Consider the following 130,000-nt stretch of genomic DNA (forward strand, 5'->3'; position numbering starts at 1 on the left):
TCTCTCTCCTCATTTTTTTTCCTTCCTTTCTTCCTTCTTTCATCTTTCTTTTCTTCCATCCCTTCATCTCTCTTCATTCTCTTCTTTCTACCTTTCTTCTCTCTATTTCGTCCTCTTTCTTTGTTGCTTCTTCATTGTTCCCTCTTCTCTCCCATTTTCTTCCTCCCTTCCTTCCTTGCTTTCTTTCTTTCTTACTTTTCTTTCTTTCTTTCTTCCTTCCTTTTTTTCCTTCTCTCCACATTTTTTTTCCTTCCTTTTTTCCTACCTTCATCTTTCTTTCTTCCATCCCTTCATCTCTCTTCATTCTCTTCTTTCTTACCTTTCTTCTCTCTATTTATTCCTCTTTCTTTGTTGCTTATTCATTGTTCCTCTTCTCTCCCATTTCCTTCCTTCCTTTCCTCTTTCTTTCTTTCTCTTAATTTTCTTTCTTTCTTCCTTATTTCTTCCATCTTTTCCTTCTCTCCCCATTTTTCCATCCTTCCTTCATCTTTCTTTCTTCCATCCCTTCATCTCTCTTCATTCTTTTCTTTCTACCTTTCTTCTCTCTATTTCGTCCTCTTTCTTTGTTGCTTCTTCATTGTTTCTCTTCTCTCCCATTTTCTTCCTTCCTTCCTTTTCTTTCTTCCTTCCTTCCTTCTTTCTTCCTTCTTTTCCTTCTCTCCCCATTTTTTCCATCCTTTCTTCCTTCCTTCATCTTTCTTTCTTCCATCCCTTCATCTCTCTTCATTCTCTTCTTTCTACCTTTCTTCTCTCTATTTCGTCCTCTTTCTTTGTTGCTTCTTCATTGTTTCTCTTCTCTCCCATTTTCTTCCTTCCTTTCTTTCTTTACTTTCTTCCTTCCTTCCTTCTTTCTTCCTTCTTTTCCTTCTCTCCCCATTTTTTCCATCCTTTCTTCCTTCCTTCATCTTTCTTTCTTCCATCCCTTCATCTCTCTTCATTCTCTTCTTTCTACCTTTCTTCTCTCTATTTCGTCCTCTTTCTTTGTTGCTTCTTCATTGTTCCCCCTTTCTCTCTCATTTTCTTCTTTTCTTCCTCTTCTCCTTCCTTTCTTTTTTCCTCCCCTCTTCCTTATCTTTCCTAGCTCTCTAAATGTAATGACATATTTGACCTGGACAATGCCCACAGACTGTACAAAATGTTTATCAAGAGTGTGTCATACAGACCACCGTTTCTTTTAACAGCCGGTGGCGCTATTGACCGGCGTCCACACAAAATGTTTGGCCCTCACAGCAGCTGAGTAGTCAGTGGGAATAACATTAGAAATAAAGAATCAGCCAGACAGATCTAAAGTTAACATACGGTATATTTTTTAATCAGTAAAGACAGATCTACAGCATAAACTATAACAAAATGTTCATTAATTGTAACACTGTCCCTTTAAATAAATCAGTAATAATAATAATAGTAATAATCATAATAATGATGCTGATCAGGATATCAGTTTCTATACAGTCCTCGTCTTCTAATACTTTTCTCATCCGTTCATTATGCTGGAACTGGGGGGAAACATTCTGGTTAGTACCTCATGGCAAAACACTTTTTTTATTCCCTGTGAGTGTCCGCTATTAGGAGATTCTACTGAATATACTACTATATAGTCCAACATGCTGGGAGTTGTAAGTTTTGCAACAGCTGGAGGCACCCTGGTTGGGAAACACTGACCTATACTATATACTACTATATAGTCCAACATGCTGGGAGTTGTAGTTTTGCAACAGCTGGAGGCACCCCTGGTTGGGAAACACTGACCTTATACTATATACTACTATACAGTCCAACATGCTGGGAGTTGTAGTTTTCGTTTGGAACAGCTGCTGAGCCAAAGGCTGTATCAGGGCATGCTGGGAGTTGTAGTTAGCAACTAACTGCAGTTCCCGAATTTACTTTAAAAAAAAGCGATCAAAAAGTCACATCAAAACAAAAATGGTCCTGTTAAAAACTACAGATCAGGGCGCAAAAAATTACCCTCATACAGGCCCCGTATAAGGAGAAATAAAAATGTTATAGGGGTCAAAATAGGACAAAATCCTGTGATGTTACGCATATATAATTAATTATACAAATTAGTTTTTTGTTTTTTTTTTGCAAGAAAGGTGGCAACCCAAATCATGGCTCCTGGTGCCTAAATGGGCCCCTATAGCGACTTACCAAAGGAGTATTTCACCAGGAATCCAGCGCTCTGGACATAGTCGTCACTTATGAAATGCAGGAGTATGGCGTTCTGGGTGGACACAACAGGCGGGATGGCGCTAGTGCCACAGTGGGTATTGCCCATAAGGGGTGAAGTGGACAACATCCCATCTCTGATCTCCAGAAAATCGTAGGCGCACGTGGGACTGGGCTCCAAGCCAAACGTGGAAAAAGCCACATTTACCTGGAATAGAAGAAGTGAGGGGATAAAAACAACTACGTATAAACATCACAATATAGATTGTAATAACGTATTATCCCCCAGAATTAGGGTCGCCACCCGGTCAGTATGTTACCGACACAGACGGTATTTTGGCCACCCTGATGGTATTTTTGTATTAAAAATGGCCGGTATTTATCCAACCAATTTTACAATGTTGCACCAAATACTATAGTAGTGTTTCCCAACCAGAGCACCTCCAGCTGTTGCAAACTACAACTCCCAGCATGCCCGGACAGCCAACGGCTGTCCGGGCATTCTGAGAGTTGTAGTTTTGCAACAGCTGGAGGCACCCCTGGTTGGGAAACACTGACCTATACTATCTACTACTAAGTAGTCCAACTTGCTGGGAGTTGTAGTTTTGCAACAGCTGGAGGCACCCCTGGTTGGAAAACACTGACCTTTACTATATACTACTATATAGTCCAACTTGCTGGGAGTTGTAGTTTTGCAACAGCTGGAGGCACCCCTGGTTGGGAAACACTGACCTATACTATATACTACTATACAGTCCAACATGCTGGGAGTTGTAGTTTTGCAACAGCTGGAGGCACCTTTGGTTGGAAAACACTGACCTATACTATATACTACTATATAGTCCAACTTGCTGGGAGTTGTAGTTCTGAAACAGCTGGAGGCACCCCTGGTTGGGAAATACTCACCTATTCTATATACTATTGTACTATATAGTCCAAAATGCTGGGAGTTGTAGTTAGTTTTGCAACAGCTGGAGACACCCCTGGTTGGGAAAGACTGACCTATACTATATACTACTATATAGTCCAACATGCTGGGAGTTGTAGTTGTGCAACAGCTGGAGGCACCCCTGGTTGGAAAACACTGACCTATACTATATACTACTATATAGTCCAACATGCTGGGAGTTGTAGTTTTGCAACAGCTGGAGGCATGATTTTTCATGCAAATTTTTCATGCAAATTTTTGCATGAAAAAAAAAGAATGAACATAGCGAATATGCGAATTTCGTGAACATAGGACGAATAATCGTCAATATATTCACAAAATATCGCAAATTCGAATATGGCCCCTGCCGCTCATCACTACTAGTGATGAGCGGCATTGGCCATATTCGAATTTGCGATATTTCGCGAATATATAGATGAATATTCGTCCTATATTCGCGAATTTCGCGTATTCGTTATATTCGCATATGTGAATTTTCGTGTATTCGAGGAAGAAAACAGCGAGGGGGTGGGGGTTGGGGGGGGGGCAACTTTACTATTGGTTGCTAGGGATGTTGTTGATAACCTCTGACAAGTGTATTTGCGTCATTCTAATTCCCACAAGGGAAAAGAAGGAATATACGAATATGCGAAAAAACGAATATTCGTAATTTGGAGTATATAGCGAATATATTCGGGAATTGAACTTACTTTGTAACCCGTTGGGGCCAGGATTGTCCAGGTGCAGTCACTGAATGGGGGGTACAAGCTGCCTGGACCGTACCCAGGAGTAGTGAAGGTCCCGGTGGGTGTAGTATATGTTCCTCCACATGTCACTAAGATTGGACACATTTTCCAGAGAGGTCACAGAACACAATATAAGACGTTTAGGCTACATTCAACTCTGAATTGATTTTCCTATTCATTTGCCTATTTCCCCCCTATATGACCCTAGGTTCTCCTGCAGTATACGCTCAGGGTATTTATTTATATCCGCTTAGCTGACTAAAGAAACGTGAAACACTGCCTCCCCCAACATGTTTCACCACAAAACCTCAGGATGCCGCATTATACGGTGAAACACGTTAGGAGGGCACTGTTTTACATTTTCATCAATACACTGTGTGCTTAGGTACACGATACCTATTTTTACTGGATATGACCTAAGGGCACCTGCAGTATACACTCAGGATATGAGTTTACTGGAGCTTTGCTGAGAAACAGTGCTTCAACATGTTTTACTACATAATAAGGCGTGCTCAGGGACATTGGGGCAATGAATGGGCAACCTATTTTCACCCTACATGTCCTAAAGACAATGAAGAGGTAACTGGGTATAAAAACTTAAAACAGTGCCCAACCCCCCCAAGAAAAATGTCTCACCACATAAGGTGGCGTCCTCAGGGGCAATAAAAAATTGCCCATTCAGTGCCCAATTTCCCCTGAGGATGTCCTATTGTGTGGTGAAACATGTCGAAGCACTGCTTTGCATTATTATTATTACCTAAACTATCATTTAATACCCTGATTGCATACATATGCATTTAGGTTCTATAGGGTAAAAATAGGTAGTGTGCACCTAAGGGCAATGAAGATGTAGTTAGCACTGCCCTCTTAGGCACACAGAGGTACAGTACGGACCCCTAGATTTCTTAGGGTACCGTGCTACATTTTCATAAAACAATATGGCTGTGTGCATGGGTCCTAAACTCGGAGGCTGACATAATGTAAAAAAAAAAAAAAAATGCATCAAAAACTGCATGCATGATTCCAGCCTATAGGTGGCAGTGCTCCCCGATGGTCAATGCTGCCACTTTACGTGGTGCCATAAGGACAGATTTCTGATACCTTTGCTGAAAGATGCCTTGAAGCCGGTTGCTGTGACAGAACTGTCAGTGACAAAATCCACCAGCATGACCGTGCCAGAGGCCACCAGGGAGGGCATCTTCCCCGATCCACATGTCCTGTCCAGCAACAGAGGCGAGGACCGGCTGGGGCCATCGTAGACCCTAATATAATCCGAAGAGCAGTTCGCAGAAGATTGAACATCAAACGCCTTAAACTCCAGAAAAACCTAGAAAAAGGGATTACACAAAGGCAATGGAAGCATTATAAGAGGAAGGGCTGATATCATTGACGCCTATGTATAGTTCTTGGGAGGCGACCACCACTGGAGATACGTGACATAAAGGGATCGGGGGGTGAGCAGAAAATCTTCGTCTTTCCATTAGTGCCCTCTACATTCTATTGGTATCACAGAACAAGAGAGGTTGAACTCAACTGCATATAGAACATGGAGAGACTTTAAAGGGGTTCTCCACTTTTGACTCCTTTTACAATAAGCTCATGCTAGGACCTCCAGTGATCAGCTATAATTTTTCAGTAAAGGTTTCATTTCCCTGCAGCGCCACCACAAAGGGAATATGAAGCATTTCACAGTGTCCATTCAAGCCAATGGGGTTTTCTATAAACAGTCTGGAGGTCGATGAAGAAGAGGACTAATGCCCCTCTACTTCCCCACCTCCCCATATGTTTGGCCCCGTGACCTGCCCCTCCCTACCCCCCATAGATCCCCCACCCCTCCCTGATCACAGACTGTAATGTTTTCTTGTTCGATTTTGTATCTTTTATAAAGAATGATGGAGCGGAATGTAAGCGTAGCATGTGGTATAGTGTTATAGCTGAAGAAACCTTTGCTGTATATTGTACTACCGTGCTTTGTGCATAATACCGAGCCCCCTATGTTTTGTTATATAGCACGGCAATTTAGGCACTTTTACAGTATGTAGGCACTGTATGGCTGAATATAGACACTGTCTGTAAGATACCGCTATAAGGCTACGTTAACCACTATTTAACAGCATGAATGTTCTCGTCTACATAATCCACATGTAAATACCTGACTATTTGGGGTCCGAATGAGCCAGGAGCAGTTGTAGTTATTTGGGTAATTCGAAGGGTAAGATGGGGAGACGAGTTCACCCGAATCACCGGGGATTACGGAGGAGCAAACATCTGGACGGGAAGAAGAACGCAAAATGTCATAACTGACGCCAAGGAAATTGTATTCTTATGCGACTGAGGTAATGTAACATAAGGAATAAAACAATTTGGAGCTAATATTTAATATATACAGTATATATATATATATATATATATATATATATATATACACATACATATATATATATATATATATATATATATATATATATGTATTTATAAATGATTGGGCTAGAAACATGTGTCTCATATATATATATATATATATATATATATATATATATATATATTTACCTACTGTATTTTTTTTATTATATATATATATATATGCACTTCTTAATGCCCAGGTACCATAGGCAATAATAGATTTGCCTCGCAACACTTTACACCAGTGTTTCCCAACTAGGGCGCGTACAGCTGTTGCAAAACTACAACTCCCAGCATGCCCGGACAGCCGTTGGCTGTCCGGCCATGCTGGAAGTTGTAGTTTTGCAACAACTGGAGGCGCACTTTACACTGACCGATGTCAACCTTTTTGTTGGCACCACAACAGTGGTGTATGTAGACAAAAGAGGGCCCATAGCAAATATATCAATATGGGCCTCCTATAATGGTGTCTGATTTTGCCCCCCCCCCCCCCAGGAGAGAAAGGTCTTTTCTGTTTATTGCCCTTTGCTTTCAATACTCCCCTCCATTTATTTCTTACAATGCAGCTCCCCGGAGAGGGGAAATTTGCATAGTTTCCTGCAATATAAAAAGGAATAAGACAACTCAGGACAAAGACCCTTCTCCCCAAGGGCCCCATAGCAGCTGCACGGTCTGCCACTATGGTACATACGCCCTTGCACCACAACAAAAACATCCAGTGCCTACAATGATACAATCGTAGACACTAGTGACCTGAAATAATAGGAAGCCTAGGGAGGACATAGGTTTTGGGGCTGCTGTGGTAGCAGTTGTAACAAGGCCCCAAAACCTGGATGAAAAAGCTCTTCTGCTACATAAGTAGACGCCAGCATTACAGGTGCCATGGGCCTGTTAGCAAATGTTGCATTGAAGCCCATGAGTTCCCAAGTTCTGTGATCCTCGGTGAGGACATCCTATAGGTCGTCTACTTACTGCAGTTGTAAAGTTTCTTAATTTTTGCCACATCCAGGTTGCTCAGTCCGAGTCTCTGTCCGATAACCACTTTGCTGTCGGGAATGGTCTGTATGGTCGGTTGGTAATAGCTTTTGGCAAAGGCAAAACTGTGAGAAGAGGAAAACGTACACGTCAAATTTAATCTCACGCCCGCTTGTCTACACACACACACAAAAAATTCTGCCGCTGCAAACATAATTCATTCAGCAGGCATCCCGGCACATCGCCGAGGGGGGGTCCTGAGACACCCCCCCCATGTCGGCGATCGCAGAAAATCGCATGTCAATTCAGACATGCGATTTTCTGCTATTCCGGGCTCATCGAGTCTCTGGTGACCTGATCGCCTGGAAAATAGGGATAATCGGAGCTGTCAGTGACAGCCCCGATCATCCTGAGGGATAGGATCGAGGTTGCAGTGCTTCAATGTCCTCCTATCTCCTGCCATTGGTCAGAAATGAATTCTGACGAATGGCAGCGCAGGACAGTGGGTTGCCATGGAAACCCCCCGCTCTGCCCACCCCTGGATGTCGGGCAGAACGGGAGGAGAAGATGGCGGCCTGTGCCTGGAGGAGAAGATGCGTGGGGACCGCTGATCATCTGTGGAGACTGCGGCAATCACAGCGCAGGTAGGGAGGCGATGGATTGGGAGAAAGGGGGCAGTAAAGCGATCTTTACTGCTGCCCTTCTAGTGGTTGCCAAACTGCAACTCTCAGTATGCCCAGACAGCCAAAGGCTGTCTGGGCATGCTGGGAGTTGTAGTTCTGCAACATCTAGAGGGTCACAGTTTGGAGACCACTATTACAGTGGTGCCCAAATGGTGGCCCTCCAGATGTTGCCAAACTGCAACTCTCAGCATGCCTACACTGCCCAGGCATGCTGGGAGTTGTAGTTCTGTAACATCTGTCCCTTCAGATTTTGCAATTTTGCAATGAAAATTGCTGCTCTACTTTGAAGCCCTCTAATTTTTTCAAAAAGTAAAAATATGTCCATTTTATGATGCCAACATAAAGTGGACATATTGTATTTGTGAATCAATATCAAACTTTTTTGGAATATCAATTTTCCTTACAAGCAGAAAGCTTCAAAGTTAGAAAAATGCAACATTTTCAAAATTTTCATGACATTTTGGGATTTTTCACCAAGACAGGATGCAAGTAACGCCGAAAATTTACCACCAAAATAAAGAAGAATATGTCACGAAAAAACCGTCTCAGAATCAGAATAATCGGTAAAAGCATCTTAGAGTTATTAATGCTTAAAGTGACGGCGGTCAGAATTGCGAAAAAGGGCTCAGTCCTTAAGGGGTTAAAGCATCTGCATGACCTAGTGTGTAATATATAGAGACATTATTTTTTTTTTGGGTATGGGGATGAGTTGAAGTCACTTACTTATCATAATGCATCACAGACTTGTAGTCGTATTCCAGACCCAGATTGTTGGTGTCCACTTTAGCAAAGCTGTCACTGTATCCTGCGAAAAGAGAAAAAAAACTAAACAATTTGACAGATCGCCGGAAACCATAAACAGCAATCTGCACTCTGCTGACAGCCTTAGGCACCCTATGCACCAGTGTTTCCCAACCATGGTGCCTCCAGCTGTTGCAAAACTACAATTCCGGGCATACTGGGAGTTGTAGTTTTGCAACAGCTGGAGGCACGCTGGCTGGGAAACACTGCCATACACATTAGACTGCTGTTGGTCAAACATGTTTAGACTACTGCTATCTCTCCCAATCCTGGCAGTCATATGTTCTGCATTGGGACTAAGCTACCGTCAGATTCCTCTATCTTTCCTGAAAAGAAAAGGATCAGGCATATTGAAATCCAACTGTCTGATCCTTCTCTCCCCTAGTGACAACCGGGAGACCCCCATACACATTAGATGATTGGCTTGTACAATACCAATAGCTGTAACATTTCTACTATCCGTGGTTATGGAGCGGGACCCCAGTCCACGTTTTGCCATAGGGCCCTATAGTAACGTGCAATAGATCTTACATTAATATTGTCTGATGAGAGTTCCTTCAATTAAAGGGGTACTCCGGTGGAAAACATTTTTTTTTTAGATCTTTATAAGTCAACAGATTTGTAAATGACTTCTATAAAAAAAATCTTTACCCTTCCAGTACTTTTTAGCAGCTGTATGCTACAGAGGAAATTCTTTTCTTTTTGAATTTCTTTTTTGTCTTGTCCACAGTGCTCTCTGCTGACACCTGATGTCCGTATCAGGAACTGTCCAGAACAGGAGAAAATCCCCATAGCAAACCTATGCTGCTCTGGACAGTTCCTGACACGGACAGAGGTGTCAGCAGAGAGCACTGTGGGCAAGACAAAAGAGAAATTCAAAAAGAACAGAATTTCCTCGGTAGCATACAGCTGCTAAAAAGTACAAGAAGGGTAAAGATTTTTTTTTTAAATAGAAGTAATTTACAAATCTGTTTAACTTTCTGGCACCAGTTGGCTTATAAAGACCTAAAAAAAAATGTTTTCCAGCGGAGTACTCCTTTAAAGAGGATATTCAGAATCAGAAGAACAGCGCCACCCGTCTTCAGGTTATGTGTGGTATTGCAGCTCAATTCTATTGAAGTGAATGGAGCCGAGTTGTAATACAGCACATAGCCTGAGGCCAAGTATGGTGTTTTATTTTTTATTATTATTATTTATTTATTTATTTATTATTATTATTAATAATAATAATTTATTATTATTATTATTAATAATTATGTATTTATTATTATTATAATTTTTTTTTTTACCCCTTTAATGTCATATACATGGCCGTCTGATATACCATCAGTATCCATTCTATAGGTCTTACCGGTAACAATATTTTGCCACAGGATCTTGACGTAATTGTCGCGGTCGCTCCTGCTGTGCTCGTGTACGAAGCCGATGGCGTGGTTGAGTTCGTGCTGTATGACGCCACGTATCAGGCATTGGGACCTGTCCAGAGACACTTCCTGGAGTCCTCCTGAGCGGCCCAAATATGACCAACATCTGGAAGAAACCAAGATGGAAGCTAAATAGGGGGAAGATTTCACGATGGAACCTCATGGACCAAGATTAAAGGGGTACTCCGCTGGAAAACATTTCTTTTTTTTTTTTTTTTTTATCAACTGGTGCCAGAAAGTTAAACAGATTTGTAAATTACTTTTATATAAAAATATGAATCCTTCCAGTACTTATCAGCTGCTGCATACTCCAGAGGAAGTTATTTTCTTTTTGAATTCCTTTTCTATCTGACCACAGTGCTCTCTGCTGACACCTCTGTCCAGAGTACAAGCAAATCCCCCTAGAAAACCTCTCCTGCTCCTGACATTTCCTGACATGGACAGAGGTGTCAGCAGAGACAGAGAGCACTGTGGTCAGATAGAAAAACAAAATTCAAAAAGAAAATAACTTCCTGTGGAGCATACAGCAGCTGATAAGTACTGGAAGGGTTAAGATTTTTTTTTTTAAATAGAAGTAATTTTCAAATCTGTTTATCTTTCTGGTACCAGTTGATTTAAAAAAAATAAAAATAAAATGTTTTCCAGCGGAGTACCCAGGCTTCCAATTGGTTGCTATGGTAATAGGAAGACTATATTATGGTATTGATGTCTGTAGGATCTGTATAATTTCCATATCACTCAGTTTTTGAGGGTGTTTATCAGTATCATTGTGGGCTATGGACAAGTCATCATGAATGGGGGCCACATATCTAGTCACTCTTCGGGGGATCTAGAAAGGGCCTTACCACAGAAGGACATCCCTCCATAACTGCCCCATTCTGGCTCCCAATGTCCTTGCAGGATGATTATCTCAATTACCTGACCCTAAACCCAGGAGGACAGTCGCGAGACCCAAAAAGAAGACGCCGCTCAAGTCTCCACCCACCCCCACCTGAACATCATGAACTGTGACTACTACTTTCCTATTCTCTGATCCAGAGGCGGAGCTTGTAGCCTCTGGGCGCCGATGCAAAATCTTCAACAGGGCCCCATATGCCAATTAAAATACTGGTCTCTTATGGGGCAAAAGTGTTTTGGGGCCCCCTTAGGCATCAGGGCCCCGGTGCGACTGCTACCTCTATAGCTACGCCCCTGCTCTGATCTACCAAGCAACTAGTCTCCCTCAACCCTCCCAACTACTTTGGGGTCACCATAAACCGATTGAGGAGGACTTTGGGAGAGATTTATCAAAACCTGTCCAGAGAAAAAGTTGCCCCGTTGCCCATAGCAACCAATCAGATCGCTTCTTTCTTTTTTAACAAGGCCTCTGCAAAATGAAAGAAGCGATCTGATTGGTTGCTATGGGCAACTGGGTAATTTTCCTCTGCACAGGTTTTGATAAAGCTCCCCCTTTGTTCCTATTATGGAATTTGGAGAACTTCGCTCCCCGTGTACTCACCCTAAGCCAACATCGGCGATAATATTCAGGTAATTGGCTTCGGCAGTACGTGGCACAAAGCGGACGCAGGTCAATGAAGAGAATTCCAACATGGACTGTAAGATGAGTTGTTTTTCATTGCTCGCTATGTGAAAAAAAATTGAAGGAACATTTTTAGGTAAATTTACTTTTTCAAGATGTACAAGCAGATTGAGAGTGGACGTCCATACGGTGGACACTTTTTATGGTCATATGTCATAAGATTATAAGACATCACTCGGTCAAGCTCATTGACCCATAGTTCTCCGCACCCATGGATAGAAGAGATATGACTCTACAGAGTATAGAAGACGTAATATAATGCTGCCCGTCCTCATGAGATGGCTTATACCGCTATCCCCTGACCTTGCCCCAATACACATTACACAAGTCTGTGGGTTTGATGAGCCTCAATGTCATTGGTTTGACCAAGTTTACTAAAGTTTGGTGGTATTTATACCAATATATTTGCATCTATGGCTTCACAGTAAGAAGAGTAACAGAGCACTCACCTGGTCAGCTGACTGCAACGGAGCTTCTCAGATCACGGTAAGTCGGTGGTCAAGCAGGGAGGCGGTAGGTGGAAAAGGGGGCCCCCCCTGGGGCCCCTCTTTTCCACCTACCACCTCCCTGCTTGACCACCGACTTGCCGTGATCTGTAGAGCCATACTCTACAGCCATTAGGTGCTTCGTCAGGCCCCCTGCCTGACGAAGCACCTAACGGTGCGATACGGTCCATGGCCCAATGTCTGAACTCCCCCTTTTCCCACCTACCACCTCCTGCTTGACCACCGACTTGCCGTGATCTGTAGAGCCATACTCTACAGCCATTAGGTGCTTCGTCAGGCCCCCTGCCTGACGAAGCACCTAACGGTGCGATACGGTCCATGGCCCAATGTCTGAACTCCCCCTTTTTCCACCTCCTGCTTGACCACCGACTTGCCGTGATCTGAGAAGCTCCGTTGCAGTCAGCTGACCGGGTGAGTACTCAGCTAGGCTGCATTCACACCACGTTTTGTACATACGGGAGAGGCAGGGGGAGGGGCAAACCGGGCGCTCCCGTACCCCAGCCGGATCAGCTCGTGACTCCATTTACTTTAATGATCCGACCGGAGTCAAACGGTGACTCCGGTCAGCTCAGTTTTGACTCGTATGCGGTTTTGGAGCGGACCTAAAACCGTAGTATACTAAATGGAGTCATAAGCTGATCCGGCTGGGGTACGGCAGCGCCCGGTTTGCCCCTCCCCCCGCCGGATCCGGCACCCATATGTACAAAACGTGGTGTGAATGCAGCCTTACTCTTCTTACTGTTAAGCCATTATCTGTCTTATATTCTATACGTGCAGCACCGCCAGCAGCCATCTTTTGCACTCCTCCACACCTTATGTATCCTTGGCTAGGAAAGGGATTGTGCTATACACAGTGACAGTGCCAAACCATGTGCTCTATTGACTATATATTTACATCTATTGTGCCAACTAGGTTTCCTAATATATATATATTTTTTGATTAAATGTTATCCCCATTCACAGGATAGGTGATACTTAGTTGATCTGTTTGGATCTGACTGCTGGGTCTGACACCATTCACGACAATGGATATCTCTTGTTCTCGGGTGAATGGAGAGGGTTTGCTCTAAGTCTCTATGGGACCTCAGAAGATAAATGAGTGGAGAACCCAATTCATTTGGGGGGGGGGGGGGGGGGGGGGTCCCATAATTAGTGGAGGCCCTGATGGGACCCTTACTGATCAACTAGTTATCAGAAAAATCAAGAAACCATCCTTTTTTTTACTTATATATTTTTTGGCTTATTTGTCTATTTTTAATGACCGCTGCCCTTCAAAACTAGTTTAAAGGGTATTTACCAGCCCAGTGATGCACATTTCAAGGTACTATTTAGTGGGCAGGTTAGCACCAGTTAGTCTATTATTATTAGGTCAAATGAATTATGATGGAGGTCTCTTACTATACTGAGAATCCAGTGTGTAGGGTATCGAGACCCAACCGTCTTTCGCTTTAGGCCACAAACAGTCCGCGGTGGTGCAATCAATGGCGCTGCGTCCGTCCTTCACTGCAATGTCACCAAAGCGCAGGGTCACATTGCTTGCTAGATAAGGAAAGAAAACATGAACATGGTTGGTTCTCATAGTCATTTGTAGTCTCTCTCACTGCTATGGGTATGGTGGAAAACAACTTGTAAGGGTGGTTTCACACCACGTTTTGTACTTACATTTCCCATATACGGCTGAGAGGAGGGGGGCGGGGCTTAATCACTGCGCCTGCACTCAGCCGTATAGGGGAACCGTATTTAATGCATGTCTATGAGCCGACCAAAGTGAACCGCAGCCTCCGGTCGGCTGCGTTTTCGGCCGAATGCGGTTTCCCGACCGCAGGCAAAAACATGGTCGACCGCATTTTTGCCTGTGGTCGGGAAACCCCATACGGCCGAAAACGCAGCAGACCGGAGGCTGCGGTTCACTTTGGTCGGCTCATAGACATGCATTAAATACGGTTCCCCTATACGGCTGAGTGCAGGCGCAGTGATTAAGCCCCGCCCCCCTCCTCTCAGCCGTATATGGGAAATGTAAGTACAAAACGTGGTGTGAAACCACCCTTACTCAGGCTGGCTCCATTATTCCTAAATATGGACCTAAATTAAATAAGCTATCAACCTTAAAGACCACTCAATAACGGACCATATGTAAAAATAGGTAATCTTTATTATGAAATGATACAAAAAATAGGTTAAAAACAAGCGGCATGGACACAGAATAGGTTGGGACTAGGGAAAGGAGGGGTGCAGAGTCAAATATGATAATGGCTCTAATAAGAAGTCATGGGCAGCTATCCCAAACAAAAACAATAATACCATAGTCCCACACAGATGTATATGGCAGGACTAGGTAGAAATAAAGATAAGTGCAATGGTGCCAAAAATGCAAGAGAAGTGCACTGTGATAAATAAATACATATGAGTGCATAGGAATGGTCTCCCAAACCAGTGTCAAGCACAATGAGGGACAGCAAATAGCGGGGAGCCAGAAAAAGCGGTCCCAGACTAGCTAGTAAACAGATTTACAGACACCCCTCTCTGTATATCTGTTTGCTAGATATGCCTCTTGTTTTTAACCTATTTTTTGTATCATTTTCATAATAAAGATGACCTATTTTTATATATGGTCCATTTTTGAGTGGTCTTTAAGGTTGATAGGTTATTTAATTCAGTGGTTTTAAGCACCACAGGACCCATTTGGTTTACATTGGATGTATCCCTTCTTTATGTTGGTGGTAACTAAACATAGACCTGTTAAGGGTCTTCCATCTCTACACACCTCAACATCATCATACATGAGTGGAACAGTCAACTCTACAGCCACACCCTACAGCCACACTCTACAGCCACACCCTACAGCCACACTCTACAGCCACACCCTACAGCCACACCCTACAGCCACACCCTACAGCCACACTCTACAGCCACACCCTACAGCCACACTCTACAGCCACACCCTACAGCCACACCCTACAGCCACACCCTACAGCCACACCCTACAGCCAACTATACAGCCACACTCTACAGCCACTCTACAGCCACACTCTACAGCCACACTCTACAGCCACACTCTACAGCCACACCCTACAGCCATACCCTACAGCCACACTCTACAGCCATACCCTACAGCCACACCCTACAGCCACACTCTACAGCCACACTCTACAGCCACACTCTACAGCCATACCCTACAGCCACACTCTACAGCCACACTCTACAGACACACTCTACAGCCACACCCTACAGCCAACTATACAGCCACACCCTACAGCCACACTCTACAGCCACACTCTACAGCCAACTATACAGCCACACTCTACAGCCACTCTACAGCCACACCCTACAGCCACACTCTACAGCCATACCCTACAGCCATACCCTACAGCCATACCCTACAGCCATACCCTACAGCCACACTCTACAGCCACACTCTACAGCCACACTCTACAGCCACACTCTACAGCCATATTCTACATCCTACTCTACAGCCATACTCTACAGCCACACTCTACAGCCACACTCTACAGCCACACTCTACAGCCACACTCTACAGCCATATTCTACATCCTACTCTACAGCCATACTCTACAGCCACACTCTACAGCCACACTCTACAGCCACACTCTACAGCCACACTCTACAGCCATATTCTACATCCTACTCTACAGCCACACTCTACAGCCACACTCTACAGCCACACTCTACAGCCACACTCTACAGCCATACCCTACAGCCATACCCTACAGCCACACTCTACAGCCACACCCTACAGCCACACTCTACAGCCACACCCTACAGCCAACTATACAGCCACACCCTACAGCCACACTCTACAGCCACACTCTACAGCCACACTCTACAGCCATACCCTACAGCCAACTATACAGCCATACTCTACAACCTACTCTACAGCCATACTCTACAACCTACTCTACAGCCATACTCTACATCCAACTATACAGCCATACTCTACAACCTACTCTACAACCTACTCTACAACCACACTCTATAACCCACTCTACAACCTACTCTACAGCCATACTCTACAACCTACTCTACAGCCAACTCTACAACCTACTCTACAACCACACTCTATAACCCACTCTACAGCCACACTCTACAGCCATACCCTACAGCCAACTATACAGCCATACTCTACAACCTACTCTACAACCACACTCTATAACCCACTCTACAGCCAACTCTACAGCCATACTCTACAGGCATCCCTAAACCAATATGTACTAGAAATAATGAAAAAAGGAAGAACTGTGCAAGTTCTAAATTCAAGAGGGTTTGAGGATTAGCACAAAATAGACACAGGAGGAGACATTTTATTGCTTCTATGGATGTCACAAACATTTGGGGTTAATAAGCCCTTTGATCAGTTACCTTTATTCATTCTTTTTTTGGTGCTGAAAACAACTTCTGGAGGAGGACCAGATTTAGGAGGAGGACCTAAATATAGAGGAAATAAACATAAGGCTTAGTTAAAAGACTATCTGCTAGAAAAACATTAATATGAAGATGCTGATATGGGGCCATGTTGATGCAAGGGTCCAATATAGGATCAGTTTATTCTCATTTCTAGTAGGTAATGAAGTGATGAGAAACTTAAGGAGCCCATACATCATCTAATGATTTGATGGCCAGCACCTATTTCTCCTAAACCCCCATAAAGATGAATGGTTGGCTCGAAAAAGTGGAAAAAGCTTTTCTAAGCCTAGGTAACCCTTTATATTTTTTGACAAGTTTTAAACTAAGTACATAATATGTTAAACTCTGGCCATAGAGGTTTACAGTAGTTAGTAAATCAGGTATAGCATATTAGAGAGATAATAGGGGAGGAGCCAGCAGAGACTATGTTATACCATGAAGCCTTGGTGACTCTGTGACCATATGCTGACAGTGGATAATACTGCTACTCTATTGGTTTTCCTATTTTAAGACATAATGAAACTTGACCATAGAAACAAAGCATGCTAATACATCTTGGCTTCCTCACCTTGTATATTGAAGCCCTTTGGAGCCGACAGCTGCGAATACAGAAGATGATTTATTATTAATATTGTTCACTAAATAGTAACACAACAAGACAAAGTACGCGGTACAGTTTAGGATGCATTCAAGTCTCCCACTATGTGGCCCAATCCTTGACTATGTGGCCCAATCCTTGACTATATGGCCCAATCCTTGACTATGGGGCCCAATCCTTGACTATGTGGCCCAATCCTTGACTATGTGGCTCAATCCTTGACTATGGGGCCCAATCCTTGACTATGTGGCCCAATCCTTGACTATGTGGCCCAATCCTTGACTATGTGGCCCAATCCTTGACTATGTGGCCCAATCCTTGACTATGTGGCCCAATCCTCGACTATGTGGCTCAATCCTTGACTATGTGGCCCAATCCTTGACTCAGATCAGGCTACAGGGTAGGACCATGAATAGTCAGAAATGCCAACTTCGCCCTACCGCAGTGTTTCCTAGTTCCCAAGAGGCCCAATGTAAGACCGTACCACCAAGGTGGAACAACCATTGAAGCCTACTGGCTTGGGAGAATCATTTAAAGGGGTACTCCGGTGCTCAGCGTTTGGAACAAACTGTTCCGAACGCTGGAGCCGGCGCTGGGAGCTCATGACATCACATCCCACCCCCTCAAAGCAAGTCTATGGGAGGGGGCAGGGTGTGATGTCATGAGGGGGCGGGGCTATGACATCACAAGCTCCCGGCGCCAGCGTTCGGAACTGTTCCAAACGCTGAGCAGCGGAGTACCCCTTTAAGCCCAGACCCTGGGAATACTTCAAACCTCCCATGATAATCCCAATTTTGGCCAAGATTGGCATCCTACTATTGGGATTCTCCCTGTTTGGGGTTCCAAGCACTAAAGTTGTCATTCGGCTCCTACATTGGCATTACAATTGATCATCTGTTTGCGGATTTTCTTATAATAAAAGAAAATGTGCCAAATTTTTTGTGCAAAATTTTTTGAGTTTCAAAAATTTTAATTTGCTCTGATAAGATAAGAACTTTCCATAGGACTGAAGGAATAGTAGAGGTGACGGTCTTACCTGCAGTGGCGCGCTGTGGACGTGGATGACCATGTTACACAGAAGGACGAGGAACCAACGTCTCCCCATTGTCTCCACCATTGTCTTGCAGAGGACTCTGTTGCAGGGACCTCTCAGCAGTCGCCTTATATACAACTTTTCAGGTGGACGTTAAAGGATTTTTGGCAGGGTCCTCCCTGGAACTAATTCCATTTTGTACACTTCTTAGACAAAGATGAGCCCTGGGGGATGTATAAAGGGATTAAGTCTTTTTTTGGGTGGGATACAGATCTGAACCGTGGTTGTGCCCTTTTTCTATACCATTCATTATGCACAACCTGCGGGACCACAAGGGGCACTGACTGGCACATTACTGACCTCTTTTAGGGTGTACTTTAAAGGGGTACTCTACTGGAAAACATTCTTTTTTTTTTTTTTAAATCAACTGGTGGCGGAAAGTTAAACAGATTTGTAAATTACTTCTGTTAAAAAATCTTACTCCTTCCAGTACTTATCAGCTGCTATATTCTCCAAAGGAAGTTCTTTTCTTTTTGAATTTCCTCTCTGTGTGACCACAGTGCTCTCTACTGACACCTCTTTCCATTTTAGGAACTGTACATAGTAGGAGAAAATCCCCATAGCAAACCTATCCTGCTCCGGACAGTTCCTAAAATGGACAGAGGTGTCAGCAGAGAGCACTGTGGTCAGAAAGAAAGGAAATTCAAAAAGAAAAGAACTTCCTCTGGAGCATATAGCAGCTGCTAAGTACTGGAAGGATTAAGATTTTTTTTAATAGAAGTCATTTACAGATCTGTTTAACTTTCTGGCACCAGTTGATTTTAAACAAAAAAGTTTTCCAGTGGAGTTCCCCTTTAAAGGGGTTATCCAGGAAAAAACTTTTTTTTATATATCAACTGGCTCCAGAAAGTTAAACGGATTTGTAGATTACTTCTATTAAAAAAAATCTTAATTCTTTCAGTACTTATGAGCTTCTGAAGTTAAGGTTGTTCTTTTCTGTCTAAGTGCTCTCTGATGACACGTGTCTCGGGAAACGCCCAGTTTAGAAGAGGTTTGCTATGGGGATTTGCTTCTAAACTGGGCGGTTCCTGAGACACGTGTCATCAGAGAGCACTTAGACAGAAAAGAACAACCTTAACTTCAGAAGCTCATAAGTACTGAAAGGATTAAGATTTTTTAATAGAAGTAATTTACAAATCTGTTTTACTTTCTGGAGCCAGTTGATATGTAAAAAAAAGTTTTTTTTCCTGGATAACCCCTTTAAGTTTATTACAGGATTTATGGGTGTTATAGTTCCATATGCTGTGTATGTACCATACTGAACACCGATTAACAAAACACCATCTTACTATTAGTAAGTAAGTGTGCACTGTAGATATACAACACCAACAAAAGGAACTAATACTGCACACACCAAAATGAAATTATACAAACAATCAATCTTTATTGAAACATACAATGTACATAAAAACATGAAATAGACTGAATAGGATCTAAAAAGGCACCAGAATACCAAACAGACAGGTAGCTTAAAGGACTGGACACACAATGAAGGAATAGGACAAAAGGACTAAATCAAATAATAAGTCAAATGTACCAATACCTGCACAGGCAGAGACAATGGATAACAAAGGGTGCCGGACCTTACCTACCTAATCCCTGGGGTCTGGCACCCTGTATTATCCATATCTGTACTATGCCAAAGGAATGAGGGTATACACATGTACTATGCAGGTATTTAGGAGGAATGAGGGGTATACACATGTACTATGCAGGTATTATTTAGGAGGAATGAGGGGTATACACATGTACTATGCAGGTATTTAGGAGGAATGAGGGGTATATACATGTACTATGCAGGTATTATTTAGGAGGAATGAGGGGTATACACATGTACTATGCAGGTATTTAGGAGGAATGAGGGTATCCACATGTACTATGTAGGTATTATTTAGGAGGAATGAGGGTATACACATGTACTATGCAGGTATTTAGGAGGAATGAGGGTATACACATGTACTATGCAGGTATTATTTAGGAGGAATGAGGGATATATACATGTACTATGCAGGTATTATTTAGGAGGAATGAGGGGTAAACACATGTACTATGCAGGTATTATTTAGGAGGAATGAGGGGTATACACATGTACTATGCAGGTATTATTTAGGAGGAATGAGGGGTATACACATGTACTATGTAGGTATTATTTAGGAGGAATGAGGGGTATACACATGTACTATGCAGGTATTTAGGAGGAATGAGGGTATACACATGTACTATGCAGGTATTAGGAGGAATGAGGGGTATATACATGTACTATGCAGGTATTATTTAGGAGGAATGAGGGGTATACACATGTACTATGCAGGTATTATTTAGGAGGAATTAGGGGTATATACATGTACTATGCAGGTATTATTTAGGAGGAATGAGGGGTATATACATGTACTATGCAGGTATTTAGGAGGAATGAGGGGTATACACATGTACTATGCAGGTATTATTTAGGAGGAATGAGGGGTATATACATGTACTATGCATGTATTATTTAGGAGGAATGAGGGGTATACACATGTACTATGCAGGTATTATTTAGGAGGAATGAGGGGTATACACATGTACTATGCAGGTATTATTTAGGAGGAATGAGGGGTATACACATGTACTATGCAGGTATTATTTAGGAGGAATGAGGGGTATACACATGTACTATGCAGGTATTATTTAGGAGGAATGAGGGGTATACACATGTACTATGCAGGTATTATTTAGGAGGAATGAGGGGTATACACATGTACTATGCAGGTATTATTTAGGAGGAATGAGGGTATACACATGTACTATGCAGGTATTATTTAGGAGGAATGAGGGGTATACACATGTACTATGCATGTATTATTTAGGAGGAATGAGGGGTATACACATGTACTATGCAGGTATTTAGGAGGAATGAGGGGTATACACATGTACTATGCAGGTATTATTTAGGAGGAATGAGGGGTATACACATGTACTATGCATGTATTATTTAGGAGGAATGAGGGTATACACATGTACTATGTAGGTATTATTTAGGAGGAATGAGGGTATATACGTGTACTATGCAGGTATTTAGGAGGAATGAGGGGTATACACATGTACTATGTAGGTATTTAGGAGGAATGAGGGTATACACATGTACTATGCAGGTATTATTTATTAGGAATGAGGGTATACACATGTACTATGCAGGTATTTAGGAGGAATGAGGGGTATATACATGTACTATGCAGGTATTTAGGAGGAATGAGGGTATACACATGTACTATGCAGGTATTATTTAGGAGAAATGAGGGTATACACATGTACTATGCAGGTATTTAGGAGGAATGAGGGGTATACACATGTACTATGCAGGTATTATTTAGGAGGAATGAGGGGTATACACATGTACTATGCAGGTATTTAGGAGGAATGAGGGGTATATACATGTACTATGCAGGTATTATTTAGGAGGAATGAGGGGTATACACATGTACTATGCAGGTATTTAGGAGGAATGAGGGTATCCACATGTACTATGTAGGTATTATTTAGGAGGAATGAGGGTATACACATGTACTATGCAGGTATTTAGGAGGAATGAGGGATATATACATGTACTATGCAGGTATTATTTAGGAGGAATGAGGGGTAAACACATGTACTATGCAGGTATTATTTAGGAGGAATGAGGGGTATACACATGTACTATGCAGGTATTATTTAGGAGGAATGAGGGGTATACACATGTACTATGTAGGTATTATTTAGGAGGAATGAGGGTATACACATGTACTATGCAGGTATTTAGGAGGAATGAGGGTATACACATGTACTATGCAGGTATTATTTAGGAGGAATGAGGGATATATACATGTACTATGCAGGTATTATTAGGAGGAATGAGGGTATACACATGTACTATGCAGGTATTATTTAGGAGGAATGAGGGATATATACATGTACTATGCAGGTATTATTTAGGAGGAATGAGGGTAAAACACATGTACTATGCAGGTATTATTTAGGAGGAATGAGGGGTATACACATGTACTATGCAGGTATTATTTAGGAGGAATGAGGGGTATACACATGTACTATGTAGGTATTATTAGGAGGAATGAGGGGTATACACATGTACTATGCAGGTATTAGGAGGAATGAGGGTATACACATGTACTATGCAGGTATTAGGAGAATGAGGGGTATATACATGTACTATGCAGGTATTATTTAGGAGGAATGAGGGGTATACACATGTACTATGCAGGTATTATTTAGGAGGAATTAGGGTATATACAGGTATCAGTATTTAGAGGAATGAGGGGTATATACATGTACTATGCAGGTATTTAGGAGGAATGAGGGTATACACATGTACTATGCAGGTATTATTTAGGAGGAATGAGGGGTATATACATGTACTATGCAGGTATTATTTAGGAGGAATGAGGGGTATACACATGTACTATGCAGGTATTATTTAGGAGGAATGAGGGGTATACACATGTACTATGCAGGTATTATTTAGGAGGAATGAGGGGTATACACATGTACTATGCAGGTATTATTTAGGAGGAATGAGGGGTATACACATGTACTATGCAGGTATTATTTAGGAGGAATGAGGGTATACACATGTACTATGCAGGTATTATTTAGGAGGAATGAGGGGTATACACATGTACTATGCAGGTATTATTTAGGAGGAATGAGGGGTATACACATGTACTATGCAGGTATTATTTAGGAGGAATGAGGGGTATACACATGTACTATGCATGTATTATTTAGGAGGAATGAGGGGTATACACATGTACTATGCAGGTATTTAGGAGGAATGAGGGGTATACACATGTACTATGCAGGTATTATTTAGGAGGAATGAGGGGTATACACATGTACTATGCATGTATTATTTAGGAGGAATGAGGGTATACACATGTACTATGTAGGTATTATTTAGGAGGAATGAGGGTATATACGTGTACTATGCAGGTATTTAGGAGGAATGAGGGTATACACATGTACTATGTAGGTATTTAGGAGGAATGAGGGTATACACATGTACTATGCAGGTATTATTATTAGGAATGAGGGTATACACATGTACTATGCAGGTATTTAGGAGGAATGAGGGGTATATACATGTACTATGCAGGTATTTAGGAGGAATGAGGGGTATACACATGTACTATGCAGGTATTATTTAGGAGAAATGAGGGTATACACATGTACTATGCAGGTATTTAGGAGGAATGAGGGTATACACATGTACTATGCAGGTATTATTTAGGAGAAATGAGGGTATACACAGGTACTATGCAAGTATTTAGGAGGAATGAGGGGTATACACATGTACTATGCAGGTATTATTTAGGAGGAATGAGGGTATACACATGTACTATGCAGGTATTTAGGAGGAATGAGGGGTATACACATGTACTATGCAGGTATTATTTATTAGGAATGAGGGGTATACACATGTACTATGCAGGTATTATTTAGGAGGAATGAGGGGTATACACATGTACTATGCAGGTATTATTTATTAGGAATGAGGAGTATACACATGTACTATGCAGGTATTATTTAGGAGGAATGAGGGTATACACATGTACTATGCAGGTATTTAGGAGGAATGAGGAGTATACACATGTACTATGCAGGTATTATTTAGGAGGAATGAGGGGTATACACATGTACTATGCAGGTATTATTTAGGAGGAATGAGGGTATACACATGTACTATGCAGGTATTTAGGAGGAATGAGGAGTCATACATAGGAGGAATGAGGAGTATACACATGTACTATGCAGGTATTATTTAGGAGGAATGAGGGGTATACACATGTACTATGCAGGTATTATTTAGGAGGAATGAGGGGTATACACATGTACTATGCAGGTATTATTTAGGAGGAATGAGGGTATACACATGTACTATGCAGGTATTATTTAGGAGGAATGAGGGTATACACATGTACTATGCAGGTATTTAGGAGGAATGAGGGGTATACACATGTACTATGCAGGTATTATTTAGGAGGAATGAGGGTATACACATGTACTATGCAGGTATTATTTAGGAGAAATTAGGGGTATACACATGTACTATGCAGGTATTTAGGAGGAATGAGGGTATACACATGTACTATGCAGGTATTATTTAGGAGGAATGAGGGGTATACACATGTACTATGCAGGTATTATTTAGGAGGATATGAGGGGTATACACATGTACTATGCAGGGTATTATTTAGGAGGAATGAGGGGGTATACACATGTACTATGCAGGTATTATTTAGGAGGAAATGAGAGGTATACACATGTACTATGTAGGTATTTAGGAGGAATGAGGGGTATACACATGTACTATGCAGGTATTTAGGAGGAATGAGGGTATACACTTGTACTATGCAGGTATTATTTAGGAGGAATGAGGGGGTATACACATGTACTATGCAGGTATTTAGGAGGAATGAGGGTATACACATGTACTATGCAGGTATTTAGGAGGAATGAGGGTATACACATGTACTATGCAGGTATTATTTAGGAGGAATGAGGGGTATACACATGTACTATGCAGGTATTATTTAGGAGGAATGAGGGGTATACACATGTACTATGCAGGTATTTAGGAGGAATGAGGGGTATACACATGTACTATGCAGGTATTATTTAGGAGGAATGAGGGGTATATACATGTACTGTGCAGGTATTTAGGCGGAATGAGGGGTATACACATGTACTATGCAGGTATTTAGGAGGAATGAGGGGTATATACATGTACTATGCAGGTATTATTTATTAGGAATGAGGGGTATACACATGTACTATGCAGGTATTTAGGAGGAATGAGGGTATACACATGTACTATGCAGGTATTATTTAGGAGAAATGAGGGTATACACATGTACTATGCAGGTATTTAGGAGGAATGAGGGGTATACACATGTACTATGGCAGGTATTATTTAGGAGAAATGAGGGTATACACAGGTACTATGCAAGTATTTAGGAGGAATGAGGGGTATACACATGTACTATGCAGGTATTATTTAGGAGGAATGAGGGTATACACATGTACTATGCAGGTATTTAGGAGGAATGAGGGGTATACACATGTACTATGCAGGTATTATTTATTAGGAATGAGGGGTATACACATGTACTATGCAGGTATTATTTAGGAGGAATGAGGGGTATACACATGTACTATGCAGGTATTATTTATTAGGAATGAGGGAGTATACACATGTACTATGCAGGTATTATTTAGGAGGAATGAGGGGTATACACATGTACTATGCAGGTATTTAGGAGGAATGAGGAGTATACACATGTACTATGCAGGTATTATTTAGGAGGATATGAGGGGTATACACATGTACTATGCAGGTATTATTTAGGAGGAATGAGGGTATACACATGTACTATGCAGGTATTTAGGAGGAATGAGGAGTATACACATGTACTATGCAGGTATTATTTAGGAGGAATGAGGGGTATACACATGTACTATGCAGGTATTATTTAGGAGGAATGAGGGGGTATACACATGTACTATGCAGGTATTATTTAGGAGGAATGAGGGTATACACATGTACTATGCAGGTATTATTTAGGAGGAATGAGGAGGGTATACACATGTACTATGCAGGTATTTAGGAGGAATGAGGGGTATACACATGTACTATGCAGGTATTATTTAGGAGGAATGAGGGTATACACATGTACTATGCAGGTATTATTTAGGAGAAATGAGGGGTATTACACATGTACTATGCAGGTATTTAGGAGGAATGAGGGGTATATACATGTACTATGCAGGTATTATTTAGGAGGAATGAGGGGTATATACATGTACTATGCAGGTATTATTTAGGAGGAATGAGGGGTATACACATGTACTATGCAGGTATTATTTAGGAGGAATGAGGGGTATACACATGTACTATGCAGGTATTATTTAGGAGGAATGAGGGGTATACACATGTACTATGCAGGTATTATTTAGGAGGAAATGAGGGGTATACACATGTACTATGCAGGTATTATTTAGGAGGAATGAGAGGTATACACATGTACTATGTAGGTATTTAGGAGGAATGAGGGGTATACACATGTACTATGCAGGTATTATTTAGGAGGAATGAGGGGTATACACATGTACTATGCAGGTATTTAGGAGGAATGAGGGTATACACATGTACTATGCAGGTATTTAGGAGGAATGAGGGGTATACACATGTACTATGCAGGTATTATTTAGGAGGAATGAGGGGTATACACATGTACTATGCAGGTATTATTTAGGAGGAATGAGGGGTATACACATGTACTATGCAGGTATTATTTAGGAGGAATGAGGGGTATATACATGTACTGTGCAGGTATTTAGGCGGAATGAGGGGTATACACATGTACTATGCAGGTATTTAGGAGGAATGAGGGGTATATACATGTACTATGCAGGTATTATTTATTAGGAATGAGGGGTATACACATGTACTATGCAGGTATTATTTATTAGGAATGAGGGGTATACACATGTACTATGCAGGTATTATTTAGGAGGAATGAGGGGTATACACATGTACTATGCAGGTATTATTTAGGAGGAATGAGGGGTATACACATGTACTATGCATGTATTATTTTGGAGGAATGAGGGGTATATACATGTACTATGCAGGTATTATTTAGGAGGAATGAGGGGTATACACACGTACTATGCAGGTATTTAGGAGGAATGAAGGGTATACACATGTACTATGTAGGTATTATTTATTAGGAATGAGGGGTATACACATGTACTATGCAGGTATTATTTATTAGGAATGAGGGGTATACACATGTACTATGCAGGTATTATTTAGGAGGAATGAGGGGTATACACATGTACTATGCAGGTATTATTTAGGAGGAATGAGGGGTATACACATGTACTATGCATGTATTATTTTGGAGGAATGAGGGGTATATACATGTACTATGCAGGTATTATTTAGGAGGAATGAGGGGTATATACATGTACTATGCAGGTATTATTTAGGAGGAATGAAGGGTATACACATGTACTATGTAGGTATCATTTAGGAGGAATGAGAGGTATACACATGTACTATGCAGGTATTTAGGAGAAATGAGGGGTATACACATGTACTGTGCAGGTATTTAGGAGGAATGAGGGTTATACACATGTACTATGCAGGTATTTAGGAGGAATGAGGGGTATATACATGTACTATGCAGGTACTGTGTAGGTGCTATATGAAGGATTAAGGGTTCATACATTTGCTATACAGATACTGTGTGGGTGCTATATGAAACAAAACAAGGGGCGCTCACATGTACTACACAGATACTGTATGGGAGCCGTATGGCGGAATAAGGGGTGCACATATGTATTATACAAGTACTGCATGTGTCTTATATAAAAGAAAAAGAGGTATATGTAGGAATGAGAGGTGGTGAAAGGCTGCATGTGTTCTATACAGGTAAGTGATGAGGGGTGCACATATGTACTATACAGATACTGTGTGGATGCTCCATAGAAGAGTGAGGGTATACATATGTACTATACAGATACTGTGTGGATGCTCTACAGAAGAGTGAGGGTATACATATGTACTATACAGATACTGTGTGGATGCTCCATAGAAGAGTGAGGGTATACATATGTACTATACAGATACTGTGTGGATGCTCTATAGAAAAGTGAGGGTATACATATGTACTATACAGATACTGTGTGGATGCTCCATAGAAGAGTGAGGGTATACATATGTACTATACAGATACTGTGTGGATGCTCTATAGAAGAGTGAGGGTATACATATGTACTATACAGATACTGTGTGGATGCTCTATAGAAGAGTGAGGGGTATACATATGTACTATACAGATACTGTGTGGATGCTCTATAGAAGAGTGAGGGGTATACATATGTATTATACAGATACTGTGTGGATGCTCTATAGAAGAGTGAGGGGTATACATATGTACTATACAGATACTGTGTGGATGATCTATAGAAGAGTGAGTGGTATACATATGTACTATACAGATACTGTGTGGATGCTCCATAGAAGAGTGAGGGGTATACATATGTATTATACAGATACTGTGTGGATGCTCTATAGAAGAGTGAGGGTATACATATGTACTATACAGATACTGTGTGGATGCTCTATAGAAAAGTGAGGGTATACATATGTACTATACAGATACTGTGTGGATGCTCCATAGAAGAGTGAGGGTATACATATGTACTATACAGATACTGTGTGGATGCTCTATAGAAGAGTGAGGGTATACATATGTACTATACAGATACTGTGTGGATGCTCTATAGAAGAGTGAGGGGTATACATATGTACTATACAGATACTGTGTGGATGCTCTATAGAAGAGTGAGGGGTATACATATGTATTATACAGATACTGTGTGGATGCTCTATAGAAGAGTGAGGGGTATACATATGTACTATACAGATACTGTGTGGATGATCTATAGAAGAGTGAGTGGTATACACATGTACTATACAGATACTGTGTGGATGCTTTATAGAAGAGTGAGGGGTATACACCTCACTCTTCTATAAAGCATCCACACAGTATCTGTAGAATACATATGTATACCCCTCACTCTTCTATAGAGCATCCACACAGTATCTATATAGTACATATATATACCCCTCACTCTTCTATAGAGAATCCACACAGTATCTGTATAATACATATGTATACCCCTCACTCTTCTATAAAGCATCCACACAGTATCTGTATAGTACATATGTATACCCCTCACTCTTCTATAGAGCATCCACACAGTATCTGTATAGTACATATGTATACCCCTCACTCTTCTATAAAGCATCCACACAGTATCTGTATAGTACATGTGTATACCACTCACTCTTCTATAGATCATCCACACAGTATCTGTATAGTACATATGTATACCCCTCACTCTTCTATGGAGCATCCACACAGTATCTGTATAGTACATACGGTATGTATACCCCTCACTCTTCTATGGAGCATCCACACAGTATCTGTATAGTACATATGTATACCCCTCACTCTTCTATAAAGCATCCACACAGTATCTGTATAGTACATGTGTATACCCCTCACTCTTCTATAGATCATCCACACAGTATCTGTATAGTACATATGTATACCCCTCACTCTTCTATAGATCATCCACACAGTATCTGTATAGTACATATGTATACATATGTTCTATACAGATACTGTGTGGATGCTTTGTGGAAGAGTGAGAGGTATACATATGTACTATACAGATACTGTGTGGATGCTTTATAGAAGAGTGAGGGGTGCACATATGTACTATACAGATACTGTGTGGATGCTCTATAGAAGAGTGAGGGGTATACATATGTACTATACAGATACTGTGTGGATGCTCTATGGAAGAGTGAGGGGTATACATATGTACTATACAGATACTGTGTGGATGCTCTATGGAAGAGTGAGGGGTATACATATGTACTATACAGATACTGTGTGGATGCTCTATGGAAGAGTGAGGGGTATACATATGTACTATACAGATACTGTGTGGATGCTCTATGGAAGAGTGAGGGGTATACATATGTTCTATACAGATACTGTGTGGATTCTTTGTGGAAGAGTGAGGGGTATACATATGTTCTATACAGATACTGTGTGGATTCTTTGTGGAAGAGTGAGGGGTATACATATGTACTATACAGATACTCTGTGGATGCTCTATGGAAGAGCGAGGCGTATACATATGTACCATACAGGTACTGTGAGGATGCTGTATGGAGGAATAAGGGTATGTTCACACTGCGGAATCCATCAGGTGACCGCCGGCAAAAATTTTTCGCCGGTAGGACCGCGGGACACTGCACCATCACCATTGAAAGCTATGCAGTACTTGCGGAATCCCGTGCAAAGAATGAACATGTTCTTTCTTTGCGTGGAATTGTCCGCCGTTGAAATCCGGCAGTGTAAACAGGTCTCGTCGAAGACCCATTCACACTGATGGTACTGTTCACTGCACAGAATTCCACTATACAGATGAACACTACACAGGTAAGCACTATATAGGAGAGCACTATACAGGAGAGCGCTATACAGGTGAGCACTATACAGGTAAGCACTATACAGGAGAGCACTATACAGGTGAGCACTACACAGGAGAACACTATACAGATGAGCACTATACAGGTGAACACTATACAGGAGAGCACTATACAGGAGAGTACTATACAGCAAAACACTATATAAGTGAGCACTATACAGGTGAGCACTATACAGGTGAGCACTATACAGGTGAGCACTATACAGGTGAGCACTATATAGGAGAGCACTATACAGGAGAGCACTATACAGGTGAGCACTATACAGGAGAGCACTATACAGGAGAACACTATACAGGTGAGCACTATACAGGACAGCACTATACAGGTGAGCACTATACAGGACAGCACTATACAGGTGAGCACTATACAGGACAGCACTATACAGGTGAGCACTATACAGGTAAGCACTATACAGATGAACACTACACAGGTAAGCACTATATAGGAGAGCACTATACAGGAGAGCACTATACAGGTGAGCACTATACAGGTAAGCACTATACAGGAGAGCACTATACAGGTGAGCACTACACAGGAGAACACTATACAGATGAGCACTATACAGGTGAACACTATACAGGAGAGCACTATACAGGAGAGTACTATACAGCAAAACACTATATAAGTGAGCACTATACAGGTGAGCACTATACAGGTGAGCACTATACAGGTGAGCACTATACAGGTGAGCATTATATAGGAGAGCACTATACAGGTGAGCACTATACAGGAGAGCACTATACAGGTGAGCACTATACAGGAGAGCACTATACAGGAGAACACTATACAGGTGAGCACTATACAGGACAGCACTATACAGGTGAGCACTATACAGGACAGCACTATACAGGTGAGCACTATACAGGACAGCACTATACAGGTGAGCACTATACAGGTAAGCACTATACAGGAGAGCACTATACAGGTGAGCACTACACAGGAGAACACTATACAGATGAGCACTATACAGGTGAGCACTATACAGGAGAGCACTATACAGGAGAGCACTATACAGGAGAGCACTATACAGGTGAGCACTATACAGCAAAACACTATATAAGTGAGCACTATACAGGTGAGCACTATCCAGGTGAGCACTATACAGGTGAGCACTATACAGGTGAGCACTATACAGGTGAGCACTATACAGGTGAGCACTATACAGGAGAGCACTATACAGGTGAGCACTATACAGGTGAGCACTATACAGATGAGTACTATACAGATGAGCACTATACAGGTGAGCACTATACAGGAGAGCACTATACAGGTGAGCACTATACAGATGAGTACTATACAGGAGAGCACTATACAGGTGAGCTCAGGTAGTATGTTCGGCTCCATTCACATCCGGCCACTTCAGGGCATTCTGTAATTATATGTTAATGTGAAGAGAATGGAGCGCTCCTCCCCGACATAAGAGGATTGTTCTGCATGGGGCGGAATAGAACTACAACGTGTAACCATAAGGACAGGTGTACAGGTAACATGACAATGAACGGGAACAGGTGCACTATACAAATGTAATGGAATGAGATAGACAGATAGATAAATAGATGGATAAATATATATATATATATAGATAGATAGATAGATAGATAGATATGAGATAAATACAGTAGATGATTGATAGAACTTTTTGTGTTTAATTCTTTATGAAATCCGTTATTGGTTTCTATGCACGTAGAATGAGTCTGATTTTCTTGGGAGGACAGAAAAATAGAAAATCATTAATCCAAATTTCTCTAATATATTTACTTTTAATCACATTTAAATTTTTATCTTTTTTTATTTTCTGAATAGTATTGAGACATAAATCAGACATGGTAGATGGCAGTACCTGCAGGGTATAGTAGGGATGTGAGACCTCTGCACTGTCCCTGCGGCTGCTACGAGGATTCTACCACAATGACCAAATGTCACAGCTCTAAAGGAACCGTCTCTGCCGCAGTAACTCAGTTTTGCCATGTGGTGGCGACAAAGCACCAATAACTCAAAGTAAATCACAGTAATTTTGTTGGGCTGGGGTTGGCAGGGGAATGATTTCATGTGTGTCAGCTGTTGCAAAACTACAACTCCCAGCATGCCCGGACAGCCTTTGGCTGTCCTGGCATGCTGGGAGTTGTAGTTTTGCAACAGCTGGAGGCACACTGTTTGGAAAACACTGGACTACATCATAGAAGAACACACTCTTTCATCCAGTTTAACCCAGTCTAGGTTAACCCCTTGAGGATGCAGCAATTTTATTTTATTTTATTTATTTATTTTATTTTTTTTTGCGTTTAATGACATCGCTCATTTTACCACATAATCTACGGCAAAGTTGTAATGAAAAAAAAAAAATTGTTGGGTGAAATTGAAAAAAACTCAACAAAAACAACAACGCAATTTAGCAAATTTTGGGGTGCACTTTACGGTTAAAATGAAAAAGCTACTTTCGTTCCATATACGGGGATGAATGTGGGTCATTTACCATTAACAGTATCATTTTTGTTCTGATGGCACATATTATATTGTATCTATAAATTAATACATTCATAAATAAATAAATAATTTTTTTGGTATATGAAGCGACCAAAAATCTGCATTTCTCAACTTTTTTTTAATTTTTTTATTTTATGCTTTCATTAAAGGGGTACTCCAGTGCAGGACATCTTATCCCCTATCCATGTATCTCTACTTCTCCCATACAGATACATAGAGGGGTGTGTGGGGCACCGGTCCATGGAGAGAGCGAGGGCACCGGTAGGAAATTGCGGGGGGTGCCAGCAGTAGGACCACCCCCCACCGCGATCAGACACTACATCCTCTATTCTGTGATTAAGGGATAAAATGTCTTGCACTGGAGCTCCCCTTTAACATTATTTTTTAATAGTTTGGACATTTCCGCATGCAGCGATCTTATTGTTTACATTTTTTATTTATTTTTTAATTGGAATAGGGGGGTGATCTAAACTTTTATTAGGGAAGGGGCTTATTCACATTTACTTTTATTCAATAATTTTTCCACCATTTTTTAGTCCCCATAGGAGACTATTATATGTAATCTTTCAATTGCATTTACATTGCATCTATTTAGTGGTATTGACCCTCTGCTCATCTGACCACATGGGTACCAGGGTACTAACGGTATTAATGGGGTATTCCAGGAATGTTTTTTATTTGACTATGCTACAGGGGCTGTAAAGTTAGTGTAGACCATAATGTAGTCTCTGTACCTGTGTGTGACGGTTTTCTCACAATTCTTCTGTGATTTTCACTCCAATATAAATTTTTACCAGCATACAAAATGACTGTTGTCTCAGATTTTTCCCAGGTTGCAATGCGGCCGAGACATGACATCACTAGTCAGCTGATGACAGGGAGCCTGTCCGCTTCAATGGGTGGAGGGATCGCTTGGTGGGAGAGAGATCAATCTGCAACTAATGCAAAAGCTGTAGGCACCCTGATTGAAAATCACTGGTCTTTTGAATGGATGCAGCTCATTCATGTGTCCATGGGTGGGGTAGGCAAAGGAGAAAACTTAAACAGGAAATTCCAGTTCACAAAAAGCTAGCCACAGTATTATGGTAATCTCACAACATAGTCATTTAGCCCCAAGACAAGCACAGATCCTTCCTAAGCATGTCCATTACTGTCTGCCAGATACTTACTAAAATCACCTTATGGTGGAGAACCCCTTTAAAGTGGAACTCCAGAACATTACATCTTATATCCTATCCGCAGGATTGGGGATAAGAGTCTGATCGCAGGGGGTCCAACTGCTGGCTCCCCCCTCCCCCGCGCAAGTTCCTGCCTAGTATGCACGGAGTAACCTCTGTTCCTTGCCGGATTTTTGTCAACCACCACACGAAGCATGGACAATACGCCCCCTCCATGGATCTCTGTGTGAAAGCCAAAGATACACGAGCGCTGTAACTCAGGCTCTCCCATAGAGATGCATGAAAGTGGCGTACTGACCATGGCCCCTTGACTCCACCCATTGGCTTGCCCTTTCACACGCCCCACCTTACTACTGGAGTGACACACTGTAACAAACCTCCTCCTCATGTAATTACCGTATTACTGGGGTGACACACTGTAACAAACCTCCTCCTCATGTAATTACCGTATTACTGGGGTGACACACTGTAACAAACCTCCTCCTCACGTAATTACCGTGTTACTGGGGTGACACACTGTAACAAACCTCCTCCTCATGTAATTACCGTGTTACTGGGGTGACACACTGTAACAAACCTCCTCCTCATGTAATTACCGTGTTACTGGGGTGACACACTGTAACAAACCTCCTCCTCATGTAATTACCGTATTACTGGGGTGACACACTGTAACAAACCTCCTCCTCAGCTTTGCCTTAAAGGGGTGGAAAACTTTTTTTTTTTTTTTGGTGCCAGAAAATTAAACAGATTTGTAAATCACTTCTATTTAAAAAATCTTAATCCTTTCAGTACTTATTAGCAGGTGTATGCTACAGAGGAAATTCTTTTCTATTTGAATTTCTTTTTTCATCTTGACCACAGTGCTCTCTGCTGACACCTCTGTCCGTGTCAGGAACTGTCCAGAGCAGGAGAGGTTTGCAATGGGGATTTTCTCCTGCTCTGGACAGTTCCTGATACGGGCATCAGGTGTCAGCAGAGAGCACTGTGGACAAGACAAAAAAGAAATGTAAAAGGAAAAGAATTTGCTTTGTAGGATTCAGCTGCTAATAAGTACTGTAAGGGTAAAGATTTTTAATAGAAGTAATTTACAAATCTGTTTAACTTTCTGGCACCAAAACAAATGTTTTCCACCGGAGTACCCCTTTTAGTGTTAAAATAAACACAATGAGATTCCTTTACCTGTAATAATATCCTATTTATCCTCGTATGTCACTACCCAGCATGCTTGTGGGCAGCTAATATGGGACGTGTGACTGTGTGTTGGCGGTTTTCGCCTCCCCGTGTTTGGTAAACTGCTTGTCGGCTGCTCAGTTCTGGGAGACGATGGCGGCTTACGTGTGGGTAACATATGCCACAACATAAGCCCCGACCGAAAAAGAGAATGGAGCCGTGACGCACGTTACATCTGGTGACAGTCTGTTCTGAGAGATCATGTGACATTTACAGGGGAACAACTAGAAGCCCCCAAATATTCCCAGACCCCAACAGCATCTAGATGTGACATCACACACTATGATTTGTAGTCATGTGATCGTGTGACCGTATGTGACCGCACAGCACATACGTACAATTATACGGAGTCCTTTACAACCATTTCTTTACTATTTCTTTATCTCCCGTCACATCCATCAATAATCCATCACTCATCTGGACGTTCAGCAGAAAGCTGCCTACAACCCAACAGTCCTGATATTGTTGGGACAACCCTGTGAAGTGGACCTTAAATTGGACAGGACTTAAAGAGGTACCCCACTGGAAAACATTTTTTTTTAAATCAACTGGTGCCAAAAAGTTAAAACAGATTTGTAAATTACTTCTGTTTAAAAATATTAATCCTTCCAGTACTTATCAGATGCTGTATGTTCCAGAGCAAGTTCTTTTCTTTTTTAATTTCCTTTCTGCCTGACCACAGTGCTCTCTGCTGACACCTCTGTCCATGTCAGGAACTGTACAGAGCAGGAGAGGTTTGCTATGGGGATTTGCTCCTACTCTGGACAGTTCCTGAAATGGTCAGAGGTGTCAGCAGAGAGCACTGTGGTCAGACAGAAAGGAAATTCAAAAAGAAAAGAAATTCCTCTGAAACATACAGTAGCTGATAAGTACTGGAAGGATTAATATTTTTAATTAGAAGTAATTTACAAATCTGTTTAACTTTCTGGCAACAGTTGATTTATATAAAAAAAAATGATTTCCAGTGGAGTACCCCTTTAAAGGGGTACTCCGGTGAAAACATTTTTTCTTTTAAATCAACTGGTGGCAGAAAGTTAAACATATTTGTAAATTACTTCTATAAAAAAAAATCTTAATCCTTCCAGTACTTATTAGCTGCTGAATGCTACAGAGGAAATTCCTTTCTTTTTGGAACACTGATGACATCACGGGCACAGTGCTCTCTGCTGACATCTCTGTCCATTTTAGCAACCGTGCATAGCAGATGTATGCTAAGGGCAGCATGGTGGCTCAGTGGTTAGCACTGCTGCCTTGCAGTGCTGAGGCCTTGGGTTCAAATCCCACTAAGGACAACAATAAAAAAAAGCATTATTATAATAACGTCAGCAGAGAGAACTGTGCTTGTGATGTCATCAGAGAGCATTCCAAAAAGAAAAGAATTTCCTCTGTAGTATTCAGCAGCTGATAAGTACAGGAAGTATTAAGATTTTTTAATAGAAATAATTTACAAATATGTTTAACTTTCTGCCACCAGGTGATTTAAAAGGAAAAAAGTTTTCACAGGAGTACCCCTTTAAGCATACTTATTTTGTCAAAAAAAGTTTTGACAACAGGTGACCACTAGGGGCAGTAAATGTTCATCTCATATTTGCTCTTACCAATGCCCAAAGTCTAAGGAAAACTCTGCAGAGTTAAGAAATAACACAGGCGTGAGTCTTCATGTATTTTGGGGATGAAAGACACTATAATCAGGCCAAGTACATTGAGATTCACCTCCGTAAAAAGCGAACACTGGTATGTTAGTCGGTAACAAGCCCAGGAGCGGCATTTGCATACACATTACAAAGCTGTCATAAATGATACGTCAAGCCTCGGCTTTATGAATATTTAATGATCGCTCTCCTCGGGAAAGGTTTTACCGTATATCGCTAAACGCGCGTGTTTATTCACATTAAGAGATTCCTGAGTAAATAGAAAGAAAAGTCCATGAGTTCAAGGGCTGCTCCAAACAGTCGGGCGACTCCGACGTCTCCAATTACAAAGTCATCATCCTTCGTTGATGGGTTAACCCCTTAAAGAAGAAGATATCCAGTACATGGGCTTATGATGACTTATAAATAAAAAATAAGGGATACTCACCTGCCCCATACCCCAGCACTGCTGGTCCCCGGTGATCAGCACTTCCTGGTTGACATTTCACGACACAGGAAATGCCCCCTCAGTCCAGCACCGGTTGAGGCGGGTCACTGTTGTGTCCACTGATTGGCCGAGCTGGCATTTCCTGTGTGTTGAGTTGTCACCAGAAAGACAAGACTCGTGGGGATCGGGCAGGCAAGTATTGCTTATTTTTAAATGGGCACTGTCACCAACTTTATTTTTTGATATGTTGTAGTAGTTATGTACTACAACATATCTCTAATATACTTTTATTTTTATTTTTTTTTCATTAAAAAGGTTTAATTTACATTTAAAAATCGGCTACTGAAAAAGGACTGATTTTGGAGTGGCAATCAGTCCTTTTCCAGTTAGGCTGCACTCGCTCCCTGCCTGTCAATCAGACAAGCGGGAGTGAGCGCATTGGCTCCGCGGCCACTGGCTGGGAGGCCACTCCTCCCGCACATCGCCGGCGACACCTCGTTGCCGCCGCTGTCCCTGCACGCCCGCTGCCGGACTCTGCAGTAACTGCAAGTGTAATGAGGGAACGGGGTATGCGGGTGGGGGGGGGTGGGGGGCCGGGGGAGGAGGGAACGGGCTAGTGCCGTAGTGGGGGGGGGGGGGGAAAGGGCTAGCAAAAAAAAAAAAATTTGGATGGTGGGAGCTACCCTTTAAGTGACTTTTAAGTGACCCTGTTCCCTCAAATGATCCCTTAAATTTTAATCTCTAGTTCCAGCTAACACGTTTAAATGGGAACCTGTCAGATCCTAAAATGTTTTATATGTTGTACATCTTGGCAAAACTTATACTTCACAAAACATTTTTATCTACTTTTTTTTTTTTTTATAGAAATCATGGCTTATAAAAATAAAATAAAAAAAAAGACCACTAGGGGTCCCCATACCATCCAGAACATAATCCTGTCCGGCTGCATCATCTTTGTCCCAGCTGAAGCACAGGCTGGGATAACGTCCAGTAAGTGAGGGCGGGACTAGCACTCCTCTGTGCTCACTCCTGTCCTATCAGACTGATGCATGAAAACAGAGAGGAGGGGGTTACAGAGCAGCCTGCAGTGATTGAATGAAGAGACCCAGCACAGCAGACTCAGGGAGGAAGTGAATGCATGGTGAGGGAGGGAGGGCTCAGTACTTCCTTGGACACAACCCTTCCTGAGCAGTAAATGTCACAATGAGTGAGCAGCAGAACAGAGGGATTTGTGAGCCAAATACAGAAGCTAGACATGTAAAAAAGACATGTAAAACATCTGCATGACCCAGTGAGTAACATATATTATTTTTATATGTGATATGACAGGAACACTTTGAAGGGGTACTCCGCCCCTAGACATCGTATCCCCTGGGAACTCCCGCGATCCCCCCTGAAGCCCACCCAGTCATCTGCTGCACAGAATCCTTTGGATAGGGGATAGGATGTCTAAGGGTGGAGTTCCCCTTTAATGCTGGAGGGTCGATCCCAGCCTTTCCTCCAGCAGGTAGTTGCGCAGGCAAAGCCCTTTGTAAGTTCACACTCTATGTATACAGTAAATATATATTTTGATATGGTAAGGGGTTAATTTAAAAAACAAAATGTGTAACAATTTGCACTTATTCATTTTTTAAAATTTCTTTATTTTAATCCTTAAGAGTCATTTTAGTAAATCCGTAGCCGAGGGCATTGTTAGTTAGAAATAATGTTGGGTCTTTGAACACCGTGACCTAATTCTGTAGCAAATCTGTTGCAAGGAAAAAAAAATCTCCCGGTATTTCTGCAATTCACGGCCTCCGAGAGTCTCATATAGTTGCCCCCGTCTGCTGAGGTCAGGGGTTGTCGTCAGGTTTGAGGTTTCTTGGGTTCTTGTTAATGTTGCTCGCGAATATTCGCAATTCGAATTTTATTCGCGAATATCGCATATTCGCGAATCCGCGAAAATTCGCGAATATAGCGCTATATATTCGTAATTACGAATATTCGTTTTTTTTCCCAGTACACATCACAGTGATCATCCCTCTCTGCTTCGAGCTTATGTGGTGTAAAGAAGGCAGTAATACTACTGTGTGAGACTGGTGTGCGAATTTTCGCATATGCGAACATTTGTATATGTAATGTTCGCATATGTTAATTTTTCGCTTACGATAATTTTTGCAGATGTAAATTTTCGTATATGTTTATTTTCGCATATGCGAACATTTGCATATACGAAAATAAAACGAGACTATTACGAATATGACGAATATTCCTCCATATATTCGCGAATATTCGCAAATTCGAATATGTCCAATGCCGCTCAACACTAGTTCTTGTGTGTAAATCTGCCTAAACAACTCCATTTGCCAATGTGGATGAGATTAGATCGGGACGAGTGTCTTTATTGCTACGCCTTAAAAGGATGGCCTCAGCGGTAGGCTGGACTGATCGTATGGGCTCCACCCTACACGTGGTACAACCCTACACGTGGCACAACCCTACACGTGGCACAACCCTACACATGGGACAACCCTACACGTGACACAATCCTACATGTGACACAACCCTACACGAGACACAACCCTACACGTGGCACAACCCTACACATGGGACAACCCTACACATAGCACAATCCTACACATGGTACAACCCTACACGTGGCACAACCCTACATGTGGCACAACCCTACACATGGCACAACCCTACACATGGTACAACCCTACACATGGCACAACCCTACACATGGTACAACCCTACACGTGGCACAACCCTGCATGTGGCACAACCCTACACATGGCACAACCCTACACATGGCACAACCCTACAGTGCACTCCTGAAATCAGGGTCAAGGATCTTCTCAATTGTTCCTGACATGTTCAGATGGTGCCAAGATGACTGCAGGATATGCACCTGTCCTATGGTACCACTATGGGTCGTCAACTACCTACTGTCTGCCCCAATCGGCCCTGTCACACACACACACTTTCGTGACCGTAATACCGCAACGCCGGCCCGGGACCTTTGGATTGCAGATAACATGTATAGGGGCGGAGTACCCCTTCAAAGTCCCGATGACTAATAGGCTTTCACTAACTGATTAAATTTCTTGTCGGAAGAGTAAAACTCTTTGTAGTCAATGGACGGGTACTGCAATAGGGAATCTGGGCGGAATTCCTTATCAAAACTCGGTAGTGTAAACGAGCACTAATGCTGGAGATGCTGCTGGGGATCCTGAGGGTGGCGCTAGGACCTTATTGCCATCCCCATAGACGACAATGCATTTTTGAGCGGATCTGTTGCAAGGATGTTCAAGTACACACATTCTTTCACAGATCCGCTCGAAAACGCATTGCGGTCTATAGGGGTGGCAATGCAGTCCGCGCCGTCCTATCGCCCCCCTGGGGATCTCAGGCAGGAATTCTGAAAGGAGATTCCGTGCTGTAAACCCCACCTGAAGCTGTGTTCACATGGTGGAATTTTCGTCGGATTGTCCACGGCGGACATTTCGCTATTAGCTGGCGCTGGCAAAAACATGCTGGTACTAGGAATACATTTCAAAGCTGTTTCCGCAGAAAAATATGATATGTAAATTCATTTGGCGCGGGCCAGGATGGGGGAAACACTTACAGCGGAAATTCCGCTGTGTGCACGGTGCAGCCGAATCCCATTGAAAAAACGGGACTCTGCTGCAACGGAATTTCCAAGCTGAATTTTTCTGCCGGATTCCGCTTGCCAATTCCGTCACGTGACCATGGCCTTAGGGTACGTATGCATGTGCTATAAATGCTGCGGATTCTCTGCTGAGAAGCCAATGATAAAATCTACTGCATTTAAAGGGGTACTCCGCCCCTATACATCTTATCCCCTATCCAAAGGTGAGACCCCCCCGAAATCTCTGAGCAGCACCTGGCATGCGAAACAGTGGGGGAGATTAAGCAAAACCTGTGCAAAGGAAACGTTGCCCAGTTGCCCATAGCAACCAATCAGATCGCTTCTTTCATTTTGCAGAGGCCTTGTTAAAAATGAAAGAAGCGATCTGATTGGTTGCTATGGGCAACTGGGCACAAATTGCCTCTGCACAGGTTTTCATAAATCTTACCCAGTAGGTTTAAAACGCTGGGTTCCCACGGCGGGAGACGTGATGTCACACCACGCCCCCTCCATTCATGTCTAAGGGAGGGGGCGTGACAGCCACCACGCCCCCTCCCATAGACATGAATGGAGGGGGCGTGGCGTGACGTTTCCTGCTGCGGGAACCCAACTTTCTAAACATACTGTTAAGAAGGCTGGGCACTGCACAGAGGTCGTGGGGGTCCCAGCAGTGGGATCCCCAGGATCAAGAGATTTTTTAAATCAACTGGTGCCAGAAAGTTAAACAGATTTGTAAATGACTTCTATTAAAAAAAATCTTAATTCTTCCAGTACTTATTAGCTGCTGAATACTACAGAGGAAATGGTTTTCTTTTTGGAACACGGAGCTCTCTGCTGACATCATGACCACAGTGCTCTCTGCTGACATCTCTGTCCATTTTAAGAACTGTCCAGAGTAGGAGAAAATCCCCATAGAAAACATATGCTGCTCTGGACAGTTTCTAAAATGGACAGAGATGTCAGCAGAGAGCACTGTGGTCATGATGTCAGCAGGGAGCTCTGCGTTCCAAAAAGAAAACCATTTCCTGTGTAGTATTCAGCAGCTAATAAGTACTGGAAGAATTAAGATTTTTTTTAATAGAAGTCATTTACAAATCTGTTTAACTTTCTGGCACCAGTTGATTTAAAAAATAAATAAAATAAATTAAAGTTTTCCACAGGAGTACCCCTTTAAAGGGGTACTTCACCCCTAGACATCTTATCCCCTATCTTAAGAATAGAGGATAAGATGTCTGATCAGAGGGGTCCCGCCGCTGGGACCCCCGTGATCTCTGTGCAGCACCCAGCTTCCATTTAGAACGCTGGGTGTGAGCAGCTGGGGTCGTGACGTCACGACCACGCCCCCTCGTGACGTCACACCCCACCCCCTCAATGCAAGTCTATGGGAGGGGGCGTGGCGGCTGCCACGCCCCCTCCCATAGACTTGCATTGAGGGGGTGTTGTGTGACGTCACGATGGGCATGGCCGCGACGTCACGAACCCCCGCCACCTGCTCCAAGCATTCGAAACAAAATGTTCCGAACGCTGGGGCAGCGGAGTAGCCCTTTAATCTGCAGCAAATAAACAATGGCGGAGATTCCTCAAAACCTGTTGTCAGGGAAGAGCAGTTTAGCTGCCCATAGCAACCAATCAGATTTCTTCTTTCAGTTTCAAAAAGGCCTCTGAAAAATGAAAGAAGCGATCTGATTGGTTGCTATGGGCCACTTCACCTCTCTTCCTTGACAACAGGTTTTGATCAATTTTCCCCCACAGTGCGAACATATGCTTTTAACAACCAAAGTCAGACTGTCACATCAGTCCTTGCTTGTAAACTAAAGGGTTAATGTTGTGGAGTAACCCCGGGGACAATAAACCACCAGAATAGCAGGACAATTATTCCGCGGTTGCGTTTTGGTGACATTTGAATTATAGTACACAAACGCTGAACATGAAAAAGCGGCCGCATTATACACGTTGTCTGCGGCGCGAGATCCTGGTTTAAGGCTCATTAATCCCCCAGAATAGGGTCATTAGCGGCGTATCCGGACCGCTCCTGTCCCCCTCCTAATTCCGCTGCGATTACCAGGATAGATGAGGTCGCCCCATTTTTTTTGCTTTTCTTACAATTTTTCTCCTTGAATGCGTCGTCATGGAATATTAATGTCTGGCGGCTCGGGTGAATTGCGGAATCTTTACAAGCTGGCGGCGAACTATTACCGCAGGGGGCAGAGATATATTGGTTCAGCACCTTGTTTGGAGTTTAGGGCCTTGTGTGTACAAACCGCGCCGAGAGCGAAACCCCCGAGGTGGAGTGACCTGAGACCGCAACATCTCCGTACAGACAGATATCAAGAAGACAACACAAAGACCTGAACTATGGGAGTTATATTCTTGTATATAGGGGCAGTATTATAGTAGTTATATTCATGTATATAGGAGCAGTATTATAGTAGTTATATTCTTGTATATAGGAGCAGTATTATAGTAGTTATATTCTTGTATATAGGAGCAGTATTATAGTAGTTATATTCTTGTATATAGGAGCAGTATTATAGTAGTTATATTCTTGTATATAGGAGCAGTATTATAGTAGTTATATTCTTGTATATATGAGCAGTATTATAGTAGTTATATTCTTGTATATAGGAGCAGTATTATAGTAGTTATATTCTTGTATATAGGAGCAGTATTATAGTAGTTATATTCCTGTATATAGGAGGCAGTATTATAGTAGTTATATTCTTGTATATAGGAGCAGTATTATAGTAGTTATATTCTTGTATATAGGAGCAGTATTATAGTAGTTATATTCTTGTATATATGAGCAGTATTATAGTAGTTATATTCTTGTATATAGGAGCAGTATTATAGTAGTTATATTCTTGTATATAGGAGCAGTATTATAGTAGTTATATTCTTGTATATAGGAGCAGTATTATAGTAGTTATATTCTTGTATATAGGAGCAGTATTATAGTAGTTATATTCTTGTATATATGAGCAGTATTATAGTAGTTATATTCTTGTATATAGGAGCAGTATTATAGTAGTTATATTCTTGTATATAGGAGCAGTATTATAGTAGTTATATTCTTGTACATAGGAGCAGTATTATAGTAGTTATATTCTTGTATATAGAGGCAGTATTATAGTAGTTATATTCTTGTGTATAGGAGCAGTATTGTAGTAGTTATATTCTTGTATATAGGAGCAGTATTATAGTAGTTATATTCTTGTATATAGGAGCAGTATTATAGTAGTTATATTCTTGTATATAGGAGCAGTATTATAGTAGTTATATTCTTGTATATAGGAGACAGTATTATAGTAGTTATATTCCTGTATATAGGAGCAGTATTATAGTACTTATATTATTGTATATAGGAGGCAGTATTATAGTAGTTATATTCTTGTATATAGGAGCAGTATTATAGTAGTTATATTCTATATAGGGGCAGTATTATAGTAGTTATATTCTTGTATATAGGAGCAGTATTATAGTAGTTATATTCTTGTATATAGGAGGCAGTATTATAGTAGTTATATTCTTGTACATAGGAGCAGTATTATAGTAGTTATATTCTTGTATATAGAGGCAGTATTATAGTAGTTATATTCTTGTATATAAGAGGCAGTATTATAGTAGTTATATTCTTGTATATAGGAGCAGTATTATAGTAGTTATATTCTTGTATATAGGAGCAGTATTATAGTAGATATATTCTTGTATATAGGAGCAGTATTATAGTAGTTATATTCCTGTATATAGGAAGCAGTATTATAGTAGTTATATTCTTGTATATAGGAGCAGTATTATAGTAGTTATATTCTTGTATATAGGGGCAGTATTATAGTAGTTATATTCTTGTATATAGCAGCAGTATTATAGTAGTTATATTCTTGTATATATATATATATATATATATATATATATATAGTTATAGTTTTGTACCTACAAAAAACATTTTTCAAGGTCGTCTAACTGAACAGAATGATCACTCGTATCTTTGTAAACCGACCTATGAATAATTATACTCACCATCCTAGTGAGTAGAGATGAGCGGCATTGGCCATATTCGAATTGGCGATATTTCGCAAATATATAGACCAACATTTGTTATTTATTCGCGAATTTCGCGTATTCGTTATATTCGCATATTCGATGAAGAAAACAGTGAGGGGGGGGGGGGCAACTTTACTATTGGTTGCTGGGGATGTTGTTGATAACCTCTGACCAGTGTATTTGCATTATTCTAATTGGCCCACAAGTGAAAAGAAGGAATATGCGCATATGCGGAAAAACAAATATTCTCAATTTCAAATATATAGCGAATATATTTGCAATAGTCGCGAATTTGCGATATTCGCAATAAAAATTCGAAATGCGAACATTCGTGCCCAACACTAATAGTGAGCAGTCGCTGGTACATAGTAATGAGAGGAACGCGTCTCCCATGGCGGAGCCCCACCGAGGGCCTGAGCGTCCTCCTTACAATGACTGATCACCGCAGTCCGACCGCATCTAAAACTGTAATCATATAAATAATAAGAATCGAAAAACTGCTTATGAAAGGGAAAAAACACAAATGGCGACAATAGATGAGCGAGCGCTGGCGCAAAAGGGAATTAGTCCCATTAAACAAATGGTGGCCGTACCCGGTAGAGTCAGTGGGGCGCCGATATCCCGCAAAGGCGGATGAGATGTCTGGATCCACAATACAAATGAGCGTAATGAAGGCAAAACAGGACGGGACAGCAGGGGCTTCTCCACGTGCCCGATCATTGCAGATAAAACATGTCCCACATTCAGATGAAGCAGAGCTGGGGTGGAGTAGTATTGGAATATGTGGTTTTACAGAGCTGAGTTTGCCAGTAGTGTTGTTGAGCGCAAATATTCGCAATTCAATTATTTATTGCAAATTTCGCATATTCGCAAATATGGTGAATATAGCGTTATATATTCGCAATTACGAATATTCGTAATTTTTCCCCCCCCACAGATCTCAACCCTCCTATAAGAAGGCTCCTATACTATTTACTGTATTAGACTGGAGAGCGAATGTTCACGGATATGAGAATAAGCGAATATTCGCGAATATCGTCACTAAAGAATATTAGGAGATAGATAGATGGAGAGATAGATGATATAGATCAGTGGTCTCCAACCTGCGGACCTCCAGATGTTGCTAAACTACAACTCCCAGCATGCCCGGACAGCCGTTGGCTGTCCGGGCATGCTGGGAGTTGTAGTTTTGCAACATCTGGAGGTCCGCAGGTTGAAGACCACTGATATAGATGGATAGATAAGATGGATAGATAGGTAGATAGTTATCCGCATGCGAAAATAACCACGAATATAGCGAATATGCGAATTTCACGACTATAGGAGGAATATTCGTCCATATATTCGCGAAATATCGCAAATTCGAATATATGGCCTTGGCCGCTCATCACTATTTGCCAGGTGTATAGCGTTGAGACTTGTGGTGCTGTAGAGAGATTGCCGGGTGTAGTAGTATTGAAGCACGTGGTGCTGCAGAGCTGAATGTGTCAGGTGTGATCATATTGTAACTTGTGGTGGTGCAGAGCTGAGTTTGCCAGTTGTATTAGTATTGAAATTTGTGGTGTTGCAGAGCTGAGTGTGTCAGGTGTAGTAGCATTTCGTTAATGTGCTGTTGTAGAGCTGAGTTTGTCAGGTATAGTAGCATTTAATTAACGTGGTGTTGCAGAGCTGAATTTTTCAGGTGTAGTAGGATTGAAACTTGTGGTGTTGCAGAGCTGAGTTTGTCAGTTGTAGATTTAGTGAAACGTGTAGTGTGTTGTAGAGCGGAGTTTGTCGGGTGTAGTAGAGCTGAGTTTGTCGGGTGCAGTAGAGCTGAGTTTGTCGGGTGTAGTAGAGCTGAATTTGTCGGGTGTAGTAGAGCTGAGTTTGTCGGGTGTAGCAGAGCTGAGTTTGTCGGGTGTAGCAGAGCTGAGTTTGTCGGGTGTAGCAGAGCTGAGTTTGTTGGGTGTAGTAGAGCTGAGTTTGTCGGGTGTGGCAGAGCTGAGTTTGTCGGGTGTGGTAGAGCTGAGTTTGTCGGGTGTAGCAGAGCTGAGTTTGTTGGGTGTAGTAGAGCTGAGTTTGTCGGGTGTGGCAGAGCTGAGTTTGTCGGGTGTGGCAGAGCTGAGTTTGTCGGGTGTGGTAGAGCTGAGTTTGTCGGGTGTAGCAGAGCTGAGTTTGTCAGGTGTAGCAGAGCTGAGTTTGTCAGGTGTAGCAGAGCTGAGTTTGTCAGGTGTAGCAGAGCTGAGTTTGTCAGGTGTAGTAGAGCTGAGTTTGTCAGGTGTAGTAGAGCTGAGTTTGTTGGGTGTAGCAGAGCTGAGTTTGTCAGGTGTAGCAGAGCTGAGTTTGTCAGGTGTAGTAGAGCTGAGTTTGTCAGGTGTAGCAGAGCTGAGTTTGTCAGGTGTAGTAGAGCTGAGTTTTTACACACTTCATTGTGTTATTTCTATATGTTTATTGTTGATTTTCTCTTGTTAACAAACAAACAAAGAGGGGGGCTGACCCAAGGTTCCCACTTCCTCTACAATTCCCTAGATAGAAGAAAGGGGGTGCTATAGTAAATGGCTATATGGGTTCCCATTGTAGTGCCAGCTGGGGCCCCACACAGTTGACTTCCTCTGGGGACTGAGTACTTGCCACTCAGTTGCAAAGTGGATACAACCAGTACTGGGCCCCTTCTCCCTCCAATGGGCCACATAGCAGCCCCATGGTCCCCCTCACTGGTGAGCCAATAGTGACTGATAATCATGGGGTATGCACTAGTATTGTTATATAGTGCATTTATTCCACCAGTCTTTTTGTGTGTCAGTCTTCACTGCTGGTTTGGCATTCTGTTCATTTAGCAACAGGGCAGTGTTTTCCAAACAGTGTGTCTCCAGCTGTTGCAAAACTACAACACCCAGCATGCCCGGACAGCCTTTGGCTGTCCGGACATGCTGGGAGTTGTAGTTTTGCAACAGCTTGAGACACACTGTTTAAAGGATACCTTTCATTAAAAAAAAACTTTTGATATATTATAGATTAATGTATGCAAAATAACTTTACAATTGCATGTTATTAAAAAATATGCTTCTTTCTATTTAATTTTCCACTTTGAATAATTGACCACTAGGGGTCTCCCTACCAGTCCTGGCCACAAGCCTTTTATTTTTATTTATTTATTTATTTTTTATAGATTTCATGCTGGAGTCCGAAATCTCAGACTGCAGCCGGGACACAGACAAGCTCAGCACTGCTCCCTGCCTGTCAATCAGACAGGCAGGAGCCAGCACTGTGCTCATAGCACAGCAGGGAATACTCCTGACCCTGCCTTACTGCATGCCCTCATTCATTTTACTATCTGAGCTCCGATCTTTCTTCTCTCTGCACATGCAGTTGTAAACAGAGAGGAGAAGATTCAGAGCTGCAGGCTGCTGTGTTCACAGCCTCTATGCTGGGCCACGCCCCCTTCCTCCCTCACACTAGGACAGCTGAATGAGCAGCCAAGAAGACAAGAAATCAGGTAGAAAGAGGGGTTTTTGAATGAAAAGAAACACAGGGATAGTGTAAGTGAGAGTCAGGGACAGATGGGAGGGGGGGGGGGGAATTAGGGATAGTTTAGATCATAATAGGTACTCTTTAAAAAAAAAAAAAAACACTGCAACAATGTCATAAAAAATAAAAAACTGAACTACAGGCCTGTCCATATAAGGAAGGATATTACATTAATATGATGGCACTAATTGTATAAGACTAATGCCAATGCCTTGTGACAGTTACGACTATATATTGGTGTGGGGCGCTGCCCCCCCAAATAAGATGGTTGTTCACACAGTGCAAGGAGTTCAGAGCAGATTTCACTATAATCCTGTGAGGAAGCTGCAATTGACACATTCAGCCACTAGATGGAGCTCATTCTCCATCAGAACAGAGACTTGTCTCTAAACACCCACTGCAGAGGCACAATCCATGAATCACCTGCACAATGTGACTGCCAGGAGGAGAAGCACAAGAACAATTTTACTACTTGGTTTTTTATGGTTAATATTAGGTATCTGTCTCATAAAATTTGTTGTTTCAATGCAAAAATCCTTATTTCATGGTCTGTCCATCTCTGTTCTGTATATTTTGTTTAAATCCTAAAGTGGTTTGCGGCTTATAGAAGCTTCTATATTGTGCCCTCACATCAGATCTGTATGCTGTAGTTTTTATTTGAGTATTAAATACTATCTATCTATCAATCTTGCAACAGAAGAATGCAGCAGCACACTGCCAGCACAAAGATATAGGTGAAACATGAATATGCAGTTAAAGGGGTACTCCGGTGAAAACCTTTTTTCCTTTAAATCAACTGGTGGCAGAAAGTTAAACATATTTGTAAATTACTTCTATTAAAAAATCTTAATCCTTCCAGTACTTATTAGCTGCTGAATGCTACAGAGGAAATTCCTTTCTTTTTGGAACACTGATTACATCACGAGCACAGTGCTCTCTGCTGACATCTCTGTTCATTTAGCAACCATGCATAGCAGATGCATAACAGATGTATGCCAAGGGCAGCATGGCGGCTCAGTGGTTAGCACTACTGCCTTGCAGTGCTGGGGACTTGGGTTCAAATCCCACTAAGGACAACAATAAATAAAGTGTTATTATTATTATTATTATTATTATAACGTCAGCAGAGAGAACTGTGCTCGTGATGTCATCAGAGAGCATTCCAAAAAGAAAAGAATTTCCTCTGTAGTATTCAGCAGCTAATAAGTACAGGAAGGATTAAGATTTTTTAATAGAAGTAATTTACAAATATATTTAACTTTCTGCCACCAGTTGATTTAAAAGAAAAAAGGTTTTCACCGGAGTACCCCTTTAAAACATGGAGAGCTATACAGCTATGGTGTATGTTTCATCTATATCCTTGTGCTGGCAGTGTGCTGCTGTATTCTTCTGTTGCTGTATATCTAGCCTAGTAGCGTGCACCTGTAGGCCAGGTTCATATAATAGTTTGGTATCAACTAAAGTGCTGGCTGACTTATTCTTTGTCTGTATCTATCTATCTATCTATCTATCTCATATCTATCTATCTCCTATCTATCTCCTATCTATCTCCTATCTATCTCATATCTATCTGTCTATCTCTCTATCTATCTATCTCATATCTATCTATCTATCTATCTATCTCTCTCATATCTATCTATCTATCTCATATTTATCTATCTATCTATCTCTCTCATATCTATCTATCTATCTTTCTATCTATCTATCTCTCTTCTATCTATCTATCTCCTATCTATCTATCTATCTATCTATCTATCTCCTATCTATCTATCTCATATCTATCTATCTCATATCTATCTATCTCTCTCATATCTATCTATCTATCTATCTCTCTTCTATCTATCTATCTATCTATCTATCTATCTATCTATCTAGAGAAATAGGGAAGCAGCACAATCCAAAATGAAGTAGAAAAAGTGGTGCATGCAGAACCGGACCTTGGTCAGGGATCCATATGGTATACAAAAAACTTTCATAAATCCGCAGCACTCAGGAATCCATAAATAAGTGTAGTTTATTCCATAAACAGAAGTGTCACAGCAACGTTTCTGAAAGCTCACCTGGCCTTTCTTTTAATCTGTCTATCTCACTCCATTACATTTGTATAGTGCACTTGTTCCCGTTCATTGTCATGTTACCTGTACACCTGTCCTTATGGTTACACTTTATAGTTCTATTCCGCCCCATGCAGAACAATCCTCTTATGTCAGGGAGGAGCGCTCCATTCTCTTCACATTAACATATAATTACAGAATGCCCTGAAGTGGCCGGATGTGAATGGAGCCGAACGTAATACCTGAGCTCACCTGTATAGTGCTCACCTGTATAGTGCTCACCTGTATAGTGCTCACCTGTATATTATTCACCTGTATAGTGCTCACCTGTATAGTGCTCTCCTGTATAGTGCTCTCCTGTACAGTGCTCTCCTGTATAGTGCTCTCCTGTATAGTGCTCGCCTGTATAGTGCTCATCTGTAGAGTGCTCACATGTATATTATTCACCTGTATAGTGCTCACCTGTATAGTGCTCACCTGTATAGTGCTCACCTGTATAGTGTTCACCTGTATAGTGTTATCCTGTATAGTGCTCTCCTGTATAGTGCTCTCCTGTATAGTGCTCACCTGTATTATGTTCTCCTGTATAGTACTCACCTGTTAAGTGCTCTCCTGTATAGTGCTCACCTGTTTAGTGCTCTCCTGTATATTGCACACCTGTATAACGCTCTCCTGCATGGAGATCACCTGTATAGTGCTCTCCTGTATATTATTTACCTGTATATTGCTCTCCTGTATATTATTCACCTGTATAGTGCTCTCCTGTATAGTGCTCTCCTGTATAGTGCTCACCGGTATAGTGCTCACCGGTATAGTGCTCCCCTGTATAGTGCTCACCTGTAAAACGCTCTCCTGTATAGAGCTCACCTGTATAGTGCTCACCTGTATAGTGCTCTCCTGTATATAATTCAACTGCATACTGCTCACCTGTATAGTGCTCACCTGCAAATAGTGCTCACCTGCATATAGTGCTCACCTGTATACTGCTCTCCTGTATAGTGCTCTCCTGTATAGTGCTCTCCTGTATAGTGCTCTCCTGTTTAGTGCTCTCCTGTATAGTGCTCTCCTGTATAGTGCTCACCTGTATAATGCTTTTCTGTACAGAGCTCACCTGTATAGTGCTCACCTGTAACACTCTCCTGTATAGTGCTCACCTGTATACTGCTCTCCTGTATATTATTCACCTGTATAGTGCTCTCCTTTATAGTATTCACCTGTATACTGCTCTCCTGTATAGTGCTCACCTGTATACTGCTCTCCTGTCTATTATTCCCCTGTATACTGCTCACCTGTATAGTGCTCACCTGTATATTATTCACCTGTATACTGCTCACCTGTATAGTGTTTTCCTGTATATTATTCACCTGTATACTGCTCACCTGTATACTGCTCTCCTGTATATTATTCACCTGTATACTGCTCACCTGTATAGTGTTTTCCTGTATATTTTTCACCTGTATAGTACTCATCTGTATAGTGCTCACCTGTATACTGCCCTCCTGTATAGTGCTCACCTGTATACTGCTCTCCTGGATATTATTCACCTGTATAGTGTTTTCCTGTATACTGCTCTCCTGGATATTATTCACCTGTATAGTGCTCACCTGTATGTACTGTTTACCTGTATATTATTCACCTGTATACTGCTCACCTGTATACTGCTCTCCTGGATATTATTCACCTGTATAGTGCTCACCTGTATATACTGTTCACCTGTATATTATTCACCTGTATACTGCTTTGAATTATTTTCCATATGATTTTTTTGATACCAATGATGGAGGCTCAAGTGCATTGTTCCTGGGTTCCCCCTAGTGGTCCCTGCAGGACAGCACAATCATTTCCACAGACTCCTGTCCTATCCTGTATCCCATCTGTCAATCACACATACATCAATGCTCCCCAGCCTGTGGCTTTCCTACTGCACCAAAACTACAACTCCCAACATGCCCTGACAGCCGAAGGCCGGGGTACACTGGTGACCCTATTCCCCCAATCATGTCCTATCCATTCCCCATAGGGGTTCAGTTCACATAACCATCCCCATTGCCGTCCCCTCCCTGCGCTGCCGCTTAGGATCTGTATTCAGCAGTGAAGCCATATTTGTGTCTTCATTTCATGCAATATATTGCTGTCAGGCCCAGATTGGAGCGATATTACCTGCCGGCGCAGATCATTTCCTTTTTAATAAAAATCGCAAAAACACGTTTTCATTTTATGCAATGTCTCCTCACATGAATAGCAGAGAGGACAGCGGCATTGTATATCTGTGTGTTACAATGTATCCTGTGAGTCGTGTCCTGGATCTGACATATCAGATGATTCTATCGTTTATACATCACAAATATGATACAAATGTGTTACGGAGAATGTGAGGACATGATGCATCACACTATTACATATACATGTCTATCTATCTATCTATCTATCTCATATCTATCTATCTATCTCATATCTATTTATCTATCTCATATCTATCTATCTATCTCATATCTATCTATCTCACATCTATCTATCTATCTCATATCTATCTATCTATCTATCTATCTATCTATCAATCAATCAATCTATCTATATCTATCTATCTCATATCTATCCATCTATCTCATATCTATCTATCTATCTATCTATCTATCTCATATCCATCTATCTCATATCTATCTATCTATCTATCTATCTATCTCATATATTTATCTATCTCATATCTATCTATCTCATATCTATCTATCTATCTCATATCTATCTATCTCATATCTATCTATCTATCTCATATCTATCTATCTATCTATCTCATATCTATCTATCTATCTATCTCATATCTATCTATCTCATATCTATCTATCTCATATCTATCTATCTATCTATCTATCTATCTCATATCTATCTATCTCATATCTATCTATCTATCTATCTCATATCTATCTATCTCATATCTATCTATCTATATCATATCTATCTATGTATCTATCTCATATCTATCTATCTATCTCATATCTATCTATCTCATATCTATCTATCTATCTATCTATCTATCTCATATCTATCTATCTATCTCATATCTATCTATCTATCTCATATCTATCTATCTATCTATCTCATATCTATCTATCTATCTCATATTTATCTATCTATCTATCTATCTATCTATCTCATATCTACCTATCTATTATCTATCTATCTATTATCTATCTATCTATCTCATATCTATCTATCTCATATCTACCTATCTATTATCTATCTATCTATTATCTATCTATCTATCTATCTCATATCTATCTATTTAAATAAAACAGAATAAATATAACAGAAAAAACTCAGAATGGGCCCCACTCCCATAGGGAACGCCACCACATTTATATATATGTAAGGACACATCAAAATGCCTTAAATTGGTTCCAGAGAAGAACTGAAATGTTGCTGTGACATGAGCCAATAAATTTACCTCTATTTTGGGGGTTTTGGAGTGCTGGGCTATTGTTTTTCTATTATGAATGATCTGATGGGTGATGGGGTCTGGGACACTGGCACCACCATCTACACTGTGACTGGTTTAGTAGTGCTGCATTTTATTTTATATATACATATATATATATATATATATATATATATATATATATAAATATATATATATATATATATATATATATATATATATATATATACAGTCCACATATATAGATAGACAGTCCAAAGCTACAGGACAGCTATTGGTGCTGGGATACCACATTTCTATGTACTGTATGTGAATAGGTACTGTGTGAATGTATGAATGTTTGTAATATATATATATATATATATATATATATATATATATATTCCATTTGTATGTACTGTTTCCCAGTTTGTACTCTGTGTATGTATGTATGTGTGTGTGTGTGTGTGTGTGTGTACTGTATGTGTGTACGTATGTGTGTACTACAGTGAAATCTCCCTTAGTGGACACCTCCCAATAGGGGACAGTTTTTAATTCCCCGGCAGAGTCCCATAAGACTAAATGTATTTGCAGCCTCCAAATAGGGGACATTGCTAATAGTGGATGCGGACACACCCAATAGGGGACAAAACACTCCCAATAGGGGACAACCAGGCTTATGTGCCGGCCCTACCTTGTACACAAAGCTGCCATCAGGGGGCCCCAATGCACCTCCCTGCAGAAGCCCCAGCACAGAAGCAGAAGAGCGTTGTTTAAACTGTGGTCTTGTGCTTCTGTACGTCCACCGGCCACATCATTCACTCCTTCCATGATCCCCCCCCCGTGCCACTTTATTTCCCCTGTGCCAAATATCATCCCCCACCCCTTTTTTACCCCCTGTTACACAGAGGGTAATAATGGGGGAATTAAATGGCACATAGGGATCAAGGGAAACAGGTTATAAAGGGTGTTATAAAATAATGGAGGGGGGGGGGGGTGATTTTAAGACAAGACAAGATACTCCTATTATACTTTTTAACTTCTTTTACTGAACTCAGCAGCAAATAAGTAATGTAGATATCAAAGAAAAAACTTGACATATATGGTGCTACCAAACATGCTGCACCAATACAGTAACCAATCACAGTATAGCATAGGTTATATAGGTAACTGTCACCAAGGTAACTTTCTTCTTCTTTGCTGCTCAGCAGTGTATTCAGATAAGTGTTTTGTGCTCTCTTATATTTATAATATATTTATTCTAATATATATTTGTGTATATATTTTCACCATACATATATTTATATCTCTATTTTATCCTATATGTAATAATTTTTCCCATATATATTTTAATAACACTTCTCATTTCTCCATCCATATATTCCTCTTCCCATTTATTTTCCCCTTTCTTTTTTGAAATTTTATAGAATTTTCCTCCATTTTCTTTTCTTTGCCCTTTGGTGTGTATATATATATATATATATTTGACCAATTATATAATTTTTTTCCAATATTACCTCTTTCCCTCCCTCTTTTATACTTACCTAATTGATCCCCACATCTTCCGATTACCTCCGACACCTTATTTCGACGATTGAGCTGCTCCGCTTCCCCGCGACTATCTTCTTATTTTGCTGCATCACAGCTGCCATCTTCTTCCTCTGAGCGTTCAGTTGTTTGCGCTTGCGAGATTTCGCCAACAGTGAGGTGATCTCCTGTCAGGCGTTGGCGGGCTCCTGTCATTCGCCTCAGAGTGACGGAGCCTGCCTGATGTGTATTTCACCTGCTGTATCCTTATGTTTATACAAAGTATTAATACATTATATACAATTTATTCTCTTATATATCATTTTTAAGACTCTGCTGCCACCCTGTGGCTTTTTTCTACTACAACTAATAAATTTAGTTTTTTGCATTTTATTCTATTAAATATTATGTATTGATTATTAATTTTAATATTGTCCAATTATTAGATTTACATCTGATTATGTATATTTATATATATTTATGTATAGTTATATAGTTATTTATTTACATATATTTATTTTATTCTTATATTCCCTAATTTTATCCACAGTATATGCATATATTAATTTATATTATATTCTATCCATTTACATATCTGTAACATGTCTGAGGAAAACAGAGGGGTTATTAAAGAATCCGTTACTCAAGACCACCTCCAATCTATGGTAGATGATTCTGTCTCTAGGTCCGTCCACTCCGCAGTGCAATCTGTCCTTCAAGAATCTATTTCTAAGTTGGTCAGTATGGCACTGAACCGTCCTACCCCTCAGGATGTGGTGGCTTTACCCCCTTCCACTCCATCAGACCTGTATTGGTCCCCTGAGAAATCTATTTCTAATCTTGCCAAAGGCATTAAAGGTCCAGGCAAATCTAAATCCAAGAAACACCATGTGTCTGACGGCCCACACTCCTCTAAATTAACAAAACCCCACAAAGGAGTTTGCCAAGATTCCTCTCAATCCTTACAGATTGAGATTGATCTGACTAGTGGGACTAACCCGCCAGACCCTTTACCCTCAGCCCGTGAGGAAGAATGAACTATTAGTGCTCAGAAACCCGCTCATAGAGCGAAACCGGACTCCTTCAGAGAATCCTTCCCTGGCGAATCTGTTGATTCAGATACTGCAGATGTTGAGGATATTGAATATGTCTTTGAGGAAAGCGGCGATGACCATGATGACTCTGATATTCAGGAAGACATGATTATGGGAGACTCAGGTGATCCCTTCTTTGATCCCTCATTGATTTGCCACCCCCACTCTGGTGAATGGTTACCTGATCCTCAGGTGGCTAAATATTTATCCATTTGGGACAAGAAGGATTTAGATAGGGCTTCTGCCCTCAACCCTACTCTCCCTCATAATTCTTCTGCTACACCAGAGCTTGCTCCTATCCTTACTAAGTACTTACTTAAGACAGGTAAAAATCCCAAGAAAGGAGTGGATAGAAGTTTCTAGGCTTGTCAAGACAAGCTAATGGACCTCCTTGGACCCCTCACCAAAATACTTGATATGGCTGAGGAGGCTACCAGCACAGGCAAACCTGTTGACACTGCAACCCTTAGTGGGTGGGCTCAACGAGCAGTGTGCTTTTTTGGCAACACCAATTCGGCAATTTCTGCTGAGCGAAAATGCTTTATATTAATGAAAATTGATCCTCAACTCACTAACCTTGCCTCTAATAAACCACCCAATCCAACTCAAGGGATGTTGTTCGGGGACGATTTCATCAGAGGGATGAATAAATACGTTTACCTTTTCTCTTCCTTGAGTAAGGCGCAAACATTAATGAAAAAAGGTATTTTCCCAAAGAGTTTTTGGGAAGGCCAGAAGAGGACGGAGCCGCTTTTCCGGCCAAGCCGCTCAATATAGAGTGCAATTCAGAGGCTCCTATCCTCCATCTCAACTCCAATTTGCAGGACACTCCTCTGTCCCTCCACCCTTTTTCCCGTACAGATGCAGGCCGTAACGTGCAAGGAACCAAAGAGGATTTCCACAATCCAGACCACCTTTAGGTAAGTCTCACCTTGTCTTCTTCCCTGAACATTCCATTGGGTGGAAAACGCATACATTTTTCCCAAACTTTAGTTACGATTACTTCCGACTCATGGATATTAAATACTGTTCTGGGATACCAGATAGAATTTGTCACTCCTGTGCAATTCTCTCTCCCTCATCCTATACAGTTTTCCCTATCAGACAAAAAGCTCATAGACCTAGAAGTCAAAGACCTTATTACAAAAAATGCAATTATTCCTGTTCCTATTTATTCCCCAAGATTTCTGAGCAACCTTTTCTTAGTCAAACAGAAAGATGGAGGTCACAGACCTGTAATCAACCTCAGAATCCTCAACAATTTAGTGGTTTACCACCACTTCAAAATGGAAGGAATACAACTTCTAAGAGATATTCTATTAAAAGACGATTGGTTAACCAAAATAGATTTAAAAGATGCTAACTTATCGGTCCCGATTCATCCCTCATCTCAAAGTTTTCTCCAATTTATTTGGAAAAACCAAAAATGGCAGTTCACTTGCCTCCCATTCGGCCTCTTTTTGGCCCCATGGTGCTTCACAAAACTTCTGAAGCCGGTAGTTGCCTCCCTTCAAATTCGCGGGGTTCGTCTTATAATTTACCCCGACGACATTCTTCTTATGGCAGACTGAAAAGATTTACTTTTGCTTCACATGAACTTGACCTTGTCCCTTCTGACTCACCTAGGTTTTCTCATCAATTTAAAAAAATCAGTTCTTGTTCCGTCCCAAGAACTAGAATTTTTGGGCTTTATGATCAATGCTCAATTGACCACTCTGAGTCTTTCCCCCCAGGAAGTTGAAAACTATTCGGAAGGAAATTCGACAAGTCCTCCGCAAGGATCTGATTTCTCTGAGGACCATAACTCGAATTGTGGGTCTTCAATTTGGGCCATTTTCCCTGCCCTGCTTCACTACAGAGCTCTCCAACGTTTGACGATTTGCCACTTAAGAGAAGGTTTGGGTTATTCCGACAAGATTCACCTTTCATCTGAAGCCAAAGAAGAACTCCTTTGGTGGCTTTCTCTCATAGAAACCTGGAACTGGAAGGCGATATTTGATCCAAACCCAGATATCAATATAAAATCCGACACGAGTCTCATAGGTTGGGGCGCTCATTGCGGTTCTCTTTCCACTGGAGGGAAATGGTGTCCCTCAGAATCCCTTCTTCCCATCAATTGTTTGGAACTATTGGTGAGATTCTTCTCTTTAAAAAGCTTTGCAAAAAATTCCTCCCATTGTTGCATTCTTCTTTGCATGGACAACATATCTGCTTTCAAATACATCAATCACTTGGAAGGTACAACTTCGAAACTTCTTGCCGATTTTGTCAAAGATTTTTGGCATTCTGTCCTGACAAGAACATTGTTCTGAAGGCGGAATACCTTCCAGGAATTTCCAACTCTGTAGCGGATTGGTACTCCTGTTGCTTTACAGATGCCAGCATTTGGAAGCTTCATCCACTGATCTTTAAAATGATCACTCTATTATGGGGCCCTCTACATCTGGACTTATTTTCATCCCATCTCAACAGTCAACTTCCTCTGTTCTTTAGTTGGTGTCCGGATTCAGAAGCATTAGGTGTAGACAACTTTCTTCAATTTTGGCCTCAGAAGACACTTCACGCTTCTCCCCCGTTCAGTCTCATTCCACGAGTTCTTCTCCAAACTTCAATATGGAAATCTACAATTGGTTCCCTCAAATCCTACCCCTTCTCATAGACTTTCCACGTATTCTTCCATCCATTCCGAATATTCTTCTAGACCCTCAAGGGAACTTTCATCCTGTGCTACTCTCCGACCAATTACCTCTGGTCGCTTGATTGATCTTGGTTCGACAAGATCTGACCTACAATTTTCTCAGTCAACTAGAGACATCCTCTCAGACGCCCGGGCTCCAGGTACCAGATCAGCTTACAGATCGTCCTGGAGACTTTGGGTTCATTGGTGCAATCAACGGTTTTTGGATCCCTTATGAGCACCTCTCTCTCATATCCTGAATTTCCTTTCGGCATCTTATGACGCTGGTAAAGCCTATAGGACTATTAATCTTTATCGTTCGGCAATTTCTTCCAGACATTTTCCTATTGATTCCATTCCTATTGGCAAACATCCTTTAATTTGCCAATTACTAAGAGGCATTCGTTTCCGTCGACCCCCTTTTACCCCCCTTATTAATAATCTTGACATGTCCATTTCTTGGGATGATAACAATTCACTATCTTTAAAATGTCTCTCCTTTAAAGATACAACATTCTTATATACATAACATAGGGCATAATATACAATTACAGTAGAACAGATACAGGGGGTCCCAGGGGACACTGCAGTGAGGCTGCCTGACAGGGCAGCAAGGGTACGGGGTAACAACTCCCATACTGGGCCACCCCAGAAACTCCCCAATGGACATAAGAAACTCCCATAGAGATATAAGGAAGGGGCATGTTGGCCTCACTTCATGTGAGGGTCAACATGCCCCTCTCCCGAAGAGAGCCCGGGCAAGGATTTTTGTAACCCGAGGCAAATGCTAATTTTGCCATCACCTTGACTCCACCCATTGGCCCGCCCTTTGACACGCGCCGCCTTACTTCTGGGGTGACACACTGTAACAAACCTCCTCCTCATGTAATCACCTTACTTCTGGGGTGACACACTGTAACAAACCTCCTCCTCATGTAATCTCCTTACTTCTGGGGTGACACACTGTAACAAACCTCCTCCTCATGTAATCACCTTACTTCTGGGGTGACACACTGTAACAAACCTCCTCCTCATGTAATCACCTTACTACTGGGGTGACACACTGTAACAAACCCCCTCCTCATGTAATCTCCTTACTACTGGGGTGACACACTGTCACAAACCTCCACTTCATGTAATCTCCTTACTACTGGGGTGACACACTGTAACAAACCTCCTCCCCATGTAATTTGTTTACTACTGGGGTGACACACTGCAAAAAACCTCCTCCTCATTAAATCTCCTTACTTCTGGGGTGACACACTGTAACAAACCCCCTCCTTATGTAATCTCCTTACTACTGGGGTGACACACTGTAACAAACCCCCTCCTCATGTAATCTCCTTACTACTGGGGTGACACACTGTAACAAACCCCCTCCTCATGTAATCTCCTTACTACTGGGGTGACACACTGTAACAAACCTCCTCCTCATGTAATCTCCTTGCTACTGGGGTGACACACTGTAACAAGCCCCCTCCTCATATAATCACCTTAATTCTGGGATGACACACTGTAACAAACCTCCTCCTCATGTAATCTCCTTACTACTGGGGGGGGGGGGGCACACTGTAACAAACCTCCTCCTCATGTAATCTCCTTACTACTGGGGTGACACACTGTAACAAAACTCCTCCTCATGCTGCTGGCTGAGCGAGTGGTTTGGATACTGGTTGTCTAACTTTCTTGCAGCAGGCAGAGCGGCGTCCTCCCGATCAAGAGGGTGCTCTAGGCAGCTGCCTGTTTTGCCTACCCCGGGACCCTGCACAGGAGATCACGGGCCCCCCTGCAAATAGAAGATACGTTTTAGATCGAGGGGGTCCGACCGCTGGGACCCTCTGCGATCTCCTACACTGGGCCCTCGCTCTCTCCGGCAACGGGTCGCGTCAACCCACGCACGACATGGCGGTTGACATGCCCCCTTCATATATCTCTATATATCTCTATCCGTTCGGCTATCTTCGGCTTTCCCATATGGAGGGGGTGTCACGTTTTTACATTTTTCTACGTGATACTTCTCCTTTAATAAGCCCCCCCCCCCCCCCCCGGTCTGCTCTATCCTGGTCCTCTGTTCTACACAATATGGCTGCCAAGTGGCACTGTAACCCCAGGAAAGCTCCCAGCGCGCCGTTCCAGCAGAAATAAATGGTTTAAGCTCTTGAATGTTAACCATGCTTGCATTATCTCCTGCCATGGCTCCTTACTCGCCCAGACTCTGATCAATGGCGCGGATGTATGTGCGCCCTGTCAGCCGTGACACTTATCTCGGTGGTACAGCAGTTCCTCTCGCCGTCCCCCCCCCCCCCCCCCGTTAGAGACTCTTTTCGGTTCTGTTGACTCCCCGGGGAATTGTCCGTATTAATTAGCAACAAAATCCCTAAGTTCTCCGGTGTCTCCACTTGATAACAATTAACAGGGCCCGGGGGGCCCCTTTCTCGTGTCGTGGAGAAGTGTCAGGTTCTTACTGCGGTTTTCGGGGAGGAGGACGCCACATCTCTCAGCTTGTCACCTCCGGAGGAGAAGAACATTCACAGTCCGCTTGATGTGTTGGGGACACAAACATTTCTCACAGCTATGTGAACTAAAGGACCGGCAGCGCCAATCGGGAACATTAGTTACATTTGCGCATTCTTTAAGTCAGTGGTTTTAAACTACGGCCCTCCAGATGTTGCGAAACTTCAACTCCCAGCATGCCCGGACAGCCGTTGGCTGTCCGGGCATGCTGGGAGTTGAAGTTTTGCAACATCTGGAGGGCCACAGTTTGAGACCACTGCACAAAGGGATGAGATGAGAGGGAAGCCTTAACTTACCTTTCAGGGACAGTGTAGATCCTCTGGAGGAGGCAGAAAGGTGTTTGGCTGTCTGGGTATATGGGGAGATGTAGTTTTTCAACATCTGGAAATGCCACAGTTTGAGACCACTGCAAAAAAGGGATGAGATGAGAGGGAAGCCTTAATTTACCTTTCAGAGACAGAGTGGATCCTCTGGAGGAGGCAGAAAGACCTTTGGCTTTCTGGGCATGCAGGGAGTTATAGTTTTGCAACATCTGGAATGCTACAGTTTGAGATCACTGCACAAAGGGATGAGATGAGAGGGAAGCCTTAATTTAGCTTTCAGGGACAGTGTGGATCCTCTGGAGGAAACAGAAAGGCCTGTGGCTGTCTTAGCATGCGGGGAGTTGTGATTTTGCAACATCTGGAATGCCACAGTTTAAGACCACTGCACAAAGGGATGAGATGAGAGGGAATCCTTAATTTACATTTTTTTAGGGACAGCGTGGATCCTCTGGAGGATGCAGAAAGGTCTTTGGCTTTCTGGGCATACGGGGAGTTGTAGTTTTGCAACATCTGGATGGCCACAGTTTGAGACCACTGCAGAAAGGGATGAGATAAGAGGGAAGCCTTAATTTAGCTTTCAGGGACAGTGTGGATCCTCTGGAGGAGGCCGAAAGGCCTATTGGCGGTCTGGGCATGCGTGGAGTTGTAGTTTTGCAACATCTAGAGGGCCAAAGTTTAAGACCACTGCACAAAGGGATGAGACGAGAGGGAAGCCTTAATTTACATTTTTTTTAGGGACAGTGTGGATCCTCTGCAGGAGGCAGAAAGGCCTTTGGCTTTCTGGGCATGCAGGGAGTTGAAGTTTTGCAACATCTGGAGGGCCACAGTTTAAGACCACTGCACAAAGGGATGAGATGAGAGGGAAGCCTTAATGTACCTTTCAGGGACAGTGTGGATCCTCTGAAGGAGGCAGAAAGGCCTTTGGCTGTCTGGGCCTGTTGGAGTTGTAGTTTTGCAAAATCTGGAGTGCCACAGTTTGAGACCAATGCACAAAGGGATCAGATGAGAGGGAAGCCTTAATTTACATTTCAGGGACAGTGTGGATCCTTTGGAGGAGGCAGAAAGACCTTTGGCTGTCTTAGCATGCAGGTAGTTGTAGCTTTGCAACATCTGGAGGGCCACAGTTTGAGACCACTGACTTACGTGATCGTGAGTGACATCATTGCACTCGAGCAAAAGCTGCGGCCAAATCGTTGGAGTCTTATGGATGATCGGAGCGGACGGAGTGGTGCATCTTATATACTACCAGTGGACTATGTTAGATTGACAAATAGAAATGATGCCACTTATCTGGTTCGGCACTGTCATTGGGTCCAGTTTGCATGTTATACAGTTGTATACAGTGAACAGGGGGATTCTATTCTCCTAGAGAAGGTGAAGATCACACGTAACCATGGACAATGTCAGCCCTGGTGGAGAATCATAGACGTGTACAGCTCGTGTCTCCCATACACAATGCAGAGGTTGTCTCTAGTAGCACCATGGATACAGGGCTCTCCTGCACCTAGCACATTCAGCAGTGCACAGTCTCTAGTATAAGGGATCATGGCATACATTGTCTAGCACCATCAGCAGTGCACAGTCTCTAGTATCATGGCATACATTGTCTAGCGCCATCAGCAGTGCACAGTCTCTAGTATAATGGATCATGTAATACATTGTCTAGCACCATCAGAAGTGCACAGTCTCTAGTATCATGTCATACATTGTCTAGCACCATCAGCAGTGCACAGTCTTTATTATCATGTCATACACTGTCTAGCACCATCAGCAGTGCACAGTCTCTAGTATCATGTCACACATTGTCTAGCACTATCAGCAGTGCACAGTCTCTAGTGTCATGTAATACATTGTCTAGCGCCATCAGCAGTGCACAGTCTCTAGTATCATGTAATACATTGTCTAGCACCATCAGCAGTGCACAGTCTTTATTATCATGTCATACACTGTCTAGCACCATCAGCAGTGCACAGTCTCTAGTATCATGTCATACATTGTCTAGCACCATCAGCAGTGCACAGTCTCTAGTATCATGTAATACATTGTTTAGCACTATCAGCAGTGCACAGTCTCTAGTATCATGTAATACATTGTCTAGCACCATCAGCAGTGCACAGTCTCTAGTATCATGTCATACATTGTCTAGCACCATCAGCAGTGCACAGTCTCTAGTATCATGTCATACATTGTCTAGCACCATCAGCAGTGCACAGTCTCTAGTATAAGGGATCATGGCATACATTGTCTAGCACCATCAGCAGTGCACAGTCTCTAATATCATGTCATACATTGTCTAGCACCATCAGCAGTGCACAGTCTCTAATATCATGTAATTCATTGTCTAGCACCATCAGCAGTGCACAGTCTCTAGTATCATGACACACATTGTCTAGCACTATCAGCAGTGCACAGTCTCTAATATCATGTCACACATTGTCTAGCACCATCAGCAGTGCACAGTCACTAATATCATGTCACACATTGTCTAGCACCATCAGCAGTGCACAGTCTCTAATATCATGTCATACATTGTCTAGCACCATCAGCAGTGCACAGTCTCTAGTATCATGTCATACATTGTCTAGCACCATCAGCAGTGCACAGTCTCTAGTATCATGTCATACATTGTCTAGCACCATCAGCAGTGTACAGTCTCTATTATCATGTCACACATTGTCTAGCACCATCAGCAGTGCACAGTCTCTAGTATCATTTCACACATTGTCTAGCACCATCAGCAGTGCACAGTCTCTCTAGTATCATGTCATACATTGTCTAGCACCATCAGCAGTGCACAGTCTCTCTAGTATCATGTCACACATTGTCTAGCACCATCAGCAGTGCACAGTCTCTAGTATCATTTCACACATTGTCTAGCACCATCAGCAGTGCACAGTCTCTAGTATCATGTCACACATTGTCTAGCACCATCAGCAGTGCACAGTCTCTAGTTTCATGTCACACATTGTCTAGCACCATCAGCAGTGCACAGTCTCTCTAGTATCATATATATATATATATATATATATATATACACATGCCTCGCTCTCCCATCTCTTTCTGCCTGTTCAGCTTGTCATGCAGCCTGGTGATAGATGTCGCAGTGACAAGACTTTAGCATTTGGCGTCGCAGTCAGGCGCAATGCTCCATGAAGCTTCCAGTCTAATTAGAGGTAATTATGGAGCTGTTAACACATATAGGCCGCGTGCTACAGGACGGCGTGCAGCGCCAAAGTACAGCCTGCTATCAATAAGGCTTCTGCTGCATCGCTTCCAGGTAACATATTAGGGAACCTACAATACAGCAATGCAGCAACTTCCCTGACTTGAAATGCAGAAATATAACATGAAGCTACAATTGGAGACAAAATCCAAAAAATAGGGCATTATATATATATATATATATATATATATATATATATGCATTATAATGGACCAACAAGAAGTAGATGTAAAGCATTCCAGATGATACATTGTAACAAACACCATTAGAAGTGCACAAGGCTAAGTCAGGGTTCCAACCGCAAGACCAGTGCTTACCAACCAGGGTGCCTACAGCTGTTGCAAAACTACAATTTCCAGCATGCCTGGACAGCCAAAGGCTGTCCAGGCATGCTGGGAGTTGTAGTTTTGCAACAGCTGGAGGCACCCTGGTGGAAAAACATTGCTCTAGACAAAGGATTTTGCTGCTGCAAGTGTTTATCACACATAGCAGAGATCTTTAAAAGTGAGGACCTTTTATTTTACAATAATAAGGATCTATTTACAAAAATATACAGGAAACATTATAGATCAGTGTCACTATTGACAGTTGGAGTATAATACAGGATATAACTCAGGATCAGTACAGGATAAGTAATGTAATGTATGTACACAGTGACCTCACCAGCAGAATAGTGAGTACAGATCTGGGGTATAATACAGGATATAACTCAGGATCAGTACAGGATAAGTAATGTAATGTATGTACACAGTGACCTCACCAGCAGAATAGTGAGTACAGATCTGGGGTATAATACAGGATATAACTCAGGATCAGTACAGGATAAGTAATGTATGTACACAGTGACCTCACCAGCAGAATAGTGAGTACAGCTCTGGGGTATAATACAGGATATAACTCAGGATCAGTACAGGATAAGTAATATAATGTATGTACACAGTGACCTCACCAGCAGAATAGTGAGTGCAGCTCTGGAGTATAATACAGGATATAACTCAGGATCAGTACAGGATAAGTAATGTAATGTATGTACACAGTGACCTCACCAGCAGAATAGTGAGTACAGCTCTAGAGTATAATACAGGATATAACTCAGGATCAGTACAGGATAAGTAATGTAATGTATGTACACAGTGACCTCACCAGCAGAATAGTGAGTACAGATCTGGGGTATAATACAGGATATAACTCAGGATCAGTACAGGATAAGTAATGTAATGTATGTACACAGTGACCTCACCAGCAGAATAGTGAGTACAGCTCTAGAGTATAATACAGGATATAACTCAGGATCAGTACAGGATAAGTAATGTAATGTATGTACACAGTGACCTCACCAGCAGAATAGTGAGTACAGATCTGGGGTATAATACAGGATATAACTCAGGATCAGTACAGGATAAGTAATGTAATGTATGTACACAGTGACCTCACCAGCAGAATAGTGAGTACAGATCTGGGGTATAATACAGGATATAACTCAGGATCAGTACAGGATAAGTAATGTAATGTATGAACACAGTGACCTCACCAGCAGAATAGTGAGTACAGCTCTAGAGTATAATACAGGATATAACTCAGGATCAGTACAGGGTAAGTAATGTATGTACACAGTGACATCACCAGCAGAATAGTGAGTGCAGCTCTGGAGTATAATACAGGATATAACTCAGGATCAGTACAGGATAAGTAATGTAATGTATGTACACAGTGACCTCACCAGCAGAATAGTGAGTGCAGCTCTGGAGTATAATACAGGATATAACTCAGGATCAGTACAGGATAAGTAATGTAATGTATGTACACAGTGACCTCACCAGCAGAATAGTGAGTGCAGCTCTGAGTTATAATACAGGATATAGGATCAGTAAATGATAAGTAATGGAATGTAAAGTGGTTTTGATGGGACTTGTATATTCTATCAGCTTTGATATTAATGTAGAATTTAGGTTGGGAGCCCCAATGTGGACATGAAATGATGACAATCCCCATACATCGCTATGGAACATGTTGGTGCTATATAAATCAATACGATGTGATACAGCTCTCACAGTACGGTAGCATCCATTATACAGCTCAGTGTGACCATGTTTAATTACCCAGAATCCCACGAGGAGCGGATTAGAGGAACAGATGAAATCATATGGTCCCAGGTGTAAGATTAGCACAACTCCTCGGTAGTATCTTTAGTTCAGGTAAGTGAAGGGAATAAGTGAAGCCGTACACTGAGACGCCCACGACGGCCCTTAATGATATTCACTTTGTAAACAATGTGTTTTTGTTTCTTCTAAACAACCATTTCCAATTACCGAATCCACCAGGAGTTGTGAGGGTCCGCTGGGCCTCCCCTCGATCTGTCCGTGCGTCTATCCTGCGAGCCATCAAAGAGCATTAAGGATGCAATTACTTCCTAACCTTTACCGGATAATTATGTGCCAACGCTTTTGCCACGTTCGCGGGCACGTCTATGCTAATCATTTCAGAAGCCTCCCAAAAAATAGATTGTTTTGTTAACCCCCAAAATACTGCACCTACAGAGTGAGCGAGACTGGATTCATCTATGGAAAATATTGTGAAATATTTTCTATTTGTCTACTTTCTTCATTTTGGGTCTTCTCTTCTGAGTTAAAGGGTACCTTTCATCAAAAAAAACTTTTGATATATTATAGATTAATGTATGCAGAATAACTTTACAATTGCATGTTATTAAAAAATATGCTTCTTTCTATTAAATTTTCCACTTTGAAGAAATGACCACTAGGGGTCTCCCTACCAGTCCTGGCAGAAAGCATTTCAGACTCATGCTGGAGTCCTAAACACTACGAGCTGCCAGTCTGCTTTGTTCACAAAGGAGAACACTCAGAGCTGCCAGCCTGCTTTGTTCACAGCCTGTTTGGCTGTGAACAAAGCAGGCTGGCAGCTCTGAGTGTTTAGGACTCCAGCATGCGTCAGAAATGCTTGCTGACAGGACTGATCGGGAAAAATACAATAGAAAGAAGCATATTTTTCATTAACATGCTATTGGAAAGTTATTCGACATTCATTAATCTAAAATATATCAAAAGTTTATTTGATGAGAGGTACCCTTTAAGGTACACTGGGCACTGGGAAAGGAAATCTAATAATACTTAAAAACCCTTAAAGTGGTACTCCGGTGGAAAACTTTTTTTTTTTTATCAACTGGTTCCAGAAAGTTAAACAGATTTGTAAATTACTTCTATTAAAAGAATCTTAATCCTTCCAGTACTTATTAGCTGCTGAATACTGCAGAGGACATTCTTTTCTTTTTGGAACACAGAGCTCTCTGCTGACATCATGACCACAGTGCTCTTTGCTGACACCTCTGTCCATTTTAAGAACTGTCCAGAGTAGGAGAAAATCCCCATAGATAACATATGCTGCTCTGGACAGTTCCTAAAATGGACAGAGGTGTCAGCGGAGAGCACTGTGCTCGTGATGTCAGCAGAGAGCACTGTGTTCCAAAAAGAAAACAATTTCCTCTGTAGTATTCAGCGGCTAATAAGTACTGGAAGGATTAAGATTTTTTTAAATAGAAGTAATTCAAAATCGGTTTAACTTTCTGGCACCAGTTGATTAAAAAAAAAAAAAAAGTTTTCCATCAGAGTACCCCTTTAAACTCCGGACAGCCAACGACATGCTGGGAGTTGTAGTTTTGCAAGAGCCTGAGGTCCATAGTTTGGAGTCCACTGCTTTAGATTAAACATTGCAGCTCTCTCCCCCCTCTCTTAGCATGAAGTCTCAGCACTGTATTCGACTCCACCAGAAAGGCTATAACACTCAGGTAAGTAGACAAAGTCTAAAGAGCCATTTACAATGCAGAACATCTACATATTGGATTGGACTGGATTTTTGGCCGTCCTCCATATGGAACCATTTTTTATTTACAATAATTTAAACTTTTTTTTTTAATATACTTTCTTAAATCCAATAATCTGGAAAGTTTGACACCTGTCAGACCCAAGATAGTTCTGCTGGACACCGCAGCCGGCTGATGTCCCTTAGCGTATTCTACGCGAGGCGAGAACAAGGAGAGATTATCGTGCGCCGTATTATTTAAGTGTCACTGATATCCTGAAGCAGAAATACTATAAATTTTCATTCGCCCATTTTCCAGAATTTCATTCTTTTTCCCCGTCCATAGTCGGAAAGTCGCCGCCGCAGTAAATTGTGCTTTATATGTGCATAACATTTACTATGCAAATATAACCTATAACACTCTGTCAAAAGCCGGAAACTTTCCGTTCTCTGGTCCAAGTTTAATTATAACTGTTGGAACTGAGATCGCCTTAAAGGGGCACACCGGAAGAAAAAAACAATGGCGGAAAATGATACAGATTTGTAAATTACTTCTATTTAATCATCTTAATCCTTCCAGTACTTATCAGCTGCTGTATGCTCCAGAGGAAGTTGTGTAGTTCTTTCCAGTCTGACCACGGTGCTCTCTGGGGACACCTCTGTCCTTGTCACATTTTGTGATTAAATAGAGGTAATTTACAAATCTATATAATTTTCTGCCATTTTTTTTCTTCCAATGTGCCCCTTTAAGGCGATCTGAGTTGGAACTCAGCGCCTTAAAGGGGCACATTGGAAGAAAAAAAAATGGCAGAAAATGATACAGATTTGTAAATTACTTCTATTTAATCATCTTAACCCTTCCAGTACTTATCAGCTTCTGTGTGCTCCAGAGGAAGTTGTGTAGTTCTTTCCAGTCTGACCACGGCGCTCTCTGCGGACACCTCTGTACTTGTCACATTTTGGGCATATGAACAATTCATTTGTCGTAATGTCTTGTATTAGTGTGTCTGGAAAACATTGTCCTCTGTAAATGTTGCGGATGTCTCACTCTCCCCTTCTTCTCTCACATGGTTCAGCTGCCACTGCTGAGTTCAATGAGGCCAGGAGTGAACAGAGCAGGGAGAAAACTCCCTCCCCCTGTCAAGGGTTAAAAAGGGGGTTTAACAATTACAAAAGTGGGTCCTACCAAAAGACAAACTGCCTATATTAGGGTACCTACCAAGAAAGGGAAAGCTACATTAGGGCAGCAAACAACCTACAGGGGGTAAACTACATACAGGGGAGAGATTCTATACAGTAGGAAACATAATACTGGAGAATATATGATACTGGAGGATACGTAAAAGAGAAACTACTACCCAATGGAGGGGACTAACCCCCCCCCCTATAACCGACCTACCTATCCCCCCAACCTACTTACCTTTCTACTCTACTATGCATGCTACCCAATGGCAGAACTTCAATTAGATGGGGAAAAGAAAAGGAGGGTGCTGGAAAAGTACGTAGCCTAAGGCCATGTTCACACAGAATAATTTGTGCGGGATGTCCGCACGGAAAACAAGTGCACACATTCTGCGCATTTTAAGAATCCAGCGAGTGTTGGGACTGCTTGGAAATCAGGATTTCCACAGCAGAAACATCTTCGGGTATGTAGATTACATACCTGAAGATGTTTATCTGGCAGGTTGCAGTTGTGGTTTGAAGAAATCAGCATGGCGGTCTGGGCCAGATGGAGAAGAAAAGGGAAAGTGAACGACTCAGAGAAGACGTCACCTGTGAGTCACTGAATAGAACAGCACTGTAATCTACATAGCTAATAGAGGTCTATAGCTATTGTCCATGGATTCTCTTTAGCCATTTTTTTTTGTCTTTTGTAGAAAATTATTTGGTAGGGGTGCTCATAAAAGGTTGGGAAACACTGGCCCAAGGACTAGCAACTTCACAGAATCAAAACTGCATTGCCCTGTAAACCTTTTTTCCTTATTTATTGCCTCTGCCGGAACCCTACAAGCAACTTTTCCCTGCACAATGAGCTGAGGCTATATACCGGGACCGATAGTGGTTATTCTGGGTGGTCAGAAGGAAATAAAGTGATTTATGGCCACAGTTAGGATTGCCAGCGGGGTGCTTAGGCTGCGAGGTGAGGAATTATTAGTGGTAAGAGAGATGATGTTGTGGTGACAATTTGTAGATCACCTGTGAGATCTCTCCTGGAGAACTGTGCTCATTTCTGGGAACCATATATCTGAGCAGACAGAAAGGAGAGATGTGCGCGGGGAGGGCATCTCCACCGGTGAAAGGTGTCGGGAATAAATCTTACCAGAGAGAAGTTTAAAATACTACAGCCCTTTAGAAAGAGAGATTGGAAGGAAGGGGGGGGGGGGGGGGGGGTGTTTTTTGTTGCTGTTCTGTATTTGCTACTTTTTCTGAACATTCTGTAAAAGGAGTTTGAGTGATGTTTTAGATGCTGGAAAACGACAAATAAAAAGCAACTACAAAGTAGCAAAATGTTGTTGTATTGTTACTGATACTGATACAATGTTGCAAATCCTGGAAACACACAGACAATGATTGAATGTTTTCCTAGATATGACCTATTAGGCTCTATTCACTCTAGTAGTATTTTGAGGTGCGTTTCGACACCCAAATGGCACGCAGCATTAAACAGGTGCAGGGAGCGGGGTCCCGGTACACTATGATCGACTCTTGGGTGTTTTGGAGGAATCATAGTTTAAAAAAGTAGTCATTGGGGTGGTACACAGAAGCCGCTTTATGTCCCGCCGGCCCTGAGTGACGCATCTTTCCCTATTTGTATACAGGGAGAGAAGTGTCACTCAGGGCTGGCAGGACCCGCCCCAATGAATACTTAAAGGGGTACTCCACTGCTCCACTGTTTGGAACATTTTATTTAGAATGCTGAGTTCAGGCTGCTGGGGTCGTGATGTCACGGCCATTCTCCTAATAACATCACACCATGTCCCCTCAATGCAAGTCTATGGGAGGAGGCATGGCAGCTGCCACGCCCCCTCCCATAAACTTGTATTGAGGGGGTGTGGAGTGACGTCACAAGGTGCTTGGCCGTAATCTCACGAATCCCACAACCTGCACCCAGCGTTGGGACCAAAATGTTCTGAACGCTGGGGCAGTGGAGTACCCCTTTAAGCAGGTACCGGGGGAATTTTTAAATCACGTTTTTGAGTAAATTATAGTGTTCCAGGACCCCGCTCTGAAAAGTTGCCTTTAAATTATTTTTTTTAGAAGACCACACAATATTGCATTAAAAAGTAGTTTTCTGTTAGGGTGGTCTTCTAAAAAAAAAACAAAAAAAACAAACAAAAAAATAAAGCACTATTTATAAAGTTTGGAGGCCTCAAAAATCGCAAAACGAAATTTGGACACGTGATTATGCAAAAGGATTACTCCAGCAGTGATTCGCTTCGGTAAAACATCGGCTTCATTTAGACATCTGTAAAAGCATGTACATCCACGTAGACAAGAAGGACGAAAACTGACGCGTTTCGGTCAATACATGACCTTAAAGGGGTGCTCTGCCCCTAGACATCTCCAAACGATAGGGGACAAGATGTCTGATGTCTGAGACCCCCGCGATCTCTGTACATCACCTGGCATTTGTTTAAAACACTTGGAGTGGGCGGTGGGGGTCGTGACGGCATGGCCACGCCCCTCGTGATGTTACACCACACCCCCTCAATGCAAGTCTATGGGAGGGGGTGTGGCGGCCGCCACACCCCCTCCCGTAGACTTGCATTGAAGGGGCGTGGTGTAAAATCACGAGGGGTGTGGCCATGCCGTCACGACCCCCACCGCCTGCTCCAAGCGTTCGGAACTAAATTTTCCAAGAGCTGGGGCAGCGGAGTACCCCTTTAATCATGGGCTGCTAACATCTAAAATCCACAAAAGAAAATCTGGCCTGGATAAGGGAAGCATCTTCTCAAAGTGGCGGTCTACTGGAAAAATAAAAATTCATTGTATACTAATTGTCAGTAATTATTTTCCTTTTGAGTTATATAAGAGAATGCTGCACAGTTCCCAGATATTGCATTTTACTGTTCATAAATTATGGTGCATGATTTAATTTAAAATTTAATGTTCATCAAACAATATGATATTTGAAAGCAAAGGAAGGCCAGATCTGCATAAAAGGCACCAAAAAATCCCCCACAATTTTTTTTCCCGTAAAACAAGATTGAAGAAAACGCTCAAAAAAATAAAAAAATAAAATAACAAAAAATTGCTTGCCGATGTATATGGAGGCGCAAAATTAAAAAAAGCTCAAACATTATATAATGAAAAGTTCAGCAACTTTCTAAAATACTTTGGAGGAATATACTGACCCATTTACATCAGTTGCCTAATTTTTAAGCTCATTAAGCTGCAGGTGAGGGGGGTATACAAAATCCAATGACCTATAAATGAAATAGATATAGTAGGTCTGTTTTAACCATGTGACTCCCTTCCTAGTGCAGTGTCCTGTTTCTGTCTCCCAGCTGCTAAAAAGTAAAGTTGTCCGGTAGGTGAGGAGTTAAATAGGGACTCCGCTGCTACACATCTTACCCCTTATCCAACAGCGGGACCCCTGTGATCTCCCACAGGACCCAGCATTTTAAACAAACACTGGGTTCCTGCGGCAGTGGTCATGACATCACGACCAAACCCCTTGTGACATGCCACGCCCCCTTCATTCATGTCTATCGGTCGGCGGACACACATGTAGGAGGTAGGTAGCCCTCCTATTAGTTTAGTAGTTTGTCCCCATATTAGTTACGCAGGAACATAGTAGATAGTCCCTCACATTAGGTGTAAGCAGCAGAGTTCCCCCACAGTAGGTGTAGGCAGCAGAGTTCCCTCACATTAGGTGTAGGCAGCAGAGTTCCTCCACAGTAGGTGTAGGCAGTAGAGTTCCCTCACATTAGGTGTAGGCAGAAGAGTTCCCCATAGTAGGTGTAGGCAGCAAAGTTAGAGCCCCCCCCCAGTAGGTGTAGACAGCAGAGTTAGAGTCCCCCCCCAGGTGGTGTAGACAGCAGAGTTAGGGTCCCCCCCCCCAGTAGGTGCAGGCAGCAGAGATTTCCCCCCTCCCCCCGTTGGAAAAATAAATTATGCTCACCTGATGTCCCACGCAGCGATCTTCTCCTCCGGAGCGCAGCAGGGGCCCGCGTCTTCCTTCCTCCACAGTGCAGGAGCCAATGTGACAATGTGTGATCGGACCGGTCGGTCAGTCCGCCGCCTGACAGTAGAGTTAAAGCTACTTGGACTGTATCTAGCTAAACCAGCAACATTGCCTTAAAGGGGTACTCCGCTGCCCCAGGGTTTGGAACATTTTGTTCCGAACGCTTGGAGCAGGTGGCTGGGGACGGGATGTCACGGTCACGCTCCTTAATATGTCAAAAATATCTGGGTATAGCCAGCTATACTTTATACATTAAAGGGACCCCGCCTAAGCTCTATTAGCTTATTACCCCAGTAGCTTTTAGATGCAGGGAACAGTGTACATGGCGGCCATAACATCTTCTACATCAATAGATATGGCTAGAGAAGCAGTCTGGGATCCGGGCTCTGCTCTCTCTGAGCTGGATACAAAAGAACACCAGCGCCTTATTTGTTAGCTGTAATACAGCCAGATATACAGGACGACATAGGGTCCAGGCAAACAGTATTACACATCATCTGTGTTTAGGGAAGTAAGGGGGTAAATATTTAGTGTCCAGGAAAAGGCAGAAAAGTGTTCTGCACAATGATATGAGCACTTCCCTCTCTACTGCTAATACCTCTCCCTATACACCCATAAGCACTTCCTTCACTACTGCTAATACCTTTCCCTATACACCCATGATCACTTCCCTCTCTACTGCATATACCTTTCCCTATACACTCATAAGCACTTCCTTCTCTACTGCTAATACATTTCCCTATACACCAATGATCACTTCCCTCTCTACTGCTAATACCTCTAACTATACACCCATAAGCACTTCCTTCTCTACTGCTAATACCTCTCCCTATACACCCATGAGCACTTCCCTCTCTCCTGCTAATATCTCTCCCTATACACCCATAAGCACTTCCCTCTTTACTGCTAATACCTCTAACTATACACCCATGAGCACTTCCTTCTCTACTGCTAATACCTTTCCCTATACACCCATGAGCACTTCCCTCTCTCCTGCTAATACCTCTCCCTATACATCCATAAGCACTTCCCTCTCTACTGCTAATACCTTTCCCTATACACCCATGAGCACTTCCCTCTCTACTGCTAATACCTCTAACTATACACCCATAAGCACTCCCTTCTCTACTGCTAATACCTTTCCTTATACACCCATGAGCACTTCCCTCTCTCCTGCTAATACCTCTCCCTATACACCCATAAGCACTTCCCTCTCTACTGCTAATACCTTTCCCTATACACCCATGATCACTTCCCTCTCTACTGCTAATACCTTTCCCTATACACCCATGAGGACTTATCCTAAGCTGATCCCTTTTTTTGGCTTACAGGGTCTGTAGGCCCCTTTAAGAGTTTAGTTTTTCATCCAAGCCATTACTTGACCTATATTGTGAAGCACACTATGCAAACTTCCCACCGTGCAGCTTTAGCTGAATGTAGTAAATGTATACTCTACATGATCAATGGTACATAAAAGATCTTTTTCGGAAATGTGTCATTGCCCGTGCCCTCGTGTTCTCGGTAAAGCACCTGCTGCACATTGAGTGTATAGTAATTCCATAGAATAAATCAGTCCTTTACATGAATTGTGATCTCCGCCATCTCCCCCACCCTGCTCTGTATACATAGGAGAGCTGGCACATATTCCTGGGTGAGCCCAGCATGGCGGCAGGCGGTGATTGAGCGGCGGGGTAAGAGCATCTCCTCAGCTGCCGTGTAATTAGCAAACCCTTAGTTCTTTTCTAAAATGAGCACTCGGCATTCATTGTACCCTGGAGTCAAGCTGGCTGCTAGGTTATTGAATAAGCATGTCATTTCCAAACGCCTGGGGCAAATGACTTAATGCTACCTGCTGCTGCTTTACAACAGAAGCCTGACGTCACCTCCAAGGACGGGGAGCAGGAAAGTTTCATTTAAAGGGCTCTATTTATTGAGGTCAGCCTCCCAGCACAATATTGAGCCGCTGTCAGTGTAATAATAACAGAACAGTTCGCTGTTACAGCAAGGACTGCCTGTAGAGACACATCGAAATGGAACGTCGCCAGTACAATGCATCTCTCTTAGGCCATAGCTCGCACGCGGGGTTGATGCAGCCTCAGCACATAATGGGCAGGTTTAACGCTTCCCGCGCCGGAGGCGGCAGCGCAAATTGTCATATTAAAGTATATAAAGTTGGTTTCTTATCATCTAGATCAGTGTTTTCCAAACAGTGTGTCTCCAGCCAGGGCCGGATTACTGAACATTTTGATGGGCCTAAAAGTGGTTGCGACCCGAATGCTGGGTTGTGGCCATTTGAGGGTCGCAGTGCGACTCCATTTACCTATATTACATGCAAAACAGCACTGTGCGATATACAGTGTGACATAAGTAGGTAGGTAGGTAGCCGGGTAGGTAGGTTGTTAGCAGGCTAGGTACATAGCCGGGTAGCTAGGTAACTAGCAAGGTAGGTACGTAGCCTGTTGTTAAGTAGCTAGCTAGGAAGATAGCCAGGTAGGTAGCTAACAAGGTAGATAGCCAAGTAGGTAGGTAAAAGCTTGGTAGATAGCCAGGTAGGTAGCTAGGTAGCGCTCACATCCAATGCAGATGTGGTGAGGATGTGATGAGGACAGATGGAAATACCCTAGGGGCAGATGGCATTAACCCCTTGTGTTCGTGACGCCAGGGCGTGGTTTATCCTCTACACCACCCAAATGAATACCGCTGGATCCTGGGCTAGGCACGGGGGCAGATAATGACTCCGACGCCAAGTTACAGAACAACGGCAGCTTTACTGAGCCAGACAGATTCTAGCAGGACTTGACCTCACTGCAACTCAGCTACATGAGAGAGAGCAGAGGCTCCACCCAGGGCTTATATAGGGGAGACTCTGAGGGGTCCCATAGGTCACCCTTAGGTCACATGATCACATGACAACACGTCTTAAAGGCATGACACACTATATGAACAATACACTGTATACCAGGCACTTAGGATCAAATATACAAGGGAGCAGGTGCAGGGGGGCCCAGGGGCACTGTATGGAGGCTATCTGACAGGGCAGCAGGGGTACAGGGGTGCAACTTCTGTACTGGGCCATCACAAACTCCCCCCTATTAATAACAGCCGTCCTCAGCGCCCAGTCCTGGAGGGTAGACGACAATAAACTGGCCACAGGGGCCTGGTGATACAAACAGTTCCTGGGGCATTGATACCGAATGTCCTTCTCAGGTCTGAGGAATGAACAACAAATAACTGGGACGAGTCCATGTGACATTGGTGAGAATGTCCTTACATGCTGTAACAATGCTGTATATGGATCCACTGACCTGAGTGGCTGATGACACGGGCTGTATCGGGGAGCAGAGTCTACGGTGCTGCTGGTCTTCACCAGAGCCCGCCGCAAGGCAGGATGGATTCGCTGTGGCAGGCGACACCCAGGTCTCTACCCCCGATATGACTTGACCACACAGGTAGCTGGGTGAGGCGAAGCACAGTAGGATGAGGCAGAGGCGTAGTCGGACTTAGCAGAAGTTCAAGGCAGGCGGCAAAGGTGCGTAGTAAAATAACGTAGCGGAAGGGTCAGAACACAGGCAACTCAAACAGACAGTATGTTCCATACGCTGGAGCTCTGAAATTTAAAGGGCTAGTATGTCCATAATTATGTGAAACACAAGGCATTATACTATAAGTCCCTGCACTTCCCACTCTTCCCTGCCGGATCTTCGGTGCCATTTGCCTGAGATTAAGCGGAACGCTTAATCTCAGGCAAATGGCACCGAAGATCCGGCAGGGAAGAGTGGGAAGTGCAGGGACTTATAGTGTAATGCCTTGTGTTTCACATAATTATGGGCATATTAGCCCTTTAAATTTCAGAGCTCCAGCGTGCGCGCCCTAGGAGATGGGGACGCGCGCGCCGGAGCTGAGATGCAAAGGAAGAAGCAGCAGAGGAGCATAGTAAGTGACGGGTTGGGATTCGCATGCGTGCTCGTCCCGCGATGCGAATCCCAGCCCCGCCGGGCAGCAGGGGAGAGGGTGATAGTGTGCTCACGGCCAGGGGAAGTGGCTGGAGCGCAAGGTGTAACACATGCTCCTTTGTTAGAAAGGGTATTAGAAAACTGGGAAGGTTAGACATATGAAGTTTTTGCATCTTGCAACCGCATAGCATACATAAACACATTCGAATCGGATCAGGCTGCCAGAGGCTTTCTACCCGAATGCCTTAGCTGCTGGGGCCCTTCAGCAATAGCTACTTCTCCCCAGAACACTATACACAAGGATATACATTTCTAGACAATATAACAATATTAATAGATTACCTATACTTAGTAACTCTGCCCCTATACGTGTTTCACCTATGCTTCAGGGAAACCCTCTGGCCAGTAGAGTAACCTGTACAGGATGGACAGGAAAAATGGTTAGACATTTAGACATTTATTGACTACTTTGGACTGGATAATGTACACTGGTTAGTTACAGTCCTAACTAGGCTTGACATTTCACTAGTTTCTACACAAAAGCATTATGTGCACTACATTAGCATTATCTATGTTAGACTGACTAGATATCACTTTATTTTATACTGATAACTTTATACCAAGGTACTATTACTATTCTTGGTACCAGGCTGGTAACTGTCCCTGGCAGTGAGGTAGTGAATACGCTTCACCTGACATTGTCAGGATACCTCCTATACAAATTGTCAGGGGTATAAGAGACATTAAACACAGATGTTTTTGTACAAACACGTTATATACTGTTACGCCGAGCGCTCCGGGTCCCTGCTCCTCCCCGGAGCGCTCGCTACACTCTCCCCGCTGCAGCGCTCCGGTCAGATCCACTGACCCGGGGCGCTGCGATTCCGCTTCCAGCCGGGATGCGATTCGCGATGCGGGTAGCGCCCGCTCGCGATGCGCACCCCGGCTCCCGTACCTGACCCGCTCTCCCTCGGTCCTGTCCCGGCGCGCGCGGCCCCGCTCCCTAGGGCGCGCGCGCGCCGGGTCTTTGCGATTTAAAGGGCCACTGCGCCGCTGATTGGCGCAGTGATTCCAATTAGTGTGTTCACCTGTGCACTTCCCTATATCACCTCACTTCCCCTGCACTCCCTTGCCGGATCTTGTTGCCATCGTGCCAGTGAAAGCGTTTCCTTGTGTGTTCCTAGCCTGTGTTCCAGACCTCCTGCCGTTGCCCCTGACTACGATCCTTGCTGCCTGCCCCGACCTTCTGCTACGTCCGACCTTGCTTCTGTCTACTCCCTTGTACCGCGCCTATCTTCAGCAGCCAGAGAGGTGAGCCGTTGCTAGTGGATACGACCTGGTCACTACCGCCGCAGCAAGACCATCCCGCTTTGCGGCGGGCTCTGGCGAAAACCAGTAGTGACTTAGAACCGATCCACTAGCACGGTCCACGCCAATCCCTCTCTGGCACAGAGGATCCACTACCTGCCAGCCGGCATCGTGACAGTAGATCCGGCCATGGATCCCGCTGAAGTTCCTCTGCCAGTTGTCGCTGACCTTACCACGGTGGTCGCCCAGCAGTCACAACAGATAGCGCAACAAGGCCAACAGCTGTCTCAACTGACCGTTATGCTACAGCAGTTACTACCACAGCTTCAGCAGTCATCTCCTCCGCCAGCTCCTGCACCTCCTCCGCAGCGAGTGGCCGCTCCTGGTCTACGCCTATCCTTGCCGGATAAATTTGATGGGGACTCTAAGTTTTGCCGTGGCTTTCTTTCCCAATGTTCCCTGCATCTGGAGATGATGTCGGACCAGTTTCCCACTGAAAGGTCTAAGGTGGCTTTCGTAGTCAGCCTTCTGTCTGGAAAAGCCCTGTCTTGGGCCACACCGCTCTGGGACCACAATGACCCCGTCACTGCCTCTGTACACTCCTTCTTCTCGGAAATCCGAAGTGTCTTTGAGGAACCTGCCCGAGCCTCTTCTGCTGAGACTGCCCTGTTGAACCTGGTCCAGGGTAATTCTTCCGTTGGCGAGTATGCCGTACAATTCCGTACTCTTGCTTCAGAATTATCCTGGAATAATGAGGCCCTCTGCGCGACCTTTAAAAAAGGCCTATCCAGCAACATTAAAGATGTTCTGGCCGCACGAGAAATTCCTGCTAATCTACATGAACTCATTCACCTAGCCACTCGCATTGACATGCGTTTTTCCGAAAGGCGTCAGGAGCTCCGCCAAGATATGGACTCTGTTCGCACGAGGCGTTTCTTCTCCTCGGCTCCTCTCTCCTCTTGCCCCCTGCAATCCGTTCCTGTGCCTCCCGCCGTGGAGGCTATGCAGGTCGACCGGTCTCGCCTGACACCTCAAGAGAGGACACGACGCCGCATGGAGAACCTCTGCCTGTACTGTGCTAGTACCGAACACTTCCTGAGGGATTGTCCTATCCGTCCTCCCCGCCTGGAAAGACGTACGCTGACTCCGCACAAAGGTGAGACAGTCCTTGATGTCTACTCTGCTTCTCCACGTCTTACTGTGCCTGTGCGGATGTCTGCCTCTGCCTTCTCCTTCTCTGCTGTGGCCTTCTTGGACTCTGGATCTGCAGGAAATTTTATTTTGGCCTCTCTCGTCAACAGGTTCAACATCCCAGTGACCAGTCTCGCCAGACCCCTTTACATCAATTGTGTAAACAATGAAAGATTGGACTGTACCATACGTTTCCGCACGGAGCCCCTTCTAATGAGCATCGGATCTCATCACGAGAGGATTGAACTTTTGGTCCTCCCCAATTGCACCTCGGAAATTCTCCTTGGACTTCCCTGGCTTCAACTTCATTCCCCAACCCTGGATTGGTCCACTGGGGAGATCAAGAGTTGGGGGCCCTCTTGTTCCAAGGACTGTCTAAAACCGGTTCCCAGTAACCCTTGCCGTGACTCTGTGGTTCCTCCAGTAACCGGTCTCCCTAAGGCCTATATGGACTTCGCGGATGTTTTCTGCAAAAAACAAGCTGAGACTCTACCTCCTCACAGGCCTTATGATTGTCCTATCGACCTCCTCCCGGGTACTACTCCACCCCGGGGCAGAATTTATCCTCTCTCTGCCCCAGAGACTCTTGCCATGTCTGAATACGTCCAGGAAAATTTAAAAAAGGGCTTTATCCGTAAATCCTCCTCTCCTGCCGGAGCCGGATTTTTCTTTGTGTCCAAAAAAGATGGCTCCCTACGTCCTTGCATTGACTACCGCGGTCTTAATAAAATCACGGTTAAGAACCGCTACCCCCTACCCCTCATCTCTGAACTCTTTGATCGCCTCCAAGGTGCCCACATCTTTACTAAACTGGACTTAAGAGGTGCCTATAACCTCATCCGCATCAGAGAGGGGGATGAGTGGAAAACGGCATTTAACACCAGAGATGGACACTTTGAGTACCTGGTCATGCCCTTTGGCCTGTGCAACGCCCCTGCTGTCTTCCAAGACTTTGTTAATGAAATTTTTCGTGATCTGTTATACTCCTGTGTTGTTGTATATCTGGACGATATCCTAATTTTTTCTGCCAATCTAGAAGAACACCGCCAGCATGTCCGTATGGTTCTTCAGAGACTTCGTGACAATCAACTCTATGCCAAAATTGAGAAATGTCTGTTTGAATGCCAATCTCTTCCTTTTCTAGGATACTTGGTCTCTGGCCAGGGACTACAAATGGATCCAGACAAACTCTCTGCCGTCTTAGATTGGCCACGCCCCTCCGGACTCCGTGCTATCCAACGCTTTTTGGGGTTCGCCAATTATTACAGGCAATTTATTCCACATTTTTCTACCGTTGTGGCTCCTATCGTGGCTTTAACCAAAAAAAATGCCGATCCCAAGTCTTGGCCTCCTCAAGCGGAAGACGCCTTTAAACGACTCAAGTCTGCCTTTTCTTCGGCTCCCGTGCTCTCCAGACCTGACCCTTCCAAACCCTTCCTATTGGAGGTTGATGCCTCCTCAGTGGGAGCTGGAGCTGTTCTTCTACAAAAAAATTCTTCCGGGCATGCTGTCACTTGTGGTTTTTTTTCTAGGACCTTCTCTCCGGCGGAGAGGAACTACTCCATCGGGGATCGAGAGCTTCTAGCCATCAAATTAGCACTTGAGGAATGGAGGCATCTGCTGGAGGGATCAAGATTTCCAGTTATTATTTACACCGACCACAAGAACCTCTCCTACCTCCAGTCTGCCCAACGGCTGAATCCTCGCCAGGCCCGGTGGTCTCTGTTCTTTGCCCGATTTAATTTTGAGATTCACTTTCGGCCTGCCGATAAGAACATTAGGGCCGATGCTCTCTCTCGTTCCTCGGATGCCTCAGAAGTTGAACTCTCTCCGCAACACATCATTCCACCTGACTGCCTGATCTCCACTTCTCCAGCCTCCATCAGGCAAACTCCTCCAGGAAAGACCTTTGTTTCTCCACGCCAACGCCTCGGAATTCTCAAATGGGGTCACTCCTCCCATCTCGCAGGTCATGTGGGCATCAAGAAATCTGTGCAACTCATCTCCCGCTTCTATTGGTGGCCGACTCTGGAGACGGATGTTGTGGACTTTGTGCGAGCCTGCACTATCTGTGCCCGGGATAAGACTCCTCGCCAGAAGCCCGCTGGTTTTCTTCATCCCCTGCCTGTCCCCGAACAGCCTTGGTCTCTGATTGGTATGGATTTTATTACTGATTTACCCCCTTCCCGTGGCAACACTGTTATTTGGGTGATCGTTGATCGATTCTCCAAAATGGCACATTTCATCCCTCTTCCTGGTCTTCCTTCAGCGCCTCAGTTGGCTAAACAATTTTTTGTACACATTTTTCGTCTTCACGGGTTGCCTACGCAGATCGTCTCGGATAGAGGCGTCCAATTCGTGTCTAAATTCTGGAGGGCTCTCTGTAAACAACTCAAGATTAAATTACATTTTTCTTCTGCATATCATCCCCAGTCCAATGGACAAGTAGAAAGAATTAACCAGGTCTTGGGTGATTATTTACGACATTTTGTTTCCTCCCGCCAGGATGACTGGGCAGATCTCCTTCCATGGGCCGAATTCTCGTATAACTTCAGAGTCTCTGAATCTTCCTCCAAATCCCCATTTTTCGTGGTGTACGGCCGTCACCCTCTTCCCCCCCTCCCTACCCCCTTGCCCTCTGGTCTGCCCGCTGTGGATGAAATTTCTCGTGACCTTTCCATCATATGGAGAGAGACCCAAAATTCTCTCTTACAGGCTTCATCACGCATGAAGAAGTTCGCGGATAAGAAAAGAAGAGCTCCTCCCATTTTTTCCCCTGGAGACAAGGTATGGCTCTCCGCTAAATATGTCCGCTTCCGTGTCCCTAGCTACAAGTTGGGACCACGCTATCTTGGTCCTTTCAAAATTTTGTGTCAGATTAATCCTGTCTCTTACAAACTTCTTCTTCCTCCTTCTCTTCGTATCCCTAATGCCTTTCACGTTTCTCTTCTTAAACCACTCATCCTCAACCGTTTTTCTCCCAAATCTGTTCCTCCCACTCCTGTTTCCGGCTCCTCGGACATCTTCTCCGTCAAAGAGATCTTAGCTTCTAAAAAGGTCAGAGGGAAAACCTTTTTTTTAGTGGATTGGGAGGGTTGTGGTCCAGAAGAGAGATCCTGGGAACCTGAGGACAACATCCTGGACAAAAGTCTGCTCCTCAGGTTCTCAGGCTCTAAGAAGAGGGGGAGACCCAAGGGGGGGGGGGTACTGTTACGCCGAGCGCTCCGGGTCCCTGCTCCTCCCCGGAGCGCTCGCTACACTCTCCCCGCTGCAGCGCTCCGGTCAGATCCACTGACCCGGGGCGCTGCGATTCCGCTTCCAGCCGGGATGCGATTCGCGATGCGGGTAGCGCCCGCTCGCGATGCGCACCCCGGCTCCCGTACCTGACCCGCTCTCCCTCGGTCCTGTCCCGGCGCGCGCGGCCCCGCTCCCTAGGGCGCGCGCGCGCCGGGTCTTTGCGATTTAAAGGGCCACTGCGCCGCTGATTGGCGCAGTGATTCCAATTAGTGTGTTCACCTGTGCACTTCCCTATATCACCTCACTTCCCCTGCACTCCCTTGCCGGATCTTGTTGCCATCGTGCCAGTGAAAGCGTTTCCTTGTGTGTTCCTAGCCTGTGTTCCAGACCTCCTGCCGTTGCCCCTGACTACGATCCTTGCTGCCTGCCCCGACCTTCTGCTACGTCCGACCTTGCTTCTGTCTACTCCCTTGTACCGCGCCTATCTTCAGCAGCCAGAGAGGTGAGCCGTTGCTAGTGGATACGACCTGGTCACTACCGCCGCAGCAAGACCATCCCGCTTTGCGGCGGGCTCTGGCGAAAACCAGTAGTGACTTAGAACCGATCCACTAGCACGGTCCACGCCAATCCCTCTCTGGCACAGAGGATCCACTACCTGCCAGCCGGCATCGTGACATATACATTTATTACAATGTGCCTGAAACAATACAACAACGACAATATTTGCATTACTTGTGCAAAAAGGAATAGACAAAATATATTACTCCGAATATATATATTTTTAGAGTCCTGTTCCACAGTTCTGGTACGTTTGGAGTTCTCAGTAAAGGATCACGGCTAGAAGCCGGGCACGTACATGTGGTAGCCCTTGGGGGGCGTATGGTAGTTGGGGTGTTGTTTCGGTAGATGAGTGGTTAAGGTTAACCCTATAGTTTGTGACGCCAGGCTGAGGGCTAGTATGCTGAGGTAATTCTCCGGCCTATCGCCGCCCTTCCCAGTAACGATAGGTGCATGAAATGACTGAAGGTCCACAAGGTACTTGAACTTGAACTTGGATAAACTTTACTGAAAGGCTTGCGGTACATCCAATGCACAATAACAGTCTCATGCAAACAGTCTCTATATAGTTCAGTGACTGACAGTTGTTGCGGACCTTGAATTGTATTATAAGTCTCTGAATTTAGGGTTAATTTTGAAGATCCGTCCAGATTTAGGGGATAGATTAGGTCCGGTGATCTTGCAGAGTGCTTAGGGACTGATAGACTCACGGTTAAGAAGAATTCAGCCGTCGCCGCAAGGCTAGGGCCTAAATTCACTGATGACAGCAGCGCAGATCCTTCCCTGTCAACAGCCCACGAGGAAAGAGAGCTAACAATGGCCGTCGCTCCCTTATATGAGCAGGGGCGGGGTTATTCTGATTGGTCCGAATATCTGTCACTCACCGTCACAAAGAATGATGGGTGCAATACGTCACAGGGATCTCCAAAGGTCCTTAAGCTAAAACCATAGAGTTTACCTGATCACGTGACCCGCAGGTCCCGCTACTCTCCGTACAGGTAATTAACTAATTATATACATTAGTAGTATTATATTTACAGAAATCCTGAATAAACTATTAGTTTAATGGCTATCTAGATGAGAGGTGACAAGGGGCAGACTAGACAAAAAGGACCCCAACGTCCTAGGAACTCTGGCTATGGGGACCTATATACACAGGTACCGGATAGGATGCGGTACCGGGACACCACATACACTTACGCAAATGGTTACAGGAGTTCTTGGTGAGTCCACCAGGCACTTTTCTTAAACGTTGCAGAAACCTGAAAACAAAAATAGTACTTCACAAAACAAGGTTAGTGACTTATTAGCAAAGTTATCACATGTAGACTCTTCAGCCTGGATATTTGTCATCCCAGCCTGACCTGTCGGACTGCTTCCGAGGCTAGAACATATAACGGGGTCCATGGGACTGTGCCCCCTCCAATGGACTCACTCGGGTATTCCAATTTTCCCGGAATAAGGTAGACTCGGTAATGGTGGGGCTGATGGTAACCACCATTTGCACTGCAGCAGCTTGCGCCACAGGGGGAACAGTAGTTGGTGCCTGTTGGGCCTGCCAAACCTCCTCCTCAGCAGTAGGCCGTGGCACTTTAGTTGGTGCCCGCTCATTAGGCCAAACCTCCTTGACCACAGGAGTAGGCTTGGGCACATCTGTAGATGACTTGTGCACGAACTTTTGTGCCATAACAGGCACCTCGGGCAAGTAGACCGCTTCCTCCAGGACGGTGCCTCTGACTTTAGGGGGCAGCAAACAAAAGGGATCAGCGTCCCAGTCATCTGACGGGAAGTAGGCAAAAGGAATCAGTGTTGGATTTTTGGGACGGGTAACTGCTGCCACCCACTCTCCTCTATTACTCTGTACAGGAGTATATTCCACAATCTCCCCGCTCTCTAGTGAATGCAGTGGTGTGGGGGAGATAGTCCCTTTGAACAGCACGATGATTGACCAAGATGGTCCCACCATGAGGACAGTCCATGAGGGTGCCAAACCTCCACACTTTGTTGAATTTTACAACTGTGGCTTTGCGCCGTTCCAGGGGTGGGTTTCCCTCTTGGGGATGGTCCAACATTCTAATTTACAGGGCCTCAAATGCTTTAGTGTCTTGCTGCTGCACTTGTCGCATCTCATACCGTAGCAGCTTCGGCCCATACTCTTTCATTCTTTGTGCCCTCATTCCCTCTACAATTTTGGCCACCTGGACTTCCCTCCTAGCCCTCTAGGACTGGGCTGTCAGAACTGAGGGATGGGGCTTCCCTGGAAGGGGAAGAATGTGCTCTCTCATGTACTGGATCAGTCCTGGCTCATCGCCAAAGAGCCATCGGGGCAACAGTGGCGACCGGGTAGAAGGAGGGGTAGAGAAAGCACCTCTGCCGGGGTACTCACTTCTGAATCCTCTGTATGGATGTTCACCCAGGATCCCCAGGTCCGGAGTTGAGGGGACAGCCTCACCGGTGATGATCCTCGGGAAGATTTCGGCATTCCCTCTGCTGGGGTTGCCAGTCTCCATCGTCTTCGGGCAGCAGGACTTGGTAACAGGCCTCCTCGGGCCCGATGGAGATCTGTTGTAGGCGATCTGCCAGCTCCTGAAACATTTGTGCCGCGGAAACTTTCCGGGCCTCTGGCGCCATCTTGGGACTCTCTGACCTCGTGCTTGCCTGTTCCGCCACATTGCTCCACTCATAAACTTCCGGCAAACAGAGAGAATACGGCGGCGCTGCTCCTTTTATGCAGGGCTTCAAGAAAATGGCTGCCGGCTGGAAGTTCGTCAGCGGTGCAGTGCTGACTTCCACTCCCCCGGGAACAAGGAGCGCATCTTTACAGTTCCACTTCGGCTTCGATACAGCAACATGGTTTCCACGCCCAGGGGTGGGACGTTGACCAGTGCAGGCCATTTCAGCATGCTCCTCCGGCACATCTTTAACCCTTACAGGTACAGGCAATTGTTTGTTACACAGCGTAACTTTGGACCTGATTTCACACATGGTCGGCACAGTTCTAGGACAGTTCATAATGGCAGATAACAGTCTTTTCTTCACCTGCCCCTCTATTTCACAAACGCCTCGGAATAAATACTTTTCGCTCACAATGTCTCGTACACTTGGCTCTGGCACAATTTTTGGTCGCATCTGCGTGCAAATTTCTGACAATACTGGACACAGTTCAGACTATGGGGTACTTTAGGCATAAGGAGCACTGTTACGCCGAGCGCTCCGGGTCCCCGCTCCTCCCCGGAGCGCTCGCCACATCCTCGCTACTGCAGCGCCCCGGTCAGATCCACTGACCGGGTGCGCTGCGATACCGCCTCCAGCCGGGATGCGATTCGCGATGCGGGTGGCGCCCACTCGCGATGCGCACCCCGGCTCCCGTACCTGACTCGCTCTCCGTCGGTCCTGTCCCGGCGCGCGCGGCCCCGCTCCCTAGGGCGCGCGCGCGCCGGGTCTCTGCGATTTAAAGGGCCACTGCGCCACTGATTGGCGCAGTTGTTCTAATTAGTGTGTTCACCTGTGCACTCCCTATGTATACCTCACTTCCCCTGCACTCCCTCGCCGGATCTTGTTGCCATTGTGCCAGTGAAAGCGTTTCCTAGTGTGTTCCTAGCCTGTGTTCCAGACCTTCTGCCGTTGCCCCTGACTACGATCCTTGCTGCCTGCCCCGACCTTCTGCTACGTCCGACCTTGCTCTTGTCTACTCCCTTGTACCGCGCCTATCTTCAGCAGTCAGAGAGGTTGAGCCGTTGCTAGTGGATACGACCTGGTTACTACCGCCGCTGCAAGACCATCCCGCTTTGCGGCGGGCTCTGGTGAATACCAGTAGTAACTTAGAACCGGTCCACTAGCACGGTCCACGCCAATCCCTCTCTGGCACAGAGGATCCACCTCCTGCCAGCCGAATCGTGACAAGCACACTCGTATCCTGTTCTTAGGACGCCAAAAGTTGTGGTGAGGGTGTGATGAGGGCAGATGGAATTACCCTAGGGGGCAGATGGCAATAACCCCTTGTGTTCATGACCACGCTGACCTGGGACAGACTTGACTGAGACTGACTATACCCCATTTGTAGCTTACCAGGCGTTGACTTGGACCTGGGGGGTAGTGGGCTTTTGGATCCGTGACTGCTTGACAAACTTTGGCCTCTTATGGACTCCAGACACATTCTAGCAGGACTTGACCTGCAACTCAGCTACATGAGAGAGAGCAGAGGCTCCACCCAGGGCTTATATAATGGAGACTCTGAGGGGTCCCATAGGTCACCCTTAGGTCACATGGTCACTGGTACCTCACTGGGTTACAATCACATGACAACAGGTTAATCAGGGCATAAGATGTCTAGAGGCGGCGTACCCCTTTTTATCAACTGGTGCCAGAAAGTTAAACAGATTTGTAAATTACTTCTATTCAAGAATATTAATCCTTCCAGTACTTATCAACTGCTGTATGTTCCAGAGGAAGTTCTTTTCTTTTGGAATTTCCTTTCTGTCTGACCACAGTGCTCTCTGCTGACACCTCTGTCCATTTCAGGAACTGTTCAGAGCAGGATAGGTTTGCTATGGGGTTTTGTTCCTGCTCTGGACAGTTCCTGACATGGACAGAGGTGTCAGCAGAGAGCACTGTGGTCAGACTGGAAAGATATTCAAAAAGGAAAAAACTTCCCCTGGAACATACAGCAGCTGATAAGTACTGGATTTTTAAATAAAAGTCATTTACAAATGTATTTAACTTTCTGGCACCATTTGATTTAAAAAAAAAAATGTTTTCCAGTGGAGTACCCCTTTAAGCCTGCAGTGATTACCGGTCCGGGGGGATACATGTTGGTTCATCGCCGTTGTTTCTCCTGTGATCACACTGTGTGGGAGGTGGATACAGCTTCTTTCTTCATTCTACCGCCTACTGTGTCGTTTAGACTACAGAGGAATACGGCACTTACACTGCCAATAACGAACCGGAGGCTTATACAACAAACATCACAGCAAACAGGGACCGCAAGTAATAGACAGAGCGACAAACTATACGGGGGAGACAACACATATTGTACGGAAAGTCAACTGTACAACTGCAACCAGAATAGAATCACAACCTATACATAGAACTAGCGTTGAGCGCAAATATTCGAAATGCAAATTTTTACAGCAAATATCGGCACTTCACGATTTTGCAAATATTTAAATATAGTGATATATATTCTTAATGATGATAATTCAATTTTTTATGCAAATTTTTTATGTGAATTTATGCGAAGATCGGCACTTACAGACTGGACACTGATCCCACACTAATCGCGCATGCACACTATGCAAATTTCATAGCAAATTTTCGCATAAAAAAAAAAAGAACGAACAAAGCGAATATGCGAATTTCGCGAACATATCTTCGCGAAATATTGCGGATTCGAATATGGCCCCTGCAGCTCATCACTACATAGAAGGCTACAACCCCCAACATGACCGACAACTGGATATGACCATAATATACTTCTATTATACTGTATATACTTCAACCCCTGACTTAACCAAATCACTCAACAGGACTAGAATACAATTCTATTATACTCTACTACAACCCCCAACATAACCCGACCACTGCACATAACCTAAATACAGTTCTATTATACTCTATACATAGGGCACTACAACCCCCAACATAACCCGACCACTGCACATAACCTAAATACAGTTCTATTATACTCTATACATAGGGCACTACAACCCCCAACATAACCCGACCACCGAACATAACCTAAATACAATTCTATTATACACTATACATAGGTCACTACAACCCCCAACATAACCCGACCACTGCACATAACCTAAATACAATTCTATTATACTCTATACATAGGGCACTACAACCCCCAACATAACCCGACCACTGCACATAACCTAAATACAGTTCTATTATACTCTATACATAGGGCACTACAACCCCCAACATAACCCGACCACTGCACATAACCTAAATACAGTTCTATTATACTCTATACATAGGGCACAACAACCCCCAACATAACCCGACCACCGCACATAACCTAAATACAATTCTATTATACACTATACATAGGTCACTACAACCCCCAACATAACCCGACCACTGCACATAACCTAAATACAATTCTATTATACTCTATACATAGGGCACTACAACCCCCAACATAACCCGACCACTGCACATAACCTAAATACAATTCTATTATACACTATACATAGGGCACTACAACCCCCAACATAACCCGACCACTGCACATAACCTAAATACAATTCTATTATACACTATACATAGGTCACTACAACCCCCAACACAATCCAACGACTGGACATGACTATAATACAATTTAATTATACTGTACATAGATCATTACAACCCCCAACATGATCCTACTACTGTCACGATTCGGCTTCAGGGTAGTGGATCCTCTGTGTCAGCGAGGGATTGGCGTGGACCGTGCTAGTGGACCGGTTCTAAGAGGCTACTGGTTTTCACCAGAGCCCGCCGCAAAGCGGGATGGTCTTGCTGCGGCAGTAGCAACCAGGTCGTATCCACTAGCAACGGCTCTACCTCGCTGACTGCTGAGAAGGCGTGGGACAGAAGGACTAGGCAGAGGCAAGGTCAGACGTAGCAGAAGGTCGGGGGCAGGCGGCAAGGTTCGTAGTCAGGATGGGTAGCAGAAGTTCAGGTACACAGGCTTTGGACACACTAAACGCTTTCACTGGCACAAGGCAACAAGATCCGGCAAGGGAGTGCATGGGAGGAGGTCAGATATAGTCAGGGACCAGGTGGAAGCCAATTAAGCTAATTGGGCCAGGCACCAATCATTGGTGCACTGGCCCTTTAAGTCTCAGAGAGCTGGCGCGCGCGCGCCCTAGAGAGCGGAGCCGCGCGCGCCAGCACATGACAGCAGGGGACCGGGACGGGTAAGTGACCTGGGATGCGATTCGCGAGCAGGCGCGTCCCGCTGTGCGAATCGCATCCCCAACGGCCATGACAGTGCAGCGCTCCCGGTCAGCGGGACTGACCGGGGCGCTGCAGGGAGAAAGGCGCCGTGAGCGCTCCGGGGAGGAGCGGGGACCCGGAGCGCTAGGCGTAACAGTACCCCCCCCCTTAGGTCTCCCCTTCTCTTTGTCCGGTAACTGCCTCCCCTGGGATGAGGACACCGGGAAAGAACGGAGGGTTTCCTCAACGGCAGGCAGTACAGCAGGAGTGGGAATGGGGAGGGAGGGCAGAGGGCGAGGCCTGGCACGGGGCAGTGTGACACCAGGACGGGGGCCATGGGGAGGCACCGAGGCTTGCCTGACGGGACTGGGAGGGGGGGAGAGGCACTTCCTGTGGCAGGCAGAGTCCCAGTTCCTGATCTCCCCGGTGGTCCAATCAATGGTGGGGGAATGAAGCCGGAGCCAAGGCAGACCGAGGAGGACCTCAGAGGTACAGCCGGGGAGAACGAATAGCTCAATCCTCTCGAGGTGGGGTCCAATAGACATGAGGAGGGGTTCTGTGCGGTAACGCACGGTGCAGTCCAATCTGGCTCCGTTGACCGCGGAAATGTAGAGCGGCTTGACGAGACGGGTCACCGGGATGCTGAATTTATTAACAAAGGACTCCAAAATAAAATTCCCGGAGGCACCAGAGTCCAAGCAGGCCACGGCCGAGATGGAGGAGTTGGCTGTAGGAGAAATCCGCACGGGCACCGTGAGACGTGGAGAAGAAGACTTAGAACCAAAAGATGCCACACCCACGTGAGCTGGGTGCGTGCGTGCGTTTCCCAGGCGTGGAGGACGGATAGGGCAATCCACCAAGAAATGCTCAGTACTGGCACAGTACAGACAGAGATTTTTTTCTCTACGGCGATTCCTCTCTTCCTGGGTCAGGCGAGACCGATCCACTTGCATGGCCTCCTCGGCGGGAGGCCCAGGCGTAGACTGCAAAGGATGCTGTGGGAGAGGTGCCCAGAGATCAAAGTCTTTTTCCTGGCGGAGCTCTTGGTGTCGCTCAGAAAAACGCATGTCAATGCGGGTAGCCAAATGGATGAGTTCTTGGAGGTTGGCAGGGATCTCTCGTGCGGCCAGCACATCCTTGATGCGACTGGATAGGCCTTTTTTAAAGGTCGCGCAGAGAGCCTCGTTATTCCAGGATAGTTCAGAAGCAAGAGTACGGAATTGTATGGCGTACTCGCCAACGGAAGAATTACCCTGGACCAGGTTCAGCAAGGCAGTCTCAGCAGAAGAGGCTCGGGCAGGTTCCTCAAAGACACTTCGGACTTCAGCGAAGAAGGACTGGACTGTGGCTGTGGCAGGATCATTGCGGTCCCAGAGCGGTGTGGCCCAGGACAAGGCCTTTCCTGAAAGAAGGCTTACTACGAACGCCACCTTAGACCGTTCTGTAGGAAACAAGTCTGACAACATCTCCATATGCAGGGAACACTGAGACAAAAATCCACGGCAGAGTCTGGAGTCCCCATCAAATTTGTCCGGCAGGGACAAGCGGAGGTTAGGAGCGGCCACTCGCTGCGGAGGAGGTGCAGGAGCTGGCGGAGGAGATGGTTGCTGCTGTAGCAGAGGCAGAAGTTGCTGTAACATGGCGGTCAACTGCGACAGCTGCTGTCCTTGTTGGGCAATCTGCTGCGATTGCTGAGCGACCACCGTGGGAAGATCAGCGAGACTTGGCAGCGGCACCTCAGCGGGATCCATGGCCGGATCTACTGTCACGATTCGGCTTCAGGGTAGTGGATCCTCTGTGTCAGCGAGGGATTGGCGTGGACCGTGCTAGTGGACCGGTTCTAAGAGGCTACTGGTTTTCACCAGAGCCCGCCGCAAAGCGGGATGGTCTTGCTGCGGCAGTAGCAACCAGGTCGTATCCACTAGCAACGGCTCTACCTCGCTGACTGCTGAGAAGGCGTGGGACAGAAGGACTAGGCAGAGGCAAGGTCAGACGTAGCAGAAGGTCGGGGGCAGGCGGCAAGGTTCGTAGTCAGGATGGGTAGCAGAAGTTCAGGTACACAGGCTTTGGACACACTAAACGCTTTCACTGGCACAAGGCAACAAGATCCGGCAAGGGAGTGCATGGGAGGAGGTCAGATATAGTCAGGGACCAGGTGGAAGCCAATTAAGCTAATTGGGCCAGGCACCAATCATTGGTGCACTGGCCCTTTAAGTCTCAGAGAGCTGGCGCGCGCGCGCCCTAGAGAGCGGAGCCGCGCGCGCCAGCACATGACAGCAGGGGACCGGGACGGGTAAGTGACCTGGGATGCGATTCGCGAGCGGGCGCGTCCCGCTGTGCGAATCGCATCCCCAACGGCCATGACAGTGCAGCGCTCCCGGTCAGCGGGACTGACCGGGGCGCTGCAGGGAGAAAGGCGCCGTGAGCGCTCCGGGGAGGAGCGGGGACCCGGAGCGCTAGGCGTAACAACTACTAGACATGACTGTAATACAATTCTATTATACTGTATAGATAAAACACTATGACCCCTAACATAACCCTACTACTGGTTATATACACTATATTACAATTAAAAAAATTAAAATTTCAAATCAATCGGTGCCAGAAAGTTAAACAGATTTGTAAATTACTTCTATAAAATTGACACGCCCCATGCTAGCTGAATGAGTGGTTCGGATGCTGGTTGTCTAACTTTCTTTCGGCAGGCATAGCGGCGCTCCCCATCAAGAGTGCGCTCTACGAGGCTGCCTTCAATACAACTCTATGGGAGAGCCGGAGCGCTGCATTTGGCAATCTCTGGCTCTGCCATAGAGCTGCATAGAGGGGGTGTGTAGGCTGCCGCTTTGTGCGGAATCCCCTATACTTAAGATAGGAGATAAGTTTTCATATGCCGGAGTACTCCTTTAATATCACTGAAGAGATAGAAGGTCGGCTGTATAAACAAATAGAGAGGGCCGCCCGGGCAGGTACAGTGGTAATAATGGGAGATTTTAACTATCCAGATATAGATTGGGGCCGGGGGTTGGCTAAAACTACAAAGGGGCGACAATTCCTAAATTTATTGCAGGATAATTTTATGGGCCAGTTTGTGGAGGACCCAACAAGAAGTGATGCATTGTGGGATCTGATCATTTCCAACAACGCAGAGCTGGTTGGTAATGTAACTGTGAGGGAAAACCTTGGTAATAGCGACCACAATATAGTTACTTTTGACTTAAAATGTAGAAAACAAAGACAGACGGGGAAAGCAAAAACATATAACTTTAAAAAGGCAAATTTCCCTGGGCTGAGATCTGCACTACAGGACATAGACTGGGGGGAGGTGTTCTCAAATGCTGATGCAGAAGGTAAATGGGACATCTTTAAATCAACTCTAAATAACTATACAGCTAAATATATACCAAAGGGGAACAAATATAAACGATTAAAACTAAATCCTACATGGCTGACACATGATGTTAAAAGAGCAATAAACAACAACAAAAATAGCCTTCAAAAAATACAAATCTGATGGGTCAGCTATAACATTTAAACAGTACAAGGAGCTTAATAAAATCTGTAAAAATGTAATAAAAACAGCAAAAATTGAAAATGAGAGACAGGTGGCCGAAGAAATCAAAACTAATCCTAAATATTTTTTTAGATATATAAATACAAAAAAACCAAGGACAGAGCATGTAGGACCCCTTAATAATGATAATGGGGAGGTTGTCACGGGCGATCAAGAGAAGGCGGAGCTACTGAATGGGTTCTTTAGTTCTGTATATACTAAGGAAGAAGGAGCTGACATTGGCCAGGTCAGTGCTGGTAACACATCATATAATGTATTGAACTGGCTTAATGTAGAGATGGTACAAGGTAAGTTAAGTAAAGTAAATGTAAGCAAATCTCCAGGGCCGGATGGACTACACCCAAGAGTTCTTAGAGAGGTAAGTTCAGTAATATCTGTACCCCTGTTCATGATATTTAGAGATTCTCTGGTGTCTGGTATTGTGCCAAGGGACTGGCGCAAGGCTAATGTGGTACCAATCTTCAAGAAGGGCTCTAGGTCTTCGCCAGGCAATTATAGACCGGTAAGTCTAACGTGCATTGTGGGTAAATTGTTTGAAGGACTTATAAGGGATTACATACAGGAATACATAGGGGATAATAGTATTATAAGTGATAGCCAGCATGGGTTTACTAAGGATAGAAGTTGTCAAACCAATCTAATTTGCTTTTATGAAGAGGTGAGTAGAAGCCTTGACAGAGGAATGGCTGTGGATATAGAGGAATGGCTGTGTATATAGAGGGGGGGCTGTGTATATAGAGGGGGGCTGTGTATATAGAGGGGGGGCTGTGTATATAGAGGGGGGCTGTGTATATAGAGAAATGGCTGTGTATATAGAGGGGGGCTCTGTATATAGAGGAATGGCTGTGGATATAGTGTTTCTGGATTTTGCTAAAGCGTTTGATACTGTCCCTCATAGACGTCTGACAGGTAAGTTAAGGTCCTTGGGCTTGGAAACTTTAGTTTGTAACTGGATTGAACACTGGCTCATGGATCGTACCCAGAGAGTGGTGGTAAATGATTCGTACTCTGATTGGTCCCCGGTTATTAGTGGTGTACCCCAAGGTTCAGTACTGGGCCCGCTGCTGTTTAATTTATTTATCAATGATATAGAGGATGGTATTAACAGCTCTGTTTCTATCTTTGCAGATGACACCAAGCTTTGTAGCACAGTACAGTCTATAGAGGATGTGTATAAGTTACAAGATGACTTGGATAGACTAAGTGTCTGGGCATCCACTTGGCAAATGAGGTTCAATGTGGATAAATGTAAAGTTATGCATCTGGGTACTAATAACCTGCATGCATCGTATGTCTTAGGGGGGATTAAACTGGCAGAGTCACTGGTAGAGAAGGATCTGGGTGTACTTGTAGATCACAGACTACAGAATAGCATGCAATGTCAGGCTGCTGCTTCCAAAGCCGGCAGGATATTGTCATGTATCAAAAGAGGCATGGACTCGAGGGGCAGGGACATAATACTCCCCCTTTATAAAGCATTGGTACGGCCTCACCTGGAATATGCTGTTCAGTTTTGGTCGCCTGTTCATAAAAGGGACACTGCGGAGTTGGAAAGGGTGCAGAGACGCGCGACTAAACTAATATGGGGCATGGAACATCTTAGCTATGAGGAGCGATTAAAGGAGTTACAATTGTTTAGTCTTGAGAAGAGACGTTTAAGGGGGGATATGATAAACGTATATAAGTATATAAATGGCCCATACAAAAAATATGGAGAAAAACTGTTCCAGGTTAAACCCCCCCAAAGGACGAGGGGGCACTCCCTCCGTCTGGAGAAGAAAAGGTTTAGTCTAAAGGGGCGGCACGCCTTCTTTACCGTGAGGACTGTGAATTTATGGAACGGTCTACCTCAGGAACTGGTCACAGCAGGAACAATTAACAGCTTTAAAGTAGGGTTAGATACATTCCTGGAACAAAATAACATTAATGCTTATGCAGAATTATAAAACTACATCCCTTTCCCTTATCCCCTTACATCCTTCCCTTCAATCCCCTGGTTGGACTTGATGGACGTATGTCTTTTTTCAACCATACTAACTATGTAACTATGTAACTATGTAACAACATTTACAAGGGAATTATAGGAATTATACATATTCCTATCTCTTGTTTTGCGTGGAGACTGAAGCTGATCAATATGCAGAATCCTTGCACACAGATAAGAGTGAAGCATTTATCCTACTAAGTATCTTTTTAGCAGTAATCGATGGAGCGGTGACAGAGACAGATGGTATCATCAGAGAGGTCCCTGTGATGATCGGTGACTTCAGCTCAGCTTGTAAGAAATCACTATATCTTAACTCTCCCCAGTCTACGCGACTCCGTCTTCCGGCGATTGATACGTGGATTATCAAGGGGGAGACGCAGACGATGGTCCACCGTACTACCAGGATGGGTGTAATCCAAGATGACCATTGATAACCATTCTGCCTGATCACCAAATGGCTTATATTTGGTTTGTGACTTTGTTTCTATAGGTAAAGTTATGGGTCATTGCGTGACATGAAAGTCTCAAGTGTCAGTTTTCACCTAAACAAAACTTAAGAAGAGGTCTCACTCCACTATGACCACCATGAGACACCACTATACACCATCAAGACACATGCCATCAATACAACTATAAAGAAACACTTCACCATGGTCACCATCAAGTATTACTTTATCATGACCACAATCAAGCACAACTCCACTATGACCCCCATCAGGTACCACTATAGCATTACCACCATCAAGTCTTACTTTACCATGACCACAATCAAGCACAACTCCACTATGACCCCCATCAGGTACCACTATAGCATTACCACCATCAAGTCTTACTTTACCATGACCACAATCAAGCACAACTCCACTATGACCCCCATCAGGTACCACTCTACCATTACCCCCATCAAGTCTCACTTCACTATGAACACCATTGAATCTAATGTTACCATGACCACAATTAAAGATCCACTCAACTATGATCCCCATCAGACACCACTCTACCATGAATACTATCAAGTCTCATTCCACCATGAACACCATCAAGTTTCACTCTACTATGAACCCCATTGAATCTTACTTTACCATTACCACAATCAAGCTTTACTCCACCACAACTACCACCAGGCACAACTCTACCATGAATATTGTAACGGAGCTGGATGTGGATCCTCTATCCTGTGTGGCTGATGACTCGGACCATATCGGGGAGCGGAGTCTAAGGTTCCGCTGGTCTTCACCAGAACCCGCCGCAAGGCAGGATGGGCTTGCTGCGGCAGGCGACACCCAGCTCGCTACCCCCGACACGGCTCGACCACACAGGTAGCTGGGCAAGGCGAGGTACCAAAGGATAAGGCAGTAGTGTAGTCAAACATAGCAGAAGGCATGCGGCAGGTGCAGAGTCTAATGACGTAGCGGAAGGTCTGGAAACACAGGTAAGGCTAACAGGCTATAAGGGCTGCTTAAAGGGGTACTCCCGTGGATTTTTTTTTTTTTAAATCAACTGGTGCCAGAAAGTTAAACAGATTTGTAAATTACTTCTATTAAAAAATATTAATCCTTCCAGTACTTTTAAGGGTCTGTATACTACAGAGGAAATGGTTTTCTTTTTGGAACACGGTGCTCTTTGGTGACATCATGACCACAGTGCTCTCTGCTGACATCTCTGTCCATTTTAGAAACTGTCCAGAGCAGCATATGTTTGCTATGGGGATTTTCTCCTACTCTGGACAGTTCTTAAAATGGACAGAGATGTCAGCAGAGAGCACTGTGGTCATGATGTCAGCAGAGAGCTCTGTGTTCCTGAAAGAAGTAATTTACAAATCTGTTTCACTTTCTGGCACCAGTTGATTAAAAAAAAAGGTTTCCTCGGGAGTACCCCTTTAATGTCAGGCTAGGGGCATTGAAGATCCGGCAAGGAAGAGGGGGAGGTGCAGGAACTTATAGACAAGTGTCAGGTGTGTGACATAATTATGGGCATACTGGCCCTTTAAATTTCAGTGCTCCGGCGCACGAGTGCCCCACTCAGCAATGACCACCATTAAATATCATGCCACCTTGACTACCATGCAATCACACTTCACCATGTAAACCTTTAAGTGCCACCGCACCATGACCAACAACATACGTTAATTGATTCCTTTAGCACCAAGTTGAAATGAATATGCAAATTAGTCTTTGGAGCCCACTGGGTGTTTCCCTCGGCCCTTCAGCAGATAGTCACTCCCCTCCCCGATTGGCAGCCACTAGGCTGTACTGTAATCCTAGCCTCTCCCTTGTATTCTAGTGGCCGAGAGGAACGCCCAGTTGTTTTCAAAACCTAATTTGCATATCTCTTTAAATTCTGATGTCTCGGCTGATCTGATTTAAGCCACTGATCACACCCGCCCTCAAAGGGACTCTTCAGATTTCAGCCCTTAAAAAGACTTAAATGGGTAATCCGCCCCTAGACATCTTATCCCGCATCCAAAGGATAGGGGATAAGATGTCTGATCTCGGGGGTCCCACCACTGGGGACCCCCAAGATTTCGGTTGCGGCACCCCAGACATACGGTGCACGGAGTGAACTTTGCTCCATGCTGGATGACTGGCGATGCAGGGCGAAGGCTCGAAACATCATCGTCACGCCCCGCTCATGATGTGACCACCACCCCCCTCAATGCAAGTCTATGGGAGGGGGCGTGGCGACCGCCACCCCCCCTCCCATAAACTTGCATTGAGGGGGTGTGGCCGTGACGTCACGAGCCTCCGGAACTGCACCCAATGCTCTAAACGAATGTCAGGTGCAGCAAAGAGATCGTGGGGGTCCCCAGTGGCGGGATTCATACAATCAGACATATTATCCCCTATCCTTTGGATAGGGGATAAGATTTCTAGGGGCGGAGTGCCCCTTTAACAATAGCAGATAATAACTATGCCACAGCCCTAAATAGAGGGGGATTTATAATAAAATTTTGGTTGGATGTTGGCATTTTTGCATATTCTTTTACATTTACCTATATTTTGTAAAAATGACTCGGTGGACAATTTCCACTGGTTTGCACGGCAGTGGTCAGAAATTTATAAAGTGCAAATTTAAAGAAAAAATAAAAACAAAACGTGAATATACAACACAAAGAACGGAAATATGCGCAAACCAACACCACCCAAAGAAGAGCTCTAGACAAAGGCTTTTTTGACATGTTTTTAGTCTCCCAGCCTTCTTCGGCGTACTTGTGCCAAATTTACCGCACATTGTGCAAACTCGAAATAAATTTCCGGCAAAATTGGTAAAAAGAAAAGAAAAGCAGCTATACTCAAGACCAATGATAAATCCCCCATATGTCTATTACATAATATCAACACTTCAGCGCTACAGATATCGTAGGGTCATCGATACATAAATAGCTGCACATTAATCACAGGTGTGAATACAGATATAGACCATCACCTCCTTAGAGGATCATCCCAATTAATCTCGGGCACCTTTTGTATTCTCATGACAGGTGCCCATCACTGGGTATTTGCATACGCAAAGTAATGGTGGGCAACAAAAAAACCACCTCGTCTAATGCGCGTAAATAGCCTGCCGGCTGTCAGCTCTCGTACGCTGTCAATGCGACCGGCTCATCACGCAACCTGGCAATTAGATGTAATTACATTTCCCGTGCTTCGGAGTTGTTATTATAGCGGTTGTTGATCTAAAAATATGCCAAGCTTCCAATCCAGGCGAGTCAAAGTATGGAATTGGCGTAGACTACTTACTGATATAAAAGTCCTAAATACTACATCTTCTACATGACTATTAGAGGCGAAACAACTCATCGCGGTGACAGGCCGTCAGACTTTATTTACATCGCTGCACATTGTGTTGAAAAAAAAAAAACTTTAAAGGGGTACTCTGCCCCTAGACATCTTATCCCCTATCCACTGCCCCAGTGTTCAGAACATTTGGTCTTGTAGCGGGCGTCACGTCATGCCACCTTGTGACATCACACCACACCCACTCAAAGCAAGTCTATGGGAGGGGGGCGTGGCGGCTGCCACGCCCCCTCCCATAGACTTGCATTGAGGGGGTGTGGTGTGACAGCACGAGAGGTGTGGCTGTGACGCCATGAACCCTGCCGCCCGCTCCAAGATCAAATGTTCTGAGCACCGGGGTAGCGGAGTACCCCTTTAATGTTTCTTGGGGGAAGGGGGGTGGGGTCTCTGTCTGGAAGGGGTTTATGTATTTGATATCCACCTACCTGGGAAACAATGGCTCAATGCCTGCTGACACCTTCCTCATCTGGAGTATAGGGTGGCATGACTCTCCGGCTGTTACCCTCTCACTTTTTACTATCTAGGTAATTGGAGTCAAAAAAGGAGATAGGGCGGACATGATTTGGCCACTAAATTTTGGAATTCCTTGGCAGCACATGAATCAAGCAGGATCTTCCACATCAGTATCCCAACAAGTTGGATTAACCTCTCGGGGATACATCGGTGGACCTGAGGAAGGCACGAATCAGTGCCGAAACGCGTCATCCTTATTGTGTTAAATAAAATATAAGTTTTCCTGTGCTAGCCTTGGTTCTTTCTTGTTCAATAATTAAGCAGCGCCTCTTTTTTCTGTCCTTTTGCTATTGTCTATCTGCTTCACCTAAGAGTGAATTTCGTACGAGTGCAGCAGCTTCTATCTACCGCATTCAGTTACATGAAACTAACATCACACCCAACTGTACAGGTCAGTGTATCATTTTGGTGTGGTGGAGGGAAGACACCAACTTATATACTACAACAGGGAGCGCCCCCTTGTGCTCTCTTTTTCTTCACATTACACTTGTTTGTAAGTGTGAGGTCACATCAGCCACCCTACCCATTGAAGCCCACCTGGGACAACTCCCTGCAGCCCTGTAGAGAATGATCTACCACCCACTCAGCGGTCGCTCTACCCATTGAAGCACAGACAGGCTCCCTTTCAACACCTGACAAGTGATGTAATGTCTCGGGCCACTGTACCTCGGGCAAAGTGAAGTAATGTCTCGGGCACTGTAACCTGGGAAAAACTGAGATGATAATAATTTTGTATGCTCTTAAAAATAAACATCAGGGCAAAGATCATATAAAAATTGCGAGAACCCCATCAAACACTATACAGACACTATATTAGGAACTACACTAACTTTACAGCCCCTGTAGCACAGTCAAATAAAGAGAGAAATCCTGAAACACCCCATTAAAGGGGTTCCCCGTGGAAAACAGTTTTTTTTAGTTTTTTTTTAAATCAACTGGTGCCAGAAAGTTACATAGATTTGTAAATTACTTCTATTAAAAAATCTTAATCCTTCCAGTACTTATTAGCTGCTGAATACTACAGAGGAAATTATTTTCTTCATGCAACACAGAGCTCTCTGCTGACATCACGAGCATAGTGCTCTCTGCTGACACCTCTGTCCATTTTAGGAACTGTCCAGAGCAGCATATTTTTTCTATGGGGATTTTCTCCTACTCTGGACAGTTCTTAAAATGGACAGAGGTGTCAGCAGAGAGCACTGTGGTCATGATGTCAGCAGAGAGCACTGTGTTCCAAAAAGAAAAGAATTTCCTCTGTAGTATTCAGCAGCTAATAAGTACTGGAAGGATTACGTTTTTTTAATAGAAGGAATATACAAATCTGTTTAACTTTCTGGCACCAGTTGATTTAAAAAAAAAAAAAAAAAAAAAAGTTTTCCACCGGAGTACCCCTTTAATGAAGCATCTAAATTCAATGATTAAAGGAGTTATCCAGTTTAGGTCTGATCACAGGGGGTCCAACCGCTGGGACCTCCTGCGACCTCCTGCCTGGCGCCCCAGGGCGCCAGGCAGGAGGTCGCAGGAGCTCCCAGCGGTTGGACCCCCATGATTCGAAGCTCATCCCCTATTCTGCGGAAAGGGGATAGGTTTCCCTAAAGTGGATAACTCCTTCATCAAAGGGGACCAAGACTTTTGTCCTAACATTGTACGGAGATACAGCACCACCTTCAGGCGCAAGACAGAATAACCAGTAAACACCATTGGCGCCAATGATAAGTGATGATATTCCTGTTGCGTTGTAAAGCAGCTCATTATTAATGGTCACGCGCCGCATCCGTTCTGCAAACATTATTCCATACAACTTCACAATTAACAGAATATGATCGGGACTCGTCAATATATTGATACATAGTAATCTGTATGAGGAGGGCACGAGGAAGTCTGTCCGGGAACGAGCGCGCATTTTTATTTTATTATTTTTTTCAACACTGGATTTAAACAAAAGAGCAGCCCTGTTCCTGATGAACAGCGAAGACAGATCAATACTAATTTTCTTTCCTCTAAATCAGAAAGGGCAGTTAATTTAGATAGATTAATGGTTTCCATGACGATTGTTCTCCCGCTCATTTGTCTTGGAACTTCGCGCGAGCGCTGCGGCTTTAATAAAATAAACTTTCCGCTCAATTAAATTTCATGCCGGCTAATGTTATTACAAGGTGCAAAGACTTTCCCTGGTGTAGCGCTGAATAAATCAGGGCAAAATTTGCCATTCAGGAGTCTGGGAAAGTTGAAGAGAGATGAAGTATATAGGTACTATTACACCACTGATAAAGTGGAGGGGTTAATTTTGTAAAACTTTTTTACTAAGAGAGACAATAGAGGACGGCTCGCCTGCAGAATTGCCAGACATCCCCTTGGGCTTGTTTGGCTGATAGATGAGGGGGTCATATGGACCACTTATCCAAGAAGTTTAAAGGGGTACGCCACTCGAAAAAAAAAAAAAAAAATTAATCAACTGGCGCCAGAAAGTTAAACAGATTTGTAAATTACTTCTATTTAAAAATGTTAATCCTTCCAGTACTTATCAGCTGCTGTATGCTCCACAGGAAGTGCTTTTCTTTTTGAATTTCCTTTCTGTCTGACCACAGTGCTCTCTGCTGACACCTCTGTCCATTTTAGGAACTGTCTAGAGTAGGAGCAAATCCCCACAGAAAACCTATCCTGCTCCGGACAGTTTCTAAAATGGACAGAGGTGTCAGCAGAGAGCACTGTGGTCAGACAGAAAGGAAATTCAAAAATAAAAGAACTTCCTCTGGAGCATACAGCAGCTAATAAGTACTGGAAGGATTAAGTAATTTACAAATCTGTTTAACTTTCTGGCACCAGTTAATAAAAAAAAAATACATATATTTTTCCAGTGGAGTACCCCATTTAACCAGCACTGAATTTTTGGCCTATTTGGGTATCGCCACATGAAATGGGCCTCCATATGGGCTGTTATCTATGTTAAAAGCCAGGACCGTCCCATGTGGTGGTGGTGGTTGGGGGAGAGGACTATATTTTTTAAATGCAAAAAAAACTATTTTTTTTGAAAATTGACATAAATCTACTACTTCAAAACCTCTGTGGACATTTAATCAAATTACACCGTCCTTTTTATATCAGACTATAACAATATAATCACAATTGTAACATAAATACCTGTCTGGTATCCAGTCTCCAGCTTTTGCCTGCTGATTTTGTACTGCATCACTCTCTAGGTTTGACCCATTGCCTGTACTGACTGTCTGTGATTTATGAGTTTGTGATCTGTCGTTTATGTGTTGCCGACCTGGTTTGTCTTAATACTCTGACTACTCTGATGCCCTTGCACGTAGTTCAGCATAGGAACCGTCACCCAGATGGGGGCAGCCATTCAGGCAGATTTTTCGAGTACGGTATGTAGGGACAGTGGTTGAGGAGATATCACATGTGGACTGTTCGATAAGCCCTGGACGCGACAACAATAAAGTTATTTTCCATGGATCAGCCAAAAAGTCTGTCCTTTTTTATTTTATTTTTTACCAGTGGTGAGCCAAATAGGTTTTTGAAACTATCATCCCCTTGGATGCCATGGAGAACCCTGAAGCTTAAAGGGGTACTCCGCCCCTAGACATTTTATCCCCTAGCCTTCAAGCCCCCTCCCATAGGCTTGCATTGAGGGGGCGGGGCATGACATCATGAGGGGGCAGAGCCATGACATCACGTTACCGCGGCCCCTGTATCGCAGTCAACAGCCACGGAGCGATCTTTGCTCCAGGCAGCTCAGGAACAGGGGAACAGCGGGACCCCCGTGATCAGAGATCTTATCCCCTATCCTTTAGATAGGGGATAAGATGTCTAGGAGTGGAATACCCCTTTAAGGCAACCTGGAGACACCATGTTATAGAGATTCATAGCTTTATGGGAAAAAAACCATTAAGTATTTCTTGCATGTTATTAATTGAATTTTTCCCTTCTCATGGGAGATCCTAATCAGTAACTGTCAGTATTTTCTGCCCAATCACTGATTAGCACCTCCTACTGGACTCCTAAGGCCAAAATGAGAAGAGATTTATATGGATACCACACAAGTATTGAGAGTTAAACAGAACTTTTGGTCTCTGTAGAAAGAAAACTTGATCCATGCGCTGCTTTAAAGGGGTATTCAACTGACCCAGCGTTTGTAACATTTAGTTCACGACCACGCCCCCTTGATGTCACGGCCACGCCCCTTGTCATGTCATGTCACACCGCTTCAATGCAAGTCTCCAAGTCATGCCACGCCCCCTCCCATAGACTTGCATTGAGGGGGCGTGGTGTGATGTCATGAGGGGGCGTGGTTGTGACGTCACAACCCCCACAGCCTGCGCCCAGCATTCGGAACAAAATGTTCAGAACATTGGAGCAGTGGAGTACCCCTTTAATACAGGTTTGGGCAATTTGTTTTTATTTTCGCTCCTATTTATGAGCCATCCATTCGTTTAGATGTAGCGCCTTATATGCTAATGAGGACCAGGTTGCCTCTGGCTGTTGCATAACGACAACTTCTAGAATGCCTGGACAGCCTGCTGGGCATGCTGGGAATTATAGTTTTGCAACAGTTAGATGCAACCTGATTGAGAAACATTTCCATAGACTATCAAGGGTGGTGGCCACCACTGTTCCCAATGGGTCGTGAGTTAAAGGGGTGCTCCACCCCTGGACATCTTATCCCCTATCTAAAGGATATAGGATAAGATGTCTGATCAGGGAACCCCGCGATCTCCCGGCTGCCCCCGGTGCTCATGGCGCCATGGCCACGCCCCCTGGATTGATCACAAGAACTGGCGGGGAGAAGCTTGCAGCTGAGCTCTGAGTCGGCTCCATAGAGTTACATTATAAGGCTATCTCGGTCACGTGGCACAGAGCCATAAAAGAACATGCTTAGCACAGTCCTCTCTTGGCTCGTTCTAGTAATAGGTCGGGGTCTGAACACCCAGACCATGACCAATCACAGCTTTTGGTGTGTTCCTAGGACTCGAGAACAGTTTTGTGAAAACGTAGTGGCCCTTTAAAGTTTACAGAATAGCATAATGGATCAATACTACTTAAAGGGGTACTCTGCTGCTCAGCATTTGGAACAAACTGTTCCGAACGCAACGGGAGCTTGGGACGTCATAGCCCCGCCCTCTCATGACATCATGCCCGGCCCCCTCAATGCAAGTCTATGGGAGGGGGCATGACAGCCGTCACGCCCCCTCCCATAGACTTGCATTGAGGGGGCGGGAATCATGAAAGGGTGGGGCTATGGCGTCACGATCTCCCGGCGCCGGCTCCAGTGTTCGCAACAGTTTGTTCCAAATGCTGAGCAGCAGAGTACCCCTTTAATGCTTTGCTAACCTAGAAGCTTTGGTACACAAAAGCAGAAATATTTTCGTAGCTAGAATCGGTCTCGTTTTTTAAATTTTTTTCTATATATTTTTTTTCTCCGTCGTCTTTGCGTGAAGCAGATGTAAAAATATTCATCTTCGTAGCAGATGGGATTTAAAGCTGAATAAAACTCTTAATACAGACAAATTACGGCAGCGTCTGGAAACTGCGGACATATGAATTTTTCACCGTGATTTGTTTTATATTTTTACGTCTTGATAATTTTTGTGACATCTGGCGCATCGGATAATGGGAATCCGAACCCTGGGTGTCAGATTCGTTAAATTCATTCCCTAATAAGAATTGAAAGATATTTATCATTTTACACATTCTTTAGAGGAAAAAAAAATCCCTACACAAATAGTGGATTCACTAGGACAAGGAATAGAGACCATGGGGTGTATATAGGATATACTGGACCCTATAAAAAGCAATACGGGATCCCATACTGGTCAAGTTATCAGACCAGTATGGGATCCCAGCAACTTAGGACAGGAGGGGTATGAAGACATCAAAACATTGGGTGACATTGACCTCTGGAATAGAGGAAGTTTACTGAAGACAGTAACTCTGTGCAACTCAATAATGAATCTGTCTTCAATAAGCTCCCCCTGTTGGTGGCTACAGGCATCCAATATGTTATTATTTAAAGGGGTACTCCAGTGGATTTTTTAATTTTTTTTTTGTAAATCATCTGGTGCCAGAAAGTTTTACAGATTTGTAAATTACTTCCAGTACTTATTAGCTGCTGTATACTCCACAGGAAGTTATTTTCCTTGTTGAATTTCTTTTCTGTCTGACCACAGTGCTCTCTGCTGAAACATCTGTCCATGTCAGGAACTGCCCATAGCAAACCTCTCCCGCTCCGGACAGTTCCTGACATGAGGGCACTGTGGTCAGACAGAAAGGATTAAAAAAGATTAGAACTTCCTGTGGAGCATACAGCAGCGTATAAGTACTGGAAGGATTAAGAGTTTTAAATAGAAATAATTGAAAAGTATGTGTTTAACTTTCTGGCACCAGTTGATTTAAAAAAAATATATATATTTTCCACTACAGTACCCCCTTAACTCTCCATCTATACAGGGGTTTTTGAGATATAGACAGTATTAGAACAATCTGGCTCCTTTCCTTATAAACATATTTTGAGAAGCTTACCAACATAGAATTTTGAGTCCAAAAGCTGGACCTAGAGATTTTTTATGTGGCACTCCGCCCCTAGACATCTTATCCCCTATCCAAAGGATAGGTGATAAGATGTCTGATCGCGGGAGTCCCGCCGCTGGGGACCCCCGCGATCTCGGCTGCGGCATCCCAGAGATCCGATGCACAGAGGGAACTTTGCTCCGTGCCGGATGACTGGCGATGCGGGGTGGAGGCTGGTGACATCACGTGACTTGCATTGAGGGGGCATGGCCGTGACAGCCGTCATGCCCCTCCCATGAACTATCATTGAGGGTGCGTGGCCGTGATGTCAGGAGCCTCCGGCACTGCACCTGATGCTCTAAAGGAACGCCGGGTGAAGCAGGTAGATCGCAGGGGGTCCCCAGCTGTGGGACCCCGCAATCGGACATCTAATCCTTTGGATAGGGGATAAGATGTCTAGGGGTGGAGTACCCCTTTAAGTTATTAGGTTACTAGGTTGGAGAACATTACTTAATGCGATTCTCAATTTGGAGACAGATGTTTATGTAGCTCTCAGGGTAGAGATCATTGATTCATGAGGCCCTAATGCTTGAGACCATTGCTTTATTAGGGCCCACATGTTGGAGACAGATGCTTATGTAGCTCTCAAGGTAGAGATCATTGATTCATGAGACCCTCATGCTTGAGACCATTGCTTGATAGAGCTCAGATGTCTGAGACCATTGCTTTATTGGGGCCCTCATGTTGGAGACCAATGCCTTATGTTGCTTTCATGTTGAAGATGACTGCTTAATGTGGCCCTAATGTTGGAGAGCGAAAAAACCATAGCTTTATGTGCCCCTTATATTGGATAGCATTTCTTTATGTGGCTGTCAGGTTGGAAACTATTGCTTGTCTCCAACATGTTGCCCTTCATCCGTTATAAAACTTTGACTCTCTCAGCTCTGCCAGACTTTAATTCTTTCTCTTCTTAAGTAAAATACCCTCACAGAGGAGCAACCACAACCTAGGGTGCTTCAGGTGGAGGCCATCATGTTATATGGCTCATGCTCAACTTATGGTCTTCGCAAGACACTATAGTCCACACAGTACACTCTAAATATTATCATGTTTAAGTGGAAGGTTCCCAGGAAAGCTGACCACTTCCCTTCCAGAGAATCCAACAATTACTATCCAAGTAATAGAAATACACACGCAGTGATATAAACTGAGGTGACAAGGTCAATGGTCAATAGATTTTTATCGATCAATTGAGCAAGATGACATTAAGCCAACATTTGCTTCGCCTGGTTTTGGCAAGAAGTGAGTCTTTCTATAGAGTGCTTGTAGCCATGAGCGAGTCTTTCCATACAGTGCTTGTAGCCATGAGCGAGTCTTTCTATAGAGTGCTTGTAGCCATGATTGAGTCTTTCTATAGAATACTTGTAGCCATGAATGAGTCCTTCCATAGAGTGCTTGTTGCCATGACTGAGTCTTTCAATAGAGTGCTTGTAGCCACGAGCAAGTCTATCCATAGAGTGCTTGTAACCATAAGCTAGTCCTTTCATAGAGTGCTTGTAGCCATGAGCGAGTCATTCCATAGAGTGCTTGTAGCCATGAGTGAATCTTTCAATATAGAGTGCTTGTAGCCATGAGAGAGTCTATCTATAGAGTGCTTGTAGCCATGAGCGAGTCCTTCCATAGAGTACTTGTAGCCATGAGTGAGTCCTTCCATAGAGTGCTTGTAGACATGAGCGAGTCTTTCAATAGAGTGCTTGTAGCCATGAGAGAGTCTTTCTATAGAGTGCTTATAGCCATGAGAGAGTCTATCTACAGAGTACTTGTAGCCATGAGTGAGTCTTTCTATAGAGTGCTTGTAGCCGTGAGTGAGTCCTTCCATAGAGTACTTGTAGCCATGAGTGAGTCCTTCCATAGAGTGCTTGTAGCCATGAGTGAGTCTTTCAATAGAGTGCTTATAGCCATGAGCGCGTCCTTCCATAGAATGATTGTAGCCATGAGTGAGTCCTTCCATAGAGTGCTTGTAGCCATGAGCGCGTCCTTCCATAGAGTACTTGTAGCCATGAGCGCGTCCTTCCATGGAGTGCTTGTAGCCATGAGTGAGTCCTTCCATGCTTGTAGCCATGAGTGAGTCCTTCCAAAGAGTGCTTGTAGCCATGAGTGAGTCCTTCCATACAGTGCTTGTAGCCATGAGCGCGTCCTTCCATAGAGTGCTTGTAGCCATGAGCGCGTCCTTCCAAAGAGTGCTTGTAACCATGAGTGAATCCTTCCATACAGTGCTTGTAGCCATGAGCGCGTCCTTCCAAAGAGTGCTTGTAGCCATGAGTGAGTCCTTCCATACAGTGATTGTAGCCATGAGCGCGTCCTTCCAAAGAGTGCTTGTAGCCATGAGTGAGTCCTTCCATACAGTGCTTGTAGCCATGAGCGCGTCCTTCCATAGAGTGCTTGTAGCCATGAGCGCGTCCTTCCAAAGAGTGCTTGTAGCCATGAGTGAGTCCTTCCATACAGTGCTTGTAGCCATGAGCGCGTCCTTCCATAGAGTGCTTGTAGCCATGAGCGCGTCCTTCCATAGAGTGCTTGTAGCCATGAGCGCGTCCTTCCATAGAGTGCTTGTAGCCATGAGTGCGTCCTTCCATAGAGTGCATGTAGCCATGAGTGAGTCCTTCCATAGAGTGCTTGTAGCCATGAGTGAGTCCTTCCATAGAGTGCTTGTAGCCATGAGTGAGTCCTTCCATAGAGTGCTTGTAGCCATGAGCGCGTCCTTCCATAGAGTGCTTGTAGCCATGAGTGAGTCCTTCCATGCTTGTAGCCATGAGTGAGTCCTTCCATAGAGTGCTTGTAGCCATGAGTGAGTCCTTCCATAGAGTGCTTGTAGCCATGAGTGAGTCCTTCCATGCTTGTAGCCATGAGTGAGTCCTTCCATAGAGTGCTTGTAGCCATGAGTGAGTCCTTCCATAGAGTGCTTGTAGCCATGAGTGAGTCCTTCCATGCTTGTAGCCATGAGTGAGTCCTTCCATAGAGTGCTTGTAGCCATGAGTGAGTCCTTCCATAGAGTGCTTGTAGCTGTCTCCTGGTGGCACGTCCTTCGTGATGGCTTCATCTCCTCATTAGTCACCATGATACTGCTCCAATGGCAGCTAATTATGTACATTTAGTAATTACATGTAAATCCGCCATAACTCCCCCTGCTGTTCTCCCCGTACACCGTCTGTCACACACCAATACAATGTAAACAAGTCTGCGGAGATGTTGACAGAAGATGACTGATGGAGTTTGCATTTGTTATTCCCATGTAGATAATGAAAAGACCCCGTTGTTTTGTTTCCATTTTCCACAATAATTCCTTTTTAATTATAGCGAAACGCTTAAAAGGGACGTCCACCCGAAATGTGCAAGCCTCTGGTCACCTCCAGCCTCCAGTTCACAATGTTATCATTTTTTTATCACTTTTTATGACAACCACTCACTTTATAATAGTTGGCCATATCTAATAGTGACATTGACCCTTTAAAGACCATGACAATTTTTTTTGTTTTTCATATTTTTGTTTTTTCGCAACTTTTTTATACAATGAAAGGGCAAACAAAATTGATTCTTTATTTGTAAATCCAAAAGCGATAAAAATCTTCCAAGACAGTACTCACGTCACACCACCTAGCCAGTGACACACTGCAACATGGACGCGTTTCGAGCGCATGCGCTCGAAACGCGTCCATGTTGCAGTGTGTCACTGGCTAGGTGGTGTGATGTGAGTACTGTCTTGCAAATTTTTTTATCGCTTTTGGATTTACAAATAGTGATGAGCGGCATAGGCCATATTCGAGTTTGCGATATTTTGGGAATATATGGAGGAATATTCATCCTATATTCGCAAATTTCGCGTATATTTGTTATATTTGTTATATATTCATGTGATAGCCTGGGGGATGTAGGGTATGGGGAGTGTAGCTGTGCGGTAGTTAAAGGGTGATTGTTAACCCTTACTATTCGTGACGCCAGGGTGAGGGCTCCTCAGTAATGCTTGTCCTACCGCCACCCTTCCCAAGAGCGATAGGGAGGTAGATAATAATAGAATGTCCACAACCGGAGAGTTTTCTGAAACAGGTATAACTTTTACTGAAGATTTTCTGCAAGCTTCAATAATGGAACAGTCTCTATACATACAAGTGCTTTCTTTGGAGATTGACAAAGGTTGGGACTTTAGCAATTTAGAGTCTTTAGGTATTAGGCGCTGTTCCACTGGATTTAGGGGATTAGTTACGCTAGCTTTAGCGGGGGGTAGTTTAGAACTCACGGTTTTAGTTCTGCTGAGGCCGGTAGGATTTTCAGGCCTAGCATGTCTTTGCAAGTTGCGCAGATCCGTTCTGTTAGTCCGGCATCCACGAGAGCAGCAACCCAAGAGATAATTGGCTACAGCTCTCTTATATGGGCAGGGGCTGGACTAGTGCTAATTGGTCCATACTTGTGTCAATCACCAAAGATTTGTGGGTAACACGTGACCCAAGGTCCTCGAACATACCATAGAGGAGATTATCATGGTCACATGACCGAAGGTCCTGCGACGCTAAACAAGGTAAGTACTGCATTATCCTAGATATATATTATTATTAAATTTATACGTATATTAACATTAGACAATTAGACTTGAGAAGAGGCGACTAGGGTCCCACCTGAGGGACCCTACCTGAGCGTAGTTACTATGACTTTGGGGACCTCTACACTAGGTACGGTATGTAATACGGTATCGGGACACCACATTCACGTATTCGCAAATACGCATATTCGCGTATCATTCTCATTGGCCCACAAGCTAAGAGAAGGAATATGCGCATATGCGATTATGCGCATATGCGAATTTGCACGTATACGGGAAAAATTTATATTCGTAATTTCGAATATATAGCGAATATATTCGCAATATTCGCGAATTTGCGATATTCACGATAAAAAATTTAAATGTGAATATTCACGCTCAATACCAATTACAAATAAAGAATCGATGTTTTACCGAATGGCTGGATCAAATGCACTTTTCTTTTACAACTTTTTTATGCTTTAATCATTAAGGGAACAGTCAAACTATTAATTACAATAATATTCAATTTATGTAGCTTTTCTTCTGTTTTCTCACTTTTAAAAATGAAAAAAAAAACACATAAAAATAAATAAAATAAAATAAATACATAAAAGTTTTACAGTGTGATATTTTGACCCCTTTATCTTTAATATTGTTTGTCTACTGAGCTGTGTAAGGGCTTGTTTTTCGGGTCGTGATCAGTAGTTTTTATCAGTATCATTATGGGTTAGACAGGACTTTTTGATCATTTTTGATTCCACATTTCTCTGGGATGTGAGGTGTCTAAAAATCAGTAAGTCTGGCATGGGTATTTATTTTATTTTATTTACAGTATCTATTATACATGATTAATTACATTTTCTGCATGCAGAAATACCAATTGTTAAAATAATAATAAAAATAATAATAATGATAATAATAATAATATATATATGTTTGTGTGTGTTTTTACATTCTAAGTCCCTAGGGAACTTCATTATGTAATTGCTTGATTGTTTGTAGAGTTCACTGCAATACGTACATGGATTGCAGTGTACTGTAAAACTGCCAAGCATCTACCATTGGCTGTAATAGGACTCGTATAAAGGCAGACACAAGGACTCATTAGTTCTATCTATCTATCTTTTTATCTCACATCTATTCATCTATCTATTTATATCTATCTATCTATCTATCAATCTATCTATATCTATCTATCTCATATCTATCCATCTATCTCATATCTATCCATCTATCTCATATCTATCCATCTATCTCATATCTATCCATCTATCTCATATCTATCTATCTATCTATCTATCTCATATCTATCTATCTATCTCATATCTATCTATCTATCTCATATCTATCTATCTCATATAGATCTATCTATCTCATATCTATTTCATATCTATCTATCTATCTATCTATCTATCTATCTCATATCTATCTATCTATCTATCTCATATCTATCTATCTCATATCTATCTATCTCATATCTATCTATCTATCCATCTATCTATCTATCTCATATCTATCTATCTATCTATCTATCTCATATCTATCTATCTATCCATCTATCTATCTATCTCATATCTATCTATCTATCTCATATCTATCTATCTATCCATCTATCTATCTATCTCATATCTATCTATCTCATATCTATCTATCTCATATCTATCTATCTCATATCTATCTATCTATCTATCTCATATCTATCTATCTATGATTCTATCTTATATATATATATCTTTTACTTGTAGATATTCCACAATGTTACATAATACAAATCAATAGGCTGATAAATAGCAATACAGGACTATATAATGGAAACATCTGAGATCCCTATTTTTATCTAATTTGGACATCTGGGATTCCTTGACGCCCCTCACCTTCACCTCTTCGTCAGGAGGCTACATAGAGCTCACACGACCAGTAGGTGGGGGGCTGAGGTTTCTTTTTTGGCACATATGATCTGCACACACTCCTGTAATCAGACAGATTTATCACGTCAGTTCATTAGCCGATATTAAGTCCCAATTTATTTCCTTCTCTTCGCGGCTCGGGATGAATATGTTGCACAAAAAAATAATTGACTTACAGTGAAAACTTGTGCAGCATCCGGGAGTTTGTTCTCCAGACCTGGATATGTAGCTTTCCCTGACCACTGGTCCAGCACAGATCTTCTGGTTTCTGCTTTAATAAATAAATAAATAAATAAAGGAATTCATAACTTGATTAAACTTTTTGGTAAAACCTAAAGCAAACCAACCCCCTTCTTACCTCCTCATTGGGTTAGGGGGCACCAAGGTGGCTCAGATCATTAGGGCATGGTTGTGCAGGTCATGATGGGAAAGATCATTGGGGACATGGGGGGGGGGGAGGACTATATGTCAATACAAAGGTGCGCTGTGCAGTTGGGAATCGAGGACTTGCAATTCTCGAAAAAAAGGCTTCTTATGTGAACATAAAAATGAGACGAGCGTAAATACAAGTTGAGAAATTCCTACAAAAAAATAGCATCTTACATGAACACACAAAATGAATATAAGTTGAGAAAGCTGCATTTCTTACATCACCAATGCATCCCAAGTGAATAGTACGATGCATCGGGAATTGTTGTAATGTGTATGAACAGATATTGAAAAATTGCACCTTATATGCACACACTTATAAGAGCAAATTACATTTATGCATATGAGGAATGCCGTATCTGGAGTGTACATGAAGTCGAGAATAGAGAGGAAACTGGTGGCGTTCGATCTATTATTAATAATGGAATGAAAGGTTCCCTTTATGTATATAGTTTGGTAGTCAGGTGTGTAGGCAGGTAGTTTGGTAGCCAGGATTGAAGGCTGGTAGTTTTGTAGTCAGGTGTGTGGGCAGGTAGTTTGGTAGTCAGGTGTGTAGGCAGGTAGTTTGGTAGCCAGGTGTGTAGGCAGGTAGTTTGGTAGCCAGGCGTGTAGGCAGGTAGTTTGGTAGTCAGGTGTGTAGGCAGGTAGTTTGGTAGTCAGGTGTGTAGGCAGGTAGTTTGGTAGTCAGGTGTGTAGGCAGGTAGTTTGGTAGTCAGGTGTGTAGGCAGGTAGTTTGGTACCCAGGTGTGTAGTCAGGTGTGTAGGCAGGTAGTTTGGTACCCAGGTGTGTAGTCAGGTGTGTAGGCAGGTAGTTTGGTAGCTAGCTGTGTAGGCAAGTAGTTTGGTAGTCAGGTGTGTGAGCAGGTAGTTTGGTAGCCAGGTGTGTAGTCAGGTGTGTAGGCTGGTAGTTTGGTAGTCAGGTGTGTAGGCTGGTAGTTTGGTAGTCAGGTATGTGGGCAGGTAGTATGGTAGCCAGGTGTGTAGGCAGGTAGTTTGGTAGTCAGGTGTGTGGGTAGGTAGTATGGTATCCAGGTGTGTAGGCAGGTAGTTTGGTAGTCAGGTGTGTGGGAAGGTAGTATGGTAGCCAGGTGTGTGGGCAGGTAGTTTGGTAGTCAGGTGTGTGGGCAGGTAGTATGGTAGCCGGGTGTGTAGGCAGGTAGTTTGGTAGTCAAGTGTGTGGGCAGGTAGTATGGTAGTCAGGTGTGTAGGCAGGTAGTTTGGTAGTCAAGTGTGTGGGCAGGTAGTATGGTAGCCAGGTGTGTAGGCAGATAGTATGGTAGTCAGGTGTCTAGGCAGGTAGTATGGTAGCCAGGTGTGTAGGCAGGTAGTATGGTAGCCAGGTGTGTAGGCAGGTGTGTAGGCAGGTAGTATGGTAGTCAGGTGTGTAGACAGGTAGTTTGGTAGTCAGGTGTGTGGGCAGGTAGTATGGTGCATACAGCAGCTGATAAGTACTGGAAAGATTAAGATTTTTTTTTTTAATAATAAGTAAGTCACGAATCTAACTTTTTGGCACCAGTTGATAAGAAAAAATGTATCGGTAATTGGTATCAGTGAGTACTTAAAAAAAGTATTGGTACTCGTACTCGTCACTGATGAGAATAGTTTGTCCCGGAAAATGGTGCGGAATCGTTCAACGGCAGTAAGACAAGATGGGCCCCTTGCAGGATACTGTGGGGGGTCCCAGAAGTTGGACCCCTCCCCGTGATCAGACACTTATCCCATCCCTGTGGATAGTTGATAAGTTTTTATCAACCCCTTTAAGCTTTCATCCTCTGGCTGTAGGGGGCATAGGCGTAGTGGTTGCACCCTGACCCCCGGCATATAAGAAGACCCCAGCATTATAAATAGTTTATGTCTGCTTCCAACTTCCCATTCAAAAGTTCCAGAAGTTTACTTAAAGGGGTACTCTGCTGCTCCAGCGTTAGGAACATTTTGTTCCGAGCGCTGGGTGCGGGCGGCGGTGGTCGTGACGTCACGGCCACGCCCCCTCGTTACATCACGGTCATGCCCACCTCAATGCAAGTCTATGGGAGGGGGCGTGACAGCCGTCACGCCCCCTCCCATAGACTTGCATTGAGGTGGGCATGACCGTGATGTAACGAGGGGGCGTGGCCGTGACGTCACGACCCCCGCAGCTGCACAGATCACTGGATAGGGAATAAGATGTCTAGGGGCGGAGTACCCCTTTAAGTTCCCAGACCTGTGTATTATATTAGTACGAGCTGCATGATGCCACTTTCATATTAATATCAGATACCATGTTGTTTACTTGCTCTTTAATAACTAGTGGAAATAATACAATGGAAATTCTCAATAACATGCCCGGCCCGCCGTTATTGTCTTTCCTGGTAATGTATGCACTGACCTTTTAATGTGCCTCGAAAAGCTCTGATCTCTCACCGCGCCCCGTCTGCATGAACTTTGCTTAAGACAAAATAATGCGCCTTTTGGGTAGAGGGGAATAGACCAGGAGCATTCTCCAGTGAATGCCGAAAATCCATCTTAGATGTATCGGAGGAGCAAAATGTTAGAAAACTTCTAGTTTGATCAGAAGATGCTTGCACGCCCGCTACCACTAGTCCTACGGCGCCACCTGTTTTATTCCAGCACAGTTACATTCATGCGTTACGTTACTGTAACTAGGTCATGTGATCACCAGTCTGACCCACAGAAGATCACAGTGTGTAAGGGGAAGTGGTTATTCCAGGATCAGCTGACTTCCTCTAAATTACAGGATGACCTCACACTGTGGTTCCTCAGAGATGATTTCTCTCTAGATGGATATGATGACATCACACAGTTCCCCCACATGGACATGATGACATCACACAGTTCTCCATATGGACATGATGACATCACACAGTTCCTCCATATAGACATGATGACATCACACAGTTCCTCCACATGGACATGATGACATCACACAGTTCCCCCACATGGACATGATGACATGACACAGTTCCCCCATATGGACATGATGACATCACATAGTTCCCCCACATGGACATGATGACATCACACAGTTCCTCCATATGGACATGATGACATCACACAGTTCCTCCATATGGACATGATGACATCACACAGTTCCTCCATATGGACATGATGACATCACACAGTTCCTCCATATGGACATGATGACATCACACAGTTCCTCCATATGGACATGATGACATCACACAGTTCCCCCACATGGACATGATGACATCACACAGTTCCCCCATATAGACATGATGACATCACACAGTTCCACCATATGGACATGATGACATCACACAGTTCCTCCATATGGACATGATGATATCACACAGTTCCCCCACATGGACATGATGACATCACACAGTTCCTCCATATGGACATGATGACATCACACAGTTCCCCCATATGGACATGATGACATCACACAGTTCCCCCATATGGACATGATGACATCACACAGTTCCTCCACATGGACATGATGACATCACACAGTTACCCCACATGGACATGATGACATCACACAGTTCCCCCATATGGACATGATGACATCACACAGTTCCCCCACATGGACATGATGACATCACACAGTTCCCCCACATGGACATGATGACATCACACAGTTCATCCATATGGACATGATGACATCACACAGTTCCTCCATATGGACATGATGACATCACACAGTTCATCCATATGGACATGATGACATCACACAGTTCCTCCATATGGATATGATGACATCACACAGTTCCTCCATATGGACATGATGACATCACACAGTTCTTCCATATGGACATGATGACATCACACAGTTCTCCATATGGACATGATGACATCACACAGTTCCTCCATATGGACATGATGACATCACACAGTTCATCCATATGGACATGATGACATCACACAGTTCCTCCATATGGACATGATGACATCACACAGTTCCTCCATATGGACATGATGACATCACACAGTTCCTCCATATGGATATGATGACATCACACAGTTTCTCCATATGGGCATGATGACATCATACACTTCCCCCATATAGACATGATGACATCATACAGTTCCCCCATATGGACATGATGACTATGAGATGCTGTCATGTGACATGGGGCATTATCCTGCTGGATACAAGGCAGGAGGGATCCAGGCTTTCATGTTGTTTACACCAAATTCTGACCCATCTGAATGTCACACACACACACACACACACACACACACACATATATATATATATATATATATATATATATATATATATATATATATATATAGTATCTACTATAACTACTATAAATCCTGATTTCATAGAGAAAGCAGCAGCAGTATACAGATAGAGCTGGAGGAGAGATCTATTACTACTATATATCCTGATCCCATAGAGATAGTAGCAGCAGTATACAGATAGAGCTGGAGGAGAGATCTATTACTACTATATATCCTGATCCCATAGAGATAGTAGCAGCAGTATACAGATAGAGCTGGAGGAGAGATCTATTACTACTATATATCCTGATCCCATAGAGATAGTAGCAGCAGTATACAGATATAGCTGGAGGAGAGATCTATTACTACTATATATCCTGATCCCATAGAGATAGTAGCAGCAGTATACAGTGTTGTATAACTACTATAACTACTAAAAAAAAAAGGTAGAAGGAGAAAACCGGCACTGTAAGAATGACTTTAACAAGAATGGGCGCTCTGCTCCTCAGGATCTGACTCCAAACCATGTGTCTCAAATCCAGGTATAGAAGCTGCACTCCAGGGTTGCAATTTAGAAAAGTGTCTTTATTCACCCATTAAGATACAAAATGTTTTTTTTTTGTATCTTGATGGGTGAATAAAGACACTTTTGTTTGTAACCCTGGAGTGCTGCTACTACTATAACTACTATATATCCTGATCCCATAGAGATAGCAGCAGCAGTATACAGATAGAGCTGGAGGAGAGGAGTATAACTACTATATATCCTGATACCATAGAGATAGCAGCAGCAGTATACAGATAGAGCTGGAGGATATATATATATATATATCTACTATATATCCTGATCCCATAGAGATAGCAGCAGCAGTATACAGATAGAGCTGGAGGAGAGATATATAACTACTATATATCCTGATCCCATAGAGATAGAAGCAGCAGTATACAGATAGAGCTGGAGGAGAGATATATAACTGCTATATATCCTGATCCCATACCAACCCTAGTAATAGTAGACATTGCTACTTCTTTAATTCCCTCCGTACGATCGCCACATTGTTCTTACTGCAAGAATCACCTTAGCCCAGTCATGGATACTGTCCTCCCCTCCCCCTTCCACGATGTTGTCCGCAGAGTGAATCCTCGGCGCCATCATGAACTCCCTCTATCTCCATCGACCGCTCCTGCAGATAGAGGCCTCACCTCCAGCCTCCAAATACTTTCAATGATCTCCTTCTGAACTTCCTAATCTACTCTGCTTTATTTATTGGCACTGATCTCGCTTTCTTCATGTAACCATTTGGTTGCTATTTAGTGTTTTTTGTTTCCTTCTACTTTAAGTTCAAAAAGCAAAACAAATATATATATACATAAAACTACACGTACATAGTTATGTTCCAGGATAATTTGGCTGGAGAAATTTAGATAAAACTTGGTGTGGTGTCCTGGTACCGTATTGCATCCAGTACCTAGTGTAGAGGTCCCCAAAGTCAGAGTAACTTAGTTCAGGTTGGGTCCCTCAGGTGGGACAGCCCCTAGTCGCCTCTTCTCAAGTTTAACTTTAATGTTAATAAATGTATATATTAATAATTATATATATTTTATAGTACTGTATAGTACTTACCTTTTTCAGCATCGCAGGACCTTCGGTCATGTGACCATGCTAGTAACCTCTATGGTATGTTGTAGGACCTTAGGAGGTCCTTGGGTCACGTGTTACCCAGCATTCTCTGTAATAGTGATTGACATCCGTTTGGACCAATTAGCGTTAGTCCAGCCCCTGCCCATATAAGGGAGCTGCGTCCAATTATCGCTCTCTTGGGTTGCTGCTCTCGTGGATGCCGGACTAACAGGACAGTGTGCTACGCAACTTTCAAAGACAAGCTAGGCCTCAAAACCTCCGGCCTCAGCAGAACCATAAATCTTGAGTTCTAATCTAATTCCTGCTAATGCTAGCGTGACTACTGGACCGCAACTAATTCCCCTAAATCCAGTGGAACAGCGCAATAGCCTAAAAGACTCTGAATGCTAAAGTCCCAACCATTGTCAATCTCCAAAAGGAAGCTGTATCGATGAGAGATTGTTATGTTAATGAAGTGTTCAGAAAATCTCCAGTAACGTTAACGTTGTTTCCGGTTGTGGACAATCCATTATTACTCTCTACTTAAACTCAGTATCATCTACCTCCCTATCATTCCTGGGAAGGGCGGCGGTAGGAAAAGCTTTATTGAGGAGCTCTCACCCTGACGTCACGAATAGCAAGGGTTAACAAGCACCTTTTAATACCAGCACAGCTACGCTCCCCATACCCTACACCCCCCAAGCTACCACATTGGGATGCAAGCTCCGAATATCAGGGAAAGATATGAGGACGGAATATGAGGACGGGATATAAGGACGGGATATAAGGACAGGTAATGAGGACGGGATATGAGGACGGGATATAAGGACAGGATATGAGGACGGGATATGAGGTCTGGATATGAAGACAGGATATGAGGATAGGATATAAGGATGGGATATGAGGATGGGATATAAGGAGGGGATTTAAGGACTGGATATGAGGTCTGGATATGAGGACAGGATATGAGGATGGGATATAAGGACGGGATTTAAGGACGGGATATGAGGTCTGGATATAAGGACGGGATATAAGGAGGGCATATGAGGACAGGATATGAGGATGGGATATAAGGACGGGATTTAAGGACGATATATGAGGTCTGGATATGAGGACAGGATATGAGGATGGGATATAAGGATGGGATATAAGGATGGGATATGAGGATGGGATATAAGGACAGGATATGAGGATGGGAATTAAGGACGGGATAAGAGGATGGGATATGAGGTCGGGATATGAGGACGGGATATGAGGTTGTGGTGGCCCAGTACAGAAGTGGCCTTTCTGTACCCTGTTTGGTCCTTTCAGGTGCATTCAGTCCCAGTCCCCTAGCCCCCACGCTCCTCAGAACTCTCATCACTTCTTCTATTACCTAAAGAGTTAATGTATTACCATTATGTGTTTGTACCTTTAAGTCCTGTTGTTAAAGGGGTACTCCGGTGCTTACACATCTTATCCCCTATCCAAAGGATAGGGGATAAGATGCCTGATCGCGGGAGTCCCGCAGCTGGGGACCCCCGTGATCTTGCACGCGGCACCCTGGTTGTAATCAGTCCCCGGAGCGTGTTCGCTCCGGGACTGATTACCGGCAACCGCAGGGCCGGCGGCGTGTAACGTCATGCCCCCGCCCCATGTGACATCATGCTCCGCCCCTCAATGCAAGCCTATGGGAGGGGGCGTGACAGCTATCACGCCCCCTCCCGTAGGCTTGCATTGAGGGGCGGCTTGCATCACACGCCGCCGGCCCTGCGGTCGACCGTAATCAGACCCGGAGCGAACACGCTCCGGGGACTGATTACAAACGGGGTGCTGCATGCAAGATCACGGGGGTCCCCAGCTGTGGGACTCCCGCGATCAGGCATCTTATCCCCTATCCTTTGGATAGGGGATAAGATGTGTAAGCACCCCTTTAAGCTGGGAAGGTGTCAGTGACCAGGTGACTTGTAGGTGACCTATGGGAGTCCTCCAAATTACTCCCTTATATGCTGAGGAGGAGCTAGTTCAGTTCTGAGATTAGTTCTATGCATCCTGAGGTACAGTCAAGACCTGAGAGTGTCTGGTGTCCTGAGGGAGACCAAGGCCTAACCACGCAGCCGCGCTTCCATCTACAGTGAACCCCCTACAGGTGAAAGTCAAAGCCTGGTAAACAACCACAGAGGAGAAGTCTAGTCAGTCATAGTAAAGTCTATTAAGTCTAAAGTCAGCATCCAAGTCCACTACAAGTCCCAGCGAGCCCTCAAGTCTCCTAAAGTCACTGGTCATCTCCTTGGGCCTAACTGAGCTATAAAGACTATAACATCTGTCTGCCTCAGTAAAGCTGCCGTTGTTCCGTAACCTTGCAGTGGAGTAATTATTTGATCTGCGCCTGGCCCAGGAACCAGCGGCCAGGAGAGAGGATAACCACGCCCTGGCGTCACAAACACAAGGGGTTAATACCATCTGCCCCCAGGGGAACAACATCTGCCCTCCATCACACCCCTCACCACAAGGTCAGGATATGAGGACGGGATATGTGTACAAGATATGGGGATTGGATATGAGGACGGGATATAAGGACAAGATATGTGGACGGGATATGAGGACGGGATATAAGGACAAGATATGGGGACGGGATATGAGGACGGGATATAAGGACAAGATATGGGGACGGGATATGAGGACGAGATATAAGGACAAGATATGGGGACGGGATATGAGGACGGGATATAAGGACAAGATATGGGGATGGGATATGAGGACGGGATATGATATGAGGTCAAGATATGAGGACGGGATATGAGGACGGTATATAGGGACGGAATATGAAGACGGGATATTTTATGAGGTCGAGATATGAGGACGGGATATGAGGACGGTATATAGGGATGGGATATGAAGACGGGATATTTTATGAGGTCGAGATATGAGGACGGGATATGAGGACACTATATGGCTAGATAGGGTTAGTTTTCAGGATTCTATTTATATTTTTAAATCCACATAGCCCATTCCAGTGCCAAGATATAAGCCTTTATTTTATTAGGGGGCGGTGATAAACAGGAGATGGGCTGGACTTTCTCTGGGCTCTTGCCATGATGGAGAACGCCCCCTGGTTATTCATTCACATAATAAAATAAAAGCTAGAATGTTCAGTATCCCTGCAGCGCCACCACAGGAGAAATGAAGCATTACACCGAGCCCATTCAATGAGTTGTCTGTGTAATGTAGGAAAGGACAGGTCCCCCAGAGCTGGAGACTCTCTTTATATCTACTCCAGCCAAGAGATGAGGATCCTGAACAGAGGACCCTCCTCTTCATTAAAGGGGTACTCTGCCCCTTGATATCTTATCCCCTATGTAAAGGATAGGGGATAAGATGTCTGATCCTGGCATTGGGGACCCCCCGATCTCCCTGCTGCACCCGGCATTTGTTTAGAGCATCGAATGCAGCGTCGGAGGCTCGTGATGTCACGGTCAGGCCCTGCTCGTGACGTCACGGCCACGCCCCCTCAATGCAAGTCTATAGGAGGGGGCGTGGCGGCTGCCACGCCCCCTCCTATAGACTTGCATTGAGGGGCGTGGCCATGACGTCACAAGCCTCCACCCCCGCATCGCCAGTCATCCAGCACGGAGCGAAGTTCTCTCCATGCACCTGATGTCTGGGAGGCTGCAGCCGAGATCGCGGGGGTCCCCAGTGGCGGGACCCCCGCGATCAGACATCTTATCCCCTATCCTTTGTCTAGGGGCAGAGTACCCCTTTAATTCCCTTATAGGGTGTATTTAAAGGGCTTTTCCACCTGGACAGCCCCTTTAATTCAGCCAATTGATTTTCAGTTACTTCAATAATTTCTGTCAATGACCCAAAAAAACAAACATTTTCGGAAAATGAAGGAGTCACTGGGACATCCCTCTCCAGGACTCCGGGGACCGACTTGTCATTGGCTTCCACCATCCCTGACTTTTTAGCGGTCCTTTCCCTCCAGTGTAATCCTAGATAAAGTCATCTGTGTTTGTTTTTCCTGAATTATCTTTAATGTCACGTGATTGTACAGGAACAAATAATATCCTGGCGATGCCCCCAATTATAGGAAATGTCAAGGATTTGGGTAGGAATGGAACGTGACGGGCGAGACTCTTCTCATGGAGGTGAAATTCAAATATTCCGCAGATTTGTTCTTTTTTTTTCTATCATGAATCTTTTGATAAAAGACACAAGTGATGTCTACTGCAACAATGTAACGTGAGAATTACAGAGAGTCCCAGGATGAGACTGCTCTTACAGTAGAGACTCCATTATGTGACTGCTCTTACAGTAGAGACTCCATTATGTGACTGCTCCTACAGTAGAGACTCCATTATGTGGCTGCTCCTACAGTAGAGACTCCATTATGTGACTGCTCCTACAGTAGAGACTCCATTATGTGACTGCTCCTACAGTAGAGACCTCGTTATGTGACTGTTCCCACAGTAGAGACTCCATTATGTGACTGCTCTTACAGTAGAGACTCCATTATGTGACTGCTCCTACAGTAGAGACTCCATTATGTGGCTGCTCCTACAGTAGAGACTCCATTATGTGACTGCTCCTACAGTAGAGACTCCATTATGTGACTGCTCTTACAGTAGAGACTCCATTATGTGACTGCTCCTACAGTAGAGACTCCATTATGTGACTGCTCTTACAGTAGAGACTCCATTATGTGACTGCTCCTACAGTAGAGACTCCATTGTGTGACTGCTCTTACAGTAGAGACTCCATTATGTGACTGCTCCTACAGTAGAGACTCCATTATGTGACTGTTCCAACAGTAGAGACTCCATTATGTGACTGCTCCTACAGTAGAGACACCATCATGTGACTGCTCCTACAGTAGAGACTCCATTATGTGACTGCTCCTACAGTAGAGACTCCATTATGTGACTGCTCCTACAGTAGAGACTCCATCATGTGACTGCTCCTACAGTAGAGACTCCATTATGTGACTGCTCCTACAGTAGAGACTCCATTATGTGACTGCTCCTACAGTAGAGACTCCATTATGTGACTGCTCCTACAGTATAGACTCCATTATGTGACTGCTCCTACAGTAGAGACTCCATTATGTGACTGCTCTTACAGTAGAGACTCCGTTATGTCACTGCTCCTACAGTAGAGACTCCGTTATGTGACTGCTCCTACAGTAGAGACTCCATTATGTGACTGCTCCTACAGTAGAGACTCCATTATGTGACTTCTCCTACAGTAGAGACTCCATTATGTGACTGCTCCTACAGTAGAGACTCCATTATGTGACTGCTCCTACAGTAGAGACTCCATTATGTGACTGCTCCTACAGTAGAGACTCCATTATGTGACTGCTCTTACAGTAGAGACTCCATTATGTGACTGCTCCTACAGTAGAGACTCCATTATGTGACTGCTCCTACAGTAGAGACTCCATTATGTGACTGCTCCTACAGTAGAGTGACTGCTCCTACAGTAGAGACTCCATTATGTGACTGCTCCTACAACAGAGACTCCATTATGTGACTGCTCCTACAGTAGAGACTCCATTATGTGACTGCTCCTACAGTAGAGACTCCATTATGTGACTGTTCCTACAGTAGAGACTCCATTATGTGACTGTTCCTACAGTAGAGACTCCGTTATGTGACTGTTCCTACAGTAGAGACTCCATTATGTGACTGCTCCTACAGTAGAGACTCCATTATGTGACTGCTTCTACAGTAGAGACTCTGTTATGTGACTGTTCCTACAGTAGAGACTCCATTATGTGATTGCTCCTACAGTAGAGACTCCATTATGTGACTGCTCCTACAGTAGAGACTCCATTATGTGACTGCTCCTACAGTAGAGACCTCGTTATGTGACTGTTCCCACAGTAGAGACTCCATTATGTGACTGCTCTTACAGTAGAGACTCCGTTATGTGACTGTTCCCACAGTAGAGACTCCATTATGTGACTGCTCCTACAGTAGAGACTCCATTATGTGACTGCTCCTACAGTAGAGACTCCATTATGTGACTGCTCCTACAGTAGAGACTCCGTTATGTGACTGTTCCTACAATAGAGACTCCATTATGTGACTGCTCCTATAGTAGAGACTCCGTTATGTGACTGCTCTTACAGTAGACACTCCATTATGTGACTGCTCCTCAGTAGAGACTCCATTATGTGACTGCTCCTACAGTAGAGACTCCGTTATGTGACTGCTCCTATAGTAGAGACTCCGTTATGTGACTGCTCCTACAGTAGAGACTCTGTTATGTGACTGCTCCTATAGTAGAGACTCTGTTATGTGACTGCTCCTACAGTAGAGACTCCATTATGTGACTGCTCCTACAGTAGACACTCCATTATGTGACTGCTCCTACAGTAGAGACTCCATTATGTGACTGCTCCTCAGTAGAGACTCCGTTATGTGGCTGCTCCTACAGTAGAGACTCCATTATGTGACTGCTCCTACAGTAGAGACTCCATTATGTGACTGCTCCTACATTAGAAACTCCATTATGTGACTGCTCCTACAGTAGAGACTCCATTATGTGACTGCTCCTACAGTAGAAACTCCATTATGTGACTGCTCCTACAGTAGAGACTCCATTATGTGACTGCTCCTACAGTAGAGACTCCATTATGTGACTGCTCCTACAGTAGACACTCCATTATGTGACTGCTCCTACAGTAGAGACTCCATTATGTGACTGCTCCTCAGTAGAGACTCCGTTATGTGACTGCTCCTACAGTAGAGACTCCATTATGTGACTGCTCCTACAGTAGAGACTCCATTATGTGACTGCTCCTACAGTAGAGACTCCATTATGTGACTGCTCCTACAGTAGAGACTCCATTATGTGACTGCTCCTACAGTAGAGACTCCATTATGTGACTGCTCCTACAGTAGAAACTCCATTATGTGACTGCTCCTACAGTAGAGACTCCATTATGTGACTGCTCCTACAGTAGAGACTCCATTATGTGACTGCTCTTACAGTAGAGACTCCATTATGTGACTGCTCCTACAGTATAGACTCCATTATGTGACTGTTCCTACAGTAGAGACTCCATTATTTGACTGCTCCTACAGTAGAGACTCCATTATGTGACTGCTCCTACAGTAGAGACTCCATTATGTGACTGCTCTTACAGTAGAGACTCCATTATGTGACTGCTCCTACAGTAGAGACTCCATTATGTGACTGCTCCTACAGTAGAGACTCCATTATGTGACTGCTCCTACAGTAGAGACTCCATTATGTGACTGCTCCTACAGTAGAGACTCCATTATGTTACTGCTCCTACAGTAGAGACTCCATTATGTGACTGCTCTTACAGTAGAGACTCCATTATGTGACTGCTCCTACAGTAGAGACTCCATTATGTGACTGCTCCTACAGTAGAGACTCCATTATGTGACTGCTCCTACAGTAGAGTGACTGCTCCTACAGTAGAGACTCCATTATGTGACTGCTCCTACAACAGAGACTCCATTATGTGACTGCTCCTACAGTAGAGACTCCATTATGTGACTGCTCCTACAGTAGAGACTCCATTATGTGACTGCTCTTACAGTAGAGACTCCATTATGTGACTGTTCCTACAGTAGAGACTCCGTTATGTGACTGTTCCTACAGTAGAGACTCCATTATGTGACTGCTCCTACAGTAGAGACTCCATTATGTGACTGCTCCTACAGTAGAGACTCTGTTATGTGACTGTTCCTACAGTAGAGACTCCATTATGTGACTGCTCCTACAGTAGAGACTCCATTATGTGACTGCTCCTACAGTAGAGACTCCATTATGTGACTGCTCCTACAGTAGAGACCTCGTTATGTGACTGTTCCCACAGTAGAGACTCCATTATGTGACTGCTCTTACAGTAGAGACTCCGTTATGTGACTGTTCCCACAGTAGAGACTCCATTATGTGACTGCTCTTACAGTAGAGACTCCATTATGTGACTACTCCTACAGTAGACACTCCATTATGTGACTGCTCCTACAGTAGAGACTCCGTTATGTGACTGTTCCTACAATAGAGACTCCATTATGTGACTGCTCCTACAGTAGAGACTCCGTTATGTGACTGCTGCTACAGTAGAGACTCCATTATGTGACTGCTCCTCAGTAGAGACTCCATTATGTGACTGCTCTTACAGTAGACTCCATTATGTGACTGCTCCTACAGTAGAGACTCCGTTATGTGACTGCTCCTACAGTAGACTCCGTTATGTGACTGTTCCTACAATAGAGACTCCACTATGTGACTGCTCTTACAGTAGAGACTCCATTATGTGACTGCTCCTATAGTAGAGACTCCGTTATGTGACTGCTGCTACAGTAGAGACTCCATTATGTGACTGCTCCTCAGTAGAGACTCCATTATGTGACTGCTCCTACAGTAGAGACTCTGTTATGTGACTGCTCCTATAGTAGAGACTCTGTTATGTGACTGCTCCTACAGTAGAGACTCCGTTATGTGACTGTTCCTACAATAGAGACTCCATTATGTGACTGCTCCTACAGTAGAGACTCCATTATGTGACTGCTCCTCAGTAGAGACTCCGTTATGTGACTGTTCCTACAATAGAGACTCCATTATGTGACTGCTCCTCAGTAGAGACTCCATTATGTGACTGCTGCTACAGTAGAGACTCCATTATGTGACCGCTCCTACAGTAGAGACTCCATTATGTGACTGCTCCTACAGTAGAAACTCCATTATGTGACTGCTCCTACAGTAGAGACTCCATTATGTGACTGCTCTTACAGTAGAGACTCCATTATGTGACTGCTCTTACAGTAGAGACTCCATTATGTGACTGCTCCTACAGTAGAGACTCCATTATGTGACTGCTCCTACAGTAGAGACTCTGTTATGTGACTGCTCCTATAGTAGAGACTCTGTTATGTGACTGCTCCTACAGTAGAGACTCCGTTATGTGACTGTTCCTACAATAGAGACTCCATTATGTGACTGCTCCTACAGTAGAGACTCCATTATGTGACTGCTCCTCAGTAGAGACTCCGTTATGTGACTGTTCCTACAATAGAGACTCCATTATGTGACTGCTCCTCAGTAGAGACTCCATTATGTGACTGCTGCTACAGTAGAGACTCCATTATGTGACCGCTCCTACAGTAGAGACTCCATTATGTGACTGCTCCTCAGTAGAGACTCCATTATGGTAGTTTATTGTAAATCCTTGTGAAATAGGATGCATTTCGGCCCTTATCCTTCATCTGGTCCTACAGTAGAGAGTCCTAGGGTGCGACTGCCCCTACAGTAGAGAGTTCTAGGGTGTGACTGCCCCTACAGTAGAGAG

General features: G+C 43.9%; 1 protein-coding gene across 2 annotated transcripts; it reads right to left on the reverse strand.

Moving 5' to 3' along the window:
- Positions 1-1,310: 1,310 nt before the first annotated feature.
- Positions 1,311-114,723, reverse strand: LOC130346294 (embryonic protein UVS.2-like). 2 transcript variants are annotated; one of them, XM_056554534.1, is made up of 14 exons: positions 114,629-114,723; positions 18,268-18,488; positions 17,202-17,232; positions 16,589-16,654; positions 13,610-13,750; positions 11,625-11,748; positions 10,054-10,232; positions 8,625-8,706; positions 7,216-7,343; positions 5,993-6,108; positions 4,942-5,167; positions 3,805-3,929; positions 2,149-2,374; positions 1,311-1,496 (listed from the first exon to the last, which is right to left on the reverse strand). In XM_056554534.1, the coding sequence occupies exons 2-14, from the start codon at positions 18,346-18,348 to the stop codon at positions 1,486-1,488; spliced, it is 1,536 nt and encodes a 511-aa protein (XP_056410509.1). In that variant the 5' UTR covers positions 18,349-18,488; positions 114,629-114,723; the 3' UTR covers positions 1,311-1,485. The 2 variants fall into 2 exon arrangements, with proteins under 2 accessions (XP_056410509.1, XP_056410510.1); XM_056554535.1 differs by lacking the exon at positions 114,629-114,723 and adding an exon at positions 42,623-42,690.
- Positions 114,724-130,000: the final 15,277 nt, after the last annotated feature.

Source organism: Hyla sarda, unplaced genomic scaffold (assembly GCF_029499605.1).
Source record: "Hyla sarda isolate aHylSar1 unplaced genomic scaffold, aHylSar1.hap1 scaffold_780, whole genome shotgun sequence".
Taxonomy (NCBI): Eukaryota; Metazoa; Chordata; class Amphibia; order Anura; family Hylidae; genus Hyla; species Hyla sarda.

Coding starts and splice junctions, on each gene's coding strand:
- LOC130346294 (XM_056554534.1), bottom strand. CDS start 18,348: ATGGTGGAGACAATGGGGAGACGTTGGTTCCTCGTCCTTCTGTGTAAC. Junction 16,655..17,201: donor AAAGGGCTTCAATATACAAG/GTGAGGAAGCCA, acceptor CTCTATATTTAG/GTCCTCCTCCTAAATCTGGT. Junction 10,233..11,624: donor ATCGCCGATGTTGGCTTAGG/GTGAGTACACGG, acceptor GGTTTCTTCCAG/ATGTTGGTCATATTTGGGCC.